The sequence below is a fragment of the Arvicola amphibius genome, chromosome 3 (assembly GCF_903992535.2).
Source record: "Arvicola amphibius chromosome 3, mArvAmp1.2, whole genome shotgun sequence".
In the NCBI taxonomy this organism is placed as follows: Eukaryota; Metazoa; Chordata; class Mammalia; order Rodentia; family Cricetidae; genus Arvicola; species Arvicola amphibius.
In genome coordinates this window covers 89,723,673-89,833,532 of record NC_052049.1, presented here as the reverse complement: position 1 = coordinate 89,833,532, position 109,860 = coordinate 89,723,673, and the positions used below count along the sequence as shown (strand labels likewise).

The window sequence follows — 109,860 nt, the reverse complement described above, 5'->3', positions numbered from 1 at the left end:
CAGGGACACCTCCCTGACCTTGCCTGGCTCTGGGACCCCACACAGACACAGCCCCCCACAGGCCTCCCCACACAGACCCCATCAATGAACCCACTGCCACTCCCTGCTACTTCTTCCTGAGAAGTGAGACCTCCAACTACAGTGAAGCTTGGGACCAGGAAGAAGACAGACAGACAGACAGACAGACAGACAGACAGGCCACCTCCCCAAGAAGACACCAGATCTCAGATGAAAACAAAAAACAGCAACAAAATCCTTTTAAAAAAACAATCCTTCAGAACCCCCAAACCCCAGCGTCCTCCCCAGCACCCAGGTCATGTGAGTGTGATTCCCACGGAGGCCAGTGCTTCAACAGCCCAGGCAGGACAGAGGCTGTGGTCTCCATACATGGTGTACATGAAGTTTCGTACAAAGTCAGGAAAGCGCTGCTCCAAGATGCTGCTTCGCATGGCGCTCAGGAGCTGCAGCTGGGGGGGGGGGGTGTCATCGGTATCACTTGGGTGTAGGCCACCAGTAGTTCAGGAGTACCCACAAGGCACCAGATGTGCCAAGAGCCCCCCCCCATCATAAACCCAAGGCAGAACAGGTCATGCTTGAGAGTTCTGTCCATGCCACACCCTCTAGATGAAGCATATCCCCAAGGTCCTTATGGCCCAAACTCATTATACCCCCAAAGAGGGAACTTGTGCCACTGACCCACACCACACCCTCAACCTACCCTGTCCTCACAGCCAATGCACCTCCTTTCCCTGTTCCAGTGCCCACCCGACCCTGTCCCCGACCCCGTCCCCAGGCACCTGATAGGCAATGTTATGCACAGTGAGGTGGTGCAGAGCTGCGGTGTTGTCGCTGTGCAGGAGGGCATGCAGGAAGGCGCGGCTGTGCCTGTGGGTCACAGAATTCGTGGCTACCCGTAGCCTGAGCACCGCCCCCTCCAGTCCCCAACTTCTAAGACCTACTTCTGGCAGGTGGGACAAGGACACTCCGAGTTTATGGGACTGAAATCTTTGGCGTACTGCTGTTTCTTCAACTGCAGGTTCCCAGTGGGTACAAGAGCGGAGCCAAAACGCTGGAGGCAAGGAAGGTCAAGATCATGAATGGCACAGGCTCCCAGTCCCTCCAGTCAGTCCCCCTGCCCAGGCTGGGCCTCACCGCTGTCCGTGTGGGATATACACAGTCGAACATGTCACATCCAAGAGCCACGCAGACTACCAAATCAGTGGCATAGCTGGGATGCAGCCATGGGAGGGTAAGGAACAGAGAATGAGCCTCAAGAGGGTTTCCCAGGCCTCCCTTCACCCCCAACTACATCTCAGATGACAGCCAAGTCTTCTCTCTTATCTAATTTTGTACTGAGACTGTTTTATGTAGCCCAGGCTTGCCTCTTACTCCATACATCGCTGAGATGCCCCAGAACATTGTTAGCATCAGGCAGTAGCCTACCTGACCACTCATTAGTTCCCCAGTAATGCTACACCCTTCTTCCCAGAAGGATCTGCTCCCCACAGCAGGGCTTGGGGCTCTGTCTCCTTCACCCCAACATACCCAACCCCCATCAGGTATCTTGGCTTGTCCTTAGGCAGCATGGAAGTGCTTAATGCCACCATCTTCCAGAACTGCGCCTTGCTCTCTCCCCCACTCAGTCCTCCAATGGCGAAGCCCGGGACATCCCTCTTGGTCATCTCTGAAAGAACACATGGCCCCAGATTAGGAGGAGTTAGGAATTTGTGGTGTTACCAAAGGTCAGAGTGTAATCTAGTCACCATGCTGGATTTCCCTCAGCGGAACTTTCCACTAATTTACCATAAAAACCATAAAACAAAGCTGTGAGCCAGTTGTTTGGAATCCCAGCCACTCAGGAGGCCGTGGCCGGAGGATCAAGAGTTTGACCCAGCCTGGGCTACACAGTGAGTCCCAGCACAACCTGGGTTACATAAAGAAGGAAGGGAAAGCTGGGCGGTGGTGACACACGCCTTTAATTCCAGCACCTGGGAGGCAGAGGCAGGTGGATCTCTGTGAGTTCCAGGGCAGCAGGGCAGGCAGAACTGTTACACAGAGCAACCCTGTCTTGAAAAACAAAACAAAAAAAGAGGAAGGGAGAGGGTAGGGAGATGGTGACAAGAGCCCTGGCTGTTCTCTCAAGAGAACCAGGTCCAGATCTCAGCATCCACAGGGCTCACAGCCATCTGCAATTCCAGATCCAGAAGATCCAACACCCTCTTCTGTCCTTGAGTCCTGCATACATGTGATATACATACATACAGAAAAATATTCATACACATAAAATAAAAGTAACTTTCTCCAGGCATGGTGACCCTGTCTCAAAAATTAAATGATTAATTTCAAAAATTGTAAGAAATGAAGATTAGAGATAGGAAGAAAGAAAGGGGGCGGGGAATGTTGTAACAGTTTCACAACCTCAAGAAGGACTAGGATGCTCAGTAGTTTAGATGTAGTAAACCCATTTTGGGCAGGGGTGTAGCTCAGTGGTAGAGTGTTCACCTAGCAGGGGCAAGGCGCTTCGTCCAATCACCAGCAAACATCTCCACAAAACAAATCCCATTTCTAATAATAGTCTTTCCAACTCTAATGAGGGTGACCATCTGAAAGCCCTGCCACACTTAGTCCCTAGGAAAGACCCTGCCCCGAGATGCATCCCTACAAGGAAGGGAGGGACAGAAGCAAAGGCTCCTGCTGGGGACCTATACTGCCACTGCTGAGTGCCTACTGACTGAACGCAAGGCTCATTTATATTAATTTACTTGTGTATTCATGAGACGTGAATGCATCACATAGTGCTCAGGGCACAACTTGCAGAATCTGTGAGTTCCAGGGATCAAACCGAGGTTGTGAGCATTGGCAGCAAGCTTCTCCAGCCATTCAGCCAGCTCATCGACCCTGATCATCCTTCTACTCTAATCATCAGAAGAGGCCCGTGGCCCACAGTTCACATAGGAAAAGCCAAATGTTCTCCTGAATTTACCATTTTCTAGAAACAAGGCTCCAAAGCTAGAGAACAAATGCACCTCTGGGACCCCAGCATTAGAGAGGCAGGAGAATCAGGAATTCAAGGACACCCTGAACTACAGGAGAACTAGTCCCAAAAAGTGTGGGTGGGCTATGACTCAGTAGTGGGCTTGAGTATTATGCATCAAGTCCTGGGTTCAGCTCAGCAATAAATCGTCTGTTTGATGGCGCATGCCCGTGATCTCAGCACTCAGAAGTGGAGGCAGGAGGATAAGTACAAGACTGTCCTCGGCTACATAGTGAGGTCCAGGCCAGCCTGGGCTACATGAAAGCCTGTCATGAGTTGATGCAGTATTTCAGAGTTCCATCCCCAGAATCCACATGGTGGAGAGAACCAGACAGGGGGGATAAACAAAGACTCAATTTGGGACCAGTATTTGCCTCCATTACTTCCATTTTCTAGACCGGCCCTACCACACACTGCCTCGGGGCGTTTGGACTCATGTATTTTGCACTTGTAGCATCCTTTGCCAGTTAACAGCTATGGCCAAAGCATCGTCCTTTGCCTGGACCTGGACCACCTCTACCAGTACCCAACTCTACCTTTCAGGCAAGTGGTCCGAAGGTCGGCATTCAGTCCCCCCTGGATGATAGCAAAGAGGTTCTGCTTGTCCTGACGCTGATGGGCTGCGATGCATCTGTCTAGCCAGCGCACTGACCTGCAAGAGGGTCCCGGGCAGGTCACAGAACCTCTAGTGGCTAGGGAGACGCAAGAGAAGCACACAACCCAAATCCTTCTCCCACGCACACACAACCCACACATACACAGACCTGTGCATGGCCTCCTCCACTCGAGGGCCTGTCACTGTGCTGCTCACCACATCGTCCAGCTGCATGATGATGTCAGAGCCTAGGGGTGAGAGGGCACTCTGGTGAGGGGCAGGGGGAAACAGAGGACCCTTGCAGGGACCACCACCTACTTGTCATCATCCTAATATGGCTGCACAGAAGCTAGGAAACTTTTAGTGTTTTTGTTTTTATTGTTGTTGTATATATAGCCTTATGGGCCAGTAAGATGGCTCCACAGGTGCTTTCTTCCAGGTCTAACTACCCAAGTTCAACCCACAGGACCCACATGGTGGAAAGTGGAGACTGACCCCTGCAAATTATCACCATGGATCTCAGACTGTTCTCCAGCTCCCAATCCCCCTGCCGCTACCTGCAATGCACTCAGTTTTACAGGGAACTACTGAAAGTATACTCTGGACCCTGGGACGATAGCTCAGTGGGTACACGGATTATCTAGAATACACAAGGACACAGGTTCCATCCCCAGCACTGCATAAAGCAGGTGTGGTGGTTCAGGCCTGTGATTCCAGCATTCAGAAGGTGGAGGCGGAAGAATCAGGAGCCTGAGGCTGGGGACTGGAGGGTTGGCTGCTCTTTCAGAGAACCTGGATCCTGAGCTTCAGTGCAGCCAGCACAACATAGAAAGAGCCTGTGTCTAAAATCAAGAACTAGGGCCATGCCTAGTGGTAGAGCCCCTGCCTAGAATCCCTGGATGACGGACTAAAACCTGTAAGAGGAAATAAACTTTTCCTCCCCAAGTTGCTTTCAGTCATGATGTCACCACAGCAATAGAAAGCAAGATAGGACACAACACCAGGAGAACAGCCTTGTCCTAAGATCAGTAGAAGGACCCAAAGAAACACCTGTCACACAGCTGGGCAGGCTCCACTTAGCATAACAGGTACAGTTTCCATAAGAAGGCTCTGGGACAGAGACTGGAATGGACAAGGGAGAGGAGCTAGAGCTCATGTGCCAAGGCTCCAGCATCACACAAAATCTAAACAATATAAATTGTCTTGGACTGCAGATCCAGCTCAGGAAGCAGAGTGCTCATCATATAGTATGCAAAGAGCCCTGCCTGGGTCTGAGCCCCAGCTCAGAATAAAACCGGGCATGGTGGCGTTGGCTATACACCCACCACTCTGGATGTGGAGAGAGAGTTCAAAGTCAACTTCAGTTAAAGAGGGAGAGAGTTCCAGGCCAGCCTGGACTGCATAGGACTCTGTCTCAAAATAACACACACAAAAAAACTATATATATATATATATATATATATATATATATATATATATATATATATACACATGTATATTTATATATGTATATATATGGAAAAACTATATATATACATATATACATATATAAAACTATATATATATGGAAAAAAGAGGCCTAAAGCAATCCCTATCTCATGTTGTTGCCACCATTATTTCATTAAATTCAATTTGTTACTAAGAACAGTAACAGTTGGGTGTGGTGGCAACTATCTTCAATTCTAGCACTCCAGAGGCAGAAACAGGTGTGTCTCTATGTTTGAGGCTAGCCTGGTCTACCATTCTACGTAACAAGTTCCAGGCCAGTCAAGGCTACATAGTGAGACCCTGTCCAAAATAATAATAAAAAAGTAATAACAAGATACACAGATATTGTGGGGATCAGGCATGATAAGCTAAGTATGGGCAGGTCACCCAAAGGAAGTTCTTTACTTCCAACCATTATCACTGCCAGAGTAGAACTCTGGCCTTTGATTTAATAAGAGGCCTGAGTCTCAGTAGTTTACCCTGAAGCAATGCCTGGTTGCAGGAGGAACCACAAGCTGAGATTACCAGACCTCCACCCAAGGACAGACCATTCAAAGGAAATACCTAACATTCCAACAACTGTAGATAGGATCACCTGCCAGAACACACCCCTAGACAAATGTCAGCCAATCAGAGATCCTAAAACCTCAGAAACCCCTAACCCCCACCTTTACTACTATAAAAACCTAAGTCTAACTGAGCTGGGGCTCTCCAGTTATTATAATACATTGGACATGTGGAGAGACCAAGTTTGCAAACTTGATTAAAATAAAGGCTCTTTGTTTTTACATATAGTCCAGGGCATCGGCAAACATGCCTAGCACAGGACCTATTCTTTATCCTTATTTTAGCTGGGTGAATGAGTTCAAATTTATAGATTTCCCAAACCACCTGCGGGTCCGAGGCCATGAGGCTACTGGCAAGGAGAAGAGGCAACACAGCAACGTTTTCTTACCCAGAGCGTTCTGGATCTCCACAGACCTCTCTGGGCTCAAAAGTGTCTCTTGGCCGTCGTAGGGCGAGCGGAAGCGGACGCCCTCCTCAGTCACCTCGGACAGGGAGAACAGGGACACCATCTGGAAGCCGCCGCTATCCTGGGAGAGACGCCGAGAAGCTGTCAGGAGATGGAGATTGGGGACCTCTCACCACAACGCAGCGCCCTAGGGCAGCGACCCCAACTCACTGTCAGCAGATTGTGAGGCCAATTCATGAAGCCGTGAAGACCCTGGGCTTTCTGGATCAGCTCCGGACCCTGGGATACCAGAAGCAAGTGCCAAATTTAGGCGATAGCCCACAGCTCTCCCCAGACCCGGCGGAGCCCAAGCACGGTGAGCCTCAGGAGGCTGGCTGGCTTTCTCTAAGGCGCGTCCCCGCCTGGCTGCCCCCTCGCCGCCGCCCCCGGATCGAGTCCACCCACCGGCCTCAGTCCCAGATGGTAGGTGTTGCCCAAGCAGAGGCGGCAGCCCAGGCTATCCAGCTGCTCCGCCGTGATCCCCTTCATGGTGGCCTGTGTTCCCACAGGCATGAACACAGGAGTAGCAACAGTTCCATGCGGCAGCCGCAGCTCGCCCGCCCGGGCTCTGGAACGACTGCACTCAGACACCAGCCGCATGATTCGTGGAGCCGACTCAAGCGAAGCTGGACTGCTTGCCGCCGCCATTTTCCGTCCCGGAACCACGTGGGCTGAGGCCACCGTGGACAGCGCCATGTTGCCTCGCATCACGTGACCGGGAAGCTACAGGGAGCTATGGCAACAGACGCCTAAAACCACCTCGCTCTGAGGTGGCAAGTGAAGATTTACTACTAAACCCGATGACCTGAGTTAAATCTCTGGGACCCATAAGAATGGGAACTGATTCCTGCAAATTCGCGCGTGCGGACACACAATAAATGTAATTCTAAAACACTCCAAGACATGTTTTTTTTTCCTACTGTATAAAATACAGCAGCTCGGGAGGCAGAGGCACGTGGATCTCAGTGAGTTCAAGGCCAGCCTGGTCTACAAAGGGAGTTCCAGGACAGCCAGAACTGTTTTACACAGAGAAACCCTGTCTCAGGGGTGAGTGTGTTCACCAGGAATTCCAAGATTTGAGAGGCTGAGCAAATTGTGTGGAGTCAGAGAACAGACCCAACACTACACAGTGAGTTTCTGGCCATGCTGGGTTACCTAGGGAAGCAGTCTCAACAACAGCACAACCTTGAGCATACCTTTGACAGCAGTGCTGGGAGGCAGAGGCACCCGGAGCACTTGGGAGCTAAAGGCAAGAGAGTTAAGGGTTCAGCAGTTAAGAGTACTTGTTGCTCTTGCAGAGCATGGGTTCAATTCCCAGCACACACAACCACCTGTAACTCCAGTTCCAGAGGATATGATGCCCTCCTCTGACCAGGCAGGTAGGTAGTGGTGCACATACATATAAGCAAAATACTCATGCACACATACACACACACACAAAACAGCTTTACAATTTTAAGTAAAATAAAAGCTTCCTGGCTGGCATGCATAAGGCTGTGGGTTCTACCCCCAGCATACATACAAACATACACACAACACGGATAGACACAGCATGAGAGTGGATATATTTCTGTACATGTATTTCATTCTGTGTTCATTCTTTTCATTCATTCATTCTTTTTTTTAATTTCAAGACAGGGTTTCTCTGTGTAGCCCTGGCTGTCCTGAAACTCAGAAGTAGAGCAGGCTAGCCTCAAACTCACAAAGATGTGCCTGCCTTTACTTCTTGAGTGCTGGGATTAGAGGCACGGCTCATTAATTAATTAAAAGAGCTTAGAGGAAGACCCAGCATACAGTCAAGAGTTCCATACACCAAGAGCTTCAGCCATTTTTTCAAAGGAATCCTAGCATTACAAAAAAAACCTAAAGCCCAGGGACTTGTCCCCCACCATTACTTTATTCCGACCGTGAGATGCATAAGTGTGTGTGTGTGTGTATGCTCATGTTTTCCTTTGTCAGTCCTCTCCCTAAACAGGAATAAAGCCAGGTGAGTTCATGTCCACATAAAGCTGATGTCACCTCTGCCAGCAGAGGGCGCCATTCTCCTACATTCCTGATGAGTTGCTATAGGAATAGAACTCTGGGCAGGGCTACTTTCCCTAGTCTTTCCCCATGAAAAAGGAAAAGAACAAGTTTCCAGGGGTTGTGGGGATGCAGTTAGTGAGAATGCCTCAGAACACCAAAGTCGAGGCATCACTCAGTGATACAGTTCATGCCCAGCATATTCAAGACCCTTAAAGGATGCCCAATGTGCTCTATTACTCTCCAATTTTTTGTTATTTTTTGTTATTTTGAGACAGGGTTTCTCTGTAGCTTTGTAGCCTGTCCTGGAACTAGCTCTTGTTGACCAGGCTGGCCTCGAACTCAGAGATCCATCTGCCTCTGCCTCCCGAGTGCTGTGATTAAAGGCGTGCGCCACCACCTCCCGGCTTACTCTGTACTTTAATCACTTGGGACAGTCTCTCACTGAAAGTGAAGCTAGGCAGCAAGCCCCATTGATCCCCATGTCCACCATCCCCCTCCACACTCAAAGTGCTAGTGGTACAGGTCAGTCACTCTTAAAATTTTACATTAGTTAATTAGGTGGGTGGGTGTACACGTACCCACACACTTGCCACAGCACCCTTGTGGAGGTCAGAGGACAACTTTAAGAATCTGTTCTCTTGCCAGGCAGTGGTGGCGCATGCCTTTAATCCCAGCACTCGGGAGGCAGAGGCAGGTGGATCTCTGTGAGTTCGAGGCTAGCCTGGTCTACAAGAGCTAGTTCCAAGACAGGCTCCAAAGCTACAGAGAAACCCTGTCTCAAAAAAAAAAAAAAGAAAAAAGAAAAAGAAAAAAAGAAAAAAGAAAAACCTGTTCTCTCATCATATGGGTCCCAGGAAGCCAAATTCAGATTGTCACCTTAATGCACTGATCCATCTCCCTAGAACCCATAGCCTACTTAAAATTCAGATTGTCACCTTAATGCACTGACCCATCTCCCTAGAACCCATAGCCTACTTAAAATTGTTTGTTTTCAGGACAGGGTCTCTCCATAAAGCCTCGGCTGGCCTGGAAATCACTCTGTAGATCAGGCTGGCCTCAAACTTGAGAGATCCACCTGCCTCTTCCTACCACCGGGATAAGACGTGCACCACCACCCAGTTAAAATTTTTATGTATATGTTTTACCTAAAAAACATCTGTGCACTGAATACATGCTATGCCTATGGAGGGAGTAGAGCCACCATGTGGGTAACGGGACTAGAACCTGTTGAGCCATCGCTCCAGTCTTGTTTGCTTACTTTTTGAGACAAGATAAGCTCTCATGTAGTTCATACTGACCTCAAATTCACTATGTAGGAGGCTGATCCTCCTACTTTTACTCCCCCCACCTTTGTCAAGACAGTTTCTCCAGGTAGCCCTGGCTGGTCTTGAACTCAGAGATCCATCTGCCTCTCTCTGCCTCCCCAGTGCTGGTATTAAAGGCGTGTGCTATCACTGCCCAGCTCCTTTGCTTTTCTTGTTGCTCTAGTCAGACGCCTAGCCAGGTTAAGGAGACTGACTATGCCCATCTTAGATGGTTTTCTGGTGCACGCTGGCCTCAGGATTCTTAGGCTCAAGTAAGTTTATTCTTTAGCCCCCCCCCCATGGTCCAGAAGCACAGAAACAAGGAGTGAGCCTGGTGGAAGACCCAGCCTGAATTAAGACCTGAAGGTTGGTGCAGAGACTGGAGAAGAGCATGCTCGAGGAAGCAGGGAGAAGAAAGTGCCAGGAAGCCTGAGCAGTGACGTCAGAGTGGGTGGTTGAACTGAGGCGATAGGGCAGAGGGAAGATGGCACAGCAGGAAGCTGTGAGACATTGGGTGAGAGATGCAAAGGAGAGTGGCATAATATGACATCATCTATGGGAGGGCTAGGGATGCGGAGCCCTCCCTGTAACTCATCATGGGGAACTCAGCTTCAGCACAAGGGACAGCGCCAGGCCTGTTGCCTGGAGACTGGAGAAGCTGCTGCTCAAGAGGTGGGGCTGAGCAACCAGGGGAGGGGGACTCAGGGAGAAAACAAGCAGAGTTCCCAGTGTGGGAAAAGTCTAGGCATTACCTAGGAAATTCTGAGGGGGAGGAGGAGGGAGAAGGGGAGGGGGAGAGAGAGTTGGGTTGGAGGAGGTGTATGCACAAACCTTCTGGGAGGACTTCCCACGTACTTGCATTCTGTCTAGCCATAGGTAATGGATGGTCTCAGACTGTCCTTACCCAGGATTCTTGTGGAACCATGGAGTTCCCCCCAAAGTGGAATTAAGAGGCTGGCATGAGAAGGCAGGGGTTTAAAAACAGACATGAACTAGATAGGATTATGGGTTCAGAGAAAAGCAGAGAACTTTCAGAAATGTAGAATTAAGCCTTCAGGACCAACGGTGAAATGGTGGTCCTAGGACCACCATGAATTCTGGTGGGTGCTGTTGAACTCCTAGACCTGGTAAGCTTGTTCAGCCAGCCAGGGTAGTGTTGTCCCATGAAACTACAATGCCTAGGTGCCAAAGCGGCTGGGATATGGTGGATTTCCTGATGGGGAGAGGAGGTAGCGAGGCCTGGGTCAAGGAATCATAATCACCATTACTCAGGCAATCATGCCTCACAGCAGAAAGGAGTCCTCGCTCCCACCTCAAAGAGTTCTTCAAATCCAAGAGATTTCAATTTCAGCACCTCAGGACTTGCAATCCCTTTTCTTGTCTTCCAAAATCACTCATCTTGCTCCACAATTCAAAGGACGGAAGTGCAGTCACCCAGGTCTGCCCAGCTCGGAGTGATCCCTCCATTCCATCGCCCTCAGGACCAGTCACACTGCTCATCGTTCCCGTTTGCATACAGTGCTTCAATCCATGTGCAAACCCAACTCTGTATTCCTGGACACTTCCTCTGCCTGGCATACTCTTCCCTCACCCGTGAACATAACCCATCTTCTGGCTCCAACTCCCTTAGCCTGTCTTGTTTGAGAAGATTTCCTTGACACTTGTTATCAAGCTGGGCTAAGCCAATGAGGCCTGGAAGCACAATGTCTATAACCAGTAAACCACATAGTGAGAGCACAAAGCACCAGCCAAGGGTAATGGCACATGCACACTACCCCAGTACTCAGAAGACAGTGGCAGGCCCACCACCAGTTCCAAAGTCAGTCAGTCAGTGAAGTAAGAGTTTCAAAAAATTCAAACTCACACATGAAGCCTCTGTTTATTCTGGGAAGAGTGCAGGGAGCCCTGTACCTAAACCTCTGTTATGATTCATCTTGTTCTGAGTCTCAGTAGGTCATGTGCACTCCCCCAGACTTGATCTCACACCATGCCTGGACATTTAGCTGCGGAGGACAGAATCCATCAAATGGATAGTTAGTTGGTAGATGAGACTGGCTGTCACAGTCCAGGGAGACATGCCAAGCCCCAGGGGCAGTACTCAAGTATGTCAAAGGTCTCGGTCTGCAGCCCAGTTAAGAGACCAAACGTGGCCTTTCGTCCCCTCCTCTGGAGTGGTTTGCACCTGGAGTTCAGGTACCTTGTCATCATCAGAGAAGAACCACGACTCCTGCCCTGTCCTGCTGAAACTCCTGATGACCACTGATAATATATGACTGACACTACATCCAAAGCGACCTGGAGAACAGAGCCCAAGGCGTGTGTCCATCATAAAAGAACTCCTGTCTACTTACTACTGGGGAGGGGAGGGGGGGGCCGCAGCTTCCTGGGTTGGTTTCCTACGTCTGGAGGGCCAACTGCCAGGAAGGCCTCTCAGCAGTGAACAGATGAAGAGCCAGCAGCAGGCTCCCAGGGTTCCTGACGCCAGCTTACTACACTGATGAGCTTGGATTTGTTGATGGCTGAGTGTCCACTGGGAAACTTCAGTGTGGTAGGAGGGTGCCATCACCCAGATGGTCGCTCGATGGGAAAGTCGGCTGGCTGAGGGTGCAACTACTGTTCTGGTCTTCAGAGTAGTTCTAGAGGACTCTTCCCTCAGCCTATTACCTCACCTAAGGGACCCTTGTGTCCCTTTCTTGCACCAGAGAGATCATCTCCCTAGCTGACTTCCTGCATTGAAGCAGGAGCCTGGAGCAGCACACAGATCTTCTAAGTAACTTGTTACATGTGAAGCCAAGGGACACCAAACTCAGGCTGGCAACAGTGTAGGTGCTCGGAAGAGAGGTGGCTGACAAGGCGAGGAGGGGTCTGTTGATGGTGCTTGGGCTCCTCCCAACAGCGTGAATTGAAGTCTGGATGCCCTGTGTGGGCACAAGTGAGAAGGCCTTCCCGGTAGAGGCACATGCGGCGTTCCAAGACTCTTTCAATACAATTAGGACTTTGGGCAGCATCCCACCCTACAGTCAGAATTTCACCTGGGGGCAAAGACCTCTGACAGTGACAACCACTACCCTTAGGAACTCAGGAAGTCCCAGCCCATTTTCACAGTACCTCCAGGCAGGGCTGAAGCTGGGGAAACTTTACCTAGCTCTCCCTTGTGGTTTCCCAACTGAGTTACACAGCCTAACAGGGACAGTCTGCCTGCCACAATGTGATATTACACTTAAAACTTCATCAAGGAGCTGAAGAGATGGTTCAGAGGTTAAGAACACTGCCTGATCTTCCAGAGGTCCTGAGTTTAACTCCCAGCAACCCATGGTGGTTCACAACTATCCTTGAGATCTGGTGCCCTCTTCTGGCGAGCAGGCATACATGGAGGCATAATGTTGGATACATAAATAAATCTTTAAAAACACAAAAAACAAAAAAACTTCAGGGACTGGAGAGCTAGCTCAGTGGTTAAGAACAGCGCCTGCTCTTGCAGAGAACCTGGGTTCAGTTCCCTGTACTCACATGCCAGCTCACTCCAGGTTCCTACACCCTCACACAGACATACATACAGGCAATAAAAGAAAAGAGATTTCATCAAGAAGCTGGTGTGGTGGTTCACACCTGTCATCTCAGCGCTCGGGAGGCTGAGGCGAGAGGGGTGCTGCAGGTCTGAAGTCAGTCAGGGCCACATACAGTGAATGATAACCAGGAGCAGAAACACCATCCAAAAAGAGAAGACACGAGAAAGTCTGCAGCTGGACTCTCCAGTAACCAGCGTCTTCTGTGCCCTACTTCCCCGCTGCTTAGAGACACTCAGGCCTGAGACGAGCACAGTTTTGTTTCTTTATTTGTCTACATTCAGCGGAATTCAAATATACTGCCTGAATGATCCAGACACACACACACAAAAAAAACAAAACAAAACAAAACAACAAACAAAAACCACGCTTTCCCACCGGTTTTTAAAATAAAATTTTCACTTATAAAACTGAAACACTAAAGCATTAAAATAAAGAAAGCTCATTTAACTCACTTCACAAAAAGCATTAACAGATGATGTATCCCTTCTGCAACTATTTAAGGACACCCAATAGAATTCACACCGGGCAAAAACAGGCAGAGGGATACCGCACGGCAAGAACTCGAACACTACTCAGACAAGGTGTAATGGCAACTAACAAACCACTGAAGACACAAAGAGTCCCAAACACAGCTAAATAGGGGTCACGGCACGGGTCCCAAGGACCACCACACCTCACAGCGTGGCAACATCGGCAACGTGGACGGGTGGGCACTGCGCCAGTGGACATGGCAACTGGTGATGTGCAGACTCAATCTCCCGAGACGAGTTGGAGGCAGAGGTGCAGGAGGTGAGAAGGGGCAGTCTGGGTCTTTATCTGTACTGGTAGTTCATGCTGTGCTCTGTGTTCCGACTGTAGCCACCTTGTGAGGACTGGTAGGAGCTGGAAGGGCCACTGTAGCTCTGGCTGGACCCAGGGGAGCTGTAGTTCGACTGTGATGAGTAGCCTCCTGCAAGATGGAGCTAGCTTAGAGAACAGAGGTCCAGGCAACATTTCCACACTACTGTACCCCAGGGTGGCATTCCAGTGGGCTCCTGCTCTGACACACAGGCCTATCACTAACTGCTACCCCAAGATGCGGAAAAACTTTGCCTCTAGGGGCTCATGTCAAGTGCTGACTGACCGACCAGAGATAGGGGTCTCACAGCTCAGTTCAGTCCCTGTGACACAAATGGTTCTTCAAGTTAGTGCCAACATTTAAGAGTCGGGCAACTTGAGGTCTCTGAGAAGACTGAGCAGTAGGTGTGGCCAGAGCCCAAGTCCAGACTCCAAGGGAAACCAGCAGCAGTTGCCATATAGCCCCCCTCACAGTGGCCCTGCACCTGTCAAGTTCTGTGCCTCTAAAGCTCGGCCCCCACCCTCCTCCGGGCCACTTGCTCTCCAGCCCACCTTGTTTGCCTTGGTATGAAGAGCTGCCCCCAGAACCTCCGCCGTAACCCCCATGTGAGCCTGTGTTGTAGGATGACCCACTGGAGCCATAGCTGTTCCCGCCACTGCGACCTCCACTACCACTGTAGTCTGAGGGGAGAAAAAAAATCAGTGTGATTAGGGCCTGGGTCCAAGGGCAGATAGGTGAGAAGCCTTGGTGGCAAGCCCTGTCACAGTCACCCACTCTGAAGTCAATCTGTCTCACCTTCCCACCTGCCTCTTCTCCCCTGGGACATAATGCTTTACTGTCCTCCACCCCCACAGTCCCCATCCTTCTGATGGCTGCTGTTCTGTCCTAAAGACAAACTCACACTTACTCACACCTACGGGGTGATAGTACACGAGGCCGAGGCCAGTGCATGAGACTGGCTCACTGAGGAGCTGGATCTAACACAGCCCTTGAGAAGTTCCAGGAAGAGAAGTTCCAGGAAGCAGCCTTGCAACTTTCACCCTGGTACATAGCCACAGCATTAGAGGCAGAGGCCTCATCCATAGATGGAGACAGGGCAGGGACCTATGACCCAGGGTGATATTTCCAGATTTCTCCCTACACTCAGTCTCCCAGAGTGTCTCACAGTTAGTTCCTGGCTAGAGCTGAGCTTTTAGCCATCCCCAACCAGGAGGTGGACACTGGACGCAAACTCACTGAATTTGCTGTCGTAGCTGTAGTCGGAGCCCCCACCACCACCAGGGGAGTTGTAGGAGTTGGAGTAGGAGTAGCTGCCCTGCCCATGGCCATAGCCTTTCTGCTTGCCCTGCGGCGTGCCGTAGCTGCTGTACTGGCTCTGGTTGTAGGGTTGCTGCTGGCCCTGGTGGGACTGGTAGCCCGAGCTGTAGGAGGGTTTCTGCTGGCCCCCATGCAGCGGCTTCTTCCCAGCATGCTTCGGGGGCACTGATGAGTTGTAGCTGTCTCCTTGGTAGTAGGAGCTGTAGCTGGATGAGCCACCACCGCCCCCGCTGCCTCCACCACCGGCATTCCCAGAATGCCCTCCATTGCTGTAGAACTGACCTAAACAGGGAAGCAGCAGATCAGGTGGAGGGTCCCAGGGTGAGGGCTGGGAAGGGAGAAAGGCAGCAGCTGTGGGCCCTGAAGGCTGGCCCACAGCTTACTGCTCAGAGCAGCAAGGAACATATTGGAGCACGAGGCTCTGCTGGTCAAGGCAGCCTGGCTTAAGCCAGCCCAGCCTTCAGCTCCACTCACCCTCAGCTGATGACAAGGGGTCTTTGCCAAGCAGCAGCACGACAGCAGCTTTGCAGATGTCAACATTACAATGAGATGGGCTCCGAGCGTGGATGACATTCAGGACTAGCTGACGGCTACCCAGATGTCCCCAACGGTGACAGGAAAAGCAAAGCACCCAAAAGCAGTGAGCCACCCCCTTTCCCCTTCATGCAGGAAATGAGCTCAACAGGCACAAATCTTGGGGACCCCAGGAGATGCCTTGCCACGAGGTCCCTAAAACCATCATGGTCCTCAAAGACCAAGTGCCCGGTCTCCTTCCTTGTGTAAACAACACACAACTGAAGGCATAGAGTGTGTCCTTAGTATCATGAGAAGACAAGCGCAGACTGAGGTTAAATGTTTGAATCGGGGCCTCAGTGGCAAGACTGATGAGCTAGCACTGTGGCTGCTACAGTCTCTAGCCCCCATTTTTGATCACTGAGTTTATTAATGTGTTCCCTATTGGAGACTTTGGATGAAGTGACGGGAACAGGGCAGGGAAGGGCAGGGCTTCAGCCTCACTGCAGAAAGAAAGTTCCCACCTCCAGGCTCAAGAGAAGACAGAACATTTCCCAGTGCTCAACAGGGGCCTTGGAGCTCCCAGAAGCCTGAATTCCCAGAGTAAGTAGCCTCAGCATGCAGACCTTTAGCCCAGTAAACCTCGTCAGCCCCAGACAGGAAGAAGGGAAAAGAGATGTTCCCACACAGCCTGCCCTTCCTCCCCAGGTTGAGAACTAAAGGCACTATGCCTTCCCTCTACCCACTGGTAGATATACACCCCGCCCCCACGCTGATGCTCCCCCGCTACTGGCACAAGCACTGGGAGAGGTAATACCCCTGTGAAAGCCCTTCTTTAGACAGACCTCTCCCACCCCATCACAAAGCCACAACACTGCAGAGGAGGAAGTGTCCCACAATGCAAGAAAGCAAACACATGGAGGCTCAGTGAGTATACTGGGAAGCCCAGGGCTCCAGATCACTCCCAACCCCAACCCTAGCACCTCCTCCAGGCCCCTGCTTTGGTTTCCCCAGGGTCCTATGCTGAGCAACTGAGCTGCCTGCTTGAAGCTGGGCATGAATGAAGACGCCAGTACGGAGGGCTCATTACTTTAACATGTATTCATTTAAAAAATAATAATAGTAATAAGGAAAGGGTAGGTTTTCAATGTCATTCAGAACTATTTCTTGATATAAAAAAGCATTATTTGCAAACAATAACTTTCTAAAAAATAAAAATAAAATAAAATACATCATGCAAAGTCTTAGAAAGTTTCACTGACTTTTAAACCTTGGGGAACAAATCACACAATAACCATTTTGGCCATTTTTTGCCTGAATAAACGTCAAATCTTGCAAGTCAAAGCAAGGGCAGATCTGTAGCAAAGACTACAGAGCAGAGGTCTAACCATAGTATCACAAGGATTCCCACCAGAAAGAAGGGGCCTTGTACTTTACACACGGGAGAAATTTCTAGATACCAAGCAATGTAGACCCTGGTTGGGCCAAAGCCAGTTCTCTATTAGGAAAAAAAATATGAGGATGTGTGGGCCTCTTCCAGCTCAGTTTTAAAGACCCATTGTGAAAAAGAAAAACTCAAACCCAATCCAGGGAGTTCATGCATTGATAGTTGTGATCAGGACTTGCAAAATTTCACGTTATTCTCTCCTTTCAAGCCTGTCTCATTTATCACACAGGTAACGGAAGCGCAGTTTTGATGCCTTTGCAAGTTCACTCTTTTAACTAAAGCAGCCACAGAACCGCTTCACCCCAATAATCCACCAGAGCATTTACAAAAGGTGGGAGGCCCTGCTCTATGCAGTACACAAGTCCTGGCCATCCCAGAGGTTACATGCTCCTTAAAAGGGCAAGGAAAGTCTGCTGCTCTGGACCAGATATGCTGAAATGGTTTTCACACTGCCAAAGGCATCAATGAGATGTGAAAGTTGGTGAAAAGGTTAAAAATGCATACAAAACCTGCCGTAAATTAAGACAAAGGTAGATTAAAATGTGCCATTATCTGTCTCTTTAAATAAAGAAATGCTTTCCATAAAAAGCAAAGATGGGCTTTTGCCTTGATGCTGAACAACGCTGGCTCTAGAATTCTGAATTCTGTGCGAGGATGCACAAAAAAGAAAAAAAAAAAAGAAAAAAATCTGAGAAAAAGGTTTTTTTTCCACTTAGTGTGAACTTCGAAATGACCAAGTTCAAAGGCAAATTCATGATAGAAACTGCCATTGTCTTAAGTCTGCAGGCTAACAGTTTCAGACAAGCTGCGGTGGAAAGCCACGGTTGAGAACCCCAGTGAAGCACAGGGACACAGCACGGACACTTTGGGTTTTGGAGTTGGAGGAAATTGGAGTAAAAAGTTGATTTTGTGTCAATACTTTTAGACGCTCTAGGAAGCCCCAAAATCATGATAGCCGTAGCAGTCTGTGAAAAAGTCACCTACAAAAGGGGGAGACAGAGCAGAGAGAAGAAATTAGAATTCTTTTGAAAAAGGGCACAGAGCGCCACATTTGAAATTCAGGTTTTAGATTTCTCTGCTCATGTGACCCCCCAATGAAGGCTCCTTCTCACGACAAAGAGCAGTGCACGGGCAGGAAGGCGCATTCTCAAAGACTGGTGCTTAAAGCAGAGAAATTTAAAAAGCCGACTTCAAAGGAACTTAGGCGGTACACAGAGTGTGTTAGCATTCAAACTGTCAAGGACACACTTTGGGGATAGGGACTTGAGGGCCGGCTAACCTAATCACCGCAAAAAGGTACGGCTGGTGGCCCTGAACCTCAGAGATGCTGAGGTCAGCACCCTACCCTAACTCAGACCCAGACTACACTGCCACAGCTTCCCAAGAGCAGACAGAAAGATCTCACACTTACTGTAGCCTGCTGTGGCCGAATTGCTGCCGTACCCATAGCTTCCATATCCAGCGCCTGCAAGAGAACAGACAGGTTCCAGAACAGATATTCACCCATCTTGCACCTTCCTCCCAAGGTAAGGTACACTAACATCCCTAGAGTATGCCAGTAGTGTCACAAAGGAGGACCCTCACCAGCATTCATGTAGCCTCCTCCATGGTTGGCTCCACCAAATCCTCGCCCTCGTCCTCGCCCACGGATATTCCCTCCTCTGCCCCGGCCTCGAAGGTTGGGAGGTGGGGGTACCTCATTATGCATGGGGCCTCCCATGCCGAAGCCAGGACTGTGTGGCTGAAAGAGATTGCATAGGAGTGAGGTTCACCCCACCCTCAGATCAACCAAATTCCTACCCAAGGCCAGAGGGCTCAAAGTTGCATCCTCACCTTGGCAGCAAATTTAGGTCCACCTCGGACAGGTACGGGGGCTCTTTTCTTTTTGTTGGCTTCAAGGGCCAGGGGGGCATCAGGAAAAAGCTTTTCTAATGCAGCAAGAGCAGCATAAGCCTTTGCCACCTTTTTGTTTGAACCAGCACCTTGAAACTTCTGTCCATCCACTTCAACCTGTGGAAATGACACTGTGTGGGAACTGAGCTAACCCAGTACCTCCCTCCTCTCATTGTAAGGGTCTAGCTTAAAACCTTTCTACAGAGGCCCAGGCCTCTCCCACAGCACTGATTTCCCAGGAAGCTTAGGGTTTCCTCTAGCCACCAAATTACTCACCTCCATAACAAATCGTTTGTCGTGGCTGCCCCCAGTCTCAGAAATGAGCTCATATTTGAGGCCACGCCTCTTCTCATTAAGCTCCATAACCGGGTTCTTGCCATGCTTAGTCAATATTGGCCCCTGCTGCTTAACGTCCTCAGGGAAAGCACAAAGAAAACCCACTAAATTAGATTTGGGCACTTCACTACCCAGAAGCCATAGCTACTGAGCCAAGCCCTCTCACTGGATCTGGGCCAGCTGACACGTCTCAGTGATACAACCAGCTCCACCCACGCTGTTCTGGCTTCCTGGGTACAGGTTCTGGGCTCCACAGCTCCCTTTGCAGGTCACTTAAGATCTGGCAGGTGAGTCCAACCTTTTGACATTGCAAAACATTACTGTATACCAAGCTTACACACAAGGACAAGCAAGATGGCTCGGCTCAATGGGTAAAGACGCTTGCCGCCAAGCCTGATACACAAGTTCAGTCTCTAGAACCCACATAGTAAAAGCAGACTTCTACAAGTTATACTATGATCACTAAATATGTGCTGTGGGTTCTCATACCCTTGAGCATGCACATGCACACAATAATGAATGTAATAAAAAAATAATAATAAAATGAAATTGCCATGGGCTTATTATAGTAAAGGGGGAAAATGGTTCAGGGGCTAGAGAGATGCTTCAATGGTTAAAAGTACTGACGACTCTCTCAAGACGTGGATTTGGTTCCCAGCATCCACATGGTGGCTCACAACCTTTGGTTTTTGTTTTATTTTTCAAGACAGCGTTTCTCTGTGTAGCCCTGGCTGTCCTGGGAGGCATTCTGTAGACCAAGCTGTCCTCAAACTCACAGAGATCCACTTGCCTCTGCCTCCTGAGTGTTGGGATTAAAAGCATGCACCACCATCAATCACCTGGCCTCAACCTTTCTAAACTCCAGTTTCAATGAATTTGAATGCACTGCACACATGTGTTGCATAGACATACAGACAAAAGATATACATACATACATGTTAAAATGGGGGGAGGGGGAAGTTCGGGAAACATTCACTCCAGTTACAAAAAGACCCAAAAACGGCAAAACAATCTCAGAATGTCTGAAGTAATTTCAGGATTTCATGTTAGGCCACAGGTTAGACATCCCTGGCTCTGTCCTGCATATAAGGACTAGTGACTACCTGCTCTGTCCTGGCAATATCACCCACCATACACACACCATCATTCTAGCACCCACCACAGGCTCACCTCAGTAGTGGCATCTGAAGGGAAGACAGAACTAGGGTTGGAGACAGCTTCTACCACAGGGGGTGGGGCCACTACTGTTGGCTTCCCATCTGACTCCTCAGCTGAGTCCTCCCCCTTGCTGGATTCTCTGCCTTCAGCGCCTGTTGGCAAGCCCATGTCTTGTAACACCTGTGGAGCAGACAGACCCAGGGCTCAGATGACAGAAGGCTTTCAAGGAACCACCGTACAAAGGTCCTCCCCATACTGCAGAGCTTCCTAGGATAACTTGCAGCACAATCTTAGCTACCTGCAAAGGTTTGCTTGTTTTTTTTTTTCCTTTTGGTTTCTCACGTTGCTTCTGAAGATGTGACATGTGACTTGTCAAACAATCAAAAATCTAACTCCCTGCGTTTCTACAGTCTTTATGAAATGCACACTGTCAGTCTGCAAACGGAGGCCTAGTAAAAAGTACGTTTTCTCTTTGGCAAGGAGTATCCACCCTACTTACCTTTACAGCCACATGTAGTTTGGCGGTCTTTTTAGATGGCCCTGAAGCCTCAAAGGTACTGCCATCTACCTCCACAGACATGGTGAATATGGGGGCATGAACAGGACCTGTCTGGGAGATCAGCTTGTATTGCAGCCCTGGCTTCAGCTGGTTCAGCCTCATCAGGGCATTCATAGCTTGGGGAGGTTCAGCCTTCTCCTCTAAGAAGAGAACAAGGCAAGAAAGGATGAAACTTCCAGAGCCCAGAAAAGCCCAAACTAAAGACGACTACATGACTCTGTGGCACATGACCTGGCCTGAGCATCTCCTGCAGCCAGTGGAGGTGCAACTTCCCATGGGACCCTATCACTGCACCTGTGCCAGTTACTAGTTTTGGGGGAAAGTGGGGTGATGAAAAAGGTTCTCTCTCACTCTGTATCTCAGCATAGACTTGAAGTCACAGCAGTTTTCTCACCTCATGGGCTCTGGGATTAGAGATGTGTGAGTCACAAGACCCAGACATTAGGCTTTTACAACAGTTAAATATCAAGGGCAGCCTGGCCTACATAGCCAGTTCAAGGACATCTAGAGCTAGAGGATAACAGAGAACATGTCTCAACAAACCAACAAATAAACAAATGGATAAATGAATAAATGAATATCAAAGGCTGAGAAGACGGCTAAGAGGCCAAAGAGCCTACTATGAATTGCCCGAGAGTTCAGATCCTGAGAGCTCACATTAAGCCACATGGGATGAAAAACAACTGTGATCTGCACACTCCCATGGCTAGACAGGAGGTAGAAGAAAAAGAATCTCCAGGAAGCCCATGAGGCATCTAGCCTAGCCTACCCAGCAGGAAACAACAAAGAGACCCTGTCTAAAACAAGGTGGAAGGCAAGGACAGCCCAAGGTTGTCTCTAGCCTCCTCGTGAACACAATGCCACATGTACATTCACACCCACATAAATTCTTTTCAAACACACACGGATTTTAAAAAAAAAAAAAAAAGCAAATTAAGGTTTTTAATATGATCTACCAGAAAAAAAAAAAAAAAAAAAAGACAAAGCAAAAGCAAAGATCAAACTTATCACTTCCAGACAAACAGTGACTGAGCCAGACAGAGGAAAGGGGCATAAGTCAGGGCATGTTCCTACCTTTTTTCTGAATCTTCTTTTTCTTTTTGCTGGGAGACTTCTCCTCCCCATCCTCTTCAATGGGGCGTTTCATGGGTGTGATGGCGTAGGTGGTGCTGGGGGGGATTTGAACTGAAAAGAGACCAAGAAGAAGCACCTGAGATATGCAGACAGCACTATAGAGAGAGCCCTGTCATCAGTGCCCACGTGTCCTTACCAGTATAGTCCACTGGATTCTCATTCTTTGGTTTCTTGGGCATTTTGGAAGGCAGGGGGTCCATTCCTAGGACTTTATGGAGTTGACCGAAAGCAGCGAGCCGCAGAGCATGCTAGAGAAAGGAATAGGAATCTGACTCAGCTGCCTCATGCCACAGGTACCATATGTGCGCTCACTAATGCCTTCTGAGATGGGGTGGGAGCTGGGGGGCCTGCTAATAGTCTCCCCTAGGTCAGCAAGGGGTCCCCCGACAGCCAGGGCAGGGCCTGACAACTCTGGCCCAACCTTGCTGTGGGGGAGTGGCAGCCTGTGACCACCCCCCTCAAGATGAGTACAGGAGACCCCAACCTGGGGGCTGGCTGCCACATGGAGTCAGGTGGTGGACCTGCGGGGAAGAACCCCCAGAGCAGTCCTCACAGCAAAGCTGTGGCTCACTGCCCTCGCTGTGCCAACATGGCAGTAGGGCAGGGCGAGAGACAGACAACCATCACATGTGGCACCAGAACAAAGAAGCAGTCCAGATTAGGGCTCCCTGTATCAGATACCATGCCTTTGCCTTGGTCCCCAACCTGAGCCTATGTTCCAGGGGCTGCCCTTCAAATGCCCAGTAATGGAACTGGGAGCCAGTGAGTGCAGACTGGGTAAGGGCTCATGTTGGCAATGGCGACGACTATACCTGCGCACTCTGTGTGATATCTTCCCGTTGCTGTCTGTCTAGATGCCCAATAGCATCAGTGGCTTCTTTTTCACAAGGGTCATAAATGCCAGAACCATCTGAAGGCAGGAAACAAGGAAGATATGCAGAGGATTATCCCTTGTCGTCTCATAAGAGTTGTTGGCTGAGGGAACCAGGTGTGTTACCCCCCCGCACCCCATCCACACCCAGCTCTGGAAAACATACCGAGCTCGGTGACCCACTCGGCATCCAGCCCTTGACAGAAATAAATCATATGTGTCTCAGAGCAACAAAGTCATGTGGGAGTGGGTCACCACTGGCCCCGGGTCCGCCCTGATTCACGGCTGCGGACCCGGCACAGGGCTGGATATGATGGTGCAAGAGGGTAGTCACATGCTTTGGCCCTAGCAGGGGGGCATGGAGCTGCTATGTCCCTAACCCAGTCAGTGGACCAGTGAGGCAGTGGCTATAAGGCCTTCATCCCTGTCCTTGTCCCTGTCCCTTGAAAACCACAAGGCCCCAACCTGGCATTACGATGCCGGATGCCAGGCACTCCAGCACTCTTCGTAGGGCTTCACCAGCACCCATTGGCCTATTGGCAGTGCCGATGGACTTCTCACATAGCAGCTCCAGAGGCTGAAAGGCAAGAGGGACAATGAGCTTCCAGCTGCAAAAGGAGATACCCTAGGAAGCCCTATCACTGGATTAGAGGGGTTAGGGGTCCTTAGATTCAAAGTCAGCCAGTGAGATGAACGTGCAACATCAGACATCTAGGCAGGGGTTAGCAGACTTTCATAAAGCCAGCATGGGCAAAAGGATAGCACTGAGGACCTAAGAAGATAATTAGGCTTAAACCGTGTAACCACTCAAAAAAAAAAAAAAAAAAAAAAAAAAAAAATTTTTTTTTCTCCCCCCGAGACAGGGTTTCTCTGTATAGCTTTGGAGCCTGTCCTAGAACTTGCTCTGTAGACCTGGCTGGCCTTAAATTAACAGAGATCCGCATGCCTTTCCCTCCTGAGTACTGGGATTAAAGGTGTACACTGCCACCGCCTGGCCTGAAACAATATTCTTAATAATGGCCTGTTGAAAAACAGTTTTAAAAAATAAAATAATAAAAAGAAAAACAGGCAGTTGTCAGAACAGGCTGTAGGTCCCTGATAGGAGGCTGTTCAAGAACACTTGCACACCTACCCTTCCTTATATGACTAGTCATAGCAGGCGGCCTCGGCAGTTCTCACCTCCTTTCTAAACTACTGCCACTCCACTCCATTCCACTCCAACCTAGGATCTGGTGGATCACAAGAGCCATCCAAATCAACAACTGTGAAGCTATGGAAAGGCTGAAAGTGCCTGTCTGGACAAACACTACCCCTACCCATAGTCACAAGGTGACTTACCCATCCTCTGAGGGGACCCCAGGAGGGCACTCGGGTACACAAGTCCCTTAGGACACGGATGACAATGACGCATGACTTCAGCCCATTGGCTCTGGCCTAGAGGAAGAAAGCACAGGCTCTTCATACTTAGGGCACCATGGAGGACAGCAGGCAAACATGAACAACATAAGTCTCATGGCACTGCTTTGCCAAGGGTAAACGGTTGCAAGGGTGCACAGCCACCAAGTGTGTGGCCAGCACTGAGCTCCCTGTGTGTGTGTGGAAGCCTGTTACTCTTACTGCAAAGCAGCCCACTGCTCAGCATGAGCCTCCTCAGGGTTGTCAAGTCAAATCGATTTAGGCACGCTCCTTTAGCAGCTGCACGTTGCAGGTGCTAACAAGATCGGCACGGTACAAAGTTATGGACACTTTATGGTCAAAGTTAGCCATGTTGTAAAGCTTAGGCATTCTCTACCGAAAGACAAAGAGAAGAACAAAATGCAAACCTGGAACCACTTGGCGTGTCGGAGGGACGCCAAGGCAGCAAGGCATTTCTGCCTGTCCAGAACGTCCGGGGGGTCGTTGACTGATAGCGTTTCTATTCATGGATGGAATAAGAAGACAAGGCACAGTTTGACCAAGGGGTTCTGTCAGGTGCAAAGGGGATGTGGCAGCTTCCTAAATAAAGGGCAGCTGACTCTCCCATAATCTCAATTTGTGTCCACCCTGGACAAGGGAAGGAGAGGCTAAATTGCCATCAGCTCTGCTCTGAGAGGAAGTCAGAAAAATTGGGAGGCCCTCTCCAAAATTTTAAACCACTGAAACAAAAACCAAAATTGAAAAAGAAAAGTTACTCTAAAAGGCACAATCGATGGGGAAGGGAAAAGATAGGCCGACCCTATCTTCTAAGAGACCCATTCCCTTACTTCTTCCCCATAAATTAGCTAGGCTAGAATTTATAAGAGGAAAAAAAAATAAAAACAAAAAGGTGGGGGGAGTGGAAATGAACTCCCTCTCTGCTTCTCAAACAGGTATCCACCTGTATGTAGCACAGGGGACCACCTCCGCACACCAGGCGGGACTGCCCTAGCCCCAGGCCTTGACAGAGAGAGTCCTGTTGGTCAAAGGTCCAGCGTCCCTGAGTGGATAAGCTAAGAGGGCTTTCTTTGGTCATTGGCAGCAGATACATGTGCCAAAGGAAAATCAACAAGTCAGCCTCCACTGCGGTACAGCTAGCAATGCTGTCGTTTGGCTCTGCCAGCTATCAGGGATTTGGATAAGACCTGACAGCAGGCCCAGGATGGCTGTAGGGAGACCATGAATTGTGGATGAGTGCAAAGACTGGGCTGGAAGACAGCACAATGGTTTAAAACCTTATCCAAAAGTCTGCTGCAGCTCCTGGACTCTATAAAGCTCAGAGTACCACAGGCAGAGGCCAAACGAAAACACCCAGGCTGTGCTGCAGGGCTAGCCGATTGCTACTCCTACGTGCCGTTCATATAGAAGCCATCTGGTTGCTGCTAAGCAATGCAACACTGTAAGATTCCCGGGGACATACTTTTTTTCAGAGGGAAACAAGTTTAACAAAGAGGTTCAAAACAATTCAAGGCAATGAGAAACGAAATGGTGCACACCCTATGCAAAGTGCTACTCACTTTTAGTGCCACTGTTGGGTCAAACTCCCAAGAACACAGGGCCAAGGGGAGATATAAATTTAAGTATAGGCAGTCAGAGCTACACCGACACCCTCGAATCAATGCACTCTAAAACTGAATAGCACATTTGAGCGAGAGGGAACACCAAGTCTGCGACGTTCTGCTGGCCTTTCTCGGCATCCCTACCTCCGGCTAATACTTTCTCCATTTCTTCTCTGACAACAGGGGAGGTCAGGTGGATGGTCAAGGACAAAGGGGGTTCTTTTGTGTTTTTTATCAAAATCGCAGCATCATCCACAGACTGGAGTATTTCGTACTTGTCTTCTGTCACAGTCTGGAGGAGGAAAAGAAGGTAGCTTTCAAAACACTTTCTCTGTACAGCAATCAACAATTCTGACAAACTCCATTGGGTCTCAGGTTATGAATCTGAGAATAACCTCTAATCCTGCAGTCAGAGAAGCTATTTCCACCAAGAATGTTAAAATGTAAAGGGAGGAGTCAAGTGTGGTGGCTCACACCTATAATCCCAGCAGTTAGAGACTAAGGCAGGATAATGAGTTCAAAGCTAACACAGACCACAGAACAAGACTATCTCAAGGGCAAGAGTGAAAGGAGCAGTGGCAGCCACTCCAGTGACTTAGGAGACTGAAGTCAGAGGATCACTTGAGCTCAGGAGGTTAGGGCAGGCCTGAGCAGGATAATGATGCCAACAACAATCAATGTTAATTTAAAAAGAAACAACCAAACAAAAAAGAAACCAATTGTAATTCAAGCCTAAGACCAGAGTACATGCCTGAAATCCCAGCACTCTGAAGACAAAAGCTAGACAACACTGCTGTTTGAGGCCAGCCTGGTCTACAGAGCAAGCTCAAGGAAAGCCACAGCTACCCAGTGAAATCAAGGATAAAAATGAATAACTTCAACAGCTAGTCAACCAGGGAGGCACATACGTATAACCCTAGCTCTCAGGATGTTGAGGCTGGAAACTGAACTCAAGGCCAATCTGAGATACGACGGAGAGCTCATCTGGAGAAAACAGGTCTTCTTTCTCGTGTTCTAAGACAGGCTCTTCTCGTCCAGCGGCTCTCCTGCCACAGTCTCAGTGCTGGTTCAAGGCCGGGGCTTCTAATTTCTAACATGGACTTAACATGCACACACTTCAAGGATGCAGAACAAAGCCCATGTCACTGGATACTGTGTGGTACACCCAGTGTCCATGACAGAGGGTGATCCTCAGCCTAAACAAGTCCATGCAGGGAGAAGCAGTTGGCAGACCCCATGGGAGAGATGCACATGCATTACTATAGCTTATAGCCAATGACAGACATGGGTGTGTATGCGTCCTGCAGAGAATATCTATGGGTGCTCGACAGTCCAACCTCAACTTCTTTATAAGCTAGCTTCTATTAACTGGAAAAAAAAATCTAGTTTCTTAAACTATTTTTGTTAAAAGAAGGAAAGTGGGCCGGGCAGTGGTGGTGCACGCCTTTAAACCCAAGTACTCGGGAGGCTGAGTTCAAGGCTAGCCTGGACTACAGAGCTAGTTCCAGGACAGCTAGGGCTATTACACAGAGAAACCCTGTCTCAAAAAAGGAAAGTACATGTACTGTATGTAGAGAGGACATATGCCCTGGAAATTGGTGTGCAGATTTCTCAACCTTAGCATGGCTCACCTGCTGGATGAGGTAATTCTTGCCTAAGAGAGGAGGCTGTCCTGTGTTATACAGGGTATTCAGAGTATCCCTGGTAACCACTTACTAGGGGTAGGAGTACCTCACTTCTCCCAATCTCAGATGGCCAAAAGTGCCCAGGGAGGGTGGAGATGTCAGATGTCAAGAACCACTGACGTAATGAGCATGGCCTAGTGTACATACTAGGGACGGACTTCGGCAGGCTCACTAAACACAGCTATATGCACACGTTGTAAGGCTCCTACCACATCCATTACAGAGCCTAGAGAATACAAAGCTCTTTCTTTCGAAATATTTACCAAAGTGCTCCACATAACAATCTTTAGAAAGAGACAATCATGAAATCACAGCTATGAGAAACCATCTGAGGGGATGACCTTCAGGAGTTCCTCAAGTTTCTAACACTTGCTCTTTCAGATCTCAATTCATACCATTCTCTGAGCATGTACCCAAAAAGCCTTATATTATGGAATGTTTACTGACACACAAAGATATTTTTCTTTGCAGAGTAACGTAACAATACTTAAAACCAACTTTGAATTTCTGTGTGCTTATCTTTTAAATTAAATCTAGAAGAACTTTTCTGGAAATGCAGAATACAATAGTAAAGAACCTCTGCTGTCTCTGGCGGCCCCCACTGGGGACAAAATGGACAGACTATCAAAGCAAGTGGGGGAGATAGATACATATAAATCTGACCTGGGGTCTGGCTCAGTAAATGTTCAGTAAGTATCAAAGACTTATTTATGCAATATTTTAGTAATAGAAGAAATGATTTGATTGAGTTTTTTTTTTTTTTTTTTTTTTTTTTGGTCTTACTCTAGAGTCTAAGCTGGACTTAAATACTCAGTCTTCCTGACTCAGCATCTTAAATGCTGGGATTACAGGTATAAACCACCACGACCATACTGTTCCTCTTTCTCTCACTGAACTGCCCACCGAGCTCAGTCAGGTGAGTGGAGTTTTAAGTATGTCCAGGTCTGATCCATGAAGAATTAATGCCCTTCCTTCATCGCATCCAGCCTACACATGATATTTCTAGGCTTCACACGAGGGCACAAGGCTTTCACTAACTAGTAGAACGGGCACCACTATAAACAGCAGATGCCACAGACCCTCAATGGCTTTGTGGTGACCTGCTTCTTATCAAGGTGAACACAGGGCAAATACAAGAGGTGCTCCCTGGCACATGGCACAGATGGGCCCTCTCTTCCTCTGATCATCATCTCCACAAGTGCTAGAATCCCCTCTGGCATGATAGTGTTGCTGGTGACTCACAGTGAGCTGGATGGCCAGGTTGTCAGCCACCTTGTCCAGAAGGGCGGTTGTGGGCTTCTCCTTACAGAGCAGAACCAGCTCCAGATCCAAGTCCCCCTTGAGCAGAAGACCCTTGGCTACCAGGCCGACCCGCATCACGCCCCTCAGGGTCCTAGTCATGTGTTCCGCCTTCTGTTCCCTGTGAGACAGACAAAAGTCAGGCTCAATGGGAAGCCAACCTAGCCAGTACCCAGAGAGACTGGCACTTCTTAAGAGAGATGCTAGCTTAGCTGTGCCACATGGTGACAGAGACCTACAACCCCAGCATTCAGGAAGCTGAGGCAGAAGAACCTCTGTGATCTTGGTGCTACAAAATAAGCTGAAGGTCAGCATAGGCTATCCCCTAAGATCCTGTCACAAAACAAAACAAACACGCTACAAGAGCTAGGCAAAGCAGTGGCAGAAGGCATCAGGAAATCAAGGGCAGCCTTTAATACACAGTGAGGAAGCAAGTCTGGGCTACAGAAGACCCTGCCTGAAAAGACCTGCCTTCCTCAACAAACAGAGAGAGAGAAAAAAAAGGAGAAAAAGAGAGAGGGGGAGAGGGAGAGAGAAAGCACCTGAGACTCACCCAGCCCCTTCTTTGCTCTCATCGTCTGGGGGCGTGTCCATATTGTCTGCCTCGGTGAACTCGTTGCCCTTCTCCTGCTCATCAATCCAGTCAGAGACAGCCTTGAGGGCACGCTCAGTGTGAGATACCATATTCTGTACGGCCTCCAGCTCCTCTTGCGTTGGGTATACTGAAGAATGTTTTGCCATGACATGACGATCATCATTCACAAAAATTCTCATGGGACGCTGGAAATGTGAAAACTACGCTAAAAATGATGCAAGGACAGCCAGCAGCCCACCCCTTACCACTTAGTACCATTCCATCCTTCACAGAAGATAGACTATGGGAATGTGGCCAAGGGCCTGAGAGGACACTCTCCACGCAACAGCAGAAATGGGGTACTTTACGTATCGCTCACTATACTACAGTAGTCCCCCCTTATCCGCGGGGTACACATTCCAAGACCCCAGTGGATGCCTTAAACCGCGGATAGCACCAAAACCAAAATATGGTCTGAGTTTAACCTCTACGCACACTGGTATGGTAGTTTAATTGGTCAATCAGGCACAGGAAGGGCTTAGACAGGACGGAATGTGAATGTGCTCTCCCTCCAAGTAGCTGATCATCCTACTCACCCTTCTTCTTCTTGTGATGAAGTGATGATGATACAATGCCTACGTGATGAGATGAAGTGAGGTGAATGACGCAGGCATCAGGACGGTGCACAATTAAAACTTAGCAATTTTTTCTTTCTGGAAATTTCCACTTAATATTTTCAGACTGCGGTGGACCGCAAGTAACTGAATCCGCGGGAAGCCAGAACGCGGCTAAGGGGGGACTACTGTATTCACATCGTGACACGTAATTACTTTAGAAATTCAAATGTTTAAGACAAAAATGCTAACAGTATCAAATACTTTGGGGACATGCTACAGGCATCTTTGTATATAAGTGAAGAAATAGTGTCTATGAGCAAAGAAAAAAAAACTGTCTTACCATTCTTCCTTCCTTTTCTCTTGTAGTATCTGGAAATCAGTCCTGGTTTATCTTTTCAAATTGTGACAGCTTTCCTTGGTGTTACCAATACTTCAACTATCTATAAGACCAGAAAACCCTTTTAGTAGATGATCTCAGAAGCCATATACTTGGTTGTAAAGATGAAAGAACTTGCTCACAAAGAGTCTGCTCACAGCAGGACACATCTGTCTTCCCAGGTAGCCAAGTCAAGGTACCAAACAACTCACTTCAATTTCCCTTCATATGAAAACAGCAGGCTTCCAGATACCTATCTGAATCCAGCCACATAGAGGGGACACCTGTTTCCCTGTGGTCTGGTTCATTTCTTCCTATATAGCATGCGGGGAGCTGAGGAGGGGGAGCACAGCACAGAAGGGTATCAGGATTTTATGCAACCCAGGCTGGCCACAAAGTCCAAATCTTTCTGCTTCCACCTCCGAAGTGTCAGGAATACAGGTATGCACCCTCAAACCAAGCTTGGACTCTTGCAGTTCTAGAACAGGGACTCATACAGGTCTATGTTCTACCACTGACTATAACCCTCAACCCCAAGTGTCAATCATGCAAGTATGTGATGCACACAAGTCTTTTGCCAGTTTTTCAAAACAGAGTTTCTCTGTAACTTTGGAGCCTGTCCTGAAACTTGATCTGTATACCAGGCTGCCCTCAAACTCAGAGATCTGCCTGCCTCCTGAGTGTTGGGATTAAAGACATGTATCACCACCACCCAGCTATGCACACAGGAAGGACGAGAGGGCTTTAGCTGTTCTGTCCTATCACTCCCCACTTTATGCCCTTGCAATAGAGCCTCTCACCAAACCTAGAACTACGCTGGCACCCAGAAGGCCCCTGGTATCCTCCTGTCTCTGTCCCACCCACAGCACTAGGATTATGTCTTTCATGAGGCCATGTCCAGCTTTTTACAAGGACACTGCGAATTCGTATTTTGTTCATTTCTTTTGATTTTGGTTTTCGAGACAGGGTTTCTCTGTGTAGCTTTGGAGTCTAGCCTTGAACTCACAGAGATTCGCCTGCCCCTGCCTCACCAGTGCTGGAATTAAAAGTATGCACCAACATTGCCTGGCAACACTGGGAATTCTAACTCAGGTCTTCACAAGCATTCCTATTCATCAGGCCATCTCCCCAATCCCAGGGTTGGTTTTTCAAGGCAGGATCTCCTATAGCTCAAGCTGGCCTCAAACTTGCTATACAGGGAAGATGACCTTCAATAACTGATTCTCCTCTAGCCCTACCTACCTCATAGGCATTTGTCACAGAAAGCAAGATTTTACTTAGTCTGTAGTTCTAAGCTCAACCAGAGAGACTCATGCTCATTTCACTGGCTATACTCTCCACCAAATACTGCCAAGTTAGAAAGTTAAACTAACACCAGAGTGGTACTCCAGAATGTTGGAGAGGTGGCTACCAGGAAAGAAGAGCAGAAAGGCTTCACAGGAACACAGTAGGGAAAGAGAAGAGTGTGGAGTATGGGATGCTAAGAGTTAGGAGACCAAGTCTAGGCTGTAACTGCTCCCAAGCAGCCACAGATGGGAGAAACCACAACCCTGTGAGTTCAAAGTTGTTTGTCTGTCTTTCAACTTTCTATGGAGCTTCCTTTCTTATACCTGCAGCACAGAGAGACCTCTGTACAACATCCCGAAAACCAAGCAGATCAGCCTACATAAGCCATGAAGCCCAAGTCCCTCTGCCCCTAAAGTGGCAGCAGCACTACTCCGAACAGTTACTGTCACCAGCTAATCCAAGTTATTTCCACGTCAAGGAAGAGACTGGAACTCAACTAGAAGTCAGCTTATACATAGCTGTGCTGAAAAGGGACACCTATGCACACCTGTAAGTTCAGCACTTGGGATGTAGAGGCTTGATCAGGATCAGGATCCTGTTTGAGGCAGGCATAGGTTAAGAGAAAATTTATCTCAAAAACCAATACTAAAAATTGGGAGAAACAGCGGGTGGTGGTGGCACACACCTTTAACCCCAGCACTCAGGAGGCAGAGAGGCAGGCAGATCTCTGTGAGTTCGAGGCCAGCCTGGTCTACAAGAGTTAGTTTCAGAGTTCCAGGACAGGCTCCAAAGCTACAGAGAAACCCTGTCTCAAAAAACCAGAGTTGGAGAAACAGCTTTGTAGTTAAGAGCACTGGTGGCTCTTGTAGAGGACTGGAGCTCAGCTCCCAGCACCCATATTGAGTGATTTACACACTTCTGTAACTCCAGCTCCAAGGGACCTTCTTCTGGTCTTCACAGACGCCTGTACTCTCATACTTATCCACACCCATACACAAGTAAAAAGAGAATGATTTTTTTTGTTGTTACTTGTTTTTGTTTGTTTGGTTGGTTGGTTTTGAGAGATAGGTTTCTCTGTAGCTTTGGAGCCTGTCCTAGACCAAGCTGGCCTTAAACTCACAGAGATCCGCCTATCTCAGCCTCCCAAGTGCTAGGATTAAAGGCATGTGCCACCACCACCAGGCTGAAAAAAGAATTATTAAAAAAAAAATATATAATGCTTAGATGTGATAACTAGGGGCTAGATGGCTTAGCAGTTGCTGTTCTCAAAAAGTTAGCCAGGTATAAGGGAGCATACCTTTAATCTCAGCACTCGGGAGGCAGAAGTGGAGGGATCTCTGTGTTTGAGGGCAACTTCACCTACAAAGCACATAGTCAAGGCTATGTCTCAAAACACAAAACAAAAGACCCAAGTTCAGCTCTCAGCATCCACATGAGGCAACCCACACCCTCCTGCCTCTTCTGCCTCCGTTTCCAGAGAATCTGACATCGCTCTTATGGACTCCACAGTACCTGCATACAGGTACACATACTAAAATATAACTAAATACATACATAAACAAAAAACTTAAAGCAAATCTTTAAAAAAAAAAAAAAAGATTCCTTTAATCCAGCAGGAGGCAAGGCAGGTGGATCGCTCAATTTCAGGCCAGCTTGCCTATACACAGCAGGGTTCAGACCAGCCAGAAGTATGCAGTGAGAGCCTGTCTAGGGCGGGGGTGAGGGTGGGAGAAGAACAATTATGATATTTCGATGCCTTGAGCTGTAAGAAGAGGAGGAATAACTCAATCTACCTGCTTGTACCCAGCACAGGTAAATGCAAGGCTGATTATGATTACTACATGCCTGTTGTTTCCCAGAAATACTCTAGGGAGAAAATACAAAAGGACGAGTAAAACTGGGAGACGCTGGCAGGGGTAAAGCTGAGAGGTAGCTGTCCTGAGCTCATCTGTGTTCCTTTGAGAAACTCAGGACAGATCTTCAGTTTCAGTTTGCAGTACCGGGAACGAAAGCCAGGGCTGTGAGACTGCTGAGCAAGTGCCCTACTGGTCATGCCCCCAGCCCCCTTTCACTTTTTGAGAAAATCTTGACAAATTCCCCCGTGGACCTTCACCTCACCTCTCCTGGCTTCCCCTGCCCCATGCTGCGGTTACAGGTGTTACAGGTGTTCAGCAGTGCACACCACTAGTCGTTTTATTTATTTTGTGTGTCTTTGGTGAGACTGGAGGGCGGTGGGCACATACGCATGCCACAGTACGCCTGTGGTGGCTCTCTCCTTCAACACCACGTGGGTCCTGAGTATAAACTCAGGTCACAAGACTTGGCAAGATGGCTTGGCACGGGACCACCACACCAGCCCTATTAGTTTACTTTACTGCATAATAAACTTAGGTATTTTTGATAAAGCACAGCCAGTGGCAAAGTAACTAAAAACAAATCCAAAGACCTGAAAACCAACCACAGTCTGGATTCTTCCAGGCAAAGGAAATACCAATCAGCAGTAGCTGGCTGTCACCCCAGTGCCATGTACAGTACTATCAATCAAGCCAAATCTTTGTGAAATCTCGTGAATACATGACCATGAAGCCTCTATTTGGAAGTATATTCATGCAGGCTGGAAAGGAGGCTTGGCAGTTAAGAGTACGTGCTGCTCTTCCAGAGGACCCCCGTTCAATTCCCAGAAAATCATGGGGGCTCACAACCTTCTAGAACTCCAGTTCTGGGGAAATCTACTCTCTTCTGACCTCTGGCAGCAGCAGGTACAAATGTGGTACACAAACATACACGAAGGCAAAACACTTGTTCACATTAATTTTTAAAAAGTTTACTTGTGTGTATGTGAATATCAGTATACAGGCACAGCATAGTTATCAAGAGGACAGCTTCAAGAGTCAATTCTCAAATACCATCCACCTCTTTTTTGAGACTGTCTTTCACCGGTCTGGAGTTTCCCAACTGTAGGGCTGCCTACCCAGCAAGGCCCAGCAATCTTCCAGTCCCCAGTTCCCATACCTGGAATTATATAAGTAAGTAACACTATACCTGTTTTTTTTTAATTTATTAGATTTATTCACTTTATTTTATGTGTATGAGTGTTTTGCTCACACCATGTAAATGCCTGGTGACCAAAGAGGTCAGAAGAAGGTATCAGATTTCCTGGAACTGGACATGTAGATGGTTATAAGCATGCGTATAGGTGCTGGGAACCAAACCCAGGCCCTCTCTTAAGAGCTACACATGCTCTTAACCACTGAGCTATGCCTCAAGCCCCAACCTGATTTAAAAAAAAAAAAAAAAAAAAAAAAAAAAAACTTGTTCTAAGAACAAACTCAGGTTTCTCCTTGCAAGAACTTTACCAATGGAGTCATTGGTAAAGTCATATGTATTTAAACAATAAGTATTTATTAGATATCTCTTTTATACGTCTTAAGTCAGGATTGGGTCAGATGACAGATAAGGCAGACATCCCCTGTTCCTAGGGCCTTGGCCACCTAATCAACAGTAAAGAAAAACCTTCCTTCCCTTCACATGTAATCTGGTACCAGGAGTCAAGGCTTTACTCCCCACACTGAGTCTCTGGGACTCTGGGTTGACCTCCACTATAAGAGCAGTCCCTTTAGCCAAGGTACAGAGGCTAAGACTATTATTTCATTAAGGGGTTTGTGGAATTGCATGGTGATTCATGCCTGTAACCCCAGCCTTCAGGAGACTGAGACATGAGGACTGCTCCAAGTTCAAGTACAGCAGAGCTATGGAGAGAGACCCTGTATCAAAGAAAAAGCCAAACAGGCACTGGTGTCGTGGCTCAATTGGTACATGCTATACATATGAAGTTCGGAGTTCCGTCCCAAGCACCACATGAACTTTGACATGGTGGCACACACCTTTAATTCCAGCACTACAGATTCCCCCAAACAATCTGAAAGCAGCTCCCAGCCCGCTGCCTGATCTAAACTGACAAGTCATGTCACTCTATTTTTGTTATTAAAACATTCAGAAGGAATGAGCTGTGTGTAATTCCAGCAGTTCAAGGCAAGCCTCAGGTACAAGAGACCTTGTCTCAAAAGATAGTTGTTGCTCTTACAGAGGACCAGAGTTCAGTTCCCCACACCCACACTGAGTGGCTCACAACCTCCTATAACTCTAGCTGTAAGATCTGTCAAATGTGGGGTAAAGGCCTTTGATCCTGGCACTCAGGAGGCAAAGGCAGGAGGATTTCTGACACTAGTCAGGTCTACATAAGGAGTTCCAGGCCAACTAGAGATACACAGTAATACCAGAAAAAGAAAAGGGGGGTGGGGTGGGGGATGGCCTAGAACATACCTTTATGGTAGAGAGCTTTGTCTAGCATATATTAAGATCCTGAATGCAGTATCTAGTACCACCAAAATAAACAAGCCAAAAAACCTGAATAAAAAACTCAGAGGGGCTGAAGAGACAGCTCAGTGGTTTAGAGCACTTACTGCCTGCTCTTGCAGACAACCAGGGCTCAGTTACTGCACCCACATGCAACTTAACAATAGTCTGTTCTAGGGGATCAGACACCCTCTTCTGGCCTCCTTGGGCACTGCACACATACAATGCACACAAAACATACACATAGATATATTACTTTTTTTTAAAGGAAGAAAACTCAAAAATGAAGGGAGATAGCTCTGGGTCAGAGGGTTAGACTGTAAGGATCAACAGGACAACATGGGACAGAGGCTGTGGGGCAACAGTGTACAAACCAGAACTGCAAAAGAAACCAGTGTACCTATTACTCTGCTGTCAGAACCACAATACACAAAGTATGATGTAGCAAAATTACCAACTGTTTTTGAACTGTGAAAGACCACAATATTACAGAAGACATTTAACAAAACTCCAAGGGGATTTGAGGAATCCTCTTCCCAGTGTGCTGGCAGGCAGGGAGAGCAGGCAACCTTACCTCCCTGTGTTCAGGGCAGAGGCACACTGCAGCAAGGCCTTATATAAAGGTATCTGTTTGTTAGGCAGAGTCTCACTGTAAAGCTCTGGCTGGCATGTAACTCAGAGATCTGCTTGCCTGTCTCCCAAGTGCTAGGATTAAAGGTGTGTGCCACCTTGCAGAGATAAAAATTTAAAACAATGACAACAACAAGACTCATTGCCTAATTTACTACGTGTACTTCTTTGAAATGTACTTTCTTCTAGCTAGAAGAAAACAGGACCACCTCTCAAACCATGTTACTTTGCTAATACACAGTTGTGATTCTTACCCATAAAGATCACCTTTTCATTGTTCTGGAGGTGCTAGGGATGTTCTTCAGCAAACTGCTAAGACTTTTTCCCCTGGTTTTTCAAGACAGGAATATCTCTTTGTAGCCCTCGGTGTCCTAGACCAGACTGGCATCGAACTTAGAGATCTGCCTGTGTCTGCCTCCCCAGTGCTGGGAATGAAGCCATGCACCACCACCTGGCTAAACTGGTAAGACTGCTCAGAGCAAAACATACTACCAATGCTTTGTGCTAGTGTTGTTAAGAGAGAGTCCTGAGCTGGGGAGTGCCAAAAGTGTTTGCTGTTTAAGTGTTCGAACCAGTCTGGATTCGCAGATTCCACACAACAGTCCCGTGATCTCAGTACTTGGCAGGCAAAGGATTCTCTGAACAAACTGGTTAGCCAGATTAGCAGATCTGTTCTGGGTTCAACTGAGAAACCCTGTCTCTATAAAATAAAGAGCAAGTAAGACACCTGCTTTCAACTTTGGCCCTCCATATTCACTTGTATACACATGTGGACAAGCACCTACACACACATGCAAACATGCAAGCACACACCACACATACATGTACACAGGAAGACTTGTTGTGTTGCCCAGGTTGGGTCCGATGGACACAAGAGGACCTCCAGCCTTAGCCTCCCAAGCAGCTGAAAGACAGAAGCCTGTCCAGTGTGATAAATGAAACTTCATTCTGAAATAACTGCAGCTCCACCTGCAGCTCCAAGAAGCCAGACAAACACACTGAGCCTTAGTCCTTCCACAGCCACAGCTCAACAGACTGACTATGATACTGACACCAACATGGTGGAAGCAAAGAACACTGCCCAGGCATAATGATCCCAGCCCTAACCACTAGCAACCACTTGCCCAATTACTATGTTAAGAATGGCATATGGGCCAGGCAGTGGTGGCACACGCCTTTAATCCCAGCACTCAAGAGGCAGAGGCAGGTGGATCTCTATGAGTACAAGGCCAGCTTGGTCTACAGAGCAAGTTCCAGGACAGGCTCCAAAGCTACAGAGAAACCCTGTCTCAAAAAAAAAACAAACAAAAAAGAAAAAAGAAAAGAAAAAGGCGTAGGGAACAAGGTGATGTCTGTACTTAGGAGGCAGAGGCAGGCAGATCTCTGAATTCAAGACCAGTCTGGTAACAGTTCCAGGACAGCCAGGGCTACACAAAGAAACCCTATCTCAAAAAACCAAAAGAATGTCATAGGGGGTGTGAAGGCATAGCTCAGTGGTAAAGTAAGTAAGATACCATGGTTCAAACTCAATCACCACAAAAAGGAGAAAGACTATCACAAAAACACTGGGGTGATGGCTCAGTGGGTAAGAACACTTTCTATACAACTACAAGGACCAGAGTTTTCATTCCTGACATGGCCAGCCAAGACATATTCCTGGAGTCCCTGCACTGGAGGCAGAGACAGACAGAGCTGAAGGGCTCAATGGCCAGTCAGTCTAGCTGAAATGGACAGCTCTGAGTTTACTGAGACCTATCTCAAGAGAAGAAGGCAAAAGTGATACATACAGCAGAACATGCAACTTCCCCTCTGGCCTCAGTAGACATGTGCACAAGTGTACACACAGGTGCACATAAGCATATATCTCAGATAAAGTGAGGTCAAGCCAGGCGGTGGTGACACATGCCTTTAATCCCAGCACTTGGGAGGTAGAAGCAGGAAGATCTCTTAGCTCCAGACCAGCCTGGGCTACAGAGCTGACATGTGACAGGACTGTTACACAGAGAAACTCTGTCTTGGAAAACAAAAGAAAACAAAACTCAGGTCCTTAGGCTTGTGTAACAAGAGCCAATTAGCCCTTCAAGCCACCTTACAGGTACATTTGGTTTTTAATTGTCTATGTGAACTCTCACAAAAAGAACCACACAACACTGTCTGTCTGACTCTGAGGCCTGCTTTAGAAACCCACTGTGCCTACTGGATTATTTCATTCAGCCTTAAGAAAAGAGAAGCCTAGTCTCACTGCAACTTAATATACCTTGGTTGGCTGATATCCATGGGAGGCCCACCTGCATCTGAAGAGAAACAGTGATTGAGTGAATGGGGGGAAGGGTAGTGGGGGAAGAATCTGGAGAAGGGGAGGGAGGGGAAACTTTGGTTGGGAACTAAAAACAAAACAAAAAATAAATAAGAAACAAACAAGAAATAACTGTGACCACAACATTTCTAAAAAGGAAAGGAAAAAACAGGAAGAAAGAAAATGTGTATGTGGATACCAAATATGTTCAGGTGCCAGCAGAGTGTTGGTCTCCAGACCTGGGTACTGGGAACTGAAATTGAGTCCTCTGGAAGAAAACAAAGTGGTTTTTCTGGTTTGGGGGTTTGTTTGTTGTTGCTATTGTTGTTTTGGTTCTGATTTTTTTGAGTCAGGGTTTCTCTGGTAGCCTATCCTAGAGCTCACTCTGTAGACCAGGCTGGCCTCGAACTCATAGAGATCCACCTGTCTCTGTCTCCTGAGTTCCGGGATTAAAGGCATGCGCCAGCCACCACCACCACCCAATTTTTTAAAATAATCCTTTTAAGATTTATTTATTATGTATACAATGTTCTGCATGCATGTATGCTTGCAGGCCAGAAGAGGGCACCAGATCTCACGATGGTGTGAGTCACCATATGGTTGCTGGGAATTGAACTCAGGACCTCTGAAAGAGCAGCCAGTGCTGTCAACCACTGAGCCAACTCTCCAGCTCCCACAAAGTGTTCTTAACCATAAGCCATCTTTACTTCTTTTTTCCACTTTGCGGGGGTGGGTGGGAGCATGCAGAGATTCATTGTGTATCCCTAACTTGCCTGAAACTCACTATGAACGAGGCTGATCTCAGAGATCCACTTGCCTCTGCTTCCTCCATGCTAAGATTAAAGGTATATCACTATTCCCAGTCATTTTTGCTTTGAAACGGTGTGTCACTTGGTAGCTCAAGCTGACCTCAAACTTGATACTTTCCTGTCTCAGCCTCCATACTGCTGGCTTTATGACCTTTTGCCAACATTTGGGAGGTAGAAGGAGGATCAGCAAGTCAAGGACTACATGAGATCTTTCTTTGCCTTGTATGTGTGAGGCCCTGGGTTTGATTTTTAATGGCACAAGAAAACTAAGTGAATAAATAGACGGAAGTAAACATACCAAAAATAATTCAAGCTCCCCTTCCCACTTGGCAGATACAAACCTGAGTTGCACAGCTATGGTCAGGCACCCTAGAGTACCTCTGAGGACACTGAGGAGACCCCTTCTGGTAAGGCTGCAAAGGTCCCTGTGTGCAGAGACCCAACAGCTTGTTTCTGAAAGGCTGGCACCTATACTCTGGTACCAATTTAAATGGGTCTTATTCTGCTCCCCTCCAACTCCTGGGTTCACAACATCCTTTGCTCCAGCCTTATGCTTTTTAAATAAATTATGAATTAAGAGAAAGAATTAACCTACAAAAACGCCAAAACAGTATACCCAGAGGCAAATCTAACTGGCAACATTTCATTCTTTAAAACCACACACAAGCAAGGCATGGTGACCAGAGCCAGAAGTCTCAGCATCTAGGAGTTAGAGGGTGAGGTTTGGGAGTTCAGGGTCAATCCCACCCACAAAGCAAGCTGCAAGAGACCGTCTCAACACAAACACACACACACACAGGGGGGGGGGGGAGAGGAAGAGAGAGAGCGCAAGCAGACACTGAGATGAAACCAAGTGTTAGCAGTCATAGGGCAAGCAGCAGAGCAAGCAGATGGAAAGACTGATGACCCCTCCACACACCTAAATGCTGAGCCAACCAGGCCTCATGAAGATGAAATGACAGCTGTGCAGCATGCCTGAGACCTGCATCATGCATTCCAAAAATGCCAGGTGAACCATTTCATACCAACCACCCAGGGTCATACTCAATTACATACTCTAATGACAGTATACAAAATTAAATGATACTTGGTGCTTAGATGAGGCCCAGAAGATAATGACCCTGCCAAGCATAATGGAAGATGCCTGTAGACATACTCGGGAGGATGAGGCAGGAGGACTACTGTGAGATGGAGAAGGCCAGCCTGAATTAGAAAATGAGACACAGTTTAAAAAGTTAAGATAAAGCCGGGTGATGGTATACATAGGCCTTTAATCCCAGGACTCAGGAGACAGATGGATCTCTGAGTTCAATGCCAGCATGGTCTACAGAACTAGTTCCAGGACAGTTAGGGTTGTTACACAGAGAAACCCTGTGGGGGACATGGGGAGGATAGTTACTGGGGAGTGGGGGTGGGGCATGTTTTTAATCCCAACAGAAATCTGAAGGATGAGGCATATAGATCTGAGCTCATGAGTTTGCGACCAATCTGGTCTACATGATAGTTTAGGGTTTACCTGAACTACAGTGAGACCCTGTCTGAAAAGAGAGAGGGAGGAGGGGAGGCAGGGTGATTAAAGAGCATGTACTGCCCTTGCAGAGGACCTGAAGTCAGTTTCCAGCACCCTCGAAACTCCAGCTTCAGGGTATCTAGCATTCTCTTCTGGCCTCTGAGACTACCTGTACTCACATTATGCATACACACACACAATCAAAAATAAATCTTTTAAGAAAGAAAACCTGGGTTTTTTGAATTACCACGCCTGTAATTCAAGGTAGGTGGATCTGTGTGGGTAGATTAGGTCAGACTCATCTACACAGCGAGTGCTAGGGCATTCCAGATTTAAAAAAAAAAAGCATTAGGAAAAGGAGGAAGAAGGAGGAAGAAGAGAAGAGGGAGAAGGAGGGAGGAGAGGAGGGAGAAAGGGAAGAAAAAGAAAAGAAAAAAGAAAGGTGGCACACACCCAAAACTTAGCAGGCAGAGGCAGGAGCATCTCCTTAAGTTGAGGCACAGAAGTCACAAACCAGCCAGGACTACACAGTGAAACCCTAACTCAGTAAAGAGTGTAGAGAGACCTTGGGGGACTGGAGAAAGATAGTTTAGTGGTTATGAACTCATACTTGTCTTGCAGAGGACCCCATGCTTGATTCCCAGCAGCCACAATGGGTGGTGGCTCACAACTGTCTGGGACTTCAGCTGCAAGGTAATCCAATGAACACGTCAGGCCCCTCAGCCACCAGTACTCACTTGCACATACCCACACAGACATTAAAAACTAACTAACCCAGTTGCGTTTTTTCCTTTAATTTTTTATTACATTTGTTCATTGAGTATGTGGTGTGGATATACCTATACTACAAAATATATGTGCAGGTCAAGGAGTCCTCGTTTATGTGAGTTCTAGGGCCAGAACTAAGTTGTCAGGATTGGTGGCAAATACCTTTACCCACTGAGCCATCTTGACTGCCCTCAGCTGTATTTTCATTATCTTCATTATTTGGGCATAAAAAAAGAGAGGAAAGTTTCAACTGGACATCCTTTCCACAAGACATTAAAAAAAGAGAAGCTAGAGGCTGGAGAGATGGTTCATGTGTTCAGAGGCTCATGTGCTGTGCTGTGCTGTGCTTGCAAAAAACAAGGATTCAATTACTAGGACCCACATGGCAGTTCAGTCATCCGTAACTCCAATTTCATCCTCTTCTGTTCTCAAGTACCATCACATAGTGTTGCAGAAACATACATGCAGGCAAAAATACACACACACACACACACACACACACACACACACACACAGAAAAGCTGGACTTCAAAAAGTCCAGCTTTCCACTGCTATAAACAGGATCATCTATGACATGATGTCTTGTAAAATCTCAAGGACCTAACATATCCAAACTGTTAGATACTTTAAAAATTTAGTACAAATGAAGCTCCCTGCCTTCCCTACTATTTCAACATTGTTAAAGAAGCAGGAAGGTGAGGCAGGGCAACCACAGCTGCAGAAGGCTGCAGCAAAACTCAAGTCCATTCATCTCTCCAGAAGCCACAACCCTCTTCATTCACTGTGGAGATTTCAGTCAAATCTCTTTCTGCTCTAACTCTAATCCACTGCAAACAATAAATATATCTTTCTCTCCCAAGACATTATGATGGGGGAGGCACCAAATGTATAGAACATAGGAAAAATAACTTCTAATTCCCTCAAAGCTTTATTGTTGCAGGACATATGATCACACCGTGAACCCTGAGATTGCATTTACTGGAAAAAAACCCGTTTCAGGTTGTGGTGTGGCTCAGCCCTAGCACACACCTTTAATCCAAGATCTTTCTCCTTAAATAATGTAAACAAGATTAAATAAAGCCAACCATATGTCAAGAGGCACACAAAGCAACCATTTGATATGAAGTAAGCAGATTAAGAAAAAAAAACAGCCTTTAGTCCCAGCACTTGGGAGGCAGAGGCTGGCTATCTCTGAGAGTTCAAGGCCAGCCTGGTCTACACAGTGAGTTCCAAGACAGGATCCAAAGCTACAGAAACACCCTGTCTCAAAAACAACAACAACAAAAACAGTAAGATTGAGTCAGGAGAATGGATAGAGATGTACATAAGCTGAAGAGAAGGACATTCAGTTTGTGGAACTTGGTTTAAGAAGGCATAGGAGAAAAGGCTTTTTTTTTCCCCAGTGGCATCAGCTGAGGAGGAAAGTCAGCCAGGTACTTTCTCTGTCTCTCTGAGCTAGCAGGCTCTCATTGGTGAAACTTAATGATTGAGATTTTGTTGAAAACAACACATTATTTTATATGACAAACATGTATAACATATAAGCTTACCATTTTAACAACTTAATTGTGTAATTCAGGGGTATTAAGGACTTTAATACTAGTGAGACAACCATCACTATTCTCCATCTATACAATGTTCTCATCATTCCAAATGGTTAGACAGTGCTTTAATTAACTTTAATTTTTTTCAAATGAAATGAACAACAGCTTCAGAGACAATGGATAATAGAAAAAAACTAAATTAAATCAGTCTGTATATTTTAAAGATGTGTTGACCTCAGAATGGAAACCAGGATATGTGCTATGTTGGGGAAGAGGTTTTCGCCTGTTTCCACAGAAAAAAAGCTGTGAATACCATCAAGACTGACCAAGATTATATTTGAACAAGGAGAGGTGATAGTTCTTCAGACAGCTTGGCCATCTGAACTAACTTATAAAAACTAACAAATAGGTGCTGGAGAGATGGCTCAGAGGTTAAGAGCACTGACTGCTCTTCCTGAGGTCCTGAGTTCAATTCCCAGCAACCACGTGGTGGCTCACAACCATCTGTATGAGATATGGTGCCCTCTTCTGGCGAGTAGGCATATAAGCAGACAGAACACTATATACATAATAAATAAAAGTCTTTAAAAAAAGACTAACAAATACCTTTCATTTGATCAGGTATAAAAAATAAAAATTAAACCAGGCGGTGGTGGTTTAATTCCTTTAATCCCAGCAGGGGAGCAAAGGCGGGCAGATCTCTTTGAGTTCAAAGCCAGCCTGGTCTAGAAGAGCTAAAGGCTCCAAAGCTACAGAGAAACCCTGCCTTGAAAAACCAAAAACAAAGAAAAAATAAAAATTAGTATTTTCAAACAATAATTTATAAAGGCACACTTGCCTTACTGACTTGAACAAAAAATGGGTTATCTAAAACCTTTTTTTGTGTGTGTTTTTAGAGACAGGGTTTCTCTGTGTAACAGCGCTAGCTGTCCTAGAACTAGCTCTACAGATCAGGCTGGCCTCAAAGGCACAGAAATCCACCTGCTTCTGCCTCCCAAGTGCTGGGATTAAAGCCAAGTGTCACCACCACCGCAGGGCCCTTAAACCGTCTTTAAATCCATTTTAGGATGTCAGACTGGCCCACATCATCTGGAAATCAGCTTTGGAGTTTTCTTCTTAATGGATATTTTTGTTGTTTGGTATTAAAAACACAGTTAAGAGATTTAAGATGTTTTAAGTAAATTCAAAGGATTACTATAGTTCAAACTTGTTTTCTAAATCTCGAAGCCTGGAGTGATTTGGAACTAAAATAAAATATTGGAGCATGGCTTTGGTAGCCCTTTAATCCCAGCAGACACAGATGGATCTCTATAAATTAGTTGTTCTCTATATTCTAGAGTTTACAGCGAATAAGGTGGTGGTAGCACACACTTTTAATGACACCAACCAGGTACAAAGCTCAGATATAGCTCCTAATTCGGGTATTTACACACTAGAGAAATCACATACCATACTTACAGATTATTATAAAAACCCTCTTCAGGGTTTCTAGAAAGGCAGCTAATTTCCAATGGGGACAGGAACAAAGAGCAGCTTTTGTGACTGCCGGTAAACTCTTCTCCAGATATGCAACCCTGACCAATACTGAATCAGAGAATACCCTAATTCTGGATATGTTTATTGGTGAATTGGAAACTGGGGACTCTTCACAAAGCAAAAAGGAATCCACTAACACTTGCTGTTGGCTTCTATTGTAAACGCTTTTCATATATGAAGAATAAATATTCTCTCTTTGAAAATCAAATCTGACCTGGGCAGTGGTGGCGTAAGCTTTTAATCCCACCACCTGGGTGGCAGAGGTAGGCGGATCTCAGTTGAGTTAGGCCAGCCTGGTCTACAAATTGAGTTCCAGGACAGTCAGCAGCCAGGATTGTTACACAGAGAAGCCCTATCTCGACGCCCCCGCCCCAAAAAAAGAAGTAAAAAAGAAAAAAAAGTGAACATTTTATTAGACACGGAGAAAGCTATATTCACTCAGTCATTGCCAACCACCCTATGGTCATAAGAGTTCCCCTTACAATGATGGATTGAATCCATTCAAAGGCAGAGTCTTTCACAGGCTTAGCCATGGAAAGAAAGGTATTGTAGTGGAACTGGTACCTATCTAAATTTCTTTGTGATCAGGATGTGGTAAGCAAAGGGGTCTGTGCCTTCCCACCCTGAGGAAATAGCTCAGTTGCCCATAATCTTCCACCCTAAACTGCTCACCTGTCCCCTCAAGAGAGGCACCTATTGAACTGTGGGGATCAATGCTAACCCATGGCTGATAGTTCATCAACAACTGATTGAACCAAAACTGGAAAGAGCAGTCAATAGACAGAAGAATGGAATGTCCAATATTGAGAAAGGATCCACAAAAATTAGCACGGCACTATTGGCTATAAGACAAACAACTAGGAAAGCAAAAGGAAAATATCTACTTGTTCCAATTTATGGTGCCATGTACAATGGTATAGTTAATTATATGAACATCAAAATGGAAAACCACTAAATGGCAGATAAATGGCAAATATATCTGGTCATGGGAGGCATGAATGGAAAGGGCAAAACTGAGAAAGACAGCAAATTTTATGTAGCTCATAGAGGCAAGACAAATAAAACATCTGAAAATAATGAAATAGTGGACAAATTGGCATCATGTTTAATAAAACTATAGGATATTAATTTTTTTATTGTTTGAGACAGGGTTTCTCTGTAGCTTTGGAGCCTAGCCTGGAACCAGCTCTTGTAAACTAGGCTGGTCTCAAACTCACAGAGATCCACCTTCCTCTGCCTCCCGACTGCTAGGATTAAAGGTGTGTGTCACCACTGCCCGGCTAGGGTATTAAATTTTGACAGGGAAAAAAATTCAGAATAAATCAGCAAGAATGATAGATTACAGATTTTAAAAAACTTGAAAGTTTGCCCCTCACACTAAAAACTAAGGGGAAATGGAGAAGCAAATTAAACTAGCACAACCCTAGAAGAATAACTGCTACAAGGAATCCATAGCCAGGAATTAAAAAGCCACTTGAAAAAGGCAGGTTGAAATTCAAAATGAAAGTCCTTTGTGATCTAAAAATAAACATAATTAAACTTTGAATTTATAAAGAGGAATATAGGTATATTTATACACACATACTAAGGGATATTTAGTTTCAAAATTTCAAAAGAATTTTCTTAAATGAAAGATAATACTTTTTCTGTTGCCAAAAATCATTCTGCTCTAGGATAGATATAACCTGATGGAAAAGGACTCCCCCCTCATCCAGAGTTAGAGTTGAGGCGGGGTTTTGCATCCAACTAAAAAATCCAAAGACAATTGAACAAGTGAAACATCTGTAGAAAAAGGATCATCAAGATCATCAAGAGAAAATATCCCCAAAAAAGGGTAAAATGGACAAATAGTATCACCCACCTCCAGCTAACTGTCCTGAAATTCTGGCTCGTAGTCGCAGACTAGCTAACGCTGACACCCATTGCACCATCTTGCTTGGATAGCTAACCCTTCCTGACAGATGACCTTCCCTTCAGATAACCATGGGAGGGTGGGGGCAGGACAGTCACTAGGAAAGTCACTCTCTTTTTTCTTCCCACCATGTGGCTGGCCAGTTTATGGCAGATTCCCAAATGTTTATAGTTGCTGCCCTCTATAGACATAAGTGGCAAATGGTCTTTATGTAGTACCAGTTCAATTAAAAACTAAAGATGGTGGGGTCTGGAAAGATGGCTCAGAGGTTAAGAGCACTGGTTGCTCTTCCAGAGGTCCTGAGTTCAATTCCCAGCAGGCACTAATCTCATCATAATCTTTTTGTTTTCATTTGATTCTCTTAAACTTCTTAAGGTATACATGGTCTCAAAACCTGTAAGATCATATGCATATAAACTTTCCATTGGAATACAAATGGTCATACAGAATACTGACTAATCTAGAAATAAGCCTCATCTAGTTTCCTGTACATGTTTTCAGGTTTGAGTCTGAAGCAGGTAACTAGGAAACAAGTTTATGTACCTCAGATGTACTTACTAGATTGTAATCCTCAAACCTTTCAGAGATCTGCTAAAAATGTTGTAGTTTTCTACGATAAACTGTGACCATTTCTAACAGTAACCTTTGAGGTATTCAAGATGATGGGCCCTGCAATGACAAATCTACCTAGAGTATGGTAATGCTAACCACTAGGCAACCTGCTCCATGCCTCTTATGCTGCCAAGTTCTGTGCAATCAATGGACACTTTGGATTGACTGTTGTGCTCTATCTAGCCAGGATTGCCACTAAACTGACAACCACTGCCCAAAGATCAGCTTCGGACTACAAACTGCTCAGGATATTCAAATTGCTGAGTTCATGAGACTGACACGAAAGTTTTACAGAACATCAAAATTAAAAAAAAAATTCTAAAACTGTCAAATATAACCAAGCTAGACATTGTAAATAGTTTTATTGTGTTAGAGTTCAAACCTTTCCTTTTTATTTAGAACAAAAGGGGAAAATGTTGCACGATATTTGATTGTAGTGTGAACCCTGAGACTGCATTATCTACTGGAAAAAACTGTTTCTGCTTGTGGTATGGCTCAGCCTTATCACACACCTTTAATCCAAGTGCTTTCTGCTTGAATATTGTGAACAGGATTAAATAAAGAGGCAGAGCAAGCAGCCAGTTGATAGGGAGTAAACCGGAATATTAAGGAAAAACCATAGAGAGTAAGACTGAGTCAGGAGGATGGATGGGGGACGCACACGAAGTAGACGGGAAGGACATTCAGTTTGAGGAGTTTGGTTTAAGAATGCATGGGAGAAGAAAGGGGCTTCTGGGACACTGGTTGAGGAGGGTCGGGTACTTTCTCTGCCTCTCTTGAGCTAGCAGGCTTTTCACTCCAGTGTCTTTCTCCCAAGTCTTTATTGGTAAAATTGAGCAACTGAGATTTTGTTAAAAGCAACACTCACTCACCTGCAGGATGGCAGCCCCACCACTGTAAAGTCTAAACCAGGAGCTGAAGCTAGGCTAAGCTGGCTAACACATGACTACATAGGAAAAGGCGGGTTGGGGGGTGGGGGCGTTACAAGTTCATGGGCCACACATATTGATACAGAATAGCTCAAGTAATCAAAGAACTGACAATATGTAGCAGATCCTGACTCTAAGCAAATAAATATACAGCTTATAATAAAAAAGTAGCAGCAGTGTGTTAGATGGGCTGTGGTGGTTCACGCCTTTAACCTAGCACTAGGGAGGCAGAGGCAGGTGATTCTATGTAGTTCCAGGCCAGCCTGCTCTACAGAGTAAATTCCAGGACAACTAGGGCTCCACAGAGAAACCTTGTCTCAAAAAAACCAAAAAAGTAGCAGCACAGGCAACAGAAAGAAAGAGAAATCTACATTTCTTGAGGATAAGAATCACTCTCCCCAACAAGAAAAGTAATAAGGAACTAAAAAAGGACATTCCGCACAGCCTGCAATCCCAGTACTCAGGTTAAGGCACTTTGCAACCAGTCTGGACTTCAATGTGAGACTCCATCTAGGTGGGGTGAAAGCCGAGGAATGCTATCTGAGCCCAGAGAAGAACTTCTGGTCAGATGTGTTGCAAACCGTTGATCCCAGCACTCAAGAAGCAGAGAAAGGCAGATCTCCAAGGGTTAAGAGGTCACTCAGTGGGGCCTTGTCCAAAGACTCGTCTAACTCACATCTACACCTTACTCCCACAACAGATCCTGACCATAACTAGATGCCTTCTCCATAGAGCAAAATTCTGTGGGGGGTCGGGAAGCCTGGTGTGGCGACACACAAATATAATCCCAGCCCTCAGAAGGTTGAGGCAGAAGGATTCCAAGTTCAAGCCCAGCCTGGGATACACAGTGAGACAATACTTCAAAAAAGAAAGAAAAGCTAGGCGGCAGTGGCACATGCCTTCAACCCCAGCTTTCAGGAGGTAGAGACAGGTGATCTCTGATTCAAGACCAGCCTGGTCTACAGGGCAAGTTCCAGGACAGCCAGGGATACACAGAGAAACCCTGTATCAGAAAAAGAAATGAAGTGGGGGGGGGGGGGGAGGAAAAAAGTCTTACAAGTACTCTTGTAGGACTTTGAGACCAAAAGAATTTGAACGAAATATGTAAAGCATAGTTTATTCACAGTGACACAAGTCGAGAAAACAGTACTAAAAGGAGCCAAAGGAACTTTTGCTTACAGGTATCCATCAGAAAAGCTGAAACAATCAGGCGCTTTTCAGCTCCATAAGGAGGGGATCCCCAGACTGGTCCAAACTCGCAGCAGATAGAAAGCGATAGAGCACCCAGTGCAGCAAAGGCTGGTCTTGCACCAATCAGCAGCCTCCAATCTGGATTGCAGACTTCCAGCCAATACCCAGGGCCTGCATTCACAAACCCCAGGGACCAGGAGCTACCCACAATGCAAGCTAAAGGGCAAAGACCCTCAGCTCTACCGGACAAACAAGAGCAGTAGCACCTGCCAGTGCCCATTCTCCTTTGCGGCTGTAAAGGAGGCTCTGGTTCCCCACACGTCACTCACAGGCTGGATAATTGCAGTATCTACCCCAGGCAGAAGGCCACACTCAAACAGCAGTGTCAATCCACAATGGGTCTCCACCACAAAGACCTGTGGGAAGACACCAGGGAAGTCCTAAACATGAACCCTAACTTTGAAAAGCACCACTCCTTTTCCTGTGGACACATCATCATAGGGAACATTTCAAATAGAACAGAATTTTGAACCAAAAAGACACATTCAGAATACTCAAATCCCAACAGAGAAGCATATCACAGAAGCTGAGGCCTCCTTGCTGATGCACCATGTATCCTAAGTAGCAACTTACCAGCAATTTTACTAAGAGATGGCTTGCTTACTCTTCCCCAGTTGAGGTACATAACGGGGGAACCAAACAGACCGTTATACACTCCTAATAGCTTATCCGAATTGTGGAATAACCTAGGGTGAATTCCCATCATTCAACTACTTTAATAAAGAAAATCTAAAGCACGCACGTTCGAAAGACTTCAAACATGCTAATCTTCCAGATCAGCAACACCACATCATCGTTTTGGGGATTGGAGGCAGAGCCTGAACAACCTGGGAAACATGATCAATGAAAACCACCTGGACTCAAAGAAGGGGAAACTCAGTCTCAAGTTTGGGTCTCGAACTGGAGGAAACCTATACAGACCTAGGCTTTAAGGACCCGATGAATCCATAAATGCTTTCCTCAACGACCGTCTAAGGAGAGGACCGTGCTCAGGACAAAGAAGATATATGTTTCCCGCCTTGGGAACTGGGCTGACCTGGCAGGCTCCTGGAAGCCAGAGATGTAGCTTAACAAAGAGAGAACGAGGGTAAAGGAGGGGGATCGACCCTTCTGCGCCCGCCGGGATGCCCGGGATGTGAGGGGGTGTGTGCTCCAACACGTGCGCGCGTGCGCAGGGTCGAAGCAACAGACAAAAGCTCGGCCTAGGACAAAGTAAGCGGCCCGGGAAGCGGGGGATATCACAGTGCTTGCGCACCCACAGAGAACGGCGCCCAGGCCCTGGCCGAGGGGGCCACGAAGGGGGAGCACGGATGCGCGCGCACAGGGGCACTCCCGCCGCCATTTTGTTTCCTCGGCACAATGGGGGAGAGTAACGGCCAAGCGCGGGAGCGAGGCCGGAGGAGGAGGAAGGAGCGAGACGCCGAGGGGAGAAAGATCCGAGCAGAGGAGAGGCTCGGCAGGATGGCAACTGCCCTGTCACTAGCGTCCCCTCAACCAGCCAGCGTTGACAAGTGGGAGAACGGACGGGGGGAGGGGCGGAGGCGGGAGACGCCACATTGCCGTTTACCTTGTCGGCGTTCCGGTCCCTCGACCTCAGCCGCCGCCGCCCTCTTGGTCACCAGTCTTCACAGCCCCCTCAAAAAAAAAAAAAAAAGGCCACGCGGTTTTCCCCGGGGCTGCTCCAGTCCCAACTGCAATGGCGAGAAGAGGAGGAGGAGCCGGGGGCGAGCGGCAGGCGGGCGCGCGCCGGGGAGGTGCGAGGCCACGTGACTGTCGGGGCCCCGCCCCCGCATCACGTGGGCGACCGACCTAGGCCCAGCCCCCAGTGGGCGGTGGGACGGAATGTGCTCGAGGGGGCGGGGCCATATCACGTGACGTTGGCACAGGGGCTGCGCCTGGGTACGTGACGTCACTGCTTGGCCTCGTCTCGTGGGTTTGCTGAGTCACATGACAATGGCTGGCCCCGCTTCTGTCATGTGACAGGGACTTTTTTGTTGTTGTTTCTTGTCTCATTGTCCCTATTGGTAGACCTGTATCACCTGATGAGACGCATATGTTTTGTTTTGTTTCCCAGTGGCGGTTTTTCCGAGCGACCGTTATCACGTGACGCAATGGAGTAAGGGTGGGCCCTCTGACTGCGCCAGGTCCTTACGCGTGCGCACGCCCCACGTTTCTCCGGTCCGCCTCAGTACGTTGACGGAAACCGGACTGAAAAACTTGCTCGTGCGCAGGGTTTTCGCACTGACCCGGGTCTCATCAGCTACCGTCTAGCTACTGAGCCATCTCACCGGCCCTCATTTTTGTATATGTAAGATAAGCAGTTTTGCCGTGATGCCTAGGCTGACTTTGAATTTGACGATTCTGCCTCCACTTTAAAGTAGCTGGATTACAGACAAGGCCATGGCATCATGCTACTGAGGGTTAATAAACTACCTCGGTGTTGGGTGCTTATTTAGCATAAGGAGGCCCTGGGTCCGACCCCAGTACCAAACACAAAAAAAGTCAAACTCCAGACAGGATATGAAAGAACAAAACTCTCAAAACACCCTGCCCCTTCTCCATATCCGTTGTGTATCTACAGGAATTTATTTTGCCATCATACCAATAAATAATAGTTAACATGAGTTGGTGTCAGGTTTTGTTTTAACTCAGTTTTTAGATATCTGTCTCACCCAAAGGCTGAAATTGATGGAAAATTTATAAATAAGCCAATTTATACGTGGTTTGAGATCTTAACCAGACACACCTAAGATGCTTCTGACACAGAAGGGAACCACGGTTTGTCTAAAATGACATGCCTGTTCTGACAGCGCCACCAAGTGGTAGCTAGTAAGGCTTTCCTGAGGCTTTTTTTGGTTTTTCGAGACAGGGTTTCTCTGTGGCTTTGGAGCCTGTCCTGGAACTAGCTCTTGTAGACCAGGCTGGTCTCGAACTCACAGAGATCCGCCAGCCTCTGCCTCCCGAGTGCTAGGATTAAAGGCGTGCATCACCATCGCTCAGCCCCTGAGGCTTATTTTTAATGTGTATGGTTATTTTGACTGCATGAATGGCTGTGCATCCCTGGTGCCCTATGAGGTCAGAAGAGGGTGTTGAATCTTCTGTAACTGGAGTTACAGTTGGTTGTGAGCCTTTATGTGGGTGCTGAGAATCAAACTTTGCAAGAGCAGCAAGTGCTTTTAATTTCTGAGCCACATTCTCAGCCTCTCTGGGCAGATATTATTTTGTTTGTTTATTTGTTAGAGTTTCTCTGTAACTTTGGAGCCTATCCTGGAACTCATTTGGTAGGCCAGGCTGGCCTCGAACTCACAGAGTTCCACCTGCCTCTGCCACCCAAGTGCTGGGATTAAAGGCGTGTAAATTCTCTATCAGGAATACTGTGATTTTCCAGGTTTTTCCCAACAAAGTTTGGGTTTTTGTTGTTGTTTGTTTGTTTTCGAGACAGGGTTTTTCTGTGTAACTTTTGGAGCCTGTCCTCGAACTTGACTGACATTCCATTATCAGAGAGTATTGATGCTTACTGGTTGTGGTGTTTGGAACTTGCACACATGGTATCCACCTTTCATCTTCATGCCAAGTTGAAAGAATAAATAGGACTTTAAAAACAACACTGAGCCAGATGGTGCTGGCACGCCCTTGGTTGCAGCACTCCGGAGGCAGAGGCAGGCAGATCTCTGTGAGTTCCAGGACAGTCTGCTCTATGTAGTGTGTTTCAGAACAGCCAGGGCTACACAGAGAAACCCTGTCTTGAAAAAAAATCAAAAAACAAACAGCACCAGCCCAACATTGCCAAGAAACAGATCTCCCTTGGTCAGAATCCTGTCACTTGTACTGTCTAGGTTACATTATGAGATTGTGCTTGGCCCCCACCTCCATGAACTACTTCCCAAAGGACTCGGGGGACCTCCAAGAGTATGAGCACACCCGCATCTAGTGGCTCTTGAAAGATTTAGATGACACTGCACAAAAACTGCCCACTCCTCAGCTCTTAACCTTGCAGACATCAAGTTGTGGCTTCACCACGTCCATGCCAAGGCTGCTGTGAGCTCAAGTCAGAAATCAGCCGGCCACAAGAGGGAGCCAAGATTAGCCTCTGAAACTGACCATCAAAATAACCTCGGCAGGGGGATGACAGCTCAGCTCCTGCTGTGCCTCCTGATATCCCCTATGGTCCTCCAGATGTGAATCCAGGTAGTCCCTGACACATGGAGTAGTCTGGAGAGTAATTTTGTCTCACGGCAACTCCATTTCCTAGAAACCTACCATGATAACCAACTGGCCGCACAGGGATTCTTTCTTATCTCCTTCCTGTGGTGCTCATCCCAGGATGTCATCCTGCTGTGATAGATGGAACTGCCCACAACAGCACAGCAGACTTTTGGAGATAGTCCCAGCTAGTGACAGCCTGTGGACTGTGGACAAGTGGCCAGAAGACAAAAAGAACGATTTTGGGGGAACTATTAGTCTTATCTTAATACTAGTCACAAAATAAAATAAAATAAAAATTACCAGGCGGTGGTGGCACATACCTTTAATCCCAGCACTTAGGAAGCAGAGGCAGGCAGATCTCTGTGAGTCTGAGGTCAGCCTGGTCTACAGGAGCTAATTCCAGGACAGGTTCTAAAACTACAGCGAAATCCTGTTTCAAAAAACCAAAATAGATAGATAGATAGATAGATAGATAGATAGATAGATAGATAGATAGATAAATAAGAAAGTAAGTATAGACCACTGGAAAGGGGGCATAGCCAAAGTTTTTAATGAGAAATACTGGGGGAATTGTTTTGTTTTTTCAACTTTTCAAGACAGTCCTGGCTGTAATCATACATGCTTTGTAGACCAAGCTGGCCTCGAACTCACAGAGATCCATATGCCTCTGTCTCCCAAGTGCTGGGATTAAAGGTGTGAACCACCACCACCATCAACTCCAAAGGAGAAATTCTGTTTTTATGCTAACCAGTTAGGAACAGTATGAGAAAAATGCCAAAAGTTATTTAAGAGGATTAAGGCTAGAGGTAGAAAAGAGAGCCAGAGAAACAGAATGCAGTCCCTACCCCAGGAGCAGAATGCAGTCCCCACCCCAGGAGCAGAATGCAGTCCCTACCCCAGGAGCAGAATGCAGTCCCTACCCCAGGAGCAGAATGCAGTCCCTACCCCAGGAGCAGAATGCAGTCCCTACCCCAGGAGCAAAATGCAGTCTACCCCAGGAGCAGAATGCAGTCCTTACCCCAGGAGCAGAAAGAATGCAGTCCCTACCCCAGGAGCAGAATGTATGCAGTCTAGGGCAGGAGCACCAACACATTTCTTCAGCATAGCTCGTAAGGTGCCATGGACATGAAGCAAGAGAACAATAGAAGAAGGTAGAAAAGTCAGATTAGTAGATACTGGTATATTGATTATTTAGTGATTTACTTAAAGTACTGCTTGTAGGAATTTAACAGTTGTGTCCAGGGTAGATGGCATTAGAACGAACAGCTAGGTGTTTTGTTTTGTTTTGTTTGTTTGATTTTTTTTTTGAGACAGGGTTTCTCTGCAGCTTTTTTAGAGCCTGGCCTGGAACTAGCTCTTGTAGACCAGGCTGGCCTCGAACTCACAGAGATCCGCCTGCCTCTGCCTCCCGAGTGCTGGGATTAAAGGCGTGCGCCACCACCGCCCGGCTGTTTTGTTTGTTTGAGACAGGGTTTTTCAGTGTTTTGAAGCCTGTCCTGGAACTTGTTCTGTAGACCAGGCTGGCCTCGAACTCACAGAGATCTGCCTGCCTCTGTGTCCCGAGTGCTGGGATTAAAGGTGTGCACCGCCACCACCTGGCTGAAAAACTATTTTTAAAAAGTATTTTGAGCTTGAAGAATCCTTGTGGGAGACAATGACTGTTTTTGCTGAAGGGTATTGCAGCCATCTCACGACTTCGGTCACAACTTGTATTATTGTATATTGCAAATGATACGTACTAAAGGACAAGAGTCATGGGGGCATAAGATGCTCTCCTTTAGCAAGACATGAGAATTAGCTTATGGCCCTTGGTATGAGACAATGCTTTATGTAACTCTCAACAAATATGCTTTTGTATGACTGTTTAGGGTTCAGTCCATCAGAGAGGCTAGACCTTCCTGCTGCCATGTAAGCCTTAAAATTTCATCTAGGAGTAACTTCTTTCTGTGACCAACTGTGCTACATGATGCACACTGACAACTGCTTGTATTGCCTATTTGCCAAGTATGACTTATGGCATGGGCCCTCTGGCAACCAGTGCTGCTCCACAAACTTTCAGCGCTTCCACATTGCAGACCGCGGTTCTCCAGCACCTTTGACTTTCTTTCTTTTTCTTTTCGTTTTGGGTACTTTTTATTTTATTGATATTTATTGAGCTCTACATTTTTCTCTGTTCCCCTTCCTGCCTCTCCCCTTCCTCTTCAATCTTCCCCCAAGGTCCCCATGCCCCCAATTTACTCAGAAGATCTTGTCTTTTTCTACTTTCTACTTCCCATGTAGATCTATGTAAGTCTCTCTTAGTGTCCACATTTTAGTCTAAGTTCTCTGGGATTGTGGTTTGTAGGCTGGCTTTCTTTGCTTTATGTTTAAAAACCACCTATGAGTGAGTACATGTGATAATTGTTTTTCTGTGTCTGGGTTACCTCACTCAAAATAATGTTTTCTAGCTCCATCCATTTTCCTGCAAAATTCAAGCTGTCGTTATTTTTTCTGCTGTGTAGTACTCCATTGTGTAAATGTACCACATTTTTCTTATCCATTCTTCGATCGAGGGGCATTTAGGTTGCTTCCAGGTTCTGGCTATGACAAACAAAGCTATGAACATAGTTGAGAACATGTCCTTGTGGCACGAGTGAGCATCCTTTGGATATATACCCAAAAGTGGTATTACTGGGTCTTGAGGAAGGTTGTTTTCTAATTTTCTGAGAAATCACCACACTGACATCCAAAGGGGCTGCACCAACTTGCATTCCCACCAGCAATGCAGGAGTGTTCCCTTTTCCCCACAGCCTCTCCAGCATAAGTTGTCATCAGTGTTTTTAATCTTGGCCATTCTTACAGGTGTAAGATGGAATCTCAGAGTTGTTTTGATTTGCATTTCTCTGATGACTAAGGATGTTGAACATTTCCTTAAGTGTCTTTCAGCCATTTTAGATTCCTCTGTTCAGAGTTCTCTGTTTAGGTCTGTACTCCATTTTTTTATGTGATTATGTGATCTCTTGGTGTCCAATTTCTTGAGTTCTTTGTATATTTTGGAGGTCAGACCTCTGTCTGATGTGGGGTTAGTGAGATCTTTTCCCATTCTGTAGGCTGTTGTTTTGTCTTGTTGACCGTGTCCTTTGCTTTACAGAAGCTTTTCAGTTTCAGGAGGTCCCATTTATTAATTGTTTCTCTCAGTGTCTGTGCTGCTGGGTTATATTTAGAAAGTGGTTCCCTGTGCCAATGCATTGAAGTGTACATCCCACTTTCTCTTCTATAAGGTTCAGTGTGGCTGGCTTTATGTTGAGGTCTTTGATCCATTTGGATTTGAGTTTTGTGCATGGTGATAGATATGAATCTATTTTCATTCTTCTGCATGTTGATATCCAGTTATGCCAGCACCACTTGTTAAATATGCTTTCTTTTTTCCATTTGATATTTTTTGCTTCTTTATCAAAGATCAGGTGTTTGTAGATGTGTGGATTGATATCCAGGTCTTTCTATTCGGTTTCATTGGTCCTCCTGTCCTTATGCCAATACCAGGCTGTTTTCAATACTGTAGCTCTGTAGTAGAGTTTGAAGTCAGGGATTGTGTGATGCCTCAAGAGTTTTTTTATTGTACAGGATTGTTTTGGCTATCCTTGTTTTTTTTTTTCTTTTTTTTTCTTCTCCAAATGAAGTTGAGTACCATTCTTTCGAGGTCTTTGAAGAATTTTGCTGGGATTTTGATGGGCATTGCGTTGAATCTGTAGATTGCTTTTGGTAAGAATGCCATTTTTACTATGTTAATTCTGCCTACACAAGAGCATGGGGGGTCTTTCTACTTTCTGGTGTCTTCTTCAATTTCTTTCTTCAAAAATTTAAAGTTCTTGTCATACAAGTCTTCCACTTGTTTGGTTAGAATTACTCTGAGATATTTTATGCTATTTGTGCCTATTGTGAAGGGTGTTGGTTCTCTGATTTCTTCCCCAGGCCTTTTATCATCTGTGTACAGGAGGGCTACTGATTTTTTTTTGAGTTAATCTTGTATCCTGCTACATTGCTGAAAGTGTTTATGAGTTGTAGAAGTTCCTTGGTAGAATTTTTGGGATAGCTTATGTAAACTATCATATCATCAGCAAACAGTGAGAGTTTGACTTCTTTCCTAATTTGTATCCCCTTGATCTATCTCCCTTTGGTGTCTTATTGCTCTAGCTAGGGCCTTAAGAACTATATTGACTAGATATGGAGAGAATAGACAACACTGTCTTTTTCCTGATTTCAGTGGAATTGCTGGGAGTTTCTCTCCATTTAGTTTGATGTTGGCTGATAGCTTGCTGTATATTGCCTTAATTATGTTTAGGTATGTTCCCTGTATCCTTGTTCTCTCCAAGACCTTTATCATGAAGGGATGTTGTATTTTGTCAAATGCTTTTTTGGCATCTAATGAGATGATCACGTGGTTTTTATTTTTCAGCTTGTTTTTTTAATATTTATTTATATATTTATTTATTTATTATGTATACAATATTCTGTCTGATGGAGGATTCTCATTGGCTAATAAACAAACTGCCTTGGCTTTTTTATAGGGCAAAATTTAGATAGGTGGAGTAGACAGAACAGGAAAAAGGAAGTGAGGTAGATGACTCAGACAGTTGCCCCACCTCTCCTCTCTGAGCCAGACTGCAGTGCCTCTCCTCTGAGACAAATGCGATGAAGCCAGCCGCCAGGTCAGACATGCTAAATATTTCCCGGTAAGACACCACTCGTGGTGTTACACAGATTATTAGATATGGGTAGGTCAAGATGTCAGAAAGAGGATGAAAATAATGGGCCAGGCAGTGTTTAAATGAATATAGTTTGTGTGTTGTTATTTCGGGTGTAAAGCTAGCCGTGTGGGAGCCGGCCGGGAAGAAAAGCAGGCCTGCCCACACCTCATCACTACATCTGTCTGTCTGTATGCTTGCAGACCAGAAGAGGGCACCAGAGCCCATTACAGATGGTTGTGAGCCACCATGTGGTTGCTGGGAATTGAACTCAGGACCTTTAGAAGAGCAGGCAATGCTCTTAACCTCTGAGCCATCTCTCCAGCCCCTTCAGCTTGTTTATATGGTGGATTACATTGACAGATTTTCATATGTTGAACCATCCCTGCATCTGTGTGAAGCCGACTTGATCAGGGTGGATGATGGTTCTGATGTGTTCTTTGATTCAATTTGCTAGTATTTTATTTAGCATTTTTGTATCAATGTTCATGAGTGTAATTCTCTTTCTTAGTATTATCTTTCTGTGGTTTGGGTAACAGTGTAATTGTAGCCTCACAAAAAGAGTTTGGCAATGTTCCCTCTGTTTCTATTGTGTGGAATAATTTGAGGAGTATTGGTATTAGTTCTTCTTTGAAAGTTTTGTAGAACCAGGCAGTGGTGGCACACGCCTTTAATCCCAGCACTCAGGAGGCAGAGGCTGGCAGATCTCTGTGAGTTCGAGGCCAGCCTGGTCAACAGAGCTAGTTCCAGGATAGGCTCCAAAGCCACAGAGAAACCGTCTTGAAAACCAGGAAAAAAAAAAGTTTTGTAGAATTCTGAGCTGCAATCATCTGGTCCTGGGCTTTTTTTGGTTCAGAGACTTTCGATGACTGTTTCTATTTCTTTAGCAGTTATAGGTCTGTTTAATTTGCTTATCTGATCTTGATTTAATTTTGGTAAGTGATATTTATCCAGAAAGTTGTCCATTTTCTTTAAGTTTTCCAATTTTGTGGAGTACAGGTTTTCAAAATATGACCTGATGATTCTCTGTATTTCCTCTGTGTCCATTGTTATGTCCCCCTTTTCATTTCTGATTTTGTTAATTTGGATATTCTCTCTCTGCCTTTTGGTTAGTTTGGGTAAAGGTTTGTCTATTTTGTTGATTTTCTTTTTTTTCTTTTTTGGTTTTTTTCGAGACAGGGTTTCCCTGTAGTTTCTAGAGCCTGTCCTGGAACTAGCTCTTGTAGACCAGGCTGGCCTCAAATTCAGAGATCCGCCTGCCTCTGCCTCCCGAGTGCTGGGATTAAAGGCGTGAGCCACCACCCGCCCGGCTTGATTTTCTTTCTTTTTTCTTTTTTTTTTTTTTGCTTTTTTTTTCCTCATGGTTTATTTTTTTTATATTTAAAAATTTCCATCTCCTTCCCTCCTCCTCCCCCCCTCCCCTCCTCCTCCCCCTTCCCTCCCCTCCTTCTCCCCCCTTCCCTCCCCTCCCCTCCACCCATACCTCCCCTCCCTCCCTCTCAAGGCCAAGGAGCCATCAGGGTTCCCCACTCTATGCTAAGACCAAGGTCCTCCCAATCTTTTTTTTTTAAATATTTATTTATTTATTATGTATACAATATTCTGTCTGTGCGTGTGCCTGCAGACCAGAAGAGGGCACCAGACCCCATTACAGATGGTTGTGAGCCACCATGTGGTTGCTGGGAATTGAACTCAGGACCTTTGGAAGAGCAGGCAGCGCTCTTAACCACTGAGCCATCTCTCCAGCCCCCCCCCCCCCCCGGCTTGATTTTCTTGAAGAACCAACTCTTTGTCTCATTGATTCTTTGTGTTGTTTTCGTTGTTTCTATTTTGTTGATTTCAGCTCTCAATTTGATTATTTACTGCAGCCTAGTTCTCTTAGGTGAGTTTGCTTCTTTTTGTTCTAAAATTTTCAAATGTTCTGTTAATTCACTAGTGTGGGATTTTTCCAGCTTCTTTATGTAGGCATTTAGTGCTATGAACTTGCCTCTTAACACTGCTTTCATTGTGTCCCATAAATTTGGGTACGTTGTGTGGTCATTGAATTTTAGGAAGTCTTTAATTTCCCCCTTTATTTCTTCCTTTATTTCTTTCTTTATTTATTTCTTGACCCATTGATGATTCAGGTGAGCATTGTTTAATTTCCATGTGTTTGTGGATTTTATGGATTTGGTATTGATGTTGACTTCTAGTTTTAAAACATGGTGATCTGATAAGGTACATTGGGTTATTCCATTTTTTTTGTATTTGTTGAGGTTTGTTTTGTTACCGAGTATGTGGTCAATTTTTGAGAAGGTTCCATGAGGTGCTGAGAAGATATTAGAATAGCTATACCCACTTGTTTCTTAGGTCCATTTGATTGGTATATTTTTTCCCAACCTTTTACTCTGAGATGGTGTCTGTCTTTGAGGTTGAGATATGTTTCTTGTATGTAGAAGAGGGATGGATTCTGTTTTCAAGTCCAACCTGTTCTATAGAGTGAGTTCCAGGATAGCCAGGACTACACAGAGAAACCTTGCCTAGAAAAAAATTAAAAATTAGATAAAACTAAAAACTTTCTGATAAAACTCTCCAAGTTGCCTTCATCATAAACCAAGTAGTCCTGAAGTTTCTTTCTTTGTTTGTTTAAAGATAGCGTTTTCCTGTGTAGTTTTGGCTGCCCTGAAACTAGTCTGCAGACCAGGTTGGCCTACATAGAGAATCCTCCCTAGTGCTGGGATTAAAGGTGTGACTACCACCGCCTAGCTGAAGTCTCTTCCCGCAGCAGAGTCACAAATGCCAAAGCTGTTAATCTAAGGGAGCCCTTGGCTTCCATCCTCACATCTGAGAAAAGGAGCCAGAGAGTAGACACCTTAGAATTTTCTTTTCTTTTTTTTAAGTTTTCATATTTTATTTATTTATTGTGTATACAGTGTTCTGTCTGCATTTATGCCTGCCGGCCAGAAGAGGGTTAGAGCCACCATGTGGTTGCTGGTAATTGAACTCAGGACCTCTGGAAGAGCAGTCAGTGCTCTTGACCTCTGAGCCATCTCTGCAGCTCACCTTAGAATTTTCATATGAATGGCTCTCTGATTCTAACCATTGCCCCCAGCGCCACACCCAGCCTGCTCCTGGGCATTCTGCTTGTTGTGACCTGGGCACACACAAGAGACATGCAGTCCTTCTAGCATTCCTTCTTCCAAGCCACCTGCGTTTCCCAGACGACTAGATGATTGCTGGAGCTTTCTTCCTCACGCCCAGCATCTCCTTACCACTAAATAATGGCAAGTGACCTAATGACCTTACTGTTTCTCTTTTCAGTGATGAAGATGGACTCAAACCTGGGCCTCTGGTCTGCTAGTGTCTCCTTCCCTCTGTTTATGCGCTTAAGACAGTGTCACGTCTCCCAGTGTGAGAGGCAGAGGCATCAGATCTCTGTGAGTTCAAGACCAGCCTGGTCTACAAAAGCTAGGTCTACAGAATGAGTTCCAGGATAGTCAGGGATACATAGAGAAACAAAAATATCAAAAGAATAAAAAATCCAAACTGCACCTGTGCTGTGTTGCATCACAAACATGCTGATCTCCTGGATGCCAGGAAAGGGTGTCAGGCCTCTAAACTGGAGGTCCAAATATTTGGGTGCTGGAAACCTAACTTGGGTCCTCTGTAAAAGCAGCAAACACTCTGTTTGTTTGTTTGTTTGCTTGAGACATGGTTTCTACACGTAGCCTGGTATGCTGGGATGAAACCCGTTCTTGCTAGGCAAGCATGAACCAACTGAATGACAGCTTCAGCCATTGTTTCACTTTTCCTCGAGCCATTGTTTTAAATATTTGTATTTATATATTATATTCTATGATTGATATATTATATTCTGATATATATATATATATATATATATGTATGTATGTATGTATGTGCACCATGTACCTACCTGGTTCCAGAGGAATGTGGGAGAAGGCATCGGATGCCCTGCAGCTGGAGTTATTGGTGATTGTGAGCTGCCGTGTAGGTGCTGAGAACCAAACCTGGGTACTCTGCAAGAGCAGGGAGTGCTCCTAACCCTGAGCCATATCATTAGCTCCCACAGCCATTCTTAGAAATTGTATCTAAAGCCAGATGTGATGGAGTGTGCCTGTACTTATCCACCAGGAGCCTAAACTACGATTGTAAATTCAAGGCCAATCTGGGCTACCTAGTAAATTTCAGGCCACCTTGGCTATAAAAAAATAATTAAAGGTCTGGGATATTGGTACACACCTTTAACTTAGGGTTCAGGAGGCAGAGGCAGGTAGATTTGTGTGAGTCTGAGGCCAGCCTGGTTTACATGTCTCAAAATGTTTTTAAAATTGTGGGTAGGAGGGCTGGAGAGATGGCTCAGAGGTTAAGAGCATTGCCTGCTCTTCCAAAGGTCTTGAGTTCAATTCCCAGCAACTACATGGTGGCTCACAACCATCTGTAATGAGGTCTGGTGCCCTCTTCTGGCCTGCAGGCATACACAAAGACAGAATATTGTATACATAATAAATAAATAAATAAACAAATATTTTTTAAAAAATTGGGGGTGGGGTATACTGGAGTGATGGCTCAGTGCTTGTGAATGAGGTCTGCTTCTGCAGAGGACCTCTGATTAGTTCCAAGCACCCACATCAGTTGGCTCCCAATCACCTGTAACCCCAGCTCCAGGGCATCATACACCCCCTTATGACCTCTGTATACACAAATGCATACATAATTTTGAGGGGGGTTTCAAGACAGGGTTTCTCTGTAGCTTTGGAGCCTATCCTGGAACTAGCTATTGTAGACCAGGCTAGCCTCAAACTCACAGAGATCTGCCTGCCTCTGCCTCCTGAGTGCTGGGATTAAAGGCGTGCGCCACCACTGCCCTGCTATGTAATTTTAAATATAAAACCTTGGGGCTGGAGAGATGGCTCAATGGTTAAGAGCTTTGCCTGTTCTTCCAAACCATGTATAATGAGATTTGGTGCCCTCTTCTGGCAGAACACATGCAGGCGGAACACTGAATAATAAACAAACAAACAAACAAACAAATCTTTAAAAAACTTACAAAATAATAAAATTAAATTTTAAATTAAAGAAATAAAAAAGGAGGGCTGGTGATGTACTCAGTTGGCAGAGAACTGGTCCAGTATACACAGAGCCCTATTTTAACCCCAGCATCATGTAAATGCAGCGTGGTGTCACAGGCCTGCTTGCTGTCCCACTGCTGAGGTGACAGAAGCAGGAGCATCAGATGGTTATCTTCAGCTACATACTGAGTCAGAAGCCATCCTGGGCTTCATGAGACACTGTATCCAAAAGAAAAGAAAAGAAAAGAAAGGAAAGGAAAAGAAAAGAAAGAAAAGAAAAATAGGGCTGAAGATATGACTGAGTGGAAAGTCATTTGCCTGGCATGTGCAGAGGTCTTGTTCAAAACCATACTTTGTACTGAAAAGGAGACAGAGGCAGATGATGGCCGCAGTAGACAGACTGAAATTTTCCAGGAGCCAAAAAATTGGCTAGAAACTGTATCAAAATCAGACACCAGGGGGCAGCAGTACTGCAGTCTGGCAGCCAGAGGACCCAAAGACAGCCAAGCTGAATGAAGCAAAGCTGCCTTAGCTGCTGAAGGCACTTGCTGCTGAACCTGGGGATCTGAGTTCCACCTCTGGGACCTCCCCCACCAAACACACACACACTGGCACATTCACACACTAAAGGAATAAATGTAGCTGGGTGGTGGTGGCTCACTCCTTTAATCCCAGCACTCCAGAGGCGGAGGCAGGCAGATTTCTGTGAGTTTGAGGCTAGGCTGGTCTACAGAGCAAGTTCCAGGAAAGACAAGGATACACAGAGAAACCTTGTCTTGAAAAACCAAACCAAAACAAACAAATAAACAACAGCAAAACAACAACAACATCAACAAAAAGAGTAAATATAAGGCGCTAGAGAGATGGTTCATTGCTTAAGAACTCTGGCTGTTCTTACAGAGGACCTTGGTTCAGTTCTAAGCAGCCCATGGCTATCAGTAACTCCATTCCAGGGGATATGATGCTCTCTTCTGGCCTCTGCAGGCAACAACTATGCCCTTGTTACACATCCATCATACGTAGACAAAACACCCACATACATAGTTTTTTTTTATTAAAAATACTTTAAAAATAGCTATTATTTCTTACAATCACTGTGCTTGTATCTGCGTGTGAATTCAGGTGTCCATGAAGCCCAGTGGTGCCAGTGTCCTTGGAGACGAAGTTATAGGAGGGTGTGAGTTACCTGATGAAGATGCTAGGCGCCAAACCAGGTCCTTTGTGAGAGCCGAATGTACCCATAACCCCTGAGCCATCTCTGCAGCCCCTGTAATTTTGTTTAGGGGTTGGTTTTTTGTTGTTTGTTTTTTTAAAATTATCTTAGATGTGTAGGAGCCATTTGGGTACTGGGCGTTGAACCCAGGTCCTTTGGAAGAGCGGCCAGTGCTCTAAGAGCTGAGCCACCTCCCCAGCTCCCCCACCTCTCTCAGCTTGCAGCTTGAAAAACAAACCAACCAACCCAGCGCCTTTTTTGGGCTCACAACTGTCTATAACTCCAGAGGACCCAAAACCCTCTTCTGGTCTTCAAGACTAAGGAGGCACACATATAGTGCAGACATACTTGGAGACAAAATACCCAAATGCATACAAGAAATCTAAACAATAAATGCATCTTGCTCTTGCAGAGGAGCACCCACACATGGTTCCTGACCCACTCCAGGGGTTCCAGCACCCTCTTCTGGCCACCAGGAGCAACTGCAACTGCATACACATGGCATACATTCACAAATTAAAAATAAGAGCAGCTCTCCTTGATTGTGAGACATCAGGTACAGGGGCAAGATGACTGTGTGCAGGGTAGTTACTAAGGGAGGAGGAGGTGGGAAGCAAGAGGCTGTTTCTGGGCTCTTTGGATCAGTTCCTAATCGAAATCTTTTGTTCATTAGGGGTGAATAGGAGACCCAACAGAAGCTGCAGAGGTGGCTTTGGAGGTGAGCTCAAGGCTGGGTTCTGATCCCTCCTCTTCCCTTTGAGCAAACTGCCATAGCTCAGAGATGCCCAGAGAGCATCGGAAGCCCTTGCTCCTAGCAGCTTCCCACATTCCCACCACACATATGCCAGGTCAGGATCTGTACAAGAGGCACTTTATTAAATGGTTGGAATGCAATTATGTAAGCACAGGGCTGGGCGTACAGGAGGAAGGGCCAGTGATGGCACACAGGCAGGCACAGGAAACCGAGGGACCCAGGCTGCTTCCACCATCCTGGTACTTACTGATAGGCAAAGTAGGGGTGAGGGAGGGTCTGGGCAAAGACAAAGTGGAGGGTCAGTCAACTGGCTCCCAAGTTTGAGAAGTTTGGCAAGAAGATTCTAGTGTCGAGTGAAAGAACAAGGTAGGCCTAGTTAGCTCAGAACACAGAACACACCCACCTCATCCCCGGAAACCATCCCTTGGGTGGACTCAAGTTTCTTCTCTCTCACAAAGACAGCAGTGTGGTTCCTGGCAGAGAAAGGGGCGGGGCAGCAGCCCTGTCTCCTCACTCATCTCCCGGCGTGAACAGGAACCTCAAGTTTTCCACTAAGACGCCCTCAGGCAGCCACTCTGGAGGCCACACAGAGCCCCACCTCCTACCACCACTCTCGCTCCGGGCATCAGCCCCCTCCCCCACACTGTCTCTTTATCAGGAAGCGTCCTTCAGTTCTGGGTGCACACTCTTCCTTCCTGTGACCCCAGCCACCTCCAGGCTAGAGGTGGGGTTACAAATGAAGGCACTCGGTGGCTCCATCCAGCTGTGGAGCCTGATGGAATAAAAGCAGATAGACCCCTTACTGTACGTCTAGATTAAAACGTGGTAAGAATGAGAAATGCATTTGTCAGCCCTTGGGCTGAATCAGTCATGGAGATCCAATTCTGTCCCAGCAGGAGCAGGTAGGGGAAGCTTGGATCTGGGGTTCATTGAGCCCACCTACAGGGGCTTTCATCCAGCTTTCCCTCTCGGCTGGAAGGGGCACAGGAAGTACAAAGAAGCTTGCTGCAGACATCCTCGACTTCAAGTCACTTCACCGTATTGGCGCCCTCTGAGCCAGTGAGAACGGGAGGCACCCATTCTGTCCCATCTCTAGGAAAGAATGCCCCAAATCCTCTAGGTCCCTGGAAATGGGAATTCAGGGAGGGTAGCAGAGAGGCAGTGATGTGACTTTAGGCAAGCCCGATGAGCTGGGGAATCTGACCCAAGCACCGGATCACAGCTTCCTGAGAGGGCCAGGAGGCAGAAGTCTTTAGGATTCTGCTACCTTCTTGTTGGTTTTATTCAAGAGTTTCTTGAGGGTGGAAGACATGAAGTAAGGCCTCTCAGCTGAACCGTCATTTCTCTCCAGATCCTCCACTGTGGACAGAGCCCCAGAGCAGGCGACGTGAGAGGGAGCCAACAGGCAGGGTTGGGATGGGGAGCAGGGAAGGGAACAGAGGGCCATAGAGAAGCCTCAGGGGTTAGGAAGCAGCACACAGGGGAGCAGGGCGTGGCAGCAAAGGCCGGTTACCCAAGGAAGCTGAGACAACAAGCCCAGGCTGAAGACCTGCTTTTAAGGTAAGTTCAAGGCTAGCCTGGGCAGCTGAGTGAGCCATTGTCTCCCAAAGAGAAAGTAAACAAGGCGAGGGGCAGAGTTCCAGGGTAGAGCCACTGCCTAGAATTCTCCAGCAAGGTACTGGGGCTTGGATCAGATGTAGAGCCCCTGCCTAGAATCCCCCTGTGGGAAGATGGGGGTGTGACTCAGTGGAAGAATGACTTCCTAGTCTTGGAAAAGAGGAGGGGTAGGAAATGACTACAGGAGCCCCACATTCCCAGTCAGGGGAGCCCCATCACATGCACAAACCCGGTCTCCAGAGGCCCCCTGGCCCGCTTGCCAGTCTCCCTCACTCTCTATTCCTCCTCAACTTCCTCCTGCTTGCCCTCCTGCGGACTCCCCTTCAAAAGGATGTCTCTCAGCTCGGGCGACATGAAGTAGGGTCGCTCCTGAGAGCCGTCATTCCTCTCAAGGTCCTCACCTGGGCCCCCAGGAACCAGCAGGGGGTGAAAAATGGGGTGGTCAGGAAAGGAGGGGGTGGAAAAGAGGGACAGAGGAAAAACAGGGAAGAAGCCAGCAGGCGTGGGGAGAGAAGAAGGGGGTGGGGGGAGAAAAGACATGTGGAGACCAGAGTTAGTGGCAGCCATGGACCTGCTCTAATTCCCAACAAAGCCAGAAATTTCAAAGCCAAAGACCCAGGGGCAGAGTGGTCCAGCTCGGGACAGGAGGGTGAGGAATGGTTAGCTTGGAGCACGGTGAAGAAGCATGCATGGCCTAGTAGAAGGGATATCCAGGACCCAGGGAACTCTGGGATGATGGTGGTGCTTTCGTGGGAGGAGGGATTTCCTTGTCCATTGGGGAGAAGGGAGTCAGGGCCCCTGTTGGGCTGAGATAAAGGGGTCACTCACAGAAACAGAGGAACAATGTGTCCACACACATGCCGTAGACGCTGAAGAAGCCATGTGCAATCATATAGGAGCCAATGATCACTGTCTATACAAGAGGAACACCTTGTTTTAGTCCAGCTCGGTTCAGAACCCCACTCTGTTCTCATGAGCCCAGAGGCTGTCTGCGGTTGTAACACTTATGGCAATCCTCCTGCCTCACCTTTTTCTCAAATAGATTTATTTATTATGTATACAGTGTTCTGCCTGCACGTATGCCTGCACACCAGAAGGGGGCGTAAGATCTCATCACAGATGGCTGTGAGCCACCATGCGGTTGCTGGGAAATGAACTCAGGACCTCTGGAAGAGCAGCCTTAGCCTCAGCCTCTGAGCCATCTCTCCAACCCTCTTTTTACCTTTTTATGTGTGAGTGTTTTGCCTACATGTTTGTATGGGCAAGATGTGTATGCCTGATACCCAATATCAGGAGAGGTCATCAGATGCCCTGGGACCGGAGTTAAAGACGGTTGTAAACCACCGCGTGGATCCTGGGAACTGCATCCAGATCCTTTGTAAAAGCAACAAGTATTCTTAACTGCTGAGGCATCTCTCCAGCCCTTTAAAACATTTATTTTTGTCTGGTGTGGTGGTAATTAACCCCAACACCTGGAAAGCAGAGGCAAACAGGTCTGTGTGAGCAAAAAATCATCATGGTCTACACAGAGTTCCAGGCCAGCCAGGGCCGCACAGCAAGACCCTGTCTCAAAAAAAAAAAAAAAAAAAAAAAAAAAAAGGCTATTAGGTTATTATCATGTCAATGTGGCTACACTGAGTAAATCTTTTCCTGTTGTTTCTCAGTGAAAAAGACTTTTTGTTTTTTTGTTTTGCTTTGTTTTTCAAGACAGAGTTTCTCTGTGAAGCAGGCCTGGCTGTGCTGGAACTCACTCTGTTGACCAGGCTGGTTTTGAACTCATAGAGATCTGCCTGCCTCTGCCTTCCAAGTGCTAGAATTAAAGGTGCGCGCCACCATCACTTGGCTAAAAGATTTATTTTTGATTACACATATGCACACCTGAGTACAATTGTCCAGGGAGGCCAGAAGAGCCATTGGACCCCTGGAACAGGAATCACGGACAGCCTAGAGCAGCTGTTAGGCCCTGAGCCCTGTGTGAGAGGCATCCCTCACCACAGCTACTTCTCCAGCCTCCTGCCTCCGCTGTCTGACTGCTGAGAGGACAAGCATAAACCACACAGCTGATGGCGTGTGTGAAGGCTGGGTCAGTTCTGGAGCCCCCTCTCTCCACTTAGTCTAAACGTGTGTTTGCATATACGTATCTCCCCCACGGAGTGTGCACACACCACAGTGCACAAATGGAGGTCAGAAGGAAACTGGCCATCTGGCCCAAGGCACAGAATTCATGTCTTCAGACTTGGTAAGTTACTGAGCCACCTTGCTGGGCCCTTACCTTAGTTATTTGAGATAAACTGGTGCTCACTAATGGGCTAGAATGTTTGGCCAGTGAGCTCTGAGGATCTGCACAGTTCTAGAGTTCCAGACGTTCACATGGTATTGTCCTTGTGTGTGCTAACATGGTATTGTCCTTGTGTGTGCATGTGTGTGCTGTTCTGTGGCCCAGGCTGGCCTGAACTCACAAACCCCTTTGCCTCAGCATGAGCCACCACAGTTCAATTAGCCCTCTCTGGAAAAGACTTTTTTTTTTTTAAGACAGTCTGGTACATCTCAGTCTGGCCTCAAAATACCAAGTAACCGAGGATGACACTGAACTCCTGATCCTCCTGCCTCTGCTTCTGAAGGACTGGGATAACAGGCCTGAGTGACCATGTCTGACCTGGAAGAGCATCTTCCATGCCTTGGCTAGGAGAAACCAATAAGCTCCACAATGCTCCTTTTCTTTCTCCAACCTCAGTGCCTTTGCACGTGCTGTCCGGGTTATAGATACCCACTTTCTGCTCTCAGCTCTAAAGCAAGTCCTCAGGAACACGGCCTCTGGATACTGTATCTGCTGTCTGATCCTGCATCACACCGTCCTACAACTGTGTGTGTCCTCTTTAGGCTCACCCAGCTGCAGTTTTATGTGTGTTTGGGACATTGTGGAGCTGAATCCCACATTGCACTGGGCCTATAATCTCATCACTTTGGAGGCTCCAACACAAGGAGAGCCTGAGTCTGAGGTCAGCCTGGGATGCACAGCAAATTCCAGTACTGCCTGGGACATGTAGGAGATGTCAGTGGACAAAGTGCTTGCTATGCAGACTGAGGGATGGAGTTCGGATCCCAGCACCTAGGGCTGATGGCAGCCAATCTCCAGGGCCAGCTGGATACCTAGACTAGCTAAAAGTCAGCAGGAGACCCTGTCAGAAAATAAAGTGATCCATCAAGAAGTTCACCGATATTAACCTCGGGCCTCTGCCTGCACGATATGCGCTGTCATATGTGTAGATGGTCCTACACACATGGAAAAAATAGTAGGAGTTACTCTTTTTTTCCCCACCCTTTCTTGTTTTTGAGAGAGGCTTTCTCTCTGTAGTCCTGGCTACCTGCCTCTTCTGTGCTGGGATTAAAGGCGTGTGCCACCGCTGCCCAGCTTGAGCTCCTCTTTGGAGTCACTCATGACCTGCAGACAGGAACTAACACAAACATCTGCGGTCTGGCTTCTCATCCTTGGTTAGTCTCTTGACTTTCCACACATGCCACAGCAGTCTTCTCACATTTCTGGTGGAAACAGACCTCGGGGTCTCCACTATTCCCTCTGCCTAGATATTCCCTACTTTTTTTTCTTTTAAGTCTTATGTACCCAGGGCTGGCCTTGAACTCCCTACAAAGCTAAGGATGACATTGAACTTCTGATTCTTCTGCCTGAGCTTCCTAGTGCTGGAATGACAGGTGTGTGTCATCAGTATCATCACTAGGTGATGCCCTATGTATCTAAACTGTAAGGTCTTGCCTGGCATGACAAGATTTAGCTGTAATCCTAGAGTTTGGGAGGCAGGAAGATCAAAAGTTCTTTGCCAGGCTAGGCAGACCTCTGTAAGTTCAAGGCCAACCTGGTCTACATAGTGAATTCCAGGCCAGCCAGGGTAACACAATGGGAAAGTGTTTCAATCAAGGAAACAAACAAACAAAAAAAGGCAGGGAGGGGGGGCTGGAGAGATGGCTCAGCAGATAAGAGTACAGGTTGCTCTTCCAAAGGATCTGGGGTCAATTCCTTGGATCAACATGGCAGTTCACAATTATTTGATTCAGAGAATTATATGGCTTCTTTTGGCCACCATGAGCATCACACATGCATGTGGTATATAGACATATATTCAGGCAAAACACCTACACACATAAAATGAAAGTAAAGAAATCTTAAGAAAAAAATTAGGCCAAGTGGTGGTGGTGCATGCCTTTAATTGCAGCACTCAAGAGACAAAGGCAGGTGGATCTCTGTGAGTTCAAGGCCAGCCAAGAGAGCCGAAAACCTGTCTCAAAAAAGAAACCCTGTCTCAAAAAACCAAAACAACAAAATTAATAAATTAATATTTAAAAATTAAATAAAAAAACCATCCTACTACAGTAATAATAAGACCTATAGGGCCAGGCAGTGGTGGCTCACACCTTTAATCCCAGCACTCAGGAAGCAGAGGCAGGCGAATCTTTATGAGTTTGAGACCAACCTGGTCTACAAAGCTAGTTCTAGGACAACCAGGGCTAAACAGAGAAACCCTGTCTCGAAAAACCAAAAAGATGAGAGAGAGAGAGAGAGAGAGGAGAGAGAGAGGAGACAGAGAGAGAAGAGAGGAGAGAGAGAGAGAGAGAGAGAGAGAGAGAGAGAGAGAGAGAGAGAGAGAGAGAGAGAGAGGAGAGAGAGAGAAGAGGACCTGGACCTGGAGAGATGGCTCAGAGGTTAAGAGGAGCACTGGCTGCTCTTCCAGGGGTACTGAGTTCAATTCCCAGCAATCATATGGTGGCTCACAGCCATCTGTAATGAGATCTGGTGCCCTCTTCTGGCCTGCAGGCAGACATACAGGTGAACATTGTATACACAGTAATAGAAATAAAGACCTAGAGGGCTGGCGTGGTGGGCGAATGCACTTACCGCCAAGCCAGATGACCTGAAACATGTATGGTCCAAGAAGACAAGCAATTCCCACAAGTTGTTCTGAGTTTTCACAAGTGCACCCGCCCCACACAAACAAATTAAAAGTTAATAATAACACTAGCACCTGTTAAAGAGAAATCCCTCCATCCTTGTGCTTGTATGCAGCAGGTGAATATTTAGGGATCAAATAACTAATGACTGTCCCAAAGAAATCTAAGCAAATCCTAACTCTCCCACCCCTGCTTCTACCCAGACCCTGATTTGTACCCAAAGGTCCTCACCAGTATCGGGACCCAGTAATAATTGAGAGGCGGGGCTGTATCTTGCACGATTCTGATCCGATGGGTGAAGAAGAAGAAGGCTAGGATGCCTACAACGGAATGATGCGTGACGGCTGAGTCCCCAGAAAGACTCAGCGGGAGACGACCTGAGCCTGACACTGGGTCATGGGTGGGTCACTCCCACCAGGCTTCCACACCCAGCAGGGACACCCAATGGCGACACTCACCCACACTACCCACAATCAGAAGTTTGCCCAACAGGAAGAGGAAGTCAGTAACTTTGTCCAGGACGGCCACCCTGTAGGGGAGAAGGAGGGAATGAGTGTGAATGTGGGCTCAGAGCCTGGGAGAGGAGGCAAGGTAAGTGGAAGGCTGGTTGAAAAGGGGGCCAGGAGGGGGCTGGGACAGGGAGAGAGGCTGGGGACGGAGGTATGTGTGTCCCCTAACCTGATGATATTTCTCATAAGCAGAAAGAAGGCGTTTCTGGCTGAGGTGCAGAAGTTGGTGCCGTAGATAGCAATCTGGAATGAAGAGAAAGTCCGAGGTCCATGCGATGGACACGGAGGACTAAGACACACACACACACACACACACACACACACACACACACACCGCCGCAGCACACAGCCCGACCGCTCACCATGATATACGCATTCCTATTCAGGAACTTGATAAACTTCTCTAGGCACCAGAAGCAGCACTTGAGACAGACCATGAGGAACTTGGCAAACTTGTTCTGTGCAGCTGAAAGAGGAGAAGGGGTGCAGAGGTGGGAAGAGACTGGTCTGGATTGGTAGAGACCCCAGAGTCCAGCAAGACAGTAAGGATTACAAGTCTGGGGCTTGCCTGAACTACTAGGTTAACCTGGACAACTTAGCAAGACTGCCTCAAAATCAATCAATCAATCAATCAATCAATCAATCAATCAATCCAGGTGCTAACCCACACAAGGAATCTCCAAGGATCAAGAATTAGGTCATCCTTGGCTATTTAGTGAGTTGGATGCCAGCCTTTCAAACCAAGACAGCTGGGGGTGGTGACGCTGCCTTCAGCCCTAGCACTGTTGAAGGAGCAGGCGGACCTGTGAGTTCTAGGACAGCTAGGCCTGCACAGTAAAACGCTGTTTCAAAAAATAAAACCAGAAAGCCTTAGTCCAGTCTTGCTAGCCAGAGCCAACGGTCCACAGCTCATGCTGGACCTCCCCTTCAACAACAGGAACTCTAAGCAGTTCAGTTGGCTGTTCTAGCTGCTCCTCTGCCTCTTAGCGCTACCCCTTCCTCTAACAGAAAGGTAGAGGCTTAGCTCTGGCCCCTCAAGCAAGACCCAGCCCAGGCCCTAGCTGAAGCTCCAGGCAGGGCAGCACCTTTCAGGCGCTGGTCCAGGTACTCCAGCATCACTCGGATGATCTGCACAATGGCCAGGATAAGCGAGCCAAAGGCCAAGGAGCCCGTGTGGTACCTGAAATCAAAAGGGGCAATCAGTGGCCCAGCCAGAGGAATTCCCTGCGTCCCTTCTCTTCCCAACCCGACTCCCAGTTACCTGAGTGCTCTGCCAAAAGCAGAGAAGAGGGGAAAGGCAGGCATGTCATCAGGCTTACGCAGAGCCCAGTAATAGGAGGCAAAGGCTCCGGCCAAGGTCACCTGGCCCAGCGCCAGCACGAAGTTGGTCAGCCAGAAGAACATGAATGCATTGAAGAGCTGCAGGCCCAGCAGGGCGCGGTGGTAGGCAGACTCGCCACCGTAGAAGGCAAACTGGCAGTGGCCACTGGGACACAGGAGGCTTTCATTCGCTGAGGGGAAGGTCTGGGGAAGGGGCGAGAGGCCCCAACAGAACACAGGGTCAGAAGTTCAGAGTAGGCTGATGTTGGACCACAGGGCAGGTCCTAGAAGCAAGACTACCCATTACAAAAGAGAAAGGTGTTATGGGGCCCTGAGGAGAAGGCTTAGTAGGAAAGGGGTCTTAAAAATGAGAACTTGAGTTCAAGTCTCCATCACTCACTCCCATAAACAGCTGGGTGTGTCCTGTGCTAGCTTGTAGCTCCAGTGCTATAGGGAGCAGAGATGCTGTCTGGAGGGAATCAAGCTGAGAGATACAGAGCAGGGCATTTCCACAAACACATATGTACACATACCACACCACACACACATGTATACACACACACACACACACACACACACAACACACACACACACACACACACACACACAAACCAGAAGTCAAGAAAAGGGTAGAGGGACAAAAAGTGATACCATAGAGGGAAGACGTATACACTTCAGCATGCGGGGTGGGGGACAGCCAAGTTGATCAGCTCCTGCCTTCCCCTGAAAAACTACCAAATCCAGCAATGGCTTGAGAGCTCCACTCTACCAAGCTGAACACATAGAGCAAGTGCCACACCTTTGCTGAATTATCACATGACATATGCCTGTCCTCCCACAGTGATGCCTACCTCTGGGTTGCAGGTTTGCCCCAAAAGTGGGCAGGATGTGTCATCAAAAACCTTGTACACAGCTACGTTAGAGGTAGACAGGAAGCTGCACACTCATTAAGGAAACTGAAATCTGGGACTGGCAATCCAAGGCGTCGAGGGAATCCAGGAATAGTGGCTCACTTTTGTAATCCCAAGTCGGGAGGCAGAGGGAAGAGACACAGTGAGTTGCAGGAAAGCGGAACTCTCTGGAAGAAGCCAGGGGCAAGAAGAGGCTCATCTGATAAAGGCGCACAGGACCCACTCAAGAGGGTCACTGACTCCGGCAAGTTGTCTTATGACCTCTGAATACTGCTGCCCCTTTACCCAAAATATATAAATGTAACAGAATATTTTTTGTTTGCTTTGTTTTGTTTTATGAGACAGAGTTTCTCTGTGTAGCTCTGACTGTCCTGGAACTCGTTCTGTAAACCAGACTGGCCCCGAACTCACAGAGATCTGCCAGCCTCTGCCTCTTGAGTACTGGGATTAAAGACATGTACCATTACTGCCCAGCCCAGAAATTTTTAAAATAGAGCCATGGGAAAAGGATCACACAGTCCAACCCCATCCTGAACTGCATTTGTCCCTGGGGATCACAGACTGACAGTTGAGTAGTGGATACACAGCGGTGCTGGCCCAGTAGGCAATGCAGAGACACAAGAGGAAGAAAGTCACCAGTGGGTAGAGCATGGAGCACATGACATGTCCCACAGCCCTGGAGAGAAACAGAGACAGATGTCAGGGCCAAATGCCCCAGGCTGAGACCCCAGGCACATCCCTGGCTCTTCCGGCTACCTGCTGGCTTCTTTGATGAGGGCTATGGCGATCAATATCCTCTTGCGAAGAAAGATGAGTAACAGGATGATAAGCACCTCCAGGATGCTTAAAATGATCACTGTGGAGAAGGATGAGCAGCCACCAGGAGGCTCATCAGCTGAAGGCGCTGCAGCCAAGCCTGATGCTCTTAGTTCCACTCCCAGGAGAGAACTGGTTCATGAAAGTTGTCCCCTGACCTCACACAGCAGGGCTTTGGCATAGATGTCCCCTCCCAACAAGGAAATATTATACATAATTTTTAAAAATTAAAAGTAATAAGAAATGAAATAGATTAGAAAAATAAAGTAACATACAATTAAATGATTTCTATAAAAACTGAGAGTGAGCTTTTTGGGAGTCCACCCCAATCCCTCCAAGGTTTCCCATAATGCAAACATGGGGGGCAAATGACCCAACTCACTGAAGGCCATCCAGGTCTGCCGCAAGTGCAGGTACACTCGGAGGTCTGTCTGGAAGCCAAGGTCCACCCAGGAGATGTCCGAGCCCGCCTCTCCCCTCAGTCTTGAGTACTCCATATAGCAGTGAAATATTCCTGCAGATAGCCACAACCCAGATAGTAATTTTCTTTTTTATTTTTTGAGACAGGTAGGTAGCCCTGGCTGGCCTGGAACTTACTATAAGACCGGGTTCTCATGGGGCTGGAGAGATGGCTCAGAGGTTAAGAGCACTGACTGTTCTACCAAAGGTCCTGAGTTCAATTCCCAGCAACCACATGGTGGCTCACAATCATCTGTAATGAGATCTGGCGCCCTCTTCTGGCCTGCAGGCATACGTGGGGGGCAGGAAACTAAATATAATAAACAAATACAGGGTGGCTGCCCATTTTTTTTTTTAAAGTTCAGGCTCTCGCTTGATAAATGGAATGAATGAATGGGTATTAGGATGCTCCCCACCTGATGTCAACCTGAAGCCATTGAGATGTGGCACATCCTTTTAAAGCCAGTAGTTGGGAGGCAGAAGAACGATACAGTTCTAGGCCAGCCAGAGCTATATACACTGAGTATATACCTGTCTCAAAATTTAAATAAAAATCAGGTCACCTAAATTATCAACAGTTCGGGCCATAGTTAACATGAACAACTTTTGTCTTTTGTTTTTTGAGACTATGTGGCAGGATCTATATTCAAATTTATGATCCTCTTGACTTTGCCTCCCTTGGCAGATGATAATAGGTATGTGCCATTATGCTAACACAAATGTTTCAGTATCTGGATCTTCAGATTGAGTTCCAAGGGGAAAAATCAGAATAAGGGCCAGCAATGGCTCAGTGAATAAAGGCACCTGCTGCCAAGCCTGATGACCTAAATTCAATCCCTGGTACCCACAAAGTAAAAGGAGAGAAACCACTTTTGCAACTTGTCCTCTGATGTCTATATACACAGTGTGGTACACATATACACTTACGTGTATACACACAGACACACACAATAAGTGAACATAATACAAAAATACAGAAGAAATGTCAGGCAGTTGTGGCACGTGCCTTTAATCCCAGCATTCAGAAGGCAGTGGATCTCTGTATTTAAGGACAGCCTGGTCTCCATAATGAGTTTGAGGCCAAGGCTACACAGAGAAACCCTGTCTTGAAACCCCCCAAAACAAACAAACACAGAAGAAGAAAACTTAATCAGAACAAGAGCCACTGGTTTGTGCACTAGGCCTCTGCCCTGCACAGCCTCCTCTGATATCATCAGCATGCTGCTACATCACTACCTTCTCACTGAGTCTCCAAGTAGGAAACATTAATTATTCCCATTAGATAGTGGAAGTAATTATGCACAGGGGGGCTTAGTCATGTGCCTGAGGACAGAGCTAGGAGGCAGCAAAGCTGGGATTTGATCCAGCACCCTGGCACCACTGGACACGAGTCTGCTTGCTGCCTAAGCAGATGTCTTCATTCCTGTCTTTTGTTGTTGATTGCAATAGCAAACTGAGACCTGGTTCTCAAAGTTCAGAGGAACTGTGGTAGGGACCTTGCGTGTGCTGGCACTGAAACACTGAGCCGGGATTCTCACTGGAGGGAAAGAGGCAAGCGCCTGAGTAAACAAGTTTAGCCTCAGCTAGTTAGATCTCATCCATCTCCTCTTGATGGGCTCTGGCTGCTTCAAAGTGTCTACAACAGTACTGTGAACAGCTTCACAAACATGCCAGTTAAACAGTGGAAAACATCTGAAGGCTTCAGATGACATCTGATGAGCTGTCACCAGGGCAAAAGGCACTGGCATGTTGCGGACCTTGGGCAGGGAGGAACCTAGGAGGAAGGGGAACACGCACCATAGCCAAGTACCAGGATCACCATGACAATCATCACCCAGACCATAATGCCTGCCAGGAACCGTAGCAGGATGATGAACAAGAGACTCAGCACCATGGCGATGACCAAACCTCTGGGGATAAGACAGGAGCATGAGTGGCAGTGTCCTTAGGCTCACAGATTTGTAGCCAGGGGACAGCCAACTTCCTTTCAACTCACATTACAATCCAGTACCAGGATACAGTGTAATCTTCAAATATCTGCATGGCCAGCTGCCGGGCCTCTAGAACCATGTTGGCCTTCCTAGGGGCGGAAGAGATTCAGATCATAACCCAGAGAAGGCCAGCTCCAGTCCCACCCACCCCAGGAAATCCACAGAGGACTGCCTTCTCACTTGGCGCCCTCCACTAGCTCCGTGATGTTCTTCCTGGTGCCATTTCCATCCTCATAGGTTGTCTCATTGCCCACCATGAGGACCCCTTTGTTGGCATGGATAGCCGGGAAGCACCGCTGGACCACTGTGGGACCATAGAGACTATCAGATGAGCCCTTACAGATTCGCTGATCCTGTGGGATCCCCAATACTCACAAGGTTTGCTGGGGATGATAACCGCTGGACAGTCCCCATCGCGGAGCACCTCAGCCAGCCCCTGCAGAGAGAGTGGGAAGAAGTGAATCCCTGAGCAGGGTGACTTCCCATTCCCCTCCCACCTTCCCCTCCCTGGGGGGGTGCTGAAGGGGTCTTTCTGCTCACTTTATTGTTCTGGAAGCCAGGCACACAGAACTGCTTGTAATAGTCAAAGTCTGGAGAGGTGCGTGCTTTCAGAAAGGTGAGATAGCGATCCGGGCACTGCTTTACACAGATCTGGGGGAGTGAATGAGGGGTGTGGAGTCAGGACGCAGGGAACTCACAGCAGAGGTACCCCAATGTGTGAGGAGAGCGCTGTGGGAAGAGGTGGAACATGTTACCTGAGGGGTGGGACACTGAAACTCCAGCAGGACCAGAGGGCTGGCACACTTGACGATGTTGAAGTAAAACAAGAAGTGCTTATTCCTGGGGTTGGAGGGGTGAATGGAGTCGGTCAAGACTTCTCACCTACTGGGCCCAGAGATGGGCTCAGAGGGTGATGGCACCTGACATCAAGCTTGCCAACCTGAGTTCCATCTCTGGGAACCACATGATGGAAGGAAAGTACAAATTCTCAGCCCTCCACATGTGGGTGGCGTTTAGTGCACGCACACAAATAAACTCACACATTTTTTGTTCCCTTCTGACCACAGAACTCGCCCCGGCTATCAGTAGGGTAGATCACCTTCCGAGGGTCTCCATGGGTCCAGGCTGTGGAGAGACCCAGGGACATTGAGGCTCTGTCACTTTATAGCCACAGTACCACCCTGTGCCCCAGAGCTGTGCCGGCCCCTCCCCCAGAGAAGCCTAAGTTTTCTCCCTTCCAGAGCTCACCTACGATGCCCACAGCCACATAGCCTACGATGGCCAGGAAGAGCAACACACAGCAAACGACATCTGTGCAGCCCCTGGGGAGCAGAGCAGCATCAGTACAAGTGACATTAGACACACCCCTTTTTAAGAGAAATCTGAAATGTGGGTTAAGAAGCACGTGCCTTTTTTTTTTTTAAAGGGGTCTAAACGGGCGGTGATAGTGCACGCCTTTAATCCCAGCACTAGGGAGTCAGAGGCAGAGGCAGGTGGTTCTCTGAGTTCGAGGCCAGCTTGGTCTACAGAGAGAGTTCCAGGACAGCCAAGGCTATACAGAGAAACCCTGTCTCAAAAAACAAAACAAAACAAAAACCAAAAAAGGAAAAAAAAAAAGAAAAAAAAAAAAAGAAAGAAAAGGGGCTCACCATGTAGCCTGGCTGGCCTAAAACTTGCTATGTAGACCAGACTGGCCTCAAACTCAGAAAGTTCCACCTACCTCTGCCTCCTGAGTGCTGCTGGCCTATGTGCATTTTAAAAACTTTTACTTTTACTTATGTTTATGGGTGTCTTACCTGCATAGTATGTCTGTGAGCCATGTGTGCGCCTAGTGCCCATGGACTCCAGAAGAGGGCATCGGGTCCCCTGAACGTCATGTAGTGTTGGGAATTGAATCTTGAGTCCTCTGAAAGAGCAACCAGTGCTCTCAAAGACTGAGCCATCATTTTACTGCTTCTACATTTCCTGATTGTGTGTGTGCGTGCGTGTGTGTGTGAGAGTGTGTGTGTGTGTGTGTGTGTGTGTAGGAGGACAACTTTAAGAGCTGGTTTTCTCTTTCTACCATGTGGGTGCCAGGGATAGATCATCAGGTTTGGGGGTAGGCAGCTTTTTTTAGCCATTCCTTCAAGACTTATTTTTACTTTATGTGTAAGAGTGCTTGCTTGCATGCATGGATGTGCATCACATGTATGCCTCATGTAAAGGCCAGAAGAATGTACTAGACAGATCCCCAGAAACTGGAGTTACAAGTGGCTGTGAGCACCACTCTGTGGGTGCCGGGAACAAATCCTGGTCATCTAGAATTGGAACAAATGTTCTTAACTGCTGAGCTGTCTCTCTGGACCCACATTTCTTGTGTGTATGTCTATGTACCTGTGCACAGGCAGAAGTCAAACAGTGCACTGGAGTTACAGGTCATCTGTGAGATACCTGGCTTGCTATGTGGGAGCTGAGACCCAAACTCTAGTTCTTATGATTGGACAAGTGCTCTTAACTGCTGAACCATCTCTCCAGTCATCCAATGGCCACAATTCTCAATCCATCACACTTTAAAAAGAAATTCATCCAGCTGGGTGTGGTGGCACCCACCTTTAACCCCAGCACTTGGAAGGCAGAGGGAGGCAGATCTCTGTGAGTTCAAGGCCAGTTTGGTCTAGTGTGAGTTCCAGGACAGTCAGGGCTACATAGAGAAACCCTGTCTCAAAAACCCAACTCACCCAAAAAAGCAAAACAAAACAAACAAAAAGCGCTGTTACTCTTCTAGGGGATGCAGGCTCAATTCTCAGCATCTACATGATGGTTCACAACCATTGGTAACTCTAGTTCCAGGGGCTCTAATGTCCTTTTCTGATCTCAGTGGACAACAGGCATGCATATGATGTATATACATACAAGCAGGCAAACACACATATAAGAATCAATAAAACAAACCCATTTAAAATTTTGAGAAAGAATCTCTGAAAGTCACCCGGGCAGGCCTTGAGGCCTTGAACTAACTTTCTTTCTTTCTGTCATTGTTTCTTCTCCTTCCTTCCTTCCTTCCTTCCTTCCTTCCTTCCTTCTTTCTTTCTTTCTTTCTTTCAAATAATAGTCACTAGCCAGACAGTGGTGACACACATCTTTAATCCTAGCACTCAGGAGACAGAGACTTGTGGATCTCTCTGAGTTAGAGGCCTGCCTAGTCTACAGAGCTAGTTCCAGAGCTGTTATACAGAAAAATCCTGTCTTGAAAAACAAAACAAACAAAAAGGAAAAGGAAATTAAATAATAATCAAGAATAAAAAGAGAGTGGCTAAAGAGCTAGCTCAAGGTTTAAGAGTGCTGGGTTTGTTTCCCAGCACCAACCTGGAGACTCCCAGCCCCAGGGAATCCAATCCCTCATTCTGGCCTCCTTGGATACCAAGCAGGCACACAAACCAGACATAAATGCAGGCAAGACAACCATATAGTTCCAGGAGATCTGAACCCTCTTTCAACACATACACACATGCAGATAAAACATTCATACACAAAAAATTAAATCTAAAATAATTTTAAGTAAAAGTTGGACATAGCAGTACATGCCTTCAACCCAGAACTCTGGCAGGGTTTCACTGTGTAGCCCTAGCTGTCCTGGAAATCACTCTGCAGACCAGGCGCAGGACTCTCTTTTTTAAATAATACTTGAATTAATAATTTGAGAATTCCGTGCAATATATTATGAGTGTATTAATCCCCTCCCCAGGCCTTGAACTTCTGATCCTCTTGCCTCCCAAGTAGGTAGAATCACAGGACTGAGGAGCCACATCCAGCTCAAATAAAATTTTATGTGTAGAAGTCTCATGCAGAGACAGGTAGATGGATGGATGGATCTCTGTGAGTTCAAGGCTAGCCTAGTCTACATAGAGGGTTCCATGACAGTCAGGGCTACAAAGACTCTGTCTCAAAACAAAACAAAACTACAAAACTAAACAAACAAACAAACAAAAAGTAGGGGTGAGAATGTCACCCACTGGTAGAGCCACTGTTTAGTACTGAGGCAGAGAGAAGGAGAGAAGCCAGAGTGATGGCCCAGAAGGACAATTGTTTTGGATCCTTGGGACCCCATGATAGAAGGAGAAAGCCAACTCTTGCAAGTTGTCCTCTGACCTCCACACAGCACAGTGACAAATGCATACTATACCCATACACCCATACACACCAGCATACACACCCATACACACCAGCATACACACCCATACACACCAGCATACACACCCATACACACCAGCATACACACCCATACACACCAGCATACACACCCATACACACCAGCATACACACATACACACCAGGATATACACACATACACACCCAGCATACACACACATACCAGCATACATACACATAAATAAATATAAATTAAATTAAATTTTAAAAAAAGGATCCATGTAAAGGCAGAGGCATAATATATGCCTAAGGTTTGAGAGGCTCAATTCCATTCTCAGCTCCAATGGGAGGAGTCTAGAACCTTAAGGAAACCAGCTCTTGAATCACACTGCAATGGTTTGTTGGAGAATACAGAAACACATTCTCCCATCCTTTCCCCTCTTCCCCAGGAAGGCAGGGCCTCCTACCTGTAGTAAATGGGTCCTTTGAAGGTGGGGTCGTATTTCTGAGGCGTCCCTGAAAGTCAACAAGATTAAACAAGGGTGGATGAGAAGTTGACACAGGAAGCTGAGGGACCCAGGGTCCCCAAACCATAAGGAGTGTTGAGCTGTATCTGCATCCTACTTCCAGGGGACTACACCCAAGGTCATCAGAGACCACAGCAGGGACTAGAGTCTGATCAGCTTGCTGTCGCCCAAGGAGAATGCCTGGAAGGGTTTACAAGGACCAGAGCAAAAAACGCAAAGTTCACTGTGGAGAGGTGCAGGTGCTCTGGGGATGGTGTCGGCCTGGTCCTAGGTAGGAGAGTGGAATGGTGTCAGAGGCAGCTGTGGGAGCTAGCACAGGACGGTGAGGGGAACGGGAGGTGGGCGGACAACGAACGATTCAAGTGCAATTACTCCCCCTCCCTTTTGCAAACCTTCCCTGACAGTCCAAGGTCCCCGCTGGTGTCCCCGGGGGCTCGCATACCATGCTTCCCGTAGTAATGCTGCGAATCCTTCCCCATCACTGCAGTGCGGCCCCGACGGCGCCCAGACGGTCCGTGCCCTCCCGGACACAGCCGCCACCGGCAGCAGCTCCTCCAGAGTAGCAAGCGGGACGGCCCAAACCGGTCAGACAGGCCCCGGCCAAATAACCATGGGAGGGAGGGACCGACCTAGGGGGCCGGGCCGGGCGGGGCCGCAGTTGCTCCTGCCACTCACTGGAAGGCCGGATTTAGCTCTCCCAGCCCCCCACCTTCACCCAGCCTCCACCCAGGAGCCTGAGGTGGCTCCTCCGGGCTCTGGCCTCACCCTCTATCCACCCACCTTCCACCGACCCACGCAACAATGCATCCAGGAACACTTCTCAACTCTAAAAGATTACCCGACTGCTCTACCATGCAAGATGGAAACTGAGGCACAGGGAGGAAAGAAAGCAGGCAGACATCTGGGCAGTGGTGGCGCTCGCCTTTAATCCCAGCACTCTGGAGACAGAGACAGGTGAATCTCTAAATTAGAAGTCAGCCTGATCTACAGACGAGTTCCAGAACAGCCAAGGCTACACAGAGAAACCCTTTCTCCAAAAACAAAACAACAGAAAAACAAGCAACCAAAAAGAAATTATTTGGCCTAAAACTCAAATACATGGATGAAATTGAGGGGGGGGGGGGGAATATTGGTGCTTTTTTTTTTTTTTTTTGAGAGAGAGAGTCTTATGTAGTTTAGGTAGGCATACAACTCACTGTCCAGCCAATTTGCTGTTTTTGTAGAGGACGTGGGTTCAATTCCCAGCACCCATATGGCAACACACAACTGTCTGTAACTCCAGTTCCTGGGGTTCTGATGCCCTCCCACAGACATACATCCAGGCAAAGCACCAATACACATAAAATAAAAATAAATAAAGATTTAAAAATAAGATCAAGTTCAAGACCAGTCTGGGTTCACAATCACAGCAGAAAATGCCAATCCTAGCCTTGTGGGTCGGGCACAGAAAGCCAGGGTAGCAGCTGGCACTAGGGCTTAAGGATGCACTGTCAGGTGTTCAAACAAGGTGGGGATCAGGGGCAGGTGTCAGCATGGGGCACAGCTGGGATCACGTTATACAGCAGGCAAGGAGGTATACAATGTGCATTTCCATAAGGGCATTAATCCACCAGGAAGCTTACTGAAGAAGCGGGATAGCCAGGTGGTGGTGGTGTACACCTTTAATCCCAGCACTTGGGAAGCAGAGGCAGGTGAATTTCTGTGAATTTGAGGCCAGCTTTGTCTACAAGAGCTAGTTCTAGGACAGCCAGGGGCTACATAAAGAAACCCTGTCTCAAAAAGAAAAAGAAGCAGGATATACAGTTGGTGTGATATGTATCCCATCATAGGCATATATATATACCTATACACACACACACATATATAAAATATGAGGGTATATAACATACATGGTGAAAGTCCCAAGTCCCTGTTTGTAACCTCATCACTACATCACATACCCAAAACAACCACCAAAAAGCAAACCACACTGAGGTGTGGCTCAGTGATAGAGCTGCTACCTAGAATGCCCCCTCCCCAGTGAGGGGCAGGGGTGTGGCTCAGGGGTAGAGCCTACTATGTAAGGCATGAATTCTAGCTGAACACCCTCATACAAAAACTATTAATACCTGCAGTTGCCACCACAAAGTCTAGCACACCCAGCTGGGCTCTGCTCTCTAATCAGCTGTCCCTGGAGAAGGCCAGCTCCCCTCCTCTGGCTCACTGTAGGGAGGTCAGCCTTGCCTAACCCCAAAGCCACAGGCATCAGCAAACAGGCAGGGCTAAAAGCTCCAAGCTATGGCCTAGGCTGACCAGAACTCCCAAAGAAACCTGTGTTTCTCAAAAGCCCCACAGCCCTCACATCATTGGCCCTCAAGAAGGCCCTCACCCAGATTTGGCAGTGGACAGAGTAGATTGGTCCCGGGCAACAAATTGCTTCTGTTCCAAGCTAGACAGTGCCTTGAGGACAGTCAAACAAAGAGCCTCCAACCACCATGTCCTCAAATGGCTCCCTCAGGTAGGCTCACCCGACCCCTGCCACTCTCATGGAGGCCTCAATGTCATCTCATTCCTGCCAAGGTCATTTGCAGGCACAGTCTCTCAGCCTGACCCAGCAGGGTGATGTCACTCCTTTCCTGCTGGGCTTTGATCTGAGCCCAAAGGAGGCTTGCTTCAGACCAGTTCCTTTCATTGAGGCAGAGGGCTGAGGGGCCTGATTTCTGTAAAGCCCTAGGCTCAGTCCCAGGCAACCTCTTTCCCCTAACGCTGGGCTTGGTGTCTGGTCTACAAGTGTCACCCTAGCACTTGAGAGACTGAGGCAGGACTGCCTTGAGTTGAAGCTGTTATGGTTTTGGTCCCTGGTCCCTTTAAGAGACAAGCCATGCCCACTCCCTCCCCCATCCGCTGAGGCAGGCTGATCTTCAGCTTCCGGCCTGAGCTCACTCTCTTTTCCATCTTCCTCTTGGAGAGGCAGCTTCGCTTCTGCCTCTCTCTCCCCACTTCTCCGCTTCCCCCCTCCTCCCTCTCTCTCTCTCTCTCTCTCTCTCTCTCTCTCTCCCTCTCTCTCTCTCTCTCTCTCTCTCTCTCTCTCTCTCTCCCCCCATAACCCTCTGAATAAATATTCAACCTCACAACCTCATGGATGTTGTGTCTATCCATGTCTCTGTCTCCTGCCCGCCATGTGTCTCCCTGCCTGGGACCAGCCACCGCTCTGGGACGGGCAGCCATCTGTGCCTGGGACTGGCTGCTTCCAGGGCCTGCTGTTTGCCGCCACATGGCCCGCTACCACCAGTTGGGACCTACAGCATTTCTGCTACTTACTGCAGCCGGGGATCTTGCAGCATTTTTAAAAAAAACAACAGAAGCCACCCTGAGTTATGTAGCTAAATCCTGGCTAAAAAAATTTAAATACTTGGGGCTGGGGAGATGGCTCAGTAGCTGAAAGCATTTGCTGTTCTTGCAAAAGACTGGAGTTCAATTCCCAGCACCCATGTGCAGTTTACAACTGTCTGTAACCCCAGTTCCAGGGGATCTGATACCTTCACACCAATTCACATAAAATAAAGTTTTAAAAAAATTTAAAAAAATAATAGAATATACACGAATTTATTAAAAATTTAAATACTTGGGGCTTGGAGAGATGGCTCAGTGGCTGAAAGCACTTGCTGTTCTTGCGGAAGACTGGGGTTCAGTTCCCAGCACCCACATAACAGCTTCTCCTGATGTCCAATTCCTGGAGCTGAGACTCCTCCACTTCCTACCGCTAAGGCAGCAGGTGCATGGTGAACATATATGCATACACATAAATAAAAGTAAATACATATTTTTAAGCATTTTAAAACCTTGAGTAGGCCATTGTGGAGACATTTTACTCCCAGCACTCTGGAGACATGCTAAGTGGACCTCTGTGAGTTCCAGGCCAATCTGCTCTACATAGCCAGTCCCAAGTCAGTGTTACACAGCAAGACACTGTCAGAAAACAGAAACCAAGAATTTAAAGCTGGCCTGGTGTCACACATGTGTGACCCAGCATTAAGAAGGTGCCCTCTCTACACTCGGAAGGGACAGGCAGGTGGATCTCTGTGAGTTCAAGGCCAACACAGCTAAGACTACAGGCCACACAGAGAAACCCTGTCTCTAAAAACTGAGAGAAAAAAAAAAAAGAAGGTGCCCTTAGGAAACCTTAGGAAGACCGGAGATCACATAGGAAACTGAGGGTGAACCTCAGTCCACAGATAAAGCAAAAATGTTTAAGTCAGTATACTTGATATGTAAGTAGAAAAAATAGCCCTGACTCAGAGGCAGAAAATTCCACAGGAACTAATCATGCGAATATATAAAACCTCAAACTATTAGAAGCATGAAGAAACTACAAGAAACTGTGTCTCTGATAGGAAGGCTGGTACAGCAAGTGGGAGACAAGATAAGGGAATATTAGATGTTTTGAGGGTCAACTGGGGTAACCCACCCCTGCCAGACTCCTAGCTGTCCACCCCCAATTAGGTTTGATGGGCAAGTGGGAGCCACCAAGGGGGACTCAGTAAGAACATAAGACCTGCCTAGGGAAGAGAGCTTATGGGAGTCTATACTGTCCAGCAGCTGACAGCTCTCTCTCAGAAAAAGATGGAAATGGGTTAACCTTTAGACAGAATTTAAAACGCAGAGGAGGTGAAGTGGATGAGAAGTAGAGGCACTTGCTGCCAATACTGAAGGCAAAGAACTGACTCCTGCAGGATCCTCTGGCCTCTGCGTGCTTGCTATGAATGAGCCGACTGCCTGCAGCCCACAGAGATAATAAATAAACGCAACTTTATAAAGGACAGCAGCTGCAAAAGCTAACAGTTTCTGATTATGGAGGTTGATCCAATACTTGCAAGATGGGAAAGGGCTGGGTCTTTGCAACCACAAAGCCAGATAAAATGAACAGAAAGCAGAGTGTGAGAGAGGGGAGGAGGAAGTTGCTAAAGCACCTGCCTAGAAGGCATGAAGTCCTGCTCCACTCCCGGGGCAGAATAAATTGGGTGTAAAAGTAGGCGCTGCTGAGCCCTGGGGAAACAGAGGTAGAAGAATCGGAAGCTCAAGGTCACTGACTGGGGCCACAGCTAAAAGGGTAAAGAGCACTTGACGAGCAAAGCAACCGTGGGGATCCAAGATAGAATTCTAAGAATCCATTTAAGAGCACTCAGCTGGGTGTGGTGGTGCATGCCTTTATTTCCAGTACTTAGAGGTAGAGGCAGGAGGACTCTTGAAACCTTTTGGCAGGACACACACACACAGACACACCCACCAGACTGGAAGGATGGAGGCATTGTGTGTAGCAGCCTCCTCTGCTACACATAGATTGAAAACATTCTATCCTTAAACAGGGAAGTAAACAAAAACAAAGTAGCTTCAAAAACTCAGGGAGAACAGCCCCTCCCTGCCAGAGCAAACAATAAACGGGTGTTGTGGAGAGGAGGAAAGTTACAAACACTCAGATAAAAAGAGCTGCCTGGAAGAGGTTTAGACAACCGAGGCCCCTGGAAAGGACGTTCTCCAACCTGCGCAGATGCCTGCCGGCTGTGCAGTGTGCTCCAGGTTCCCAGCTGTGTGAGCTGGGGTGGGCCTTGATGATGCAGCGGGCTTAGAGTCATTTCTGCTGCTGTTAAGTAACTCCTCACCCATATTCCTGTAAGTAATCCCCAATGAAACTCATTAGTTCACCAAGTTGGTCTTTGGTGGTCTCTGTACTTTGGCCTGTTGTGGGCTCCCTGTCTGGGGTGAGTGCTTTCTTTTCTTTTCTTTCCTTTTCTTTTCTTTTTTTGTTTGTTTGTTTGGTTGGTTGGTTGGTTTTCTGAGACAGGGTTTCTCTGTAGCTTTGGAGCCTGCCCTGGAACTAGTTCTTGTAGACCAGGTTGGCCTTGAACTCACAGAGATCCACCTGCCTCTGCCTCCCAAGTGCTGGGATTAAAGGTGTGCACCACCATGCCTGGCAAGATACAATTTTTTTCAAAAGCTGCCTGAACTATGTGAGACCTTGTCACGGTAAAGCAGGATGGAGACGTGATTCGGCGGTTAAGAACTCACACCACTCACAAAGACACCTGACTTCTGGTAACTCTAGCTCCAGGGTATCAACCACCTCTGGCCTCCTCTGGTGCTCCCTGCTGGCTAGCTCTAGCTCACACAGTCACCCGTTCACTTCCTCTCCCTCCCTTCGTTCCCCCCCCCCCACACACACACAGTGCGCAGTGAAAAACAATAAAACTAGAAAAGGCTAGTGTGTGATCCCACTTGACAGGAAGGTAAACTGAGGCTAGTGACCACCATAGATTGGATTAACAGAAAAGCCCTCTCATGTCTAATCTGGCAATTGTCTTGTAGCTCTGGCCTGTAGGGGTTTAAATGCAGTTTGCGGCCTCAGCTCTAGTCCCACCGGGAGGTATTAAGACAAAGACTAGGGCCTTTGGGAGGTGATTAGGGAAAGGGAGGTGTGCCTCTGGATTGAGCACTGGTGGCTTTAAAATAAGAGCCAGGTGTGGAGACACAATACTGTCATCCTTGCTACTGAGGAGACTGAGGAGGGAGGGTGACAAAGTCAAGCACAGAACGAGCTCCAGGCCACCCCTAATGCAGTCATCACTCTTGTACCACACAGTGGACGCCATGTGACCACCTCAAGCCCTGCTGTTTTACCTTCCCCATGTGATGGACTTGAACTGTGATCCAAAATAAACCATTTCTCTTTGTACACCCACACACACACCCACACACCCACACACCCACCCACACACACACAGAGAAAGAGAGAGAGAGAGAGAGAGAGAGAGAGAGAGAGAGAGAGAGAGAGAATGATTCAGCAGTAGAATCCTTGTCTAGAATCCTCCAGTGAGGGCTGGGGATGTAGCTCCATGGCAGAGCCCCTGCCTGGTATCCCTGTGTGCACTAATTTTATGTTGCTTGACACAGCCAGAGTCATCTAAGAGGGAGGTCCAACTGAGAAAATGCCTCTGTGATGGCTGTTCTTGGCTATCAACTTGACTATATCTGGATCTACAACCAGAAAAAAAGAGGACACAGCTGTGAGGAATTTTTTCTTAATGTGAAGTAGGAAGATCCACTTCTAATCCAGATCTTTGATGTAGGAAGACACATCTTTAATCCAGATCTAATCTGGGCCATGCCTTCTGCTGGAAGCCTATAAAAGGACACAAGAGAAGGAAGACTTTGCTCTACAACTGTTTGCTCTTGCCATGCTAGCAAGTCTATTCCTTCACAGGCATTGGAGCCTGTTCTTCGGGATTCCAGAGTATACTGAAAACCAGCCAAGACGGCCAGCTTCATGTGATGGAGGACTCTCATTGGTTAATAAAGAAACTGCTTTGGTCCATTTGATAGACCAGCCCTTAGGTGGGTGGAGTAGACAGAACAGAATGCTGGGAAGAAGGGAGGTTAGTATGCCTCTCCTCTCTGGATCAGACCCAATGGAGCCAGCCGCCAGGTCAGACATGCTGAATCTTTCCCGGTAAGACACCACTCGTGGTGTTACACACATTATTAGATAGGGTTAGTCAAGATGTGAGTAAGAGGCTGAAACTAATGGGCCAGGCAGTGTTTAAATGAATAAAGTTTCCGTGTAATTATTTCGGGTGTAAAGCTAGCCGTGTAGTGGGACGCAGCCCGCTGCTCCTTCTATACTCATGGACTGAGCAACTTCTGGATTCTTGGACTTCCCATTCATAGGCAGCCATTGTTGGATTAGTTGAACCACAACCTATAAAACCATTCCGATAAACCCCCTTCTGTGCATATGGAGAGATTCATATAAGTTCTGTTACTCTAGACTCTCGAGTCTAGAGAATCCTAATACAGCTTCCATACGATTTGGCTGTAAGGCATTTTCTTAATTAGTGATTGATGGGGAAGGCCCAGCTATTGTGGGTGGTGCCATCCCTGGACTGGTGGTCCTGGATTTTATAAGAAAGCAGGCTGAGCAAGTAATGAGGAGCAAGCCAGTAAGCAGCTCCTCTCCATGGCCTCTGCATCAGCTCCTGCCTTCAGGTTCCCCTGTTTTGAGTTCCTTCCTTCAGTGAGTTCCTGGAGTTAGCTTCTTTCAGTGAACTGTGATTCAGGGTATGTAAACCAAATAAACCCTTTCCTCCCCAAGGTGCTTTTGGTCACAGTGTTTATCACAGCAGCAGTAACCCTGACACGCCCTCAGTGAGATATGGGGGTATGATTTAGAGGTGGAACTCCTGAGGAGACACCCCAGTGAGGGTCTAAGGTATAGCTCTAAGAAAGAGCATTTGCCTCCCCTGGCAGTGACCCTGGGTTCCAACCCTAGCATAGCAAGAACTAAAACACAGCACACATGTGTGGGCTCTCTGACTCTCGGATTTCTTCTAGCAAGAAAACCACCAGATAAAGCCTGGTGACCATGAATCAAACTGGAAGTTAACTCTCATTTTGTGTAACTTACCTAGTCTTCTCCATGGGGTTAAAAGCAAAAGAAATTAGACCAAGACTCAGGGAGAGGCAAGGGTGGTGGGGGAGGAAGGGATAGCTGGATTGTGAAAACAGTGGGGGCAGGTCCTACCAAGCCAGGCATGAGGGCTCATCGAGTGTGGGAGATAAGGGAACTCAGACAGGCAGTCAGTCTGTCATAATGCTTTTGCCAGGACATCAAGTGACACCCAGCCCCCACAACCTCCAAACAGTGGCTAAGTCAAGGGCTCCAGTATCCAAGGCCTCGCCTACACAGCCCCTGCCTTCCCAGACTTCTGGGCCTGGCCTAAAGAACGGACATCTCAGCCACTCAGACATTTCCTTCTGACAAGGATTTGGGGGCAGTGCCCACGCAGTGAAGGTATGGAGGCAAACGATGGAGAAAGGGCCAGGTAGCTAACAATGCCAGCACTCAAGTTACGGAGGCCAGCTAAGGCTGCAGAGTGAATTCTAGACCAGCTTGAGTTTACATCAAAAAAATTAATAACTAATTAATTAAAAACTGGGTTAGTGGTACACGCCTTTAATCCCAGCACTCAGGGAGTAGAGATAGTCGGATCTCTGTGAGTTCAAGGCCAACCTGGTTACATATTGAGCACCAGGGTATCCAGAGTTAAGTAGAGAGAACCTGTCTCAGAAAATGAATGAATGAGCCAGTGGTGGTTGCACACGCCTTTAATCCCAGCACTCAGGAGACAGAGGCAGGAGGATCTCTGTGAGTTCAAGGCCAGCCTAGTCTACAGAGCAAGTTCCAGGACAGGCTCCAATGCTATAGAGAAACGCTGTTTCATAAAACCAAAAACCAAAACAAAACAAGAAAATGAATGAATGAATAAATAAATAAGTATAATAAAAGCTACGGTAGCATGGGTGGAGCCAGGCTTCACTGACTGCATGCCTGAGAAACCTGAGTCCTTTCTCTGTACCACATCAACTGAGCAGGGTCCCCCAAGCCAGCAGAAGGCGAAGGGAAGTGGGCTAGGAGTTCAAAGTCAGTCCTGGTTCAATAGAGAGTTTGAGGGCAGCCTGAGCTGTGAGGGGTCCCATCCCAAACACACACGGACACTTCCACTCAGAATTAAACAAAAAGAAAAAAAAAAAAAAAAACAGAAAAGTAACGTCTTCTCCCCTCATTGCAGATGCTGTCTACAGGCCACAGACCCCGCACATCTCTAACCCTCTGTCTCCTGAGCGCCACGATTTTGGTGCTGGGATAAACCAAAGGAATGCCACCCACACCTCTAGTCTCCTCGTCCATACCATTCCCTCTGGGCTAATTCACAGGGTACAAAACTGCATATTGTTCCACCCCAGCAAAGCAGGGCTAATCTCATCCTTGACAAGGCTACAAAGTATGTATTTAAACAATCTTTTGTTGTTGCCTAGTTTATTTGTTGGCTGTGGTTGTGTGTCCCCCTCCGCACCCCCCTATCCCTGTGTCCGTCCCCGGCACTCCTCACAGACGAAAGAGTTTCTCTCTGTAGCCCTAGCTGTCCTAGAACTAGGTCTGTAGTAACTCCCAGGGATCCATCTGCCTCTGCCTCCCAAATGCTAAGATTAAAGGTTGACCGCATGCGCCATCACTGCCTGGCCCAAAACTTTTAAATTAGATCTATTCATTTTATTTTATACGAGTGTCTGCCTGTATGTATTACGTCTGAGCACAGTGCACATGCTTGGTGCCTGCAGAGGTCAGAAGAGAGGACTAGGTCCCCTGGTTGATGATAGCTGTGAGTTACCACAGGGGTGTTGGGGAAGGAAGGATCCTCTGCAGAGCAGCCAGTGATCTTACACTGTGTATCTTCAGTTGGCTACACTGTATTTCACTGAGCGCTGGTCCTCTTGTAGAGAGCCCTTCCCCAGCACCACAGAATGGCTCACAACCATCCACGACTACAGTTCTAGAGGACCCAACACCCTCTTCTGACATCTTTGGGCACTAAGCCTCCACATGGTAGACACACATGCAGGCAAAATAACCATACACATAAAATAAAAAACCATGACTAAAAAGATACAGATGTGGGGGAGTCCCGAAGAAACAGCTTGATGGGTAAAAACCTTGGCCATAAGGACCTGAGTTCCAGTCCCCAGCACCCACATAAAATCTGGGGGTAAAAACTGTACCAGGCTTAGGAACAGACACTGTTACAGAAATCAAGAGAGCCAGGGGGCTCAAGTTAGGGCTTGATGCCTGAGCACTAGCTCCAAACTCAAAGTGTGGAGGGTGAGCTGGGTGACTGGTGGCGCACGCCTTTAATCCCAGCACTCGGGAGGCAGAGGCAGGCGGATCTCTGAGTTCGAGGTCAGCCTGGTCTACAAGAGTGAGTTCCAGGACAGGCTCCAGAACTACAGAGAAACCCTGTCTCCAAAAAACAAAAAAGAAAAAAAGAAAAAAAAAAAAGGAAAAAAAACACAAAAAAGAAAAAAAACTGTGAAAGGAGAGAACTCACTTCCACAACTGTCCTCACACATGAGTAAATGTACTTTTTAAAAACTTACAAAAGTAGGGGCTGGAGAGATGGCTCAGCGGTTAAGAGCATTGCCTGCTCTTCCAAAGGTCCTGAGTTCAATTCCCAGCAACCACATGGTGGCTCACAACCATCTGTAATGAGGTCTGGTGCCCTCTTCTGGCCAGCAGGCATACACACAGACAGAATATTGTATCCATAATAAATAAATAAATAATTAAAAAAAAAACTTACAAAAGTAGCAAGGCAGTAGTGGCACACACCTTTAATTCCAGCACTCAAGAGGCAAAGGCAGGTGGATCTCTCTGAGTTCAAGGCTAGTCTGGTCTACAAAGCAAGCAAGTTCCAGGACAGGCTCCAAAGCTAGAGAGAGAAACCCTGGCTTGAAAAACCAAAAACCAAACACAAAAACAAACAAACAAAAAAAAAACACCTTACAAAAGTGGAGAGCAACGGAGGGAAACACAAGATGTCAACCTGTGGTCTCCACATTTGTACACATAGTGCACACACCCCCAAAAGAAATATATATATGTGAATGGGGGCACTCACCAGGCACTGCCCTTCTCTGAGAATTCACAGGTAGCAGCCATGTTGGGGAGGAAGAGGTGTTTTCTCACTGGTGTGGTCACTGGTGAGGTCAGCTTTGTGGACAACCCCCACCCTCACTGTGTCTCTCATACACATATTAAAAAAAATACATAAACCGGAAAATACATGGGGTGGGTGGTGGTGGCTCACATCTTTAATTCCAGCACTTGGGAGGCAGGCGCAGGCAGATCTCTGTGGATCTGAGACCAGCCTGGTGAAAGCACACACACAAAAGTAAAAAGGGGCTGGTTGGAAAGAGGAGGGGTCAATGGGAGTGGGAGGAGACAAGAGGGGGTGATGGGTGAATATGGTCAAAGTATATCATATGTGTTATAAAAATTTCATAGTGGGGCTGGGCAGATGGCTCAGTAGTTAAGAACACTTGCTGAGTCCTGGTTGTCCTGGAACTCACTAAACTAAGGCTGGCTTCAAATTCAGTGATCTGCCTGCCTCCTGGGGCTGAAACTAAAGATGTATACCACCACACCCGGCTTTTATTTCTTTATTTTTATTCATGTGCACAGTGTGGTGTGTGTGCCTGAGTTCACGCGCACTGTGTGCTTGGAGAAGGATGTGACATCTGGGCGCTGGGAATCACACTCAGGTCCTCTGATAGAGCAGTGAGCACTGACCACTGAGCCATCTAACCAGGTCTCTAAATTATTTTTTTCTGTTTTGAGACAGGCTCTCGTGTAGCCTAGGCTGGCCTGAAACTCCTGTGCAGCCAATGATGACCTTGAGTTCTAATCTTCCTGCCCCCACCTCCCGAGAGCTGGGACACCCACAAGCCTGGTTTATCAGATACCAGGGAGAGAACGTGGGAATCCATGTGTGCCTGGCAAGCACTGTGCCAACAGCTACAAACCCAGCCAAAGAAGTCTCCTCTTTAGCCAACCTTCACTATGTGTTTCCCCAGCTCTGGGTTATAGAATCTTCTCTTGCTCATGCCAAGTCTGGGCTGGCAGGAAGGCTGTGCCATTAAGGACCCCAGCTGGGCCCTGAGCCATTTCCCTTTCCTGTGGATCTGCTACCTTCTTCCAGAATCATGTTATCTGCTGGGAAAGGCACTTCCTGTCCTGCCCAGTCCTGCCTCACTCTTCCCAGACAGAGGTTTGCCTGTCCATTAGTTCAAAGAAAAGCTATGTCCTCCATGCCACCAGCCCCAGGGTCACCTGAGCATACAAGGCCTCCCCAGATATCATTGAAAACAGTAGTCCGAGCTGGGCGGCGGTGGTGGATGCCTTTAATCCCAGCACTTGGAAGGCAGAGGCAGGAAAATCTCTGAGAGAGACCTGATCTACAAAATTAGTTCCAGGACAAAGAGGGCTACATAGAGAAACCATGAAACCCTGACTCAAACAAACAAACCAAAACAAAAATCAGAGCTTTGATTTAAAGCTGGGTCTATCTGAAGCCACTCCTGTTGGGCACAGTGATGAATGGGAAGCCACTATGCGTAGGATTAGCCATTATGTCCAAGAGAAAGCTGACATTGAGCCCAACTGATAGCGTGCTTATCCAGCATACAGGAAACCCTGGGTTCCTTCCTTAGCACTAAATAACTTGGGTGTGGTGGTGCACATCTATAATCCCAAAATTTGAAAGTTGAAGGTAAGAGAATCAGTCATTTGGCTACACCGTGAATTTGGAGAGAAAGCTTAAACTATTTTGCAGGAATGTTATGGGTAATGTCTAAATAGTCCAGGTTTTTCATTTTGGTGAAATAGGCTAAGTTTCAGGCAAAACAAGATCCTGCCTAAAGTAAGGCATGGTGGCCTGAAATCCCAGCTACTCATAAAGGCTGCAGCATAAAGAGAAGACCAAGTTTAAGGCATCTGAATTACACAGCAAGACCTATCTCACAGATTTGTATGCTTGAGGCTCTCGGTTCATTCAATCCTCAGTATACGTAAGGAAAAGAGGAAGGGAGAAGGGAAAGAGGGGGGAGGGAGGGAGGAAAGAAGGAGGTAGAGAGGAAGGAAGAAAGGAAGGAGGGAGGAAGGGAGGAAAGAAGAGAGAAGAGAAAAATTCCACTGTCAAATAAGACGGCTCTGGCTGCAGAAGCCAGGTAGGGCCTCTTTCACAGGTTCCCCGAGTCTTGTAGGGGAAATATTAAGCAAGCTTGTGGTTTGTTTTCTGTTCCTTCTGCCTGAAACGCACGTGTCTCACTCAATCCATCTCACCCGGCTTTCACTCTCCAACCTTCATCTCTTAAAATAGACCTAGTGGCTCTTCCGTGCACAACGTCTTGTCCATTGCTCTACAACCCTAACAACCTACAATTACACGTTAGTTCTCTTGTCCACCCTCACACGGCCTAGGGTTTCTCTGCTTGGTGGACTGCTGTGTCCCCAGGCAGACCATTGCCTGTGAAAGTTCTGATAAATTCTCGGGGGTCTGAAATTATCGGTGTTTAGCTGAGCATCAGAATGAGGTCTAGGCCCAACCACTTGCTGAACATGCTTGAGGCCTTGGGTTTTGGCAACACACCCACAAAACCTTAAGGGTCCATTCCCAACCTGAGCATGGCATTGTCTTGAGTTCCAGTCTGTGCTTGCAGAGCGTGCTCCGGGCCTTGGGTTCCACCACCACCCACCCCTCAGTGTTTTCTGAGCATGCGAGACCCCATTTGGGTTCCAGTTCTTGCTAAACACAGAAGAGCTGGCAGCTTTCAATCCCATGGCTTACTGACCAGGGGTGAGGCCCTGAGTTCCATCCTTGTACAACATACAGCTTCCCTCTGCACCCACCCACCCACCCACATGCAGTCTCACCCTTTAGCTAAATTCAAGCCTGGGCAAATCAAAGCCTTGTTCACTCTGCCCCATTCTTATTCCAAACAGACTTCAAGACGACCAACTATACATACCCTCAGATGTGACACCAAGCATACTCAGACTCCCAGACTGAGATTCCCACACCAGAGACAGACAGCCACACCCAAGAGTTGCACAGCATGAGCGACCCCAGAGCCTGGGGCTTCGGACAGGGAGCCCCTCTGGTGGTCTGGGGCTGGCAAATCAAGTGCCCCCAGAAAGTCCCTGGGAGGCTAGGTCCTTTAGGCTGGGCAGGGTGGGTGGCAGCCTCTCCCATCTGCCCATTCATTTCTTTATTTAGGGCACAGTACCAGGGAACAAGAGGAGGCTCAGGGAGAGCCTACTTGCTTCTCTAGTTATTTTTGAGCCGTTTCCGGCCCCCTCTCCACGACTCTAGAGTCTAGCAGTTTCCAGGAAGTTCCTGTCACACAAAGTGTGGAAGACGGGGGCGGCGAAAGGGGAGGTGTAATAGAGCCCCTCTGCCATAGTCTCAACCATGCCACTTAAGGCTCGTGACAGATTTGGGCCCCCAGGGAACCCAAAATAGATAAGAGGAAGGAGGCTCAGAGTTCAACACCCAGTTCATGGGAACCCGGAGTCGGGTGGGGTGAGAAAGCCGCATCCTGGCCCCACCCCCAACTCCAAGTAGCTGAGGCCGCCCTCAGGACTCACAGAGGGTAGGGTCCCAGTCTCCTGAACCCCTTAAAATTACAGGCACCCGCAATAATCCGCTTAGGCAGGGAAAGTTTTTGAATTGCTCCCCGCTTGCCCCTCATCAAAGGCACCCTTGTTTCTGCCCTTCCCTGAACTGGTATGCGCCCAACCCCAGTATACAGGTGCGTCCAACCTTGCCTCAGTTTCCCCACCAAAGCTTGGGATCGCTACTTGTGGGTGTAAATGGTAGACATGCAGAGAACATTGGGCTCTTGAGGAGACGGGACATGTGGAGAGGTCGGGGCCCTGTTCCTGCCCAGACCCCAATCTATTACCGCCGCACGTCCCCTCCCCCGCCCACCATCTAATCCGCCCAGATAACGGGACCTCCAGGGGAGGAGCATGCGCCGTACTCCCCGGCCCATCGCTCAGGAGGAAGGGAGTAAGCTTGAGGATCCTGGGGAAGGGGTACGGTGGACAACCTGGGCTGGGGCCAAACGCTCCGGATTAACCAGCGCAGGATGCAGAGGCCTGAGGGCGCGGACAGAAGGGCCTTCGTCCTGGCTGCAGCCACGAGTGTTTTAAGGCTCTCAGATGTTGTCCTTCCTCAAAACCCCCTCCTTCCCAAGTCACACAGGCGACCTCCAGGCCGGAGGCAATTCCTACCATAGACTCCGTCCTTCCTATCGTCCTCCATGGCCGCAACCGGAGGGGAGCGAGTCGGAAGCCTTCACGACCCTAACCCAGCAGGGCGGGAGGCAACGCGCGCTGCAGGCCCCGCCCTACCCTGGTTGACCCCGCCCCCAGCGCGCACACCAATGGGAGCCCCGCGCTTGAGGGGCGTGGCCAGGACCGGGAGTTGGGGGGCGGCCACCTTCCAATTTCCAGTAGACTCTCGCGGCTCACTCCTTTCGGTAAACCACACCTAGTAGGCTGCATCTGCTTGTCAGTGGTTCTTGTTTGTATGTTTTTGTTTTTCGAGACAGGGTTTCTCCATGTGGCCCTGGCTGTCCTGGAACGCGCTCTGTAGACCAAGCTGGCCTCGAATTCAGAGATCCTCGTGCTTCTGCCTTCAGTGTGCTGGGATTAAAGCCATGAGTCATTACTGCCCAGCAAGTCATTCGTCCCGGGTATTGATCTCTGACTGTGAGCTAGAGGAATGAGAAAAAAATTGTCAGTGTCCATTCATGAGATTGTCAAGAACTTGAGAGTATGAACACAGGTCAAAAGGGAACAAAAACTGAGGAGCGGTTAATTCCGTGGCAGCCAGGACCAGTGGTTCACTTTAATCCTTAATCCCAGCACTGGGGAAGCAGGAGTCTCTCTCTCTCTCTCTCTCTCTCTCTCTCTCTCTCTCTCTCTCTCTCTCTCTCTCTCTCTCTCTCTCTCTCTCTCTCTCTCTCCTTTAGTTCTGGGCCAACTAGATAGGACTATACATAGTGAGACCTCGGGGAGGGGGCTGCTGGCAAAATGGTTTCGTGGCTAAGAGCACTACCTGCTCTTCCTGAAGACCTGACTGAGTTCAACTCTAGCTCCAGAGAATCTGATGCCCTCTTTTAGCGTCTACAGGCACTTTCTCACATATGTGCACACATATACACATAGATAAAAACAAAAGGAAGAAAATAGTCAAGCGGTAGAAAGATGAAATTCCAACCAAATTCATCCTGGAGTAGTCTCACTGGCAAAGTCATGAGAGAAGCCATGGAAAGTAAAGGAGCCAAAGGGTGTCAGTGCCAACGCTGATTCTATAAGAACTATGGGAAACACATGCATTCACAGACACATAAACAAATAAAAAGTCATTAGTAAAGATTTTTAGATTTTTATTATTTTATTTTATGGGTATGAGCGACTACATGTGTGTATGCACTCCAAGTGCATGCCTGCAGTGACCTCCCTCAGAGGTCAGACCAGGGTGATGGATCCCCAGAAACTGGAGTTAACCCAGTTGTGAACCACCATGTGAGTGCTGGGAATTGAACTCAGGTCCTCTACAAAAACAGCAAGTGTTTTTAATTGCTGAGCTATCTCTCTGTCTTAGGGTTACTGTTGCAATGCTGAGACACCATGAGAGAAGACCAAAGGCAACTTGAGGAGGACAGGGCTTATTTCACTCACAGTTCCATACAACAGCTCATTGTCAAAAGCAGTGAGGGCAGGAACCCTGAGGCAGGAGCTGATGCAGAGGCCATGGACAGGTGCTGCTTACTGGCTTGCTCTCCATGGCTTGCTCGGCTTGCCTTCTTATAGAACCCAGGACCACCAGCCCAGGGATGGTACCACCCAGCATAGGCTGAGCCCTCCTCCATCAATCACTAATTAAGAAAACGCCATACAGGTTTACCCACAGCCCAATCTAATGGAGACATTTTCTAAACTGAGGTTCATTCCTCTCTGATGACTCTAGCTGTTGTTGTTAAAACTAAGTCTCACTACAGTCCTGGCTGTCCTGGAATTTGCTATGTAGACCAGAATAGGAGAGATCCTCCTTCCTCTGCCGCCAAGTGCTGGGACTAAAGGTATATGCCACCATGTTGATGTAGGTGTGTCTTCTATCTATCTGATGATTTCATTGGTTAATTAATAAAGAAACTGCATGGCCTGATAGGTCAGAACATAGGTGGGTGGAGTAGACAGAACAGGATGCTGGGAGTGAGGCAGATGCCTCTGCTGGGAGTGAGGCAGATGCCTCGGGCAGTCATCATGCCCCTCCTCTCTGGAACAGATGCAATGGAGCCAGCCGCTAGGTCAGACATGCTGAATCCTTCTCGGTAAGCCACCACCTCGTAGTGTTACACAGATTATTAGAAATGGATTAGTCAAGATGTTAGCCAAGAAGAGGCTAGATATAATGGGCCAGTCAGTGTTTAAATGAATACAGTTTCTGTGTAATTATTTTGGGGCATAAGCTAGCCAGTGGCCGGGAGCCAGGTGGCAGGAATGCAGCCCTCCGCTCCATACTACACCATGTCTGACCTTAAAAGGATATTTCGTAAAGAAGAGAACTGAGAATGCTGAGCACACTGACACCTCAGCACCCTAGCACTCGGGAGTCAGGCGGGGGGAATCAGAATTTGAGGCCATCTTCAGCTACAGAGCAAATCTAAATAGCCAATATGGGCAACTGGCTGCCTCAGAGTGCAAAAGAAGAGATCTAAGCACGGTGGCACACTCAGGAGGCCCGGGTAGGAGGATCAAAGCCGGCCTGTTTTACATAGTGAGCTCTTTTCTCTGTTTGTCTTTCTGTCTGTCTGTCTGTCTGTCTGTCTGTGTATACTTATATATATATATATATATGCTGGGTGGTGGCCATGCACACCTTTTTTTTTCTGAGACAGGGTTTCTCTGTAGCTTTGGAGCCTGTCCTAGAACTAGCTCTTGTAGCTCAGGCTTGCCTCGAACTCAGAGAGATCCGCCTGCCTCTGCCTCCCGAGGGCTGGGATTAAAGGTGTGCACCACCACTGCCCAGAGCCATGCACATCTTTAATACCAGCACCCAGCATACAAGAGAGGCAGAGGCAGGTGGATCTCTGTGAGTTCAAGGCCAGCCTGGTCTACAGAGTGAGTTCCAGGACAGGCTCCAAAACTACACAGAGAAACTGTCTCAAAAAACAAAACAAAACAAACAAACAAAAAAACTAAGGTGGAGGAGCCAGAGAAATGGCTCAGCTGTTAAGACCATTGACTGCTCTTGCACAGGACCCAGATTCAGTTTCCAGTACCTAAATGGCAGCTCACAACCATCTATAACTCCAGTTCCAGGGCATCTGACACCCTCTTTTGACCTCTGTGGGCGCCAGGAATGTGTGTGGTGTACTCACAAAGGAACAAAAACAACAACAAACAAGAAAAAAAAAAACCACTGACTGTGAGGCCATTTTTTTTAAAAAAAATTGTTGCCAGGTTTAGTGTCACACAGGTACCATCCCAACAATCGGGAGGCCGAAGAAGGGGGAGCAGTAGTTCAAGGCCAGGCTCAGCTACACAGAGAGCTAGCTTAAGGCCAGCCTGGGGTATATGAGACCCTGTCTCAATAAACAAAACAATTTTCTTTGGGCAGTGGAATGTTTGAAACATTGACAGACACCATCTAAAATAAAGAAGTGTTAAACACTTTATGCTGAATGGGAGAAGACATCTCTTCCATGACATTCTAGAATAAGGATGGTTAATGTTCCACAGAACTCAGATCAGCAGCTGCCTTCGCAGGTGACGGTGTCTGGTGGGGTACCCGGGTGGCAGGAAACCGAACATGATCTTGGGGACTTGACTTCTGCCCCTTTCAGTACATACCGCATTTAAGAAAGGAAAGCAGAGACCAGCAAGATAGCTCAGCATCTGAAGGCATTTGCCACAAAGTGTAACATCTCTGAGACCCACAGGGTGAAAGGAGAGTGGAAACTCCTGCAGATTGTCATCTGACCACCACACATGCATGGTGACACATGTAAAAGTGCCAGGCGGTGGTGGCGCACGCCTTTAATCCCAGCACTCGGGAGGCAGAGGCAGGCGGATCTCTGAGTTTGAGGCCAGCCTGGTCTACAAGAGCTAGTTCCAGGACAGGCTCTAGAAACTACAGGGAAACCCTGTCTCAAAAAACCAAAAAAAAAAAAAAAAGAAAGAAAGAAAAGAAAAAGTAAAAGAAATAGTTAAAATGGAAAATGCTTAAAATAGAGAAAGGGAAGAGGGTGTGACTTTGTGGTAGGCTCAGGACCTCCATCCCCAGCTACTGCAGAGAAAGAAAGTGAGAAAAAGACGGAGGGAGGAAACTGTGAGAGTCTGTGAGTTTAGTCCGGCACTTTGTGGACCGTGGGAGGAAGCAAAGAGCTGGGCACAGTGTACAAACAGATCAGAACTTCTAGGTCATCCATGACTCTATAGCCAGTTTCAGGAAAGCCTGTGCTACATGAAAACATCTCGGAAACTTAAATAGAACTGGGTGATGGTGGCAGACACCCAGCACTTGGAAGGCAGAGTGGATCTCTGAGCTGTAAACCAACCTGGTCTACAGAGCAAGTTTCAGGACAGCCAGAGCTACACAGAGAAAGTCTGTCAAAACAAACAAAACAACACACACACACACACACACAGAAAAGAAAACTTAAATAGGGGTTAGAGAGATGGCTCCACTTAGCACTTACTCTTGCAGAGAGCACTTCAGAGCCTTACACCCATGTTGGACAACTCACAACCACTTGTAACTCCAGATCCAGTGGATCTAATGTTCTCTGCTTCCGGACTCTGAGGGCACTGAACTCAAAAGGACAAATACAGATAAAATTATAGCAAAACAAATATTATGAGGCTAATTAAATAAGGAGCTGGAGAAATGACTCAGAAACTAAGAATATATACTACTCAGCAGTGTGTGTGTGTGTAGACTACCATGGCCAGCAGAGCAATGTTCTTTTCTTTAATTAATTAATTAATTAGTTCAAGACAGGGTTTCTCTGTGTAGCTTTGAAGTCTGTCCTGGAACTTGCTCTGTAGACCAGAGATCCTCCTGCCTCTGCCTCACAGGTGCTGGGATTAAAGGCATGCTCCACCTCTGCCTGGCTAAAGATAGGTATTACAGATTGACGAACTCTTAAAATAAGGGTCTGGTGGAGAATCGAGGGTGGTTCTGGCCAGGCCATACAGTTATCACCGTGGTTATCAGGCTATTAACCATGCCACTCCCAGCGTTCTGGGCAGATAACAGGGTAAGCATCTTTTCCTTTGCAGGAACAACTCCCCGTGTGTTTAACCTTCTAGGTTCCCCTAAGTGCTCATCTGGAAGCACAAAGACTTCTATGCCTCCTAGGCCCCCCCCCCCACTTTTTTTTTAATTTTTAAAGAAAAAATTGTGGCTGTAATAGAGACCAAGGTTTAATGCACTGCCTGTATGATTAGGCTATTATTAGGAAATAATATTATTAGGAAAGCATAACAGAATTCCCAGAACAGCTAACAGGGACAAGGAAGGGGGAAGCCATCGTAACCATGGTGGCCATTGGAAGGTCACTTGAGAGATTTTGCTTACCTTTTAATTTGAATCATTAATTTAACCATAAAAAGTATAAGAAAAATAAAACTGACACATTAAAGCAACACATGCCAGGAAATTATTGACAACCAATATTGTGCATGAGCAACAAATAATCTATAGAAGCTCTATTTTGCAAAATTGTGGTTCTTGGGGACTGGAGAGATGGCTCAGCAGTTAAAAGCACTGGCTGCTTTTCCAGAGGACCTGAGTTCAGGTCCCAGCTCCCACGTGACAGCTCATAACCGTCTATAAACCCAGTTCCAGGGAATCTCACACCTTCACACCAATGTACATAAAATAAAATTAGCTATTTTTTAAAACGTGGTTCTCGATTTACCCATCTCTTGACTAATTTCTGCTGTTTTCACTGTAGTATCAATAGTTTTACTAACCATTCAGGCCACTTTTGAAACCTCTTTTTGTATTCCAGTAATCATTTCTGGTACTGAAAATATAAAAGCCTAAAAGCAGCCCTTAGCCTGGCAAACCAACATTGTACCGTCTCTTACATCCTCCCTGACAAAAGGCATTTATTTTATTATTTTAAACCTATTTTTGTTTTATGATCATTCATGCTCTGCGAGCATGTATGCCTGTGTGAGGGTGTCAGATGCCCTGGAACTGGAGTTACACAGCTGGGAACTGTCTGGGGGTCTCTGGGATGCGATCCTGGTCACATGCGTTGCAGCAGGAGCCATCTGGGTCTTCATTCATCTTCTGGAAAAATACAACCATACTCTCACCCTGGTCTTAGGACACCTGGCCCTTCCCATCAATTAGTTTCTAGATCTTTCCACTTAGCAATATTTTATGCTGTGTATCTTTTAGGGAAAAATGCTTTGGGGCAGCAGAAACCCTATCCTTTTTTGTTTGTTTGTTTTTAGAGACATGGTTCCTGTGTGTAGCCCTGGATGTCCTGGAACTCTCTCTGTAGACCAGACCGGCCTCCAACTCATAGAGATCCTCCTGCCTCTGCTTCCCAAGTGCTGGAAGTAAAGGTGCGCACCACCACCTCCAGGATAGAAGCCTTATCCTTTAAAGTGAAAATATTGAACGTTAGCATGGCTCGACCCCCGCAGCCCCCACAGAGGACCCAAGTTTGACTCCTATCACCCCCATAGGTGGTGCACAAAGGCCTACAGCCTTAGCTCCTCTGAATCCAAGGCCCTCTTCTGGCCTCCCCAGGCTCCCACACACTTCGCATGCACACAGATGAGTAGTGTCTTTCCAGAACAGGTGAAAACCGGGGGGAGTTAATGTTTTGTTTTTATTTTATGTGCATAAACATTTGTCTCCATATATGTCTGTGCATCTTGTGCACTCCTCCTGCCTGTGGGCATCATCGAAAGAGGGCATTGGATCTGGAACTGGAGTCACAGACTGTTGTGAACCAACATGTGGGTGCTGGGAATTGAACCTAGGTCCTTCAGAAGAGCTTTAACTTCTGAACCATGCCTCTTGTCACAACAGCTGTTTTTTGTTTGTTTGTTTGGTTTTGGTTTTTTTGTTTTGTATTTTTTTTGTTGTTGTTGTTTGTTTTTCAAGACAGGGTTTCTTTGTAGCTTTGGAGCCTGTCCTGGAACTAGCTCTTGTAGACCAGGCTGGCCTCGAACTCACAGAGATCTGCCTGCCTCTGCCTCCTGAGTGCTGGGATTAAAAATGTGTGCCACCACTGCTTGGCAAGGTACAAATTTTTATATGAAGTCTCTTTTTGTTTTCATTTATTTTACATACCAACCACAGTTTCCCCTTTCTCCTCTCCTCGTGTTCCTGTCCTGTGTGAAATCTTTATATCAACTTTCCAGTATGGAGAAAGAACTCAGAGAAGTTAGGCAATTTCCCCACTACCACACAGTGAGCATGGGGAGGAACGAGGCCTTGAATCCCAGGAAGCGGGACTATGAAGCCCATATCCTCTCCAAAATGGTACAACAGATTCCTGGGCATATTTTTGTCAAATTATATATTTAATCATTTGGTCCCATATAGCATTGGGGGTGTTGGAGGATGAGGAGAAAGTGAGTTTGGTAAGACATCACATGTGGCCATACATTTGTATGGAAATAGCGTGAACAAATGATAGTTTTCAGAGAGACAGGGCTGGGCGTGGTGGTGGCACACACCTTTGATCTCCAGGGCTCTACACAGAGAAACCTGTCTCTAAGAAAAAAAAAAGATTTATTTTTATTTCATCTTTTCCAGAGCACAACTGTAATCTCAGCACTTGGGAGTGAGTAGGTGTCTCTGAGGTCAAGTCCTCCCCGGCTAACATAAGGAGTTCCAGGCCAGCCAGCGGGATGGGGTGAGACCCCAGTTTAGCCACAAGAACACCTGGGAGCAGCTGGGCGGTGGTGGTGCCGTCTTTAATCCCAGCACTCAGGAGGCAGAGGCAGGCGGATCTCTCTGAGTTCAAGGCCAGCCTGGTCTATAAGAGCTAGTTCCAGGACAGGCTCCAAAGCTACAGAGAAACCCTGTCTTGAAAAAACAAAAACCAAACCAAACCAAACCAAAACAAAACAAAACAACAAAAAAAGAACACCTGAGTGAACTCCTGACATTCTGGCTGGTCAGCCAGCTCCAAGGATCCACAATGTTTCTATCATGTTTCTGTGGGGGCTCGAAACCCACCAAGCATTCTCCTCATTCCTCTACCACAAAAGTCTTCAAATAGTGGTGAGGTGGGCTCAGCAGGTAAAGAATGTGCTTAAGGCAGCCAAGGGAGTTGATCCCTAAGACCCACCTGGTGGGAGGAGGGAGCCACCTGCTGCAAGTTGCCCTGTGATCTTCCCAGGTGTTGCCCTGGCAAAGGAAGCACCCCCAATAGGTAAATAAAAGAAAAAATGTAGACCGGGCGGTGGTGGCGCATGCCTTTAATCCCAGCACTCAGGAGGCAGAGGCAGGCAGATCTCTGAGTTCGAGGCCAGCCTGGTCTACAAGAGCTAGTGTTGTGTTCTTTGTCTCACAGTGGCCAGGCTAGGCTGGCAGGTCAGTGGTCAGTGAGGGAAACCTGAGACAAAGAAAGACTTGAAGAAAGAAAGATGGTGAGCACCAAGTCTCTATCCAGGGACCACAGGCTGAAGTGCCTATTTTTTTTTTTTTTTTTTTTTTTTGGTTTTTCGAGACAGGGTTTCTCTGTGGCTTTGGAGCCTGTCCTGGAACTAGCTCTTGTAGACCAGGCTGGTCTCGAACTCACAGAGATCCGCCTGCCTCTGCCTCCCGAGTGCTGGGATTAAAGGCGCTGAGGTGCCTATTTAACATATCAAAGAGGACCTGACCTCCAGGATCTCCCAGCATCCCTCAGTCCCTACTAGTAACAGGACTGGCTGGCATACCCAACCTCTACCCTGAACTCTCAGGCCCAGCGGCTGGCCTGCCCTTTCTCCAGAGGCTCTTCCCTATATAATCCAGACATTTTGGTTAGAATATTTTACAATGAAGGGGCAGGAAGGGGAGGATAGTCACTAAGTCTAGGGCCCTTTTGGGGTGAAACCCTGTGCCCGAGGCCAGCAGGAAACTAATTGTGCAGGGTTAGGGGCCACAGAAGGTATGAGAGAGACTGCAGGCCATCGTCGAGGTCAGTAGAGGAAAAGGGAAGAAGGCTGGGGGAGGACAAGATATTTGGGACAAACTGGGAAGAGGCCACCAACTCTGGGGGATGGTGATGGCTACAGAGCCAAAGTGGGCTGGGCCAGGCCAGGCTGGGCTGGGTTGGCTGAGAGGAGACAGAGAGCTAGTCTGTTCTCTGCTCCCGCTGAAGCGCTCGGTTTCATGAATTTTTTAGCTAAATAGGCCTTGAGTTTCAGATTCCAGGGCAGGGCGCTGGGCCCAGGCCTCTGGGTTCCATTTACCCTGTGAAAGCCCCAGGCCCAGGAGACTGTTGCTGGCTTTGTGCCATGCACATTTAAGTCTGGAGACCAATTCCAGATGCACTCCCTCCTTAGGAATCATCCACCTTGCTTTAAAATTATATTTGATTTATGTTTTGTGTATGTGTGTGGAGGTCAAAGGACAAGCTACAAGATAATCCATTAGTCATGTGGGACCTGGCGATTAGATTGGGGTCCTGAGTCAAGTGTCTGAGTCATTTCTCTGGCCACCTCCCCACAAACACACTTTGTTTTTTTATTCCTGTTTTGTGTTTTTGTTTGTTTGTTTGTTTTCAAGACAGGGTTTCTCTGTAGTTTTTAAGGCTGTCCTGGAACTTGTTCTTGTAGACCAGGCTGGCCTCAAACTCCCAGAGATCTGCCTGCTTCTGCCTCCTGTTCTGTTTGTTTTTTAGTAATGGTAATGCTATGTAGCCCTGGCTGGCCTGGAACTCACTATGGAGATCTGCCTGTCTCTGCAGGAAGATAGAGTGCTGGGATTAAAAGCTTGTGCCACCATATGGGCTCCTCCCCACCTTGTTTTTTGAAAGTGTGTGTGTGTGTGTGTGTGTGAGTGCGTGTGTGCACCCATGTGTCTGTGTGAGTACACGTGTGTGTGTGTGCACATGCACACACGTACATGTGTGTGTGTGCACTTTGTCTCACAGTGGCCAGGCTAGGCTGGCAGGTCAGTGGTCAGTGAGCCTCAGGGTCTGCATCCTCCCTCCCTCCCCAGCAGGGATGAGGTGAGCCCAGGTTGTACTGAGTCAGCTGATGATCAGGAAGGATCCCATTTCCATGAGCAGAGGCTACCTAAAACCTTAAGGCAGGAGCTCAGTTGGTAGAGTATGGGCCTAACAAGCAAGAAGCCCTCCCCATCCCCAGCACCATAGAACTGGGTGTGATTGTGCATTCCTGTGATTCCCCCCTACTACTGCTTCCTCTTCCCTTCTTCCTCCTCCTCCCCCCTCCCTGTTCTCCCTCTTCCCTCTTCTCCTCTCTACCCCCTCCTTCTCCTTCTTTTTCTTGTGTCAGGGTTTCTTTGTGTAATAGTTCTGACCGTCCTGGAACTCACTGTGTAGATCAGGCTGGCCCAGAACTCATAGAGATCCCCCTGCCTCTGCCTTGGGCATTCGCCACCCTGCCTCAGGCGTTCCCTTAGAGAGTGGAGGCTGTAGTTAGCTGGTAGAGTGCTTGTTTAGCATACACAAACCCCTGGGTTCTATCCCCACCGCTGCACCCCCAAGCCCTCACTGCCCACCCCGCCAACAGACTGTGGTAGGGTATGTACCTCATCCTTCACTTGGAAGGTGGAGCAGTCTCAACAGGAGTTCCAGGTGATTCTATCTGTCGGTAATTATAGCAAGCCAAAGACGGTGCAGCTATTAGGAGGGTGTGGTGAAACTGTTGGGAGTTTAAGGTTAGCCTGGGCTTTCTATGGAGGCTCCCAACAAAAAAATTTTTTTGACAGAGTTTCTCTTTTTTTTAAATATTTATTTATTTATTATATATACAATATTCTGTCTGTGTGTATGCCTGCAGGTGAGAAGAGGGCACCAGACCCATTACAGATGGTTGTGAGCCACCATGTGGTTGCTGGGAATTGAACTCAGGACCTTTGGTAGAGCAGGCAGAGCTCTTAACCTCTGAGCCATCTCTCTAGCCCC

The 109,860-nt window shown here is 47.3% G+C and overlaps 3 protein-coding genes across 11 annotated transcripts; all 3 read right to left on the bottom strand.

Moving 5' to 3' along the window:
* Positions 1-227: 227 nt before the first annotated feature.
* Qtrt1 (queuine tRNA-ribosyltransferase catalytic subunit 1) lies at positions 228-6,832 on the bottom strand. Of its 2 annotated transcripts, none has more exons than XM_038322696.1 (10): positions 6,535-6,831; positions 6,301-6,369; positions 6,073-6,211; positions 3,799-3,877; positions 3,571-3,686; positions 1,546-1,684; positions 1,153-1,228; positions 960-1,069; positions 798-885; positions 228-467 (listed from the first exon to the last, which is right to left on the bottom strand). In XM_038322696.1, exons 1-10 carry the CDS (start codon positions 6,823-6,825, stop codon positions 315-317), a joined length of 1,260 nt encoding a protein of 419 aa, XP_038178624.1. In that variant the 5' UTR covers positions 6,826-6,831; the 3' UTR covers positions 228-314. The 2 variants fall into 2 exon arrangements, with proteins under 2 accessions (XP_038178624.1, XP_038178625.1); XM_038322697.1 differs by having other exon boundaries at positions 327-467; positions 798-907; positions 6,535-6,832.
* Positions 6,833-13,276: 6,444 nt separating this feature from the next.
* Ilf3 (interleukin enhancer binding factor 3) lies at positions 13,277-51,752 on the bottom strand. Of its 6 annotated transcripts, none has more exons than XM_038323013.1 (21): positions 51,666-51,752; positions 30,623-30,722; positions 30,262-30,300; positions 29,645-29,871; positions 29,035-29,212; positions 26,252-26,399; positions 24,917-25,008; positions 24,432-24,527; positions 23,559-23,670; positions 23,035-23,132; positions 22,359-22,470; positions 22,163-22,273; positions 21,029-21,228; positions 20,542-20,709; positions 19,312-19,449; positions 18,976-19,152; positions 18,727-18,883; positions 18,554-18,607; positions 15,102-15,464; positions 14,417-14,545; positions 13,277-13,976 (listed from the first exon to the last, which is right to left on the bottom strand). In XM_038323013.1, exons 2-21 carry the CDS (start codon positions 30,623-30,625, stop codon positions 13,840-13,842), a joined length of 2,739 nt encoding a protein of 912 aa, XP_038178941.1. In that variant the 5' UTR covers positions 30,626-30,722; positions 51,666-51,752; the 3' UTR covers positions 13,277-13,839. The 6 variants fall into 6 exon arrangements, with proteins under 6 accessions (XP_038178941.1, XP_038178942.1, XP_038178943.1 ...); XM_038323014.1 differs by having other exon boundaries at positions 19,312-19,437; XM_038323015.1 differs by lacking the exon at positions 30,262-30,300 and having other exon boundaries at positions 29,645-29,886.
* A 14,412-nt stretch (positions 51,753-66,164) lies between these two features.
* On the bottom strand, positions 66,165-99,101 carry Slc44a2 (solute carrier family 44 member 2). Of its 3 annotated transcripts, none has more exons than XM_038323300.1 (23): positions 98,966-99,101; positions 83,245-83,293; positions 79,898-79,971; positions 79,690-79,774; positions 79,405-79,489; positions 79,190-79,300; positions 79,025-79,085; positions 78,830-78,953; positions 78,655-78,738; positions 78,456-78,568; positions 76,582-76,713; positions 76,140-76,239; positions 75,967-76,059; positions 75,324-75,408; positions 74,414-74,676; positions 74,238-74,332; positions 73,515-73,618; positions 73,322-73,395; positions 73,102-73,172; positions 72,875-72,963; positions 68,510-68,594; positions 67,911-68,082; positions 66,165-67,423 (listed from the first exon to the last, which is right to left on the bottom strand). In XM_038323300.1, the coding sequence occupies exons 1-22, from the start codon at positions 98,994-98,996 to the stop codon at positions 67,958-67,960; spliced, it is 2,133 nt and encodes a 710-aa protein (XP_038179228.1). In that variant the 5' UTR covers positions 98,997-99,101; the 3' UTR covers positions 66,165-67,423; positions 67,911-67,957. The 3 variants fall into 3 exon arrangements, with proteins under 3 accessions (XP_038179228.1, XP_038179227.1, XP_038179229.1); XM_038323299.1 differs by lacking the exon at positions 98,966-99,101 and adding an exon at positions 83,747-84,154; XM_038323301.1 differs by lacking the exons at positions 67,911-68,082; positions 98,966-99,101 and adding an exon at positions 83,747-84,146.
* Positions 99,102-109,860: the final 10,759 nt, after the last annotated feature.

What these genes read in the sequence shown, in the direction of transcription:
- Qtrt1 (XM_038322696.1), bottom strand. Translation starts at nt 6,825, where the DNA reads ATGGCGCTGTCCACGGTGGCCTCAGCCCACGTGGTTCCGGGACGGAAA. An exon ending in GGAGATCCAGAACGCTCTGG is followed by an intron (nt 3,878 to 6,072) that starts GTAAGAAAACGT and finishes TCTCACCCCTAG; the next exon opens with GCTCTGACATCATCATGCAG. An exon ending in GTGGAGGAGGCCATGCACAG is followed by an intron (nt 3,687 to 3,798) that starts GTCTGTGTATGT and finishes ACCCTCTTGCAG; the next exon opens with GTCAGTGCGCTGGCTAGACA.
- Ilf3 (XM_038323013.1), bottom strand. An exon ending in ACCTGGCCATCCAGCTCACT is followed by an intron (nt 26,400 to 29,034) that starts GTGAGTCACCAG and finishes TTCCTCCTCCAG; the next exon opens with ACTGTGACAGAAGACAAGTA. An exon ending in GGAGAAAGTATTAGCCGGAG is followed by an intron (nt 25,009 to 26,251) that starts GTAGGGATGCCG and finishes ATCCATGAATAG; the next exon opens with AAACGCTATCAGTCAACGAC.
- Slc44a2 (XM_038323299.1), bottom strand. Translation starts at nt 83,783, where the DNA reads ATGGGGAAGGATTCGCAGCATTACTACGGGAAGCATG. An exon ending in GGCAAACCTGCAACCCAGAG is followed by an intron (nt 74,677 to 75,323) that starts GTAGGCATCACT and finishes CCCCTTCCCCAG; the next exon opens with ACCTTCCCCTCAGCGAATGA. An exon ending in GCTTTTGGCAGAGCACTCAG is followed by an intron (nt 74,333 to 74,413) that starts GTAACTGGGAGT and finishes TTTTGATTTCAG; the next exon opens with GTACCACACGGGCTCCTTGG.